This window comes from Toxotes jaculatrix, chromosome 13 (genome assembly GCF_017976425.1).
Source record: "Toxotes jaculatrix isolate fToxJac2 chromosome 13, fToxJac2.pri, whole genome shotgun sequence".
Classification (NCBI taxonomy): Eukaryota; Metazoa; Chordata; class Actinopteri; family Toxotidae; genus Toxotes; species Toxotes jaculatrix.
Genome location: NC_054406.1, coordinates 24054927 through 24199105, shown reverse-complemented (window position 1 = coordinate 24199105; position 144179 = coordinate 24054927). Strand labels below are relative to the sequence as shown.

Here is a 144179-nt window from a genome sequence, read left to right as displayed (position 1 = left end):
AACAGCCACACTTGAGCTGGAGCATTCCAGTTGGTTAAATAGGGGGTTCACAGGGGAAGAAACCAAGTGTGGTAGACTGGGAGGGGTGTTTTGTCTTTTGTGCTGAAATAAATAGTGTACGTATCTTGTTTAAAAAGAAATATGTGGTTTTAAAGTAAATTTAGCTGAACTTCTATGTGACAATGTGTTATTTGATATTGTTATTACTCTAAGTATGCTGGGAGACATAATTGATTTTGATTGCTTGGGAAGGTGTAGTCCAGCAGTATAAAAGGCGGGAGGCTGTGGTGGCTAAAGGCTAGAGAGAAGGAAGAGTTGCAGCTCCGGATCGCTGCTCCAGACTTGGTCCCAAACTACAGGGGCATAGCCAGATGGACAGTTTAGACTGTAATTCCTTTGTTGTGTTGGATTGTTTTTCTTGAGAAGAGAGTTTTTTTTTTGGTTTTGGTTTTGTTTTTCCCTTTTTGCTCACACAGGACTCTAATTTTGCTGAATAAAAAAGAATTTGGAATTGCTCCAGACTGCTGCAACTCATTGTTTCACTCCAGGTTTCACTTCGGGTTTCTCTGCCATCCAACATTCAGGCTGAAGGAATGAATAACTTTATTTAAATTAAAACTTGTGGTGAGCAGCCTCAGGTAAGAGCATCTGTGGTGGGTAAAGAAATTACAGGTAAACAGAAACAACAGTTTAAATGAACATGTAAAGGTTAACAATCCAAACTGTTGTCTTAAAAATGTCAAGCAGATATGAATTCAGGAAATGTATGTATTATAAATTATACCTATGTGGTCATCTCAGTCATGTAACAATGATGTAAGCAACCCCCTGAGCATCATTAACACATTTAGGCAATTGACTCATTTGTTTACAATAATTTTTTTTAGTGAACTTCTGATTTGTTTCCATCAAGTGCTGATTTTCTGTCAGATGAGAGGTAAAGAGAAATGGATCATGTCACCTCACAGTTGTATTCACATGCTGTGTAACTGGCATCATTTGATAGACCAGGGGTGGGCAAACTGTTCCACAAAGGGCCGGTGTGGCTGCAGGTTTTTGTTCCAACCAAGCAGCAGCACACCAGACTTGACTCATTTAATCAACTGATCTCAGTCTTCAGACAGTTGATTGGTCAAACTGTGTGCTCTTCATTGGTTGGAACAAAAACCTGCAGCCACACCGGCCCTTTGTGGAACAGTTTGCCCACCCCTGTGATAGACAGTATTTGATATTGTAGGTGGGCGGTGTAACCCTAAAAAAAGAAACCCTTTCAGAAGCTTTGGGTTTGCTAAAAACTTTGGAGTAAACTTTTTAGTGTACAGCAAATCTGTTTTTCTCATTTGAAGAGGCTGGTTATGTGTCTTTGTGTCTCAGATGAGTCACATGAATAATATCAATATCAAAGCAAACCATAAGCACTTAAACCTCTCTCTACACTCTTTACAGTATGAAGTCATAGTTGTGTTATCTGTCAGCTCTGGTCCTGCAGATTTGAAATTAGCTATAAACAGCTATAAACTGACTGAGTTAGAAGATGCTTGTAACTGAACAAAAAAAATTGTAAATATAATATCTTTACATTATACATATTTGCATATAACATTAAACTCAGACATTAAAAAAATGTCTGAGTTTCACTTTAAGCTGAAAATATATAAAAAGAGAATATTCACAATGAGTCCTTCCATTCAGACATCAGCATGTTTGCATCATTCATAAAACAGTGAAGCATGAAAGCTTTAAATTGCCTGTTTTTCCAGCCCATCAGCTTATAACTAAGATTAGGGGGAAACGGTCAGTGAGGAAGCTGCAGATTGTTGCAGGAAGTCTGTTCACATGGAGGCATTAGAGGTGTGGGAAGAGACCATATATCAAAGATACACAGAAACCTGCTGCACTCTGCTGCATTGTCTTCTACATAATACGAGCTGTTGTCTGTCACACAATCTGTTCCACAGTTTATGATTTAACTTAGTTTTCTGAAAAGATAATGAAAGTCATCAAAGAGTATTGTTGTCTTTGTAAATTAAAAGGATTCATTGCTTAAATTGGTGTTTTCTAATAATCAAACATCAAATCAAATCAATAGTTCTCTTATACAAATTGTGATCTGTTTCATTGATTCTTTCCTACACTCATACTTGACTTTGCATGTCAAGAACAGATTTGACTATTTTTGAAAATGGGGCAAAAATATTTCTGAAGATCTTCCACTTGAGGGAGCTGCTGGTACACGTGTCCAGTACTGAATGTGTTTTCCATTCATCCAACTGGGTCTGTACTATCATCATGTCTGCACTTTGATGTAGTCGTCTCTGGTGGCAAAGCAGAAAGGCTCATATTTCTGAGGAACTGTGTGTGATGACTTGAATCTAAGGGATAATGTGTGTCAATAAGCACAATCCCACTGCTCCTGTAGTACAAAAAATGCACAGCTGTACTGTGGAGGAAATATACCATAGACATAAATAAAAACAAATACCTTTTGGGATTAATCTGCTTTTCTGCTACTGAACAAACACTGCAGAAGTTCCTTTTGTGTAAAACTATGAAGAGCTATGATGGACGAAATTGTTTATGGACAATAACTTTTACATGCTAACCTGTTTTTTTTGTGATCAAATTTTTATTATTCAAATTTTGAGAAGACAACATACAATAATAACCAATATAACAAGCAACAGATAAAAAATAAAAATAACAACAGCATAAAAACCAGGACAAAGAATGAAAGAAAGAAGAAAAAAAAACAATACAAGATAAAATCCCACTCCCTCCCACCACTCCAGGGCACCTCAGAATCAAATACTCCAAACAGGCTCGATGGCTAGATCCACTCCTTTAGTTCTCCCACTGCCGATGTGGTGACAGGGTCTTCAGTTGTTTGTTGCAAACTTGTCTATGCTTTACCTATCTATACTCTGTTTCACTGTGTGCACTGAAATATGGGGATTTACGGGGATTTCCACAGGGTGTTTACCAGGTCAGACACCAGCTGTCTGTGTATCACTCCCTGCCAGGTCTGACACCTGCTGTTCGTGTATCACTCTTTGTCTAGCACTACTGAACCTTGAGAGAACTATTATTAAAAGTTGCAGGAGTAAAACTGAGATGAGATTGGCTTGGACAATTTTTAAAAAATGAACAAGGAAACTCCCTGACACCATTAGATAACGACTTAGGGCCAAGGTTAACAGGTGGCGTCTGTGCGGGGTAGAAAGGACACCTGTAAAAATCCGCCTTGGAGTGTATTTGAAGAGACAAAAGTAGATGTGATAACTCCTGACTCCAATAAAAACTGGCTGACCTTGATCAATGAAAATGGAATTGGACATGCCCAAATCTAATAACACGCCCAGACTTGTCCTTCAAAACAGGTGCAGCCCACCGTATAAAAGGTGATGTACACTTGGTGAAACCCAGATGCTCCTGCAGGACTTCTCATGCTTGTAGACTATGTGTTTGTAGAATAAAGCTTTCTGGACTCAACCTCTCTGATATCCAGCACCTGATTGACTCTGTGCATTTTTCTCTGAAGAAGATTTGAACACTTAGAATTTTTCGAGAAGACAAAAACTTAAGAGAGATAAGATTAAGGACCCAACTTCAACTGGCCCTTGACTGGGTCTATCGCCTGGCCTGAAAAATCCACATCACCGACACCCATAGATCATTCTTGGATTCCTTGGCACCAATCACATGAGCAGTGGAAAACTCCAAGTAAATGATATCAAGAAACGTGAGAATCCAGTCGTTCACTGAGAGCTTATCAAGGTGTTTCCACCTCATAGCTACTAAGATCTTGGCTGCAGTAAGGCAGGCAAGAATAAGTCTGAGATGAATTGTTCAGGAGTAAAGTAGTTACTGACACAGGAATAGTCAAAAAAAAAAAGATAGAAATGTACCAGGAGCCTTCAGGGAACACAGTGTGCATCGGGAATCAGCCACAAGACCCATCAAGTGCAGTCTTCTTGGAGTGAGGTCAATTCTATGAGCAGAATTCAGATGGATTTGCTGGTGATTTGGATTATGAGAAGTCAGCAAAATATTAGACCAGACTGAATCCCAATCAAAATCATGTCTAAGTTCTGGGACATCAGTTCTCCACTGTTTATCTAAGGGAAGGTCCTTGTAAGAAACCTTCAATAGAAAGGTATAAAAAGTAAAGACGAAGCCTTGTTAACCTGTTTAATTATTTCCAGGCATATACAGACATATCTATATGATCATGGGGCACCCAGTGTACTATAATATAAACATGTACACTTCTCATTAAGTCATTAAGCACTGTCATGACACTCTGTCTGTGTTTTAACAAGATTGCTCTCTGCACTGTAAAAAAATGGAGGAGAAACACACTATAGCCTCAATTTATGAGTTTCATTATCAGTAAAGACATAAAAGACATAAAAGTCTTTCAAAACAGTGTTTCTGGCTTCAGTCCATCATGATGAACATATGAGTCAAGAAGTAAAAGGTTTGAATCCAACATTATGAGAGGTGCAAAAGAAGAATAATCCTGTCTTTCATTCCTGTGCCATGTACTAGAGATGCTGTAGGCCTGTTTTGAATTGGCCTCTACTCCTCATCGATTGTGGTTGGGATTCTTATCACAACAAGGTTGGTGGGTGATAGCAACCAACTTATTGTTTCTGGAAAGAGATGCTGTTCTTGAGTCACAATTTCAACATTTGTTTTTCAAACTTATGTGAGCTGAATGGTACCAGCCAGTAGTATGGTATGAAAGTTAAAGTTCAAATCAGTAGAAATGGATTTTGTCTTGATGTGGATTTTTCAGGCCAGGCTGTAGACCCAGCAAAGGGCCAGTTGAAGCTGAGTCAAAGTCCGGGTGAGTCCCCACACCTTAGTCTTTTACTCTAAGTCCAAAAACTTCTAAGTGTTCAATTCTTCTCTTTAAAGGAAAAACAAAGAGTCAAAGTCAAATGCTGGAGACCAGAGCAGTCGAGTGCATAAAGCTTTATTTTTCAATACAGAATCAAAAAGCCAGAGTATTTTCTGCAGAAAAAATGACTTTCACCATCTGTTCATCATTTTTTATATTGTAAATAGTTGGTGTGTTACAGACCAAGGGGCATGTCTGATCATGCCCCTTTTCTCCCCTTATTTGTTTGTTTTTGGGATGATTCTATTGTGGTGACAGGGTCTTGAGTTGTTTGTTGCAAATTTGTTCATGCTTTACCCATCTATACTTTGTTTCACTGTGTGTGCACTGAAATATGGGGATTTACGGGAATTTCCGCAGGGTGTCTACCTGATAAGAGACCAGCTGTTTGAGTATCACTCCCTGCCAGGACAGACACCTGCTGTTTGTGTATCACTCTTTCTCCAGCACTGCCGAACCATTGAAAGAGCTATTATTAAAGGTTGTAGGAGTAAAATTGAGATGAGATTGCCTTGGACAGTTTTTGCAGGAGTAAAACTGAGATGAGATTGGCTTGGACAATTTTTTAAAAATGAACAAGGAAACTCCCTGACACCATTAGATAACGACTTAGGGCCAAGGCACAGTTAACAGGTGGCGTCTACAGCTCGTGTGGGGGAGAAAAGACACCTGTAAAAATCAGCCCTGGAGTGTATTTGAAGAGACAAAAGTAGATGTGATAACTCCTGACTCCAATAAAAACTGGCTGACCTTGATCAATGAAAATGGAATTGGACATGCCCAAACATGTAATAACACGCCCAGACTTGTCCTTCAAAACAGGTGCAGCCCGCCGTATAAAAGGTGATGTACACTTGGTGAAAATGAGTTGTTCCTGCAGGACTGCTCATGCTTCTGACCTCTGTGCTGGAAGAATAAAGCATCCTGGACTCAACTTCTCTGATATCCTGCGTTTGATTGACTCTGTGCATTTACTCTGACTAAGATCTGAAAAACTTAGAATTGTTACTGAAGACTAAAAGACTGCAAGAAGAAGAAGGTGTGGGGCCTCAGCTGGACCTGAACTCTGCTTCAACTGGCCCTTGACGGGGTTCACCCATCCAGCCTGAACGAGCCACATCACTAATTTGGCCCTTCCTACCTTAGACACGACCAGTGGCAGACTGTTGACCAGGTTCAAGGACAGGTCTGGGCGTAACTGGGCATGTCCCTCTGCATTCCCCTCTATTTGATTGGTGTAAAGTCAAACTTATCTTTTTGCTCCCTTGTTTTGCAGGCCTGAGCTCTACAGGTGTCTTCTCCTTATCTCATATCAGCCACACTTGGTTTTTAATAGTATCTAGGTGTCTATGGACTTTTTTTTTTTTTTTTTTTTTTAACTTTTACGGACTATCTCTTTTATTAAATGCTACATATACTGACACCATCCCTCTACATATCTCATCATTACAGTGTCATTAAAGTAACAGAGCATGAGAGATAACTCATTTGTTATACACCAATAACAGCCACAGTGGCGCCCAAGGCAGCCACAGGCACAAGATAAGAAGAGAACAAATGGCCTTTTTTCCTGGAAGAATACAGGAGGAATATACAGATTTACAGGAGGAATACGCAGATGGGTTAGGACACATTGCACAAAATTTGACACTACATTTCCCCCCTTTCGTGATGGCTACATCACAAAACTGGTGCAATGTCAAACACTGGTTCATAATACATGTAAGGATCCAAAGCATTAAAATTTGAGCAGCATGTTAAAAAGAAACTAGGAAGATTAAAGAACAGGATAAAGAATAAGGAACGGAATAAAGGACTTAACCATAAAATAGAGGAGAACATTGCCATTGTTACTTGGACTGAACAATAAGAAAACAAACGTAACTAGTAACTCTACCAAGTAAATATAAACTTGTCAACTATATGGTGAAACACTTCAAACAAAGCTAACAAGGTGAATTAATCATGCAAATATAAACTTGTCAACTATACGGTGAAACTATGGAGACGTCACACATGTGAGGGAATATTAATGCACACACAAGTAAAATATAATAATAATCATATTGCATGAAATGTGAGTTGTGCCCATGATAAGATATGTAGTGTGAGTATATGTTGTTGCGTGAGTCCAGAGATGAAAACAGTCTATTCAAGAGAAGAAACTGTCCAATCCTGGGAAGCAGGTTATATATATTAAATGCACTAGTGATCTCCAGCCGGAGATCACGGTGATGGGCAAAACACATCCTACATCTTTGCCCTGTACTTCTGCGGGTGTTGAGGATTTCCCAAGCAGATGGCAAACCCTACCAAGAATAGCTTGTAGTGCACGGGCTGTTGGCACACTCTTCATCTTCTGCAGCTCTCTGCGGAGGTGCCTTAAGCCTCCGCGAATCACCTGAATGAGAATTTGATTCTCAGGTGAGAGGCTATCATGAATACGGATATATTCTGCTGTGGAGAGGTCTCCCACCTCCTGTAAGGTGAGGTATTGATGACCCTCTGGACATAGCGCTGGGAATGGCAGCTGAGGGGCCGTGAGGACCTTCAGATCGGATGGGCTGCATGGGGTTGGCCAAGGAGAAGGCCATGGGCTGCCAGGGGTCTCCTGTGAGGTGGGGCTGCCAGAGGTCCCATTTGACTCAGCTCTTGACGGAGGTGGCTCCGGTGACTCCAGGAGCTGCTGCCAAGGCCGGAACTGGTCCCATCGTGGTTGGCGATGTGGAGGAGATGGCTGTGGGTTTGGCCATGATGTTGGCAGTTGCGGGCTGATGCCTTGGACCGGTTGACTGGGACCAGGTTGGGGTTCTTCTTCACACTTTGTGGGGGGCATATATTGAGAACTGAGCCACCAATCAGCCATGTTTTGCCTACTTGCACTTGAAGGGCGGTTGGGGTTGCTAGAGTAACCTTAAAAGGACCTTCACGTCTGGGTTGGTCCCACTTTCTTTTGAACAACTTGACGTATACCCAGTCACCAGGCGTCACCTTTTGCAGTTGTGGCTGGATCTCTGCTTCTCGATCTTCTGTTACAGCTTTATTCTGTTGAAACACAACTTTATGTATTCAGGTTAAATGTTGCAAATAGGCCACCAATTATCTTTCATATTGTTCTAGGGGTGGCCCATGATAAGGTCCTCTAAGATATGACACAGGCATAGGTCTTCCAGTCATCATTTCATACGGTGTTAGGTGTGTTAGTTGGTTAGTTTGTGACCTCAAAAGCCTTAAAGCAAGTGGCAAAGCATCCATCCAATTTAGCTTATAATCACTATCTGCTATTATTTTTGCTAACTTGGCTTTCAGTGTTCCATTAGCTCATTCTCCTACACCCTGTGACTGTGGGTGATAGACACATCCAAACTTCTGCTTGATCCCTAGCATTGTTAATGCTATCCTCATTATATTTGCTCCAAATGCAGGACCATTATTTGAACTGATGGTGTTTGGGAAACCAAATCTTGGGAAAACTTCTTTACATAAAAACTTAGCTGCTGAATTAGCATCTGGACCTTTTGTAGGAACAGCTTCTATCCACCTGCTAAATCTGTCAATTACCACAAGAACGTATCTGTAGCCTCTTATATGCTCTGTCATATCTATGTGGTCCATCATTAGGTGTCTAAAAGGACCATTTGGTGGCGGTATATGGGCTATAGGTGCTGAAAAAGCCTTTCCTACATTATGTTGTGCACATACGATGCAGTCATTCTGTTATGTGGCAGCTCTGCTGCCCTGGGGTTTGTGTTTTTTTTCCTTCTTTTCTGTTTTCTCCTTTTGTTCTCTGTGTGTGGGTGTGGTTTGGTGTGTTTTTTAGTTCCAGGATTCCTGGGCGGTTCCTCCCCACTCCTGCCTCCTGCTCGGGCTGATTGGACACACCTGAGTGCAATCAGTCTTCGTAGGAAAGTATAAGAGGCTCAGCATTCCAGCTCTTCCTCGCCAGTTCGTTCCGTCATGTTCCCCGGTGACTAGACTGTGCTTTTCTCCTCGTGAGCGTACCTTGGAAATTACTTACCTTTTGAACTCTGCTTTCCGGATCCCCTCTAACCTGTGTGCTCTCCTCTTCCCCAGTTCCACCGGCTGGATACCCTCACCACGACTCTCGCTGCTCCAGCTTGCTCTGCCACGCCGCCCAGGAACCCCTTCACCGCCCCGCATATTCCACTTGATCTCTTGTGTTAACTGAACTGAAAAGGCTAACAATAAACCTCTTGTCACCCATTTCCCCTCGCCTGTCTGCTTTTGGGTCCCGGCCTGATTAAGGAACTCAGTCCTAACAGAACGAACTGGCCACAACATGGACCCAGCGGACGCGGAGAAACTCCCGCAGGCGGTCTCCTCCCAGGGAGTAATCATTGGCCGCCATCACCAGATACTCCAGGACCTTCAAGAACAGCAACATGCCCTCGGACAACAGGTGACTCAGATCAGCCACATCCTGAGCTCCCTCGCCGAGCGGATCGCTTCCCCGTCACCGCCCTCGGCAACCGGCGGCACGGTTCCCGCTCCCACCAACCCGGCTCCGGTGGATGTGCCAGTTCCCACACCCGAGTTGTTTCATGGAGATCCTGACAAGAGTAAGGGCTTCCTGCTTCAATGTCGCCAGTTTTTCGACATGCAGCCGAACACCTATTACTCGGATATGAGCCGGATCGCTTACTTCACCGGTCTTCTCCGAGGTAGAGCACTGGCGTGGGCAGAATCCTTTCTGGGTGAGGCGGGGGCGAGCAGGTATTCATACTCACATTTCCTGTCAGAATTCAAACTGGTTTTTGCTCTTCCTAATGCTCCTGCTAACGCCTCCAAAAGACTCCTTAATCTCCGGCAGGGTTCCCGATTCGCCGCCGATTACGCAATCGAGTTCCGCACTCTGGCAGCAGAAGCTGGCTGGAACGAGGCGGCGCTCCGAGCCGGCTACATCAACGGCTTATGTGAGCAGCTAAAAGACGATCTGGCAGCTAGGGACGAGCCAGTATCGTTTAACGATCTTGTCACACTAACCATCCGCTTAGATTCCAGACAAAGAGAGAGGAAACGTGAACGCACCACCAGGCCGCCATTACGGCTCCACCCCGCGCCGGAGCACCACAAATCTGGGTCGGGCACTTCTCCATCCTTCACCACTTCCTCTGCTCAGCCACCTGTCATACCTGCTGAGGAACCCATGCAGCTGGGTCGTACCCGGTTAACTCCTGAGGAACGCCAGCGTCGCATCCGGGCTGGTGAGTGCCTTTACTGTGGCAAAGCTGGTCACCTCATTTCCTCCTGTCCAATTCGCCCAAACTCAGCAGCCTACCAGTACAAATAGGGAGTCTGGTGGGCCAATCTGCTTCTATTCCCCAAAATCTCCCTAGACTACTGCTCCCAGCTTCCCTGCAGCTCCATCACCCCCTTCCCCTCTGGGCTCTGGTCGATTCGGGGGCTGAACAGAACTTCCTAGACTCAGAGTTCATTCGTCAAGCAGGCATTAAGGTGGAGCCTCTCCCTGGATCCATTCCCGTCTGCGCCTTAAATGGCAAATACCTGGCTAAGATCACACACCAGACAGAACCGCTTCACCTAGTACTCTCTGGAAACCACCATGAAAAGATCTGTTTTCTGGTTTTCTCCGCACCCCAAACCCCTCTGATCCTGGGACACCCATGGCTCAAAACACACAACCCTCACATAGACTGGGCGGCTGGTAAGATAATAAATTGGTCTCTCCACTGTCATAAGTTCTGCTTACGCTCTGCTTTACCACCCCCAGGGAAGCTCCTCTCACCTGCAACCTCAGATCCGCCAGACCTATCCTCCGTGCCCCCCGAGTATCATGACCTCGGGGAGGTGTTCAGCAAGAGTAAGGCTTTGTCTCTTCCACCTCACAGACCTTATGACTGTGCCATAGACCTGATCCCTGGCTCCACCCTCCCCTCTGGACGCCTATACAATATGTCGAAGCCAGAGCGGGAGGCTATGGAGAGTTACATCCAAGACTCTCTCCAAACTGGATTAATCCGTCCATCCTCCTCTCCCCTGGGAGCCGGATTCTTCTTTGTGGAAAAGAAGGATAAAACTCTCAGACCCTGCATCGATTACAAGGAGCTCAACAACATCACCGTCAAAAATAAATACCCGCTACCCCTCATCTCCTCAGCCTTCGAGTGTCTGCACGGCTCCACCATCTTCACAAAACTAGATCTCCGCAACGCCTACCACCTGGTAAGAATCCGAGAGGGGGATGAATGGAAGACTGCATTCAACACCCCTCTCGGCCATTTTGAATATCTAGTCATGCCATTCGGGCTTACCAATGCTCCAGCCATTTTTCAAGGCCTAGTAAACGATGTATTAAGGGACTTCCTGAACCGTTTTGTCTTTGTCTACCTGGACGATATTCTAATCTTTTCCAAAGATCCCCTCGAGCACCGTGAACACGTCCGCCTGGTCCTGCAGAGACTCCTGGAGAACCGTCTCTACATAAAAGCGGAGAAGTGTGAGTTCCATGCAGACACCGTTTCATTCCTGGGCTTCATCATCAAGCAGGGCCAGGTTCAAGCAGACCCCAGCAAGGTTCAAGCGGTGGTGGATTGGCCTACCCCTGCTGACAGAAAACAACTTCAGCGCTTCTTGGGGTTTGCCAATTTCTACCGCCGATTCATTCGTAACTACAGCACTATTGCAGCCCCATTAACCAGTCTCACTTCCACATCTATCCCTTTTCAGTGGACATCCGAGGCTGAGCAGGCGTTCACCCAGCTCAAGAGGCGGTTCACCTCTGCACCAATCTTAACCCAACCTGACCATGCTCTCCAGTTCATTGTGGAAGTGGATGCCTCCAATGTGGGCGTGGGGGCCGTCCTCTCCCAAAGGTCCTCCACCGACCAGAAACTGCATCCCTGTGCCTTCTTCTCCCGTCGCCTCTCCCCGGCAGAACGCAACTATGATGTAGGCAACAGAGAACTCCTGGCAGTGAAGTTGGCTTTGGAGGAGTGGCGACACTGGTTGGAGGGGGCTGAGCTACCTTTTGTGGTGTGGACAGACCATAAGAATTTAGCATACCTGCAGTCGGCTAAGAGGTTAAACTCTCGACAGGCCCGGTGGGCGCTGTTCTTTGGTCGCTTCAGATTCACTATCACTTATCGCCCAGGCTCAAAAAATGTCAAACCAGACGCTCTGTCCCGCCAATTTGACACAGATCCCAGTCCTTCCACTCCCGAGTCCATTTTGCCGACTTCCTGCGTGATAGGAGCCTTGACATGGCCATTTGAAACTGAGTTGCGTTCTGCTCTGGTGGATGAACCTGACCCTGGCACTGGTCCCCCCGGCAAGCATTATGTTCCCCAGTCTGTCCGCTCCTCTGTCCTCCAGTGGGGGCATGACTCCAAGCTGTTTTGTCACCCCGGGATCAAAAGGACTCTCTCTCTCCTTCGCAGCCATTTCTGGTGGCCTACTCTGGAAACAGACACCCGGGACTACATTGCCGCATGCACCAACTGTTCCAGAAACAAGCCCTCCCATCGGTCCCCTGCTGGAGAACTACTACCCCTTTCTGTCCCTCATCGCCCATGGTCTCACATCGCCATAGACTTTGTAACAGGATTACCTCCCTCCAACGGCTATACCACCATCTTCACTGTTGTCGATCGCTTTTCCAAATCTGCCCACTTCATTCCCCTTCCTAAACTCCCCTCCGCCCGTGAAACTGCTGACACCCTGGTTTCACAAATATTCAGACTCCATGGCATTCCTTCTGACATAGTTTCTGACCGAGGTCCACAATTCACTTCACAAGTCTGGAAAGCCTTCTGTACTTCCCTAGGGGCCACTGTCAGCCTTTCCTCTGGTTTCCACCCCCAGTCCAACGGACAAACTGAAAGGACTAACCAGGAGTTGGAAGCCGCTCTCCGCTGCCTCTCCTCCCACAACCCCTCCACCTGGTCAACGCATCTTCCCTGGATTGAATATGCGCACAACACTTTGGTGTCATCAGCAACTGGATTATCCCCATTCGAGTGCTCCCTGGGCTATCAGCCACCTCTCTTCCCTGAGGATGAAAAAGACCTCGCTGTTCCTTCTGTCCAGGCACACATGCATCGCTGCAGACGTGTTTGGAGGGATGCTCGCAAAGCACTGCTTCGAACCAGCGCCATCAACAAACGTCAGGCCGACCGACACAGGAATCCAGCCCCTGAGTACATCCCCGGACAAAAGGTGTGGCTGTCTACTAAAGACATTCCTTTAAAGGTGGTCTCCAAAAAACTGGCTCCTAGGTTCATTGGCCCTTTTGAGGTAGAAAGTATCATTAACCCTGTTGCTGTCCGTTTGAAACTGCCCCACTCCCTTCGCATTCACCCCACATTCCATGTCTCCCTGCTTAAACCACTCTCCACCAGCCCTCTCAGCCCCCCGACCGTTCCCCCACCTCCCGCCCGAGTGGTGGATGATTGGCCCGCCTTTTCAGTCCGTCGGTTGCTGGACGTCCGCCGCCGGGGTCGGGGTCTGCAGTACTTGGTGGACTGGGAAGGCTATGGCCCCGAGGAGCGCTCCTGGGTGTCCAGGTCCCTCATCCTGGACCCTCAGCTCATTAAGGACTTTCATACGGCTCACCCTGACAAGCCTGCTGGACCGCCTGGAGGCGGTCGTTGAGGGGGGGGTACTGTTATGTGGCAGCTCTGCTGCCCTGGGGTTTGTGTTTTTTTTCCTTCTTTTCTGTTTTCTCCTTTTGTTCTCTGTGTGTGGGTGTGGTTTGGTGTGTTTTTTAGTTCCAGGATTCCTGGGCGGTTCCTCCCCACTCCTGCCTCCTGCTCGGGCTGATTGGACACACCTGAGTGCAATCAGTCTTCGTAGGAAAGTATAAGAGGCTCAGCATTCCAGCTCTTCCTCGCCAGTTCGTTCCGTCATGTTCCCCGGTGACTAGACTGTGCTTTTCTCCTCGTGAGCGTACCTTGGAAATTACTTACCTTTTGAACTCTGCTTTCCGGATCCCCTCTAACCTGTGTGCTCTCCTCTTCCCCAGTTCCACCGGCTGGATACCCTCACCACGACTCTCGCTGCTCCACCTTGCTCTGCCACGCCGCCCAGGAACCCCTTCACCGCCCCGCATATTCCACTTGATCTCTTGTGTTAACTGAACTGAAAAGGCTAACAATAAACCTCTTGTCACCCATTTCCCCTCGCCTGTCTGCTTTTGGGTCCCGGCCTGATTAAGGAACTCAGTCCTAACACATTCAAAGTTTTAAGTTTCAAGATCTGGCCCCCTGCACAATGGTCAGGACCATGCACATTAAGAACAGCTGTTTTTAGCAGTGATGTGGGTAACTCAAAATGATGTTGCGGACTACACCACAAATCTTTATTTGGTCCAGCTTGCATACATTTAATAGTCCCTTGTTTAAGCCAAACAATATACTCACAGATGCTAGCCTGATGCTGTGCTTCCATCAATGAAGCTAAAGTAGTGAGAGGTTCACAGTCCTCTGCTACCAGTGAGGGACCTATACATGTTTCAGTAGCCGCTCGCTTAGCCACCTCATCGTCTTCACTGTTCCCCTTAGCTATGAAGGACTCATTTTTCTGATGTGCTGGACATTTAATGATAGCTAAGGCGGATGGAAGGTGAATAGCATCTAATAGTTCTGAGGTAGCGGCACCATGAGTGACTGGCATATCATCTGCTCTGTTGAAGCCTCTCTGTTGCCAAATTTTGCCATTGATGTGAAATACACCATATGCATGTGCTGAATCAGTATAAACATTCAGACGCTTGCCTTCAGCTAATTGGCAGGCTGTTGTCAATGCTTTGATTTCTGCCAATTGTGCAGAACAAGGCTGAGGCAGTTTCATTGCTTGTACCTCTGTAAATGTGTCATCAGAATTCATTTGTATCACAGCATATCCTGCATGATTTCCTGTAGCATCTCTGAAACATGAACCATCAACAAAATAAGTTAAAGCTGCTGGTATTGCTTGATTATGTATATCTTCTCTTGGTTTCATGAAAGCCTTTGTTTGTTGGACACAGTCATGAGGAGTGCCCTCTTCAGGTAATACCATGCGTGTTGCTGCATTAACTGTGTTGCAATGTTGGATAGTTAGTTCTGGCGCAGAGAGAATTACCTCATAGCCAGTTTTTCTTGCTTGTGTTAAAACAAAACCGGGACTTGTCAGTAATGCATGTAATTGATGGGATGTGTATGAAGTACCTGGATGTCCCATGGTAATAGAAGATGCTTTTTGAAATGCAAAGACTGCTGCAGCTAGCACCCTGCTCCTTGGTAGCAGGGTGATAACCCTACTTCAGTATTGTCCAATTTGGTGCTATAATATGCTGATGGTTGCTTACCAACTGGAGTGTCTTGCATCAATATTGCACATGCATAGCCCGATCTTTCTGCAACATACAGATAAAATGCTTTACTATAATCAGGGTTTCCTAGTGCAGAAGCAGTCTGCAGATCATGTTTGAGTGCTTGAAAATTTTGTTCAGCAACATCAGTCCACTGCAGTGTGGCTGAGCTGTCTGTTTGTCCTATAGCACGAATCAGTGATCTCAGAGGTGCAGCTTTGATAGCATAATCACAAATCCAAGCTCTACTGTATCCAGCCATGCCCAGAAAAATCAGCATTTGTCCTACTGTTTGTGGTTTTGGTCTGTTGGTGATTGCTTCTATGTTAGAGGAGGCAATTTTTCTGTGATTACCACTAAGCTTTCTTCCTAAATATTCTACCTCTTCTTGGCAGAATTGGAGTTTATCTTACATTTACTTTTTTTTTTATCTCACATTTAGCTAACTTTGTGTCCCCCCCTTAGCCAATGCTGTTAGCACAGTGATAGAATCTTTTCCACACTGAGCTTTAGTAGGGCTGACGAGCAAAATGTCATCCATATATTGGATTATAGTGCTCTGGACATTGAGATGATGCAAATCTTCAGCTAGAACCCTGTTAAATATTGTTGGGCTCTCCACATCCTTGTGGCAAACGTGTGTAAGTATACTGTTGGTTTTGAAATGTGAATGCAAATAAGTGTTGTGAATCAGGATGTAAAGGTACACTGAAAATGCTGAGCATAGATCTATAACAGCATACCATCGGGTGTCTGGTGGGATATTTGATAGAAATGTGTGTGAATCTGGCACAATGGGGGTTTCTGCATCAACTATGGAGTTGACAATGTGCAGGTCATGCACTAAACCATAATCAGTAGAATGTGGCTTTCGGATTGGATAAATTGGAGTGTTGCAGGGGCTTTTGGTTTTAATTAACCCCCCTGCAGCTAACAAGCCCTCAGTTGTAGGTTTGATGCCTTCTACAGCCTGTTGTTTTAGTGGATATTGCTTTTTGTAGGGCAATGTAATGTTAGGTTTGAGTTTAATTCGGACCGGCTGTGCAGATTTCACTAACCCTACATCTGTCTTGTGTTGTGACCATAATTGTGTAGGTATCTGTTTAAGTAGTTCATGTTTTACTGTGAGTGGTAATTGTTTAGGAGTTTCTCTAACAGTTAAAACTTTTTCTGCCTGTCCCTCATCATGTGTGCTAAATTATATTCTACTGTATTGTTTGTCTGCAGATACATGCAGGTTTTTATTCAGAAATCGTTTCCAGTGAGGAACTTGCAACGCAGATTTCACCACTGGTCCTAAGTCATGAGATTCATAGGTTTTTGCATAGTCCACATGTTCCTGTTGTGCATCATACTGAAGAGTACAATGCAGGGGAAGTCGTGGTTCATTTGCTTCATTGAATTGGCTCTGTGCCCATATTTTCCACTGGGGGACCATTCATGCTCCAAGTTTGACTTTTGCATTAATTGTATCCAATATACAGCTGCTTTTTTCTGCTGTCATGGAATTTTGGACTACAGAGGATGGCATCATGATGGCTGGGGAGGTGTAGGAGTCTGGGGGCAGATCAAACCAAACTCCATCTGGTGTACACATGACATTAGCTCTTAGAGAGGACAAAATGTCTCTCCCTAGTAGACTGATTGGCGTTTGATCAGAACAGAGAAGTGGTGTGGAGTACTTTGTGATGTAGGCGCATTTCGCACATTTTGAATTGTTGAGCTGCCTCTTATTTTTTCAGCTGCAGCACGATATTTTTCCATTTTTTGTTTTTCTTCAAGCTCAATTCATTCCAGCATGTACTACAGCTCTTTTTCTTTCCCTCTCTTGCTGACCTTTTTCCTCAATCTCTGTGTATTCCTTTCTATCAGTTTGTGCTCCAGGGGTCTGGCTCCTAATCCATTGCCTCATATTAAGGAATCTCTGATCCTTCATATTTACCCTGCTTCTTTCACTCCTCACACTACTGGGGACAATACATACACTATTTCTCCCTCTTCTTCTGGCAGTGTTTCCATCTTTACCTGTAAATTTTCCTGATAGCGCTCCTTTAATCTCTCCCTGAAGCTGATCTTTTACCTGCACTAGAGGATATAGCCCTGACAGTGGCGTTGCTGTATTAGATGCATATGGGGGAGGCTTATCATGCCACTGTGGGGCTGAAGGCCGTTTCTGTTGTTTCTTTTCTGTTTCTGCCTGTGTGTGTCTCTCTGCTGTTTTCACTTTTATTGGTGCCTGCTTCTCCTCCACTATTGACAATTGTGTTACATTTAGCACTTGTCTTCGCTCTTTCTGCCTAAACCATCTCAATACCTCTCTCTTCCTTGCTCTTTTGCCTAATCTGCTGTTGATAGTCTCTCTAGCTTTATGATGTTTGATGCTAGCTTCCACCTCATCACAACAGGCCTCCATGAAGATTCCATCCTTAGGCCATTGTAGCCGTCCAGTGGTTCTTTTGTGTCACTTCTTCATCTAGTCTGCTTTTCATGGTCTGGCTGCTGTCTTATCACCAACTCCAGCGTCGATGCACCAATTCCTTTTATCACCTTTGTCCCCATGTATGCTTGTCTGGCTTCACTGGGTGTGGGTCTAGAAACTTCTTTGGTTTTTATTAATACAATAATTTTATCTGCACTAAGGCAGGGTTTTAATTTTCTGTTTTGTCTGTAATCAAACCTCAGGTCCTCCTCTCCATCTTCACCTGGCACTTTGACCAGCCAGCCAAATTTTCCTGTTTCCCACTGCAGTCTCCTGGGCACCACTGAAACAGAAAGTCTTGGATTCTCCGATCCTGTGTTTAACCCCACTAGGGATGTGTTTTCAGGAATTCTCATGAGCGGTTTTAAAGGCACAGTTACTATTGCACTAGGAGCATCACAGAGTTGTTTGAATAGAGGAGCCAATAAGACCGGGGTCCACAGCCTGTGCAGTATGAGTCCAGTCTAGAGCTGGAAATTCTCTTCGATCACTCTCCATTCAACTCCACTAAAGAACAATAAGAAAGCCACTAATGCTGTTATTTCACAAATTATATGTCCAATGGGAAACTGTTCACTCCGATTGTCAACACTATTTACACAATTTATATTATTTACACTATCACCTCTCTACAGCACGTCTCAAACACACTCACAATTATAATAAACACAAATTACACACATATACTTTATATACAACTGCTGCAGACAACTGGACACATACAACAATTATCTGTGCAGTCTCATATGTACACTCTAAACAGCTGGCCAGTATTGCCCTCAGCAAAATTCGTCAGCCTTGACGTTACTTGCAAGTGATCACCAACCCAAGATAACCCTTCCTGTTTTCTCACTAAAACAGGGCACAGCAGAACAATACTCTTTTACCTGTGCAAACCTCTCATCCTGTATTTTAGGATATTTGAGAGCCATATCTGTAAAAGGTATGTTTTCTCAAAACATTTCTACCTGTACAGACCTCTCAACACCAAAAGTGGTATCTGCAGAGGATCCTTCAAAACACCCCTGTACTGCTCAGACTTCATGAGACATTACTCAGAATTTACTCTCCCCTGTGCTGCTTACCAAATCATTCCCCCTGCAAACACCAAGCACGCAGTTAACCAAACTACAACAGCAACATTAAGCAACAATTCCTCCATTCACACGCAGTTACTCATTCACACTCATCTGCACCGCAGAGGATTTATTAGATGCTAGACTCACACTTAAACAAACAACATGCAACTGAATTCAACCTGTCCGGTCTCCTGTGCACTGTTATCTTACTTCATTATGTACGTTAATAAGCTTTTAGTGTCAAATTTTATTCAGACCAACAAGCAGATTTACTAGGTTCCTAAATAATGAAGTTTGTGCCTATGATTGGGTTTATGCCAGGTTCTTTAGGGGTGAGTCATAAAGATCTGTACCTCATCCTGGCGAGATTCCAGCACTGCATCCAGACATAAATCATGCAGATAAAAGGCTCTGCTTACCTTAGTTTTGGTGCGCTTGTGGTCTGAATGGCAGATGCCGATCTGCGTCCCGGTCTAGGTCAGGTCCTGTTGACAGGTGTCCCTCCTGGCTGGCTCGCCAATTTTGATGTAGACCCAGCTGTGGGCCAGTTGAAGCTGAGTCAAAGTCCGGCTGAGTCCCCTCACCGTACTCTTTTACTCTATTGGTTCCCTTCTCCAAAAAAATATCGAAGAGTTCAACTTTTTTCTTCAAAGGAAAAAACACAGAGTCAAAGTCAAGTGCTGGAGAGCAGAGAAGTTGAGTCCATAGAGCTTTATTCTCCAATACAGAATTCAAAAGCGCTTTCTCTGCAGAAAAAAACTGAAACATATCCTCTGTACATCATTTTTTATATTGTAGGTTGTGCCCAGGTTTCAGGACATGTCTGGGTGTAACTGGGCATGTCCCTTTCTCATCTCCCTTTGTCTGGTTGGTGTGTTTTTTGCTTACGTCAAAACTTGTGTCCAACCTATCCCTCTCCCCGCTCCCAGCTGGCCCGATCTGCACTGATGTCTCCCCCCATCTCATGCCAACCACCATCCACTCCTATTACCTACACTCTGTTTGTAATGGAATCTGGGGTGTTGTTGACTAATTTTCATTAAAAACTTTCCAGACTATTCTTTTCTAATGTTACATACACATTTCTTTTTCTAGTGTTACATTCACTGACAGTATTACATACACTGACATCGTTCTCCACACATCTACTCATAACAGTGCCATCGGTGCGCCAGAGCTATGTGGTGTGTGTGTGTGGGAGACAGAGCGGAGATGTGTGTGGGAGACAGAGCAGAGGTATGTGTGTGTGGGAGACAGAGCGGAGATGTGTGTGGGAGACAGAGTAGAGGTATGTGTGTGTGGGAGACAGAGCGGGGGACAGCAGACAGAGGATCAGGTGTAGGATAAGCAGAACACAAATGGATTTGCACACATTGAAGAATACATTATATACAGTGCACAAATCTGACACCACAACAAAATGGTGTAAGTCATAGTTCAGATGATCACAAAAGTATTTGCTATGACAATTTGTGGAGAGTACACACTTGTGGTGTCAGGTTTCGTGCAATATGTTAAGAATCCATGCTTCACCCCTCCTCACCCTTCTATGCTTCACCCATCTGTGTGTACTTCAGTGAGGGAAATTGCATTGGTGGTTGCTCTTGCAGCACTTGTTGCTGCCTTGTGTGCCTCTGCCTGCTATTGCTGCATTGCAAGGGATAATCACTCATGCTTTGCATGCATGTGTTGGGTTCTTTAGAGGCACTGGAAAGTTTTTTTTTAAAAACCCAATCAAAAGAAGCCCAGATTCCATTAAAAAACAAAGTGTGTTTAGAGAGTGGTTATTAGGAGGGTGTTGTGGTGCACGTGAGATGAGAAAAAACTCCATTAGAGATCAGGCCTGCAAAATACCAGGGAAAAAAAAAGATAGACGCACACCAATCAAATGGAGGGAATTAGAAAGGGATATACCCAGTTACGCCCAGACCTGTCCTTGAACCTGGTCAACAGTCTGCCACTGGTCATGTGTAAAGGCCACGTGCTGTACTTTTTTGATATGCAGGGCTATGGGAAGGGCTAAATTTTAGATATGAGTAGAATCATCCCAAAAATAACCAATGAAAGGGAAAAAGGGATGTGGTCAGACATGTCCCTTGGTCTATAACGCACCTACAATTATATAATTATATAATATAAAAAATGATGCACAGATGGTAAAGATCAGTCGTTTTCTGCAGGGCGGCTCAAGCTTTTGAATTCTGTATTGAAGAATAAAGCTCTATGGATTCAACTTCCCTGGTCTCCAGTGCTTAAGATGTGCCTCTTTGTGTTTTCTTTTAAAAAGAAGAGTTGAACACTCTTCTTTTTAAAAGAAGAAAAAGACTTAGAGAATTAAGAGTAAAAGAGTACGGTGTGGGGACTCAGCCGGACTTGGACTCAGTTTAGACTGGCCCTCAGCTGGGTCTACAGCCTGGTCTGAAAAATCCACACCACGCTCTTGAATGAAAGTAAATAATGTATACTAAGGTATACATTTTCTCTCTCTCTCTCTCTTTGACAGAGAGAACGAGAGAGAGAGAGAGACTGAGAGAGAGCAAGAAACAGATATAAAGAGACAGAGAGGATTGCTTTGGATTATGAAGGTTGGAGAGTGAGTGTAAGGTGGGGAAACCTACAGAAAAAAACACAGGTTACGATGCATGTAGACAGACAGATAGACAGATAGATAGATAGCAAAAATGTTCACACCGCCACATGCTTACCTGAAAGTTAATTTGCAAGTTGCAATACATACATTTAACACAACAGTCACATTATGACATTTGTACACAGTACACGTGGAAACGTGCTGGAATTTTTTCATGGACACCAGAAGATAGCTCTGATTGAAGGACTGATCAGTGACATCTCAGCCCGATCTGAGGAGGAACGGACACAGAATGATAACATCAGTCCGAACACCTGTTGAGAACAGTGAAGGGGCTGTCAGTTTTAGGAGATGACGAAGCTACTCCATGCATCTGCAGGGGATGACGAGCATCCATAGACCTGTTCTTGTAACAATCAACCAAACCAGTCATCCACACATCTGATGTTGTGACATCTCCAGATGCTGCCTTTTGCCTTAGGACAGTAATAGGTAAACTCATCTTAACAATATTATCTCCAGTTGGAACAAAAACTATAAAAAATAAAAGCCTCATTTGCCTCTCAGATTTAGATATGTGCAAGATTATATATACAACCCATGCATATGCATCTACAACATATTATCTAAATTGGCATTCCAACACTTAAGGAGTGATTTGTTATATTGGTTTATCCAAACTGCATTGATGTCACATTTTAATATCACCTTCGTCTTTTTAGCAAGACGCTGATATTGTGGTGACGGGGTTTCGAGTTGTGTGTTAGGAACTTGTTTATGTTTTACCTATGTTTCATTTATCTGTGTGCTCTATAATATGGGAAGTTATGGGGATTTTTGCTGTTGTCTGCCTGAGTAACACCAGCTGTTCTATGTGCCACTCTAGCAACACAGCTGCCACTCTGCTTATTACTGCTGAACTTCAAGGACGTGAAACTGAGAAAGAGATTAGCTTGGAAAGATAAAAAATTAATTCTAAAACTCCCCGACACTAAACGGCAACTGGCCAAAATGAGATTAACAGGTGGTGCCTATGAGGAGGAGACACCATTATAAGAGTCGATGAGATAGTTGTTGACACCAATAAAAACTTGTTGACCCTAACCCAGAAAATGGGATGAGACATGCCCAAACGTGTTAAAACACGCCCAGACATGCCCTATGGAAAAGGTGCAGCCCACCATATAAAATATGATGTACATTTGCTAAAATTCAGTTGTTCCTGCAGGACTGCTCATGCCTTTGAACTCTGTCTTGGAGGAATAAAGCATCCTGGACTCAACTTCTCTGATCTCCTGAATTTGATTGACTCTGTGCATTTTCTCTGACCAAGATCTGAAAACTTAGAATTTTTACTGAAGACTAAAATACTGCAAGAAGAAGGTGTGGGGCCTCAGCTGGACCCGAACTCTGCTTCAACTGGCCCTTGACGGGGTTCTCCCATCCAGCCTGAAAAATCCACATCAATATGCTTCCTCAAAAATTTCTTGTGTGATGTGTAATGTAAAGTAAATGCGCAAAATTATCATAAGTTGCGTCCTCCATAGCTTTTTTTAAAGGCTGTTAGCAGAGTGTGTGCATCCTCTTTTTTCCATGAGTTTTGGCTGGCTAAGTGGCAAACATGTACAGTTTCACTTTTTCTTAGTAGGGTTAACTTTACAAGTGCATGACTCATTATTAACTTCAAGTGCTGGTGGACGACATATAAACGTGCATGAAGAATCCTGCTATTAAAGTATCTTGATCGAGTTATATGATCTTGGGGACTAGTATGAAATGTATTACTTCCATTGGGAAATAAAACAGGGAAGCATTTAGCTTCATTATCATGGTCGGATAACATTCTAACAGGATTATTCCCTTCTGCAGGAGCCACATTCAGTACAGAATCATAATACTGGTCCAAAGCTTCCTGTCCAGTATCAACAGGCATAAGACATGTGTCCTGAAACATGCAATGTTGCTGACAATCATGTAATAATTCATCTTCAACAACATGTTCCACTTCAGGAGAATCAACATTCAACATTTGTTGGAGAACAAAACTGGTTCACCCAGTCCTCATTAAACATCACTTCTTTGTTCACATGGTTTTGTTGTTTTAAACACATCAATGTGTTTCTAATTTGTGAGGTGTTAATGAATTGATATTCATAATGCCCTTTATATGTAAGCTTAGGTTTTAACGTCACTGGCAATAAAGACCCCTCCATATTGGATCAAGGCAACAGGTTATTTGTTTGCACTGTGTTTGCAGGAACACACGTTACAACACGTACATGCTCTGTATGCAGGTTGGAAATGGAAAGCTATATATTTGTAGTAAAATTGGTAAGAATGACACATTTCTTACTTGCTAAGAAAAGCGTGTTTTGTTTCCACACATATCACTCTCACAATATAATAAAATACAAACTTTAAACATGATGCAACTTTTTATACTAACATGAATCAACTCTCTTTACCTAAATTCCCTGCCTTACAACAACATTGCTGACATCTTGGATCATGTCCCTGAGTTAAACAGAATCAGATGCATATCACCTCTTGAACAACTCTCAGTACATCCACACAAAGCAACCATCTGGATTACTTTCATTTCCATTTGTATAACTTTGCCCATCCCTGACAAACAGCTGCTGACATCACTGAGCTGCCTCAATTCACATTTATATCACCTCTTGATCAAATGACAATACACACACACACACATAAGACACTGTCAGCACAGCTTACATTTCCATTTGTTTGCCTTTCACCATCACTCTCAAATAGCTCATGTAAAACACAAAAGACCACTACAGCCACACATCAAACCTCACTCTTTATACTAATTAATTTTTTTCATACATTCATAACCACAGAAAAGGAGCTCTTACACGTTTCATATTATTTTTTTATTTACTCTGACAGTGATCTTATTAAAACATTCTAATGCCAGGCTGGAGTGTTTGTGTGTGTGTGTGTGTGTGTGTGTTCTTTTCTTTCCTGGTTTTTCTCTCCTCCCCTGTTTGCTCTCTAAGTGCTGCCTTAGTGATTAGTGTTCACCTGTGACTGGCTGCCTTCATCCAGGACCCTAGAATAAAAGGACCAGGCTCGCAGAGTATCGCTCTCTCTTTCTTTTCTCCTTGCTGCCTGCATGCCACAGCAGAAAGCTTTGATTTAATGTTTGTTAAAAAGAGGTATGTGGAGGGAGGTTGAGAACAATAGGTGAGTTGGGGTACCCTATACACTGTTTCACACATCTAGTTTCCTTTGTTAGACACACCAGGTTAGTGGTTGGTGCCACCCCCTGTATTGGTTTTGGTTAAATCACCTTTTATTTAGAGAAGCTAATTTGCCCTTTTGTTTGATTTGGTTGTCAGAGGTAGGGAGCAGTCAGGCCTGTTTTGTTTTATTGGTTTCATTTATTTGGCACAACCTCCTTTTATCATTCTCCCCCACATTGTTGTAACCCTCTGTGATGTGAGAGCAACTAGGATTAAATCATTTTGTATTGTCCACTGCTCTGACTCTCTCTGTTTTCTTTGTTGAACGGTGGCTATCCTATTTCCCCTAGGGGATGTAACACCTTAAAAACCAACTATATTTCAGTAATTGAGAATATGAGCACAAACTGCCCTGTGAATCAGAAGGGGCAATAGCTCAACAGGTTGCAAGAATGACTGGAACTTCAAAGACTGTGAGTTCAAAGCCAGGTGGTGATGCCATATGTTCTTTATGACCATGCACTCCATGTTATCATACATTATTACTTTTTATTCTAGTTATCACTAGTTATTCCAAACATACTAATTTTATGCTTTATGTACTATATGAACACTTGGTCTGTTTTTTTCTCTGTCTACAACCAAACATATGACTTTTATTGATGCATACTCTGTAATACAAGTTGCCATAATCATCCCCTTAACATTAATGGGAAACAACATATTTCTTTCATAAACCACATATGGTGAAACTCACTCATACTCTCACATACCAAATACTGCCTGACTTAACTTTAACATGTGACATGTTTAATATGTGATTAAAAGAGCGCCTGCTCTGTCTACAAACATGTGGACACACTCCTAACGCAACTCAGTCAACCTATTGTCTATGCAGTTTGAATACTTGCCAGACAAAATACACATCTCTACATGTAAATTCACTCACACAAAACACTTCACCTTTACACAAGATAACCACCTACCTGTAACTTTCACTTATTCAAATACATTCTCAACAGACCCTGACCTGACCCATTTCCTCTCACATTCTCTCCTCTGACCAAACTCTGCATTTTCACACACTAAAAACAAACACCATGAAGGGGAGGAGCCACTCCATGTTTAAAATCCCCTCGACCAAAAACTGCCACTTAGAAAACTTCTGCCTACAGTCAGGTTCCTACACATCAAGTGGACTTCATTGCTTACTCTTGGAAAAACAGTAAGTACATTTTTAACACTAAATAATTTACTGCATGCACACATGCTAAACCTTACTTTATCTATACTGCATTGTTTATAAGTTTTCCATGTTCTTCACAGAAATGGCATTTTCTTCACCCTCAAAATTGCCATCAATGAACCACCCACATGTACAGGAAATCCGACAGGCTCTGCAGCTACTATATGTAAGTGCTTTCCTGTTTCTGCAGACTGATATACTAGAACTATGACCCTTTCCTTGACACTTCTTCTAACTAATATTTCTTTGCTTCCAGGACGCTGCATGTGACCCCCAGGTCTTTCAGCTTGAACTACAGAACAACATATACCAAACCTCAACTGATGTCATGAACAGCACAATCAGGCAGGCACAACTATTCACAGCACTAAAACAAAAGCTAGAATTCCAACTAAAACAACTTGAAAAGACAAAAGAACAACTGAAGCGTTATCAGGAAGCCCTGCACTCCCTTATTCCACCAGGTACTGAAAACTCACAGATAAGAATCTCTACATTTATAAACCAATACAAAACTGTTTCACGTGTCCTGCTTTGAATTTTCTCAAACTAATTATCTTTTCTATTCCTTTAGAAATGGAAGAAGACACATCAATGGACACGCCACATGCTGGAGAAAATGCCACTCTTCCACTGCAACAACCCACAGAAGGTAGAGTGGACTTGTGCTTTCTCCATTAAGATTAACATTAACATAAACAAAAAACTGTCACTCCAAACTCATGACCAACATCTCATCTGTCTAATTTTCCTTATAACCCACATCCTGAAATACACACACACTCATTCTGTCCACTTTGCAAAAAATGCAATCATATTTTTTTTTAATCTAATTCTTTAGAAACTGTTGACAAGAAAGTTGTGGACACAGACCATCCAGGCTATGGTGTCAAGGATCCTGAATAGTAGCATGCAACTGATCAGGCAACACAAGGTAAAAGCACTACAACATATGTAGCAATAACTTAACATGACCAAACAAGATATTTAACTATATCAAAACACTAATCATACCTCTCCATTTTTTTTTATCAGACATTGGACAAAAGACCACTCCTCCAAAGAGAAAAAGATGCCAGCTGCAAGAAAAATAGAGGCTGGACCAACAAAACAAAGCCTTTCATTACAGTGGCTGTGTAATATTTACATATAAAAAATGTGCATGCTTGAGTGTGTTTAGACTTGTTTGGTTTTTATTGTTGTGTGAAAACAATGTGAGGGTCTAATCCTGCAAAGGGAAACTCAGACCGGGTGTTGTGAATCAAGTCTTTTAATGTCATGCAGCATGGAGACAAGACATACAGTTCACAGTGTGTTCTGCAGTGTTGTCTGAAGAGTGTTGTCTAGTATGACTCTTTATACCTGTAGTCAGTATGCCATAAATACCTTTCCCAGCATGAGAGACAATAAAGGATGTCTTCTGGTCACACCAAACGTAAACAATCAGGACAACCAAATGGGGTTCACTCCCAGGCCATCTAAGATGTTTCCAGATCAGCAGCTTTAGATAAACAGTTCACTCTAGGAAGCATCTGTTTTTACACCTACTATAAGCACTCAGGACAATTAACCGGAGTTCACTCCCAGGTTAGTTAAGGTCTTTCCAGATCAACATTTACAGATGTTATTAGGGGACGTCTGTTTTAAAATGACCACAAGGTATAATCCTTATTTCCTTACAACAACTCTGGGGAGAGTTTTACAACCTGAAAGAATGTGGGCAGACTTGTACAAAGGATGGGTTTTAGGTACAGCTTAGTACTAAATGAACAATCCTAGACTTCACTTTCACTAAGGACAGATACATTGAAAAAATGTTTCCACAGTTGACAGAACCACTGTAAAAGAAAGGCGTTTGTATAGATGTTCATATTTATTTTCTAATAAAAACAGTTTGTCACAAACTCAACCGTGCTTTTTGCAAATCATACAAAAAATTCACTGAGATCCATTACAGTAAAACTGATACTTGTTAATTGTGTATCAATAACTGATTGCTTTCATCTTCCACATTAATCATTCCTATTTTTTTTTTTACTTTAACCGACAGCAAACAGCAAATGACGTTAATTTAATGGCTCTCAACTCTAACAAAAGAAAACTAAATATAATCTAAGCACTAATAAATCAAACTCTCATATCAGGGTGAATATAATGGTTTAATACAACCTGACTTTCAACAGCTAAGTGTCTGCTCCTCAGTCTACAGGCCAGGAACAAACTCTCCATCAGACAACATCCAATGGAACTGATTTGATTGCTGCTGAATAGAAAGGACACGGGATGTGATTTTATCAGTGATATGATTGTCAGTTGTTAATGTGAATCACAGTATGTTGCCTCTTAAATACAGTCACAGCAGTGTTTGTCCTTCACAGCTGTGCAGAGGCTGAACTGGGCTGTGTCTCTTTTGTCAGAGTGAGGTGTAAAGGTGCTCTCATGAGTGTTTGTCTGCTGACTGCTGGTAGAAATGAGTGTAAAGTGTCTTTCTGTCTCCTGTCAGTCCATAATAAGTCCTCCTTCAAGGACTCCAGGACTGGTTTCAGAGTGTTCTTCATCTCTCTCAGATGAGTGTGTGTGTGTGTTTGTGTGTGTGTCCTTTGATGCCTTTGATGTTTCCATCTCTGCTCATGTTGATGACGTGGAGTGTCCTGAATTGATGTAGTGTCAGTTAAACCTTGCTGAAAATTATTGGTACATGTGCTGAGTTTGACATTGAGGAAACTTGATTTAACTTCAGCCCTGGTGGTACAACACTCTGCATTTTCAGCATATGAGGTAACTCCTAATAATAATAAGCAATATCTATCTATCTATGTATATGTGTCTGTGTGTGTGTGTGTGTGTGTGTGTGTGTGTTTGTCCTTTGATGCCTTTGATGTATCAACATTCTACAGTCTGATGTCACAGGCTGCAGTAAGTGGACACACAGCCAGAGACAAGTTCAGAAGTCAAACAGGAGCAGAAACAGTTGGACTGGACAGGACTTGCTCATGATTTAGGAAGAAAGAAGCACTCAGATATTTCTGCACAATTATTGACAAGGAAGGGAGGAGCTACTGCTGTTACAAGGACAAGAGGAAACTACAGGAAAGTCCAGATCACCTCCAAGGTTTTCAGTAAGTCAGTACATGTTAGTAGTTGATGTCAGTGTCTAGTTTAGAAGTTCATTTTTTGAAATGTTTTGTCCAAATGATATGTTTGTGAAATTGGGACGACAAGTAATCATACCCATAAGCCCAGTGGTTTGTGTGCTTATGGTGTGATGTAAATGATGGAGCATAAAATCCACAGTCCCTGTCCTGTGGAAAAGTTGACTTCCAGAGTTGAAAAGAAGCAAACATGAGGCTTCAACAGTCTGAGTAGATCAAGTTTCTATCTTCCAGGTATTTTTAGTCCAAAATTCCCCTCTTTGTGTTTCTACACCTAATGTTTCCTTGCAAAGCTGTGGTGGAGAGATGGAAACACAGAGAGGAAATTCTGCACTAAAAGACAAACATTTGAAGATACCCACTTGATGTTGTTTAACAATGCTGATGAATTTTGGAATTACTATTTGCACAGAAACAGGACTTTGGATTTTGTGGCCTATCATTTCCACAGAAATTGTTTAAAGAAGGGATCTCCTGGCAGCCAGTATGGACAGCAGGAAGAATTAGATCAAACACCAGAGCTTTGAATGTGGAAATGGGAATGTGAGTATATCTTTAAGTGATTTGGGTTTTTTATGTCTTTATTATGGACAGTAGAGAGATGACAGGAAATCAGGTGGAGGCAGAGGCATCAATGTTTCCAGTGGAAACTGAATTAGGGATGTTGTGGTAGATGTTCAGAAGCTTAAGGTTGTTACAGAGGTGCCCTGAAAAGTAGCATATTATGGAGTTTTTCCATTAGCACATTAGCTGTGATGGCATGCATTTCCATTACAGCCTCACAGGAGTTAGCAGGGTAGCTGTGCCAAATTGCACTGTGTTGGTCCTGCTTGGTAGCAGAGCTGACCATTGCCAACCTATGACATTCTCCTGCCTTTAGCTGTGTCTGCAGTCGCTACACTCCTGTGTGTCTATGCTGTAGACTAGAGAGAAAGCTCTTTTCTTAATTCTCTCTGTTTTCAGCTCCCAACACTTTTGCAGCTTCTACCTGAACCTCTGTGATCTGGGGTTTACTTTCACTCCTCTGTTCCAGTTTGGACTTTCAGATATCAGCCTTATTTCACTGTTTACTGATCATTTTCAGCCACATCACAGCTGTTATGTTACTACTAATGCAAAGAAATATTTTTGCTGTTTCTTTTAAACTATGAAAAGGTTGTAAGAAAATTAAATGTGTGAGTTAGCATCACTTTATTAGTGGTTCAGATGAACAAATCAGTTTGCTGTGCAGTAAAGTGGAAGAAACACTTGCAGCGTTCCAGCACAGCTTTAGTGACAGTGGCTGTTCACAGCATGGCTTAATGTGAGTACACCTCCACAATGGAAAATGCTATTTGTTAGAACGAGGAGTATATTGACTTTAGATGTCACATTTCCAGGCCACTCACCTTCCCAGTTCAGTATAAGGAAGCTGGTATATTTGTTTGGAAAGCTTGCACTGTGGTTTTGGAAGCCACGCCTCCTTGTCTCTTGTGGCCCCAGTCAAGTTCTCTACATCCTAAACAATATTTTCCCTTTTGAAACCAAAATTAAAGTTTTGCGTTCATGGTGATATATACATTGACAATTGGACGTTATTACCAATCATTGTAACTTATTTGGAACCTTTCCTGTACATACATGGGGTCATTGGTAAATCTTTGGGCCCGCTGCTTTCCGTAGGTGTGTTTTCTGCAGAGCAGCCTGCACCTCCACTGATGTCACAGAGAGCAGTGTGTCCTGTGTCCCCTCTGTGGCCACAGCTCCTCTCGGTTGGTCGGTGTTGGCACCGTCAAAGCGATCATAAAACTCGTTGAGCTCATCAGGGATTGTGTTGTAGTTGGGTGAAGTTTTCCTCTCCCTAATCTGTGATGTGCTGGAGTCCCTGCCACATGCGCCGTGGGTCTGAGGTGTTGTAGTAACTTCTTCATGATGACTCTTGAAAGTTTTTGAAGAGAGAGGAGAAAATTTCTTCTGTCATTTTTACCTTTTTTTTCTCATAAAACTCGTTTTAAAGATTTTCAGATCATTATTCTGTGACTGTGACAGGAGGAGTTCAGTGAATCGATGTGACTCGTCTGTGCTCTTTCACTGCTCATTTTAATGAAGTATATATTCCCTCTCTGTATTATGATATTGGATTGTAACTCAGCTTTACCACAACACTGTCATTGTACACCTGTATGTTTTGTTCACCGTGTTGATCCATCTGTCTTCCTGTATTCATTCTCTCACTCCCTCGCTCACTACAACCACATACACTAAATACACTAAACTGTAGTAAAGTGTGGAAAAGCAAATCCATGATGTGTGAAACATAATGTGGCTGGATGATGTTCAGAGGAAACAGATTTTCTGAATGAATGAGGTAATGAAGTTTATTAACAGCAGTGGAGGTGGGAGACTGGGGTTTGTATCCAGAGTCCACTCTGTGGTTAGGTTTGGTATTTACAGCTATTTAACAATACACACAAGCTAACTTGCATACGGCCTAATACAAATGTCCCACACACACATTTCATCAGAGAGACCAGCTCTCAGAAATAAGTCCAGCAGTGGAGACAGTCCAACAGGCTCCACATGTTTCTGTGCTGAGAGGAGACTGTACTGAAGCTGTCAGCTGTACCATCAGCCTCTGAGGCTGCTCTGCTCTCTGTGTCACACACTGCTACTGTACATGAAGACTGCTGTCAGCTCGGCTCAGCTCCACTCATCACTAACTTCATTTAGAGCAAACAGAGCTCTGCTGTAACAGGAAGCAGCAGAAAGTCAGAGGAGCGCAGACCTCTCTGTCATGTCAGGTGTTTTCAGGAAGGGACGTCACTTCACAGACCTTCACAACTCGAGTCAGCATCAGACGGACACACGCACAATAAACATCCACGGTAGCTGGAATTTCCCTCTCAGCTCCGGTGTTTCCTAGTGGAAAACGCCAGGACATGAAATGAAAAGAGTGAAACGATCCTTTGCCTTGAAATCCAAAGAGGAAAGCGACGGCGGGGATCCACACGGTGTGTATCCAGAAGTAAAGCATGGTGTCCTTTAATCAGCTGCAAAAGCTCCGCGCTCTTCCCGACGAAGCTCCGTGTCCAGCGGTTCATTTCCAGAAGAGAAAGCGCTGCAGATGAAGCCGAGCGGAGGAAGAAATCCCAGTGTGAACGCTGCTGATGAACACAAGAGCTGGAGACTCTGTCGCTGCTTCTTCTGCTGCTTTCACACCGACATTAGCGACCCCTACCGGAACTGTTATCCAGAGAGGAAGAGACTGTGTCTGTGTGAGTCCTCTGTCTCTGTGTCTCTGTGTGTGCTCAGTATGTTGCTACTAAAGCAGCGTTTCATGGTTCAGGACTGACAGCAGGACTAAAGTGGACAAGTCCAACTCATTTCATTCAGCACCACAACCATGATTTGTCACATGGAGTGAAGTGAAGCCAGTGAAGAGGAGGGGAATGGGAGGAGGAAGCAACACAAAGTGTTTGCTGGTCTCTGATGGGATCTTAGCCAGCAGTTTGTTTCTGTGTTATTCTGTCTCTGCATCGTTAAACATTCATACTCAGGTGGACAGTCACAGTGGACACTGTCTAATGTCCAGAGGAAAGAAAAAAGTTCTTTAATCATATATTAAAGCTGTGAGATGTTCACTGACACTGACCATGTGTAGTTTAAATACATGTGTGCAAGTTTATTTTCCTTCATACAGAAGATGAGCTGATTAATGCAGGAAACAACATGAGTCAGACTCAAGTATCTGCCTTTATAATTCTAAATGAGCTGAGAACAAAAGGTGAAGGCGACAGCTCATATGGAAAATTGACACATTAAGAAAAATATATATTATTTGTGTGAATAATATTAGTGCATATTTTCCACTTTTGATATATGATGGTATTATAAAAATATATGTGTCTTTTCAGTCTAAAATCCTTCTAGTGTATCTACAGGAGCTGATTAGTCCCATATATACAGTGGTGTTCCAGTATATGTCAGAGGTCAAAGTGAAGACAGTCTAGTTGGTCTCATTGGATAAAGCCAGTTATCTGTGTGCAAACAAGCGTGACAGCAGATTTATTCCACTTAGTTCTGTCAGAGCCACTGAAGCTGTTTCTTTACTTTCTATTCTTCCCTCGAGCTGCAGTGAGAACATCTACAGAAGAAACATTATTATTATTATTTACTGTCCAACACAGTAAAGTGTAAATGATGGACATTTACTCAACACAACTTTTTATTTCCACTGTCACAGGATAGAAAGAACAAAGAACTTCACTAAGAGCCTTGTTTCATAATTCATTTCCAGCCCACAGTGTTTCTGTCCTCCAGCAAACCTTTGGATGTCAGTGTGTCAAGCTAATGTTGGTGAATCTGAGGCTGTGTTGACTGAGAGAAGAAGCTGTGAGATCTTTTAGACCCTGAGGACTCACTCTGGACTGATTTGATAGATGCTCCACAAATAAAAGTGCTTTTCCACTCAGCAGCACCAAGAACAGCAGCAGCTGAACTGTACACAACTACTAACAGATAGATGGAGTGTGTGCAACATTCATGTTAATGTATCTGCTGAAATCCTGTTGGAAGTAGCATAAAGTGTCCTCCAGGCTGATGGCAGTAACCTGCTGCAATTAGCCAATAATGAGCCCATTAGCCTCTATAATGAAGTTCACACATATTATTATTTGCAACACAGGATGAAGACAATTAGTTTTAAAAAAATAATCATTTGAAGGTTTATGAGAGTTGCTACTTTGACTACTTGAAGCATTAACAAGCTCTCAGTCAGCACCATGGAAAGAGGCAGAGACGACTGCTGTTCTCTCTACAGTACAAAACAATTATCACTGTTTACACTTTATTTTTCCCATATGGTTCCATTTTTTCAGTGTAACTTCAAATTGATGAAATCACAGTTCCACTATCATCTCTCTATTATCTCTTATTTTCCTCCTACACTTTTTTTCCCGCAGATCCCAAGTCCAGTTTGTCCCAAGTCGGGACATAAAAGCAGTTAAAACACAGTCATGCAGAATGTAGATCATTTTCTCAAACAGCTGCACCAGCACTGAGTTAGTCACAATTATTTCTATAGACACTGTTATAGTTAAAGATAAAGCCCATAGTAGGGCTGGCTCATGCAACTGAACCATCCCTTAGTTATGCTGCTATAGGCCTAGGCTGCTGGGGGACTTCCCATGATCCTCTGCACACCTCTTCTCTCCTCAGACCCACTCTCACATGTATTAGCATTTATTCCATGTCATTAACTCTGTGTCCTCTCTGTCCCGTAGTCCTGTGCTTGTTTCTCTCTGGTCTCTCTTTCTCTGTACCTTACTGCAGCTTTTTGCCTCTGTGCTCTGTTTCCTATTATAACTGTAATCTGCTGAGCACACAGTATCCACTAACTGTTCTGTAATCTGAATGCTGGCTCTCTAACATTGTTCACTACCAACCCTGTTTGTATTATGTTTTATATGCAGCATGTTCTTCTCCCCCTCTCCTCTATTCCTAGCTGTCCTATCTTCCTCCTTTTCCTCCTTTCACCCAGCCCGGCCATCAGCAGGAGGGTCCCCCATATGAGCCAGGTTCTGCTCAAGGTTTCTTCCTGTTAAAAGAGTTTTTTCTTGCCATTGTCGCCTTAAGTGCTTGCTCTGGGGTCAGACTCTGGGTCTCTGTAAAGCGCTTTGAGACAATTTTGAATGTGGAAGAAAAACAAAAATATGAACAAAAAAGCACAATAAAACAGACCAGCAGGTGTTGACAGAGGGTTCCTGTGTGATGTTGTGTGTGTCTGCAGGCTGTCTGATCACTGAGGAAGGCTGAGCTTCTCTGGCCTCAGCTCTGAGCTCTGAGGGCCAGCATTCAGATTACAAAACAACACCACATTCACTGAACTTCTGTATCCTGGGTTTGAGCTCTGGTCGTCTGATTCCTCAGTGTCTCTGTGCAGAGTGTAGCAGAGAGAGTCTCCTCCTGTTAGAGAAACTCTCTCACTGTTGAACAGATAGTTCAGTCTGTACATGTCTGTCTCTTTCTTACCCTGGACTTCATCTGTCAGCCAGTGATGATGTTTAACCCAGCACGTGCTTCATGGTTCACTTCTGTTTATCTGAACATCTCAGCTGCCATCCCTGGTGGGGTGAGTGCAAAGAGGTTTGGAAACAATATAGAGACGACATTTCTGGAAATCAGATTCAAAATGATCAACTTTACTCAGCATTTCACCCACTGTGTGACACAGACGATGGCTTCAGACTCAAAGTGAAGAGATGCTGTTATATCTTCAGAAAAATCCAGTGTTTCAACTGAACACATTTTAACTGGACCAGACTCAACTGTTTTTAAGGACAGGCATTCCCAGTGATAGCTGCTTGATGACCTGCTTGACAGATTCCTCTAAATTCTCAGTTGTATAAAGAACTACAGTATTTGGTTCACCACTCCCCAAAAGTTTGGCTATAACTGAAGCACACATGTCTTTGTTGTGAGTAGAACCTGAAGGAGCTGCTTCAGTATTTTGGAAATGAGATGAAGTATTTCATCAGTTACAGACTGAGAATTGTTTACTGTCTCTGTGTCGTTGTTGAAAGGGATCTGGTTAGACACACTTGTGTTATCAATGGAGCTGTGTATCTTAATGAGATGTCTCCTGAATCCACAATAACTAGAGAGACTTTTACCTGGATACATGGCATGAATTCATTTGAGGTTCCTGAACCAACACTGAACCAAAGGATGAATTACAGAGGAAACATCTCAACATTTTGGCTAAATAAGCTACTTATGGTTTGTTTAACAGCTTTGCTCTGAGCTCTTTTACTCTGGGAGTTTCTTCAGTTGTACCTATATCAATATTGTAAATAAAAATAAAAGGTGAAAACCTGGGTCTTTGAAGTTTCTGTGGTAAGAAGATATGGCTGATGGGTTCCTTCAGTGGTCAGGAGATGATCCTCAAGGCTTTGGGATGACTGAAACAAGAGAAATATGTTTACAAAAATGTGTTTCTAAAACTCAGCAACATCTACAGTATTTGGAAGTTTTGACAAACCTTCTGAAATTTTACCAGATGATCCGTTGCCTCTCCGACGCTGATCTTTGTGGGACGCTTTCTTCCAGCTGGTTGTGGAGTGAGAAGATGAAGCAACACCAGAAGAGAAGCCATGTTGCTGTCCCACTCTGGGGACAGAGTGAAAAGTACTTTTACACTCATTATATATATTAAGTAGTGTGTTTATGATATTACTCTGTGTATTGTTCTAATGGTTTTACTATGATCTTAAACATATACACATATAACAACTATTAATGGCCCAGTCATTATAAATCTGTGCTGCAGAGCAAAGCAATGTTCAGCCCTCACACTGAATCTTAACTGCAGACTTAAGTGGCCTATTTAGACTCAGAGATGCTTTTGTAAAATAAATCAATAAAAACACAATAAACTGATGACTGTTGGACGACTCACATAACTGCATTACTATTCTGATGATAACTGTACCTGCTTCATCAGCAGTGTCAGATCCTTCATTCAGGGCAGCTTTCAGTTGTTGTTTTAAGAGAGACGTCTCTTTCAGGTTCCTGCCTCCTTGATAACTTTATCTTTAAAACTGCTGTTCCATTTTTCAAGGAACCTTGAAGCAACCTCTGCTCCAGACATCAGTGAGAAGTGCATTCATTCATACATTCATCTCTGATTGGCTGATCATCATATGTTCTGGATGATGTGGGACCTCCTTTTAGCTCCACTCTACCCTGGGATGAAGAGATGCTTTTGGTGTCTCAAGGAATTAGGAATTATGTCTAATAAACAATGATTAAAATCTAGTTGTATACAAGTTGGAAAACAATTACATTTTTTGCAAGCACACTGTCCATCAAAGGCTGGCATCCAGAATCACTTGTGTCTCTGCTTAAAGTGCTTGAGACTGACAGTGTATCTGTCAGACTTGGAGAGGAGGAGCCTTCACACCCTTGCTGCAGGACACTTAGATCTGAAGATCACACACACACAAGTACAAGGCAAATAAAATCTAAAGTCCAGCACATTAAAACTATATCACAGACCTGGCTGGATATTACCTGTCTCAAGACAAAACATTACCATTACCTATAACTCTGCTTACCACAAGTAGTGAGGGTCACATATTCTGTCAGGTCTGAACGATCAGCCAGGTTCATAGATGCTTCAGTAGATGGGAGGTCTGAAATGCAGACAACACATACAGCTTAATATGAACTGATTAAATACTGTACTTTGGAATTCTTATCATCCACTTCTCACAATCACATATTTTTGTCTGTGTCAAGATACAAATCTCTCAAAATATAAGTGCAGCAAAATATGAATGTTTAAATGTCCTACCATCATCACTGTAGATGAAAAACACAGATCTTTGAAACATCCTCATCCACCTCTGCTCCCTGTTGATCTGTGACTTTCAGTGTTGTAGTCTCTGGGATAAGAAACTTCTGCTGGACTATACCATAACAACTCCACGTTACAACATGTTTACATCTTTATTAATTTAATACTAAACATCTGACTGACCTGCACTGAGAAAATCTGAGAAGCAAGCCTCTTCCAGTTTAATGTCCTTCTTCTTCCCTCCATGTTGTACTTTGATCAACATGTTGGTTTGACATAAAGGAAGAAAATGTCATATGTCTGAGAATAACATGTTCAAGTTAAAGTTTATCCCAACTACACACTGTTAAAATACACGTTTCTCACCGCTGTTCAAAACAGCAAGGCTACAGTTTATAAGCTCAACTGTTAGCATGCTAGCCAAAACTGACTTTACAGCTGCGTCTGCGCCGTTGAGCCGGAAATTATTCTCTTAAAACACCGACATGCGGTTGCATTGTTGGATGGTTATTTCCAAAACAGTATTAATTACCTTCAAGATGCGCATCGTCATTAATTTGTGAAGCTTATCAAACAGTTTGTCATTACCGTCATACAGACACATCACACGCCACAGACAGTATGGCCGACATTAACGTTTGAGTGAAAGCTAACAGCTCCACAATGGCAGCTAAGGACAGTTAGCTAACTAATGCTGCGGGAGCTACTTGCTCTAAATAATGGAGTAAAAGCAATGGGGTTACGTTCAACATCAGTTCGCAGTCATTAGCGGTACTATGTAAGTAGATAAAGTGAGAACAATGACAAAATATCACGCATTTAAAGTACTTTCTGATAAAAATCATGCTCTTACCAGCCTTGTGACGACGTTCCTTGTGTTGTCATGCCGCGATAAAATGCGTCGTGAACTCCAGGGACAGAGTTAAAACCAGATCCTGAACACCAGGGAATAAAGTCCAAAATTCAGCTCGGCCTGGGTGTACACCTTAACACAAACTGTAGTCAGAGTTATAAAATAAACTCCAGAAATGTAACTCTTTCACACTTTTTTGCCTGACTCCAGATTTTAGTACTTTGTGAATTTGCTGTGTGTTAGTACATGTAGTTGTGTACAGTTCAGCTGCTGCTGTCCTTGGTGCTGAATTCACCAACCCAGCTGAATGGTCCTGAGTGCTTATTGTTGTAATTCATTTGGTATTTTTGAGAAGATTGAATATCATTAGTATGGGTTATGTTTTGGTTAGAGTTAGGCTTTCAGTTATGATGGTTAAGGTTAGGTTAAGGGGCAAGGGAATGCATTATGGCAACGTGTGTCCTCACAATTATATTAAGAAGAATGTGTGTGTGTGTGTGTGTGGGTGTGTGTGAGAGAGAGAGAGAGAGAGTATTTGTCCTTTGATGTCTTTGATGTATCAACATTCTACAGCCTGATGTCACAGGCTGCAGTAAGTGGACACACAGCCAGAGACAAGTTCAGAAGTCAAACAGGAGCAGAAACAGTTGGACTGGACAGGACTTGCTCATGATTTAGGAAGAAAGAAGCACTCAGATATTTCTGCACAATTACTGATAAGGAAGGGAGGAGCTACTGCTGTTACAAGGACAAGAACAACTTCTTATGGTTGCTCTATTGTCTACTGCCAGTGCAAACCAAACACTTTCTGCTATAAAAGTTTTCCACTGGAAAATCAGATGCTGAGTTAGCTGTGAAAAAGTTAGTGTGTTTTTTTTTTTGTCATACCCACACAAATGAGGTGTGAATGTGTGAGGATCAGGTGCTACAGACAAGTGTTCTGTTGGACTGAAAGAATTCTTTTTTCTTTGTCAGTAACAACAGTGAAATCCATCCCTGCCTGACTGTTCACATTGTTCCAAACCAGTTTTACACCAACAATTAGTAGATTTTCTGTCATTAAATGTCATGATCAGAGTCTGTTAGTCAGGGCCTGGACCCAAAAGCAGAGCGAAGGCAAACTTCGAACGTGATAAACAGTTTATTCACAGAGTTCAAACAATAAATAACAAAGGGAACTAAAGGCGGCGGGATATCCCGGGGGAACTTGGAGGTGTCGGCTGAGGCAGTGTGGAGGAAGCACGGTGAGGGGTAATCCGGTGGAGTCTGCAGGGAGCGAGAGGAGAGCGGTTAGGAGGGAGACAAAGGTAAGGGCAAAAATCACAGGGCACAGAGATCTAGTTACCAGGTAGATGACGGTGCGATCTGGCGAGGGTTGACTGGAAAGTCGGGCCTCTTATACTCCATGGGGGAGATAGATAGCCACCAGATTGAGCACAGGTGGTTGGAATCATCCTGATGAGGAGGAGGGAGCAGGGAGGAGCTGGCCAGGAAACCGCCAACCCACGCCTGCACCAACATACCCACGCCCACACCAACATACACTCAGCCAGACAAATGGAAAAAACAGAAAAAGAAACAACAAACAACAAACCCCAGAGGCAGAGGTGATCTGGACATTCATTAGAAATCAAGACACTGAGAGGTCAGGAGCTTTCAACTTAGTGTTCAGTATGAGACATGAGTGGATGCACTGTGTGAAATGAATGAGAACTTTCTCACTAATGAGAGAACGTAATGAGGAGGACTTGTTTTTTCCCACAGTGATGAGACTCTATTAGCAGAAGTATAAAACCCAGGAACTGCATGCAGTTAGACATTTCACTGAACTGGCAGTTGTAAATCTTTTGTGATGTAAAATGTCTTTTGATATTGGAAAAACCTTAATATTCTGTAAAAAATCATCTTTACATTCAGTGTCTTTACAAAGTGTTTTTGACTGAAGTTTTAGCATCGAAAAATCATGTAATTAGGTTCAAATAATTGAATATAAGCTATTTTACAGTGATGGTACAGGTTCATAGAATAGAACAAAAACAAATGAAGAGGTTATTAGTACATGAGACTGCAGCCAGCTGGCGTCTATCTATCTATCTATATATCTATAAATCTATGTGACACATCAGCCTTATCTACCATCACATATGGACAGACGCAGCAGAGCACTGGTTCAGCTATCCCATGTTCTGACATGTCGTCTCTCTGCCCTTCCATCTTGACGCTTTCCTACCAGCAGCGGGTTCAGCTCCTCGCAAGCACAAGCACAAGGGATAAGCACAATGGATATGGCTGTGGTGCCCCCGAGCAAGGCACCGATCTACCCCAGCTCCCCGGGCTCCTCCTAGGGAAGCCCCCTGCCACAGCGTTTCTAATGCATGCTCTTGTGTGTGTGTTTCGTTCACTTTGTGTGGGTAAAATGCAGAGAGTCATTTCCCTGAGAGGGATCAATAAAGTATGACTTAAACTTAAAAGTTATTTAGACAGAACCAAATCATTCTGATATCACTTACTAACATTATGAGACTGTATGTTTAGACAATACTTTTCACAGCTTCTGAAGTCAGTGATTTGTGCACTACAGCAAAAAAAGGATTTAAATGGAACAATGTCTACAGAGTAAGGCTGTCAGTTTTTATTTGATATTCGAACATAGGTTCGAACGAGGGGTGAAAAGTTCATATTCGAACTGTAATTTCCCATTCGACTGTAGGCTGTCATCTCCCTCAACCCGTCAGACCATTTGAAGTAGTTTTCATTGTATTCCAGCAGAGGGCGCTACTATATTATTGACCTATCATTGGGCCCCTCTTGACCTGCAGCCTCTCAGCGGTAAAGGTTTGGAACATTAAGCTAACATTAAGCTAACTTGATATTTGCTATTTGCCCTGGGCGGACAATCACGACGCCAACACACATGAGAGAAGCGGCGTGTGGAGGTATTTTGGTTTTTACACAATGGATGGTAAAGTCACGGACAAAAATACGGCTGTTTGTCGGCTGTGCAAAAAGAAGTTATCGTACCATTCAGCAACAACAAATTTACGGGCTCACCTGCTAGCTCACCATCCATAGCTCCATTTCTTGCAAATAATATGAGAGAGGGATTTGGTTAGTAAAGTTTGACTATTGCTCTGTTTAACCTTGCTACAAAGCTGTCGAAGTGCCTCCCATTATCTGAGATATAGGCACTGGTTATACTGTGACACTTTGAGACTCACGGTGACAGGCAAGGAATAAGTTCATAAAAATGTTTTTAAAAAATACTGATTATATGCATTTAGTTGCCGTGTGAATGTTTTACAGGCTTTGCAAGGAATAAAACACATGAACAAAAGCAATTACTGTGTTGTAGTGTATTCAGGTGAGGTTTGAGTGTGTATGTGGCGGGGTGTTGGGGGGGGGATTCGATTATGTTCGAACAATGACGGATTTTTTTAGATTCGTTTGAACATAATTTCTTTTTAAAGTGACAGCACTAGTGGGTGGGTGGAACACACAAAGTCGTTTAGCAGTATATAAAAAAAAAAGTGGTATATTTATTATTTATTTTGGAAGGCAACTGAATGTGTAGAGTAATGTATGTACCGCCCATTAAACTGGAATAAAAACAAAATTAATATACTATAATAATTATACTATAATATAATATACTAATATAATAAATATACACGGCTGTGCTTTTAGGAGTTTTCCATGTAGCATTTGTTTATTGTGTGATGTCACACTGAGTGTATTTTACCTCCGTTGTTATTTGGCTTTGTCTTGCTAGTTGAGTTAGCCCGTAGCTTTTATGTATTATGAGAGTTAACAAGCTAATGTTTGTGTTTACACACATATAGATGCCACGTGGTAAGGGTTACCGTCGCTCCCAGGCAGGGAAGAGGAGGATGGAGCAACAACAGACTTGTTGTTGTTACACCTCAGTACAGTCAGGATGTGTTTTTTTTTTTAAGCTAGAATTTTGTGAAACAAAAAACAGGTCGTGGCAGTGGCTGGCACCACAAACCGGAGCAATGGCTTTTGGGCATTTGGGTTAGGGTTTTTTGTTCTCAGTCTAACAGAAATGTTTCTCCCTTTGTTGCAGATTGTTCTTCTTGTAGGGGACTCCCATTTGCGATCCATTGCAGATGGTATTGTGAACATGCCAGGGGGTTTCCTGTCCTTTGGCGTCATGTCCACACCAGGAGCATGTGCTGATGTGCTCAGGACTGAAGTTGTGCTTTCTGTGAGTCTTCTGATTCCTGATGCTGTCTGTCAAAGCTCCTGGGAACAACCTGACAGCCAGTAGGACAGTTGATGAGGCAGGAGCAGCTTTTGCACAGTACCTGACAACTGTTTGAAGTAAATGGCCAAAGGTAGCTATTCATTTATTTATTTATTTCAATATAAGCAACATCTGTAGGTGCAATATACTTTTGTAATGATGGCCGATTGTTTTCTGCAGGTATTTGTGGTTGATTTTGTGCCGCACTTGACAATCCAAGCTGACTATCAGGAGTTGCTCCGACAGGAATTCCAATGTGTGGCAACACGTCTTGGTATAATTATTATACAACTGTGTGCAGTTTATTTATATTAATATAACTATTATGTCTTAATGAGAGAATGTGTTTATTTGAAATTTATTTTATTATTGTAATAACTATTGAAACGGTCTAACTGATTTGTTTTTGTTCAGGAGTTGAGTATTACCACCAAACAAACCACTTCCCTCTGGACTATCCTGAGCTGTGGTGCCCTGATGGTGTAAGTAAAATATGTTTATATTCATATGGGAAGTGCTTAATTATAGGTAACAATAAAGGTAATAATCTGTTATTTTCTCATTGTTTTTGCAGGTTCACCTCAGTGACAATGTGGGGATGCCAATTCCTGTGCAGTTGATGTGGACTGCAGCCAACCTTCAACTAGAGACACCACCACCTGCAGCACAGATGCAGCATCCGGTGTCTCCTAAGCCAAGGATTGTTGATTGTGAAGGGAAAGGTTCCTGCTCCACCACCACCCCCTCCTGAATGGACAGTTGTGCAATGATGCTGCATCTTCTGCTGTTGGTCCTTTAGGGACTCCTTGTAAGACAGAGAAGATTGTGAGTGATGGGAACTGTTTTTTTCAGGGCTGTTAGTAAGGCCATTAGCATTGCCCAAAGGGGGGCAAAATGGAGTACATGGACCAGTGACCTGGTGACCAATCTGCTGCCTCGTTCTAACATGGAAGGGTCTTTGTTGCGTGTTAAATTAAAGCGCTGACATACAAAGGCCACTATGAGTATCAGTTTGTTGATACTATGCATGTTAGGCAAGCGTTGCAGTATTTGAAGGTGAATAACATTCATTATAAAGATGTTGAATTTAATGATGCATGGGTTAATGCATTTTGTAGGGAGGAAGATAGTGAGGTTCCAGTGGTGGCACACTGTGATAATGTTGCTGAGGATGGTCAGGATGAGCTTCTCCATGATAGACAGCAGCACTGTATGTTCCAGGATACTTGTCTTATGCCTGTGGACATTGGTCAGGAAGTTTTAGATCACTATTTGGATGATGTGTTGAATGTAGCACCAGGAGAGGGAAATAGTCCTGTTAGGCTGGCAGAATTTTTTGACGAGTATTTTAAAGCAAGAGGGTAGAACAGGGACAGTGGATGACTTAGAGTGGGTTGTTTATATCACTTCTTACATCTCTAAGGCAGAGAGAGATGGGTTTGTTGTTAGGAAAGTTGTTGTTGTGCCCAGAAAGAGGCACAAAAAGACGCCAAAGTAAGAAGCTTTAAAAAGCCTTGGCAGTGTGTATTTACACAACAGGGATGTCAGTGCTCAGGAGGCAGTTTATAGGTTGAGTAACATGCACCTGAAGGAGACTCTAGGAAGGTTGTGTTTGTGCCCACAGGGGACAATAAGTAGTTAAGATGAGTTTGCCTTTGAGTGTGTTGAGGTAGAAGGTGCTGTTAGTACAGATGAGATGTGGATGACAGGTTTTGTTGATAGATCTAAGAACAGGCCAAGTGACAGCACTTTTGATGATATGTGTCTGGCGTCTTTTGCCTCTGAATATTGTGTCCTGTCTAAGAGTGAGAAATATGTGTCATGAATAGTTATGTTTGCTTTTCACTCACAAAGACTCCTGAAAAGTTTTACCAGAGTATTCTGCAGTTGTTTCTGCCACACACAGTTGATATACGGTTAATCCATTTCAACTGTGAATCTCAGGAGGTCTATGAGTCACACCAGGTCAGGTTTAGGGATGGATCACTACATTCTGTTAAGTCTGTCGTTGATCTGAATAGGAGCATGTTTGAGAGGGAGACAGAGGATTTAGAAAACATTCAGAGTAGCATAGATTCTGATGATGATGTAGAAGATTTGTAGTGTGAGCTCTGTCCACAGCAGGAATTAGAGCATTTAGAGAGCATAGATGAGTTAAAGGAAAGAACACAGTCTGTGTTTAGCTCTTGTTCGGTCTCTTAATGAGGCACAGTTGTTTGTTTTCTACCAAATTAAACAGTGGTGTTTAGAGAAGGTTAATGGTAAAAATCCTGCACCGCTGCATGTTTTTATTACTGGCGGTGCAGGTACTGGTAAAAGTCATTTCATAAGGATGATTCAGTATGAGTCAATGTGTGTGTTGACTGCTCGTACAGGGATTCCTGCTTTTAATTTGAAAGCAACAACCATTCACACCACCTTTAGTATAGGGAGGAATGTTAAGCTGCCGTTTGCTCCTTTGGGCGAAGAGAAGTTCAATTCTCTTCTCAGCGAATTAAACAAAGTGGTGACTTGTCACCCTTTGGAAATGTTAGTGTGGTTGCTGATTTTTTCTAACTGCCTCCTGTTAAAGGGAAGCCACTGTATGTAGATGATTTTAGAAATACATTATGGACAAATGTATTTAAGGTGGTAGAATTAAAGGAAATAATGCAGCAAAAAGATAGTGTTTTTGCACAGCTGTTAAATCGGGTTAGAACGTGTTCAAAGGGAACAGTGATGCTGGACAGTGATGTGCAGTTAAAGTAAATGAGCATAATAATCAACAGTTGTTGAAGTCCTGTCCAGAATATGTTGTTGTAGAGGCAAGAGACTATGTTAATGACAAACTGAAGCTATTAGAAGGGCATCATGCCAAAGCTTCCAATACTTATTTGTCATAGGAATTATTTTTAGGCAAGGGTGCACGTGTCATGTTGTGTAAGAATGTAGATGTTTTAGACGGTCTTGTTAATGGGGTTTGCGGTACAGTGACTCACATTGTTTTCTTAGAAAACAAGAGGTTTCCTCACAAGGACTTTGTGAAGTTTGATGATGTTAATTTATTTTTTTTTAATTTAGGAAAGATTTTTGCAGCAAGACAAGTACATGTGGCTTTAAGCCATGTTAGGAGTCTGTCAGAGTTCATTATTGAGAACTTTGAACAGAAGAAGATTTATTGTAAAGAGCATTTTGGATGTCATTAATAACATGTGCCAGTTTCTTACAGAGGATGTTCCAAGGAGCACATCAAGTCCACATATTTTTAGAGTGTTTTGTATGAATGTGCAAAGTTTAACTCAGCATGTTGCAGATGTGGTGATGTGTACTCAGCATTTGCAGCCTAACTGTATTACTGTAACAGAAACATGGCTTACTGCAGAATCCTTGCTAGATATGATCCAGATTGCTGGTTACAGTTTCAACCACTGTAGGTCACAGGTCAATTTAGTGTGCACAGTGTGTCTTTATGTACAACATAGTGTTAGTGATTATTTATCGTCCACCATCATGTCCTCTGCCATTGTTTAAAGAGAATTTAAGGAAGTTGTTCCACCAGGGAGAGGCTGGCGCTCTCTCTCTCTCTCTCTCTCTCTCTCTCTCTCTCTCTCATGTAGATTTTGGTTGGTAAGGTTTGGTTATTTTATTTTCGGTTAGTGTATTTTTACATCCAACATTTTCACACATGCAGACATTCCCTACACCACTGACATACATATTCCTATATTAAGTTTTCAATTGATTATCCACCATTCTGTTTGTGTGATCTCTCTTCTTTTTGCTGTGAACTCTGAGCCGGTTCATGACATTGATGAAGTGTCAGTCAAACCTGAGCTGATACATGAGTTTGACTCTGAGCTCGGAGCTACTGCTGTTACAAGGACAAGAGGAAACTACAGGAAAGTCCAGATCAGCTCCAAGGTTTTCAGTAAGTCAGTACATGTTAGTAGTTCATGTCAGTGTCTAGTTTAGTTCATATTGTGGAATGTTTTGTTCAGATGATATGTTTGTTAACTTGATGTGATATTTAAGCACACAAGATCAAGATGTTCAGACACACACACACACACACATCTCTCCTCTCTACTTTTACTACTCTGGGTTTCAGTTACATGGAAAGTGGAGTCCAGAATATGAGGCTGATGCTCTGATTTAACAGGAATCTACTATGGCTGCTAAATGAATTTGCCATGGTCACTTGTTGTTTTAATGAAATGTTCGACTGATAACTGAGGAAATATATGACACACATTGGTAAGAAATCTTTTCAGCAGTCAGTGTGTGTCTGTTAAAGTATTTGTATCTAACACATGACTGTGAAAGAGAGAGAGAGAGACTGCAGGTGAGGCAGAGGTGGAGGGTGAGACATAATGAGAAATTACAAAGGTTCATTTGAAAATGTGTTTAAAAAAAACGGTCTACTTTCTGAAGTCACTGTATGTGAACAAACCATATTTGAGAACGATGAGCTGAGATTATTATTCCACATGTAAAGACTTTAATGTCATGAACTTTCTTGTCTCACAGAAAAATTTAAATGAGACAAACTAAATGCTTCATTTGGTTCTGAGCTGCTTTTACTCTTTTGGATTAATGTTCATTAGAAGGCAAATGAAGTGTGGCAGGGAGATTAGAAGAAGCCCCTCCTCCAGGCATCACCACCTCCTAATAATCTGACCAAATTCTAAAGTATCTCATTAGTAAAGTGTTTACACTGATAATTAGAGCTGACACAATTAATCCGTCCATGGATTAGTCCAGGGGAGAGCCAACAGAGGTTTTGGTTCTAGCTGAACTCAGGCACAGGGAAAGATCTCAGGAGCAATTAATCAGTTATTTCAATTTACAGGTTATTTCTCAAGAGAACATGTTTTCACAAAATACAAAAACATTTGCTGCTTCCAACTTGACATGAACTGCGTTGGATTGTCCAGGTGTACCTAATAAAGTGAGCACTGAGTGTAGTTCTCATGAATGTGCAGTGAAGTGTATGAAATCCACTGTTCCAGTAGTGAGCAGCAGCTGGCAGCTGTTTAGTATGAACAGGTCCAACGTAGGTCAAACGTGCTGAGTAGACCTGCGTCAGACATGTGTCTGATGTGTTTGAAGGAGTTTTTTGAGTCTCCACAGACAAGTGAAACACATTTCTGTGAAGACATGTTAGTGTGCTACACCTTAATCTTTGTTTCCATGACAAAATCATCAACAACCAACTAAATCCAAAAACAACCATTCATAACACAAACCATAGAAAATGTTCCAGCTTCCTCACACATGTACAATGATGACCTTGATGAATAGTTTATTTCTCAGAAACAATATTCAGCACTACAGTTTGTTATGAAGCTTGTTCCATTAGGTAGAATCGGGTTCAAAAACTGGACTGATATTATCCAAACACTTCATGAACCTACAGATGACTCTGTCCCATCAGGAGTATGAGAGGTATTCACCCATCTGATCATATGATACTGGAGTGTGTCTATGGGACCTGCTGAAGAAGGAAGAAAAAGTGACTTTATAACCTCTTCACTGAACAGGAGTCTTCTGCCCTCCAGTGGTCACTGTCAGTAACTACAACTCTGCACACAGCACTGACTGATACTGATGTTCACACTGACATTATTCCACATTTACTGACTTATTTTAGCTCTAATGTTCATCAGTCTGATAATGACTCTCTGTATGTGAACACACATATTATTACACTGATATAAATACTGATGTCTGACTGATGGACAAATAATCAGAGAGGTTACTGCCCTCCAGTGGTCACACTGACAAGTGTCCAACAGGACTCGCACTGATTATTAGGATCAATATGTACCAATCAGTATTGATGACATCAGCAGGAAGATGAGGACTGGTCATAGTTTGAATAATGTTCCATGTATTATTCCATCCATGTTTTCACTACAAGCAGATACACTGTAAAAAATGTGACAACTAAAAGGATCACTGTAAAATGATAAATAGGAGATGAACTGTAAAAAATTCTAGCATTGATTATCAGGAAATACACTGTAAAAGAATTTAATGGAGACTGTGCACTGTGTAAAATGGCAACAAAGGTGACAGGATATATCCAATCAAAAATGATGGTCATAGATGAGCTCTGGACTAACTTACAACCAGAGGATGCACTGTAAAATATTACATCAATTCAATTCAATTTTATTCTAATAGCTCCTTCCACAATCAAAATTATCTCAAAGCGCTTTACAGAGGCCCAGAGTCTGACCCCAGAGCAAGCACTTAAGGCGACAGTGGCAAGGAAAACTCCCTTTTAACAGGAAGAAACCTTGAGCAGAACCTGGCTCAGATGGGGGACCCTCCTGCTGATGGCTGGGCTGGGTGAAAGGAGGAAAAGGAGGAAGATAGGACAGCTAGGAATGGAGGAGAGGAGGAGAAGGACATGCAGCATATAAAACATGATACAAACAGGGTTGGAAGTGAACAATGTTAGAGGGCCAGCATTCAGATTACAGAACAGTTAGTGGATACTGTGTGCTCAGCAGATTACAGTTATGATAGGAAACAGAGCACAGAAGCAAGAAGCTGTCATGTTTGGTAATTATTTACATTACAGTCTGCATAGAATATTAATCCAAAATGTATCTGTAGCAGAGTGGAACCCTTGTCTTCATATTTACTGCTTATTAATTGTTTAGTTTGCTCAGCTGTTCGTTTATTTATAACTAAGTAGTGTGGCCCAATATAAATAGTACAGGCATTGTAATGTTGTAGTTTCACCACAAGAGGGAGTGGGTGGTTTGGAGTCGCTCCTGGTCAGTGGACGTCGACACATCAATGAGTTGCTCCAATGACGCATAGACAGGAGCGCGTCATGACACGACGGTTGCTGAAAGTTTACTTTCACTTTTACTTTCACCGAAGTTTGTGGTGCAGATGATTTTCTCTGTCTGAAGGTAAATGTCAGCACTTCTAATGTTTTTCTCGTCAACACTTCCTGTAGTTACCTGGATTATCTGATGTACGGATTTGGATGTTGTAGTGTTTTTTTATACTGCGTTGTGGTGTTTAGTTGTATAGACTCTGAGTTGTCAATCTAAAGTCGAGGTGAGGCAGGAAGAGGTCCGTCATTATGCGCCATGTTGTGTGGATATTTGCGGTAGAAGCGGTGGAGTCAGAGTAGAAGCAGAGTGAGCTGATGGTCAGTAGCTGAACACGGAGCCTTTGTTAGTCTGTGGCTCCACTTACTGCTGACTGAAGGCAGCTTTTCCTGCCTGAATCAGCCTGTGGAGGAGGCGGACCTGAGCCGCTGTTCTCCCGCAGTCTGAGCCGCTAAATGCGGTCTGAGCTCGGCCGGACAGCGGCTGGAGAACAGCTCTGACTTTCTCTGTCATTAGATGAACTCTACGGGACTGAGCTCAGAGGGACTGACGGGGTTTTTCAGACTCTGTGTGATTTTCAGAGAGACAGTTAACACTCCATCCACAGAGTCAGAGGCCTCCTGGTCCTATCAGGACAAACTCTACCTGATGAATTAGATGATAAAGACCCAAATCCATAAATACTCTCACAATAAAGCATCTCAGCAGCTCTGATAGGTGATTATATCTCTGTGGCTGGTCACAGTACAAACAGAAAAACTGTCTGTCAGGACATGTTTGCTGTTTTTATTGATGTCTATCTGTGTCTCTGCTGTTTGGTTTGGTTTTGGTTTGTTGTTGATGCTTCATATAGTTCAGACTTTACTATGAGAAAAGGCAGGAAAGTGCCAGGGGCCCCAACTAAAAGGGTCCCTGGAATAATATTGAGGTGAAATGAACTGAGTCTCAGTTGTTTTGTGTGGAATAATCACCTGCAGCTTGTTTCATCAAGTCATTTTCTACAGAAACACTGCAGACAAACAGATTGTCAGATAAAATCAGTGGATCTCAGTCCATCTGTGTGTCAGTGAATGGAAATGGTCGTCTCTGAATCGTGTGTGAAAGATATGAAAGAGGAAAGAAGAGCCAATCAGTGGAGGAGCAGCTGATATTTCTACAGGACAAATGATGGAGAAAAGAGCAGGGACATAAAGGTCTGGACAGATGAGTCGGTGCTCTGTCTCCAGGGATGTTTTAACTGCACAGACTGGGATGTTTTCACACAGTCCTGTGGGGATGATTTGGACTCATTGGTGGACATAACATGCTCATACATGGTCTTTTGCAGGGATATGATCATTCCCTGTAAGTGTGTTCAAATATTTCCCAACAACAAACCAGGATTTAACCAAATCAGTCAAAGCAGGATTACAAATCAGAACTGGAAAACAAAATGGCAGCAAACAAACTTGGTTCAGCCTGGGCAAGCATGAAAACTACTGCAGGCCTTCAGAGCACAGAGCTCAGTACTCGTGTCTTTTTAGATGGTTGGAACTCGGACACAGAGCTGGATAATGCTCTGAATTGTTTTTATTGTCGTTTTGATTTTAGCACAGAAACTCAGCAACTGAAACATAAACTTAAAGACACTATGCACTTTAACATTGAGCTGCGTGATGTCAAAAAGACATTCTGTGCAGTAAAATTGAACAAAGGTCACGGCCCCGATAGTATATGTGGGTGTTTAGTGAAGTCCAGTCCACATGAACTGAGTCCTGTGTTTCAGTATATTTTTAATAAGCCCTTACAGACACAACATGTCCCTAAGCTCTGGAAAGACGCTGTGGTTGCTGTCCCAAAACACTGAATGATTTTAAAGCAGTCACCCTGACTTCAATCTGAATGGAAACTTTTGAGAAACTGGTCAGATCTGAGATCCTGAAGCAAACTGAACATGCACTGGATCCTTTGCAGTTTGCATACAGGCCTCACAGAGGAGTGGAGGATGCTACAGTGACTCTGCTCAACATGCTTTTTAAACATCTGGATTGTAATGGGACACACGCCAGGCTTTTATTTGTGGACTTGTCTTCTGCTTTTAATACAATCCAACCTCACATTTGAATTGAAAGGCTCCTACAACAGTTTGATTTAAATAATAATGTGGTGGGTTGGATTCTGGATGTTTTAACCAACAGGACACAGAGAGTGAGGGTCAACAGTACATTGTCTGACCAAAGGTGTTCTTCCACTGTTTCTCCTCAAGGGTGTGTGTTGTCACCACTATTGTTCATTTTATACACAAACATGTGTCAAAGCAGACATGACAGCAGAAGCATCATAAAGTGCTGATGACTCAGTTATTGTTAGTCTCCTCCAGGACGGTGAGAGCAGCCATGGACCAGTCATTGATGATTTAGTTCAGTGGTGTGAGGAATCCTACCTGCAGCTAAATGCTACAACTGTCAGGCACGAAGGAGAAGGGACGAGGACACAGGCGCAGAGTCAGAGAGTGGGGAATCAAAAAACGGTTTAATAGTCCAGGTTCGTTACACAGAAAATCAGTCCGAAGAAGCAAAGGTACCAAAAAGGGGGAAGGCTAGCTCAAAATCCAAAAATCCAGGCAGAGGTCATACACTATCACAAAGAACACAGTAGAACACGTATGGGGAAAAGAACGCTGGAAAGCTTGGTAAACAACACACAAGACAATCTGGCGACGAGTGATGGGAAGACGGGGACTAAATACATTAGGGGGAGGTGAGACAATTACAAACACGTGAAACACATTAGGAGAGGAAGGGTAATCAGGAAGTGGGATGAGCACACGGGGAGGGGAAGGTCGAGACACCTGAAACGAGAGGGAGAACAGTGAACAACCGGAAACTAAGATAATGTCAGAATAAAACAGGAAACCCTAAATAAACATTACAAAATAAGAGCACCCTGGCTCCCCAGGGTGAACCCTGACAACAACAACCAAAGATATGCTCATTGATTTTAGGAGGAAACCCCACAGGCACCAAGTCACTTTAATTAAAGGTCAGACCATTGAGTATGTGCAGTCTTACAAATATCTCGGGACATTGACAGCAAATTGACTTTTTGAAGAAAATTGTGAAGTGGTTTGTAAAAAGGCTCAGAAACGTTTACACTGTTTAAGGAAACTTGTACATTTTCACATTGACTGAACCATAATGAGCATGTTTTCTCTCTTTTATAGAATCCATTTGATCATTTTCTTTAGTGTCATGGTTCAGTCAGACAACTTTAAAACAGAGGAACAAATCTACCTACAGATACAAATAAAGGAACCTGAACCTAAGGATGATTTCAGTTGATGTGCAGATGAATGATTTGTGTTTTCTCTGCAGATGAAGGTAGAAAGTGTGTGTGAGCTGATGTGGATGTGAATTCAGCATCATGAATCAGTGTGAGGACAGAGAGGAGGGAGCCCCTCCCCCTAAAAGCAGTCTGTGTGGGGACCATGAGATCCAGACCAAAGCTCAGAGGTGAGATGAGGATCTCTAACTGTCCATGACTCTTCTCCATGTCAGAGCTCAGCACTCACATCACTGCACCATCATTATTCACACTCAAAGCTCTGTGTGTGTTGTGTTGAAGGCCAGAGCAGCAGCACACACCAGACTCTGCTGGACCTGGACCTGAACATGGACCTGAGCCCAGCTGTGTGTCCATGAAGAGTGACAGGTCAAATGGTCACCTCATTAATTTCAAAGGACAGCCTCCCTCTGCTGCAAAGAAGTGAGCTGCAGCTGAGTTTAAAATGTATCAGACAGCTGTCCTGTATAACTGGTCTTCTATGAAAGATGAAGTGATTGTGTTTTGTCTCCAGGCTTCATGAATGACACAGTATTTGAACATGATCAGGCTGAAACACAGGCTTTAGTGGCAAAGTTGATGTTTCTCTTTTCAAGAAAAGCACTTCTTATGTTCTTATATGTGTCATTCAGATCAGAACTAAAACTCCCTGTAACTCAGCATCTATCCAGTTCCAGTGTTTGTGTTAGTGTCCTGTAGCAGAGGTGAGACTTCTGTCAAACCCAGTGTGAGTCCTTAAAACTCATCATTTAAAAGGTGGACTTGTTGTGATGACTCTAGATCATGAGGTACAGAACTGATTGCTTGTTTCCTCTCATTGAGAATGTCACAGCACAGTAGTGTTTGCTTTAATCAGGACAGTCACCACAGAACATAAAAGCAGCTGTTGTTTGTGTACAAAGCATAAAACACTCACAGATACTGCAAACATAATGTGAGCTAATTCTTCATGATTCCTCCACAGAGTGGACCAGGAGAGCTCAGAGGTTCCCAGTGCTCAGTCTGCCCAGCAGCATCAAACACACCTGGACTCCATATTTATGGTCTGTACATGGACAACAACTACTTTGACATCTGTTGTGTTGACAATAATCTCCATGCTGCACTTTTTAGAGCAGTGGATTGTCAGTGTGTCCAACATGGATCTGATGTTTGGCTCCATGGTTTTACTTTGATTGTGTCATTCATATAGTTTTCTGTTCCAGCTGCTGGAGGAGAACATTGTCACTTTTGTGAAGAAGGAGCTGAAGAAGATCCAGAAGGGTGTGAGTCCAGATTACCCAGAATGCTCAGAGAGTCAGAGGGAGAATGACGAGGTGTTGGATGGTGAGGATGAAGAGCAGAGGAGGAGCAGCAGAGAGGCTTTTGTGAAGATCACAGTGAACTTCCTGAGGAGAATGAAGCAGGAGGAGCTGGCTGACTGTCTGCACAGCAGTAAGAGGATTTCTCTAAAGATTCAACATGATGGACAAATGGGACATTTACTAACGTCTCAAGACATGGAGGGACATATGTTCATGTGTGTTCTTTAGGGGGATGAACATGTCATGTTTTCTTTATGAATCAGTCATTGATGTTTTTTTTTATTTGTTCATTCAGGACATGTTGCTGCAGTTTGTCAACGTAAACTTAAATCTGCTCTGAAGAAGAAGTTCCAGTGTGTGTTTGAGGGGATCTCTAAAGCAGGAAACCCAACCCTTCTGAATCAGATCTACACAGAGCTCTACATCACAGAGGGAGGGACTGGAGAGGTCAATGATGAACATGAGGTCAGACAGATTGAAACAGCATCCAGGAAACCAGCCAGACCAGAAACAAGCATCAGACAAGAAGACATCTTTAAAGCCTCACCTGGAAGAGATGGACCAATCAGAACAGTGATGACAAAGGGAGTGGCTGGCATTGGGAAAACAGTCTTAACACAGAAGTTGACTCTGGACTGGGCTGAAGACAAAACCAACCAGGACATACACTTCACATTTCCATTCACGTTCAGAGAGCTGAATGTGCTGAAAGAGAAAAAGTTCAGCTTGGTGGAACTTGTTCATCAGTTCTTTACTGAAACCAAAGAAGCAGGACTCTGCAGGTTTGAAGAGGTCCAGGTTCTGTTCATCTTTGACGGTCTGGATGAGTGTCGACTTCCTCTGGACTTCCACAACACTGAGGTCCTGACTGATGTTACAGAGTCCACCTCAGTGGATGTGCTGCTGACAAACCTCATCAGGGGGAAACTGCTTCCCTCTGCTCGCCTCTGGATAACCACACGACCTGCAGCAGCCAATCAGATCCCTCCTGAGTGTGTTGACATGGTGACAGAGGTCAGAGGGTTCACTGACCTACAGAAGGAGGAGTACTTCAGGAAGAGGTTCAGAGAGGAGGAACAGGTCAGAAGGATCATCTCCCACATCAAGACTTCACGAAGCCTCCACATCATGTGCCACATCCCGGTCTTCTGCTGGATCACTGCTACAGTTCTGGAGGATGTGTTGGAAACCAGAGAGGGAGGAGGGCTGCCCAAGACCCTGACTGAGATGTACATCCACTTCCTGGTGGTTCAGTCCAAACTGAAGAACGTTAAGTATGATGGAGGAGCTGAGACAGATCCACACTGGAGTCCAGAGACCAGGGAGATGATTGAGTCTCTGGGAAAACTGGCTTTTGAGCAGCTGCAGAAAGGAAACCTGATCTTCTATGAATCAGACCTGACAGAGTGTGGCATCGATATCAGAGCAGCCTCAGTGTACTCAGGAGTGTTCACACAGGTCTTTAAAGAGGAGAGAGGACTGTACCAGGACAAGGTGTTCTGCTTCGTCCATCTGAGTCTTCAGGAGTTTCTGGCTGCTCTTCATGTCCATCTGACCTTCATCAAGTCTGGAGTCAATCTGCTGTCAGAAGAACAATCAACCTCCCTGTGGTCTAACCTGTTCAGATACAAACCTGATCCAACTCAGCTCTACCAGAGGGCTGTGGACAAGGCCTTACAGAGTCCAAATGGACACCTGGACTTGTTCCTCCGCTTCCTCCTGGGTCTTTCACTGCAGACCAATCAGACTCTCCTACGAGGTCTGCTGACACAGACAGGAAGTGGCTCACAGACCAATCAGCAAACAGTCCAGTACATCAAGAAGAAGATTGAAGAGACTCCCTCTGCAGAGCAAAGCATCAACCTGTTCCACTGTCTGAATGAACTGAATGATCGTTCTCTAGTGGAGCAGATCCAACAGTCCCTGAGTTCAGGACGTCTCTCCACAGATAAACTGTCTCCTGCTCAATGGTCAGCTCTGGTCTTCATCTTATTGTCATCAGAAAAAGATCTGGACGTGTTTGACCTGAAGAAATACTCTGCTTCAGAGGAGGCTCTTCTGAAGCTGCTGCCAGTTGTCAAAGCCTCTAACAAAGCTCTGTAAGTGTATAGATAGTTGGATTTATTCATCATTATATAAAGACTCTGCTATTTTATTCAGCAGGAGGGAAAATCAATTCCTCTCTTCTTTAATTCCTGATCATCATCTCTGAGCTCTGAGCTTCATCACATTGAATCTGAATTAAAATAATGGATCCTACATTAAAGAGCCAAGTCTCAGCTTTAATTTGAGCAGGTTGACATCAGTATAGAAAGAACTGTGTGGGAGATTCAGCCCTAGTGGTTCAAAAGTAACTGGACAGATACACATGAAGTAAAACAAACTCATCAGATTTAATATTTAGAGTAAAATCCTTTGCTGTCATTGACTGTAGTATCCATTATTATATTTTAAAGTCAATGTACTGAGAGCCCAAATAACATATCATGTCTAACTGTCCAAATACTTACAGCATTGACTGTACATGTCTGTTTATTACTGATTGTGTCATATTTAACTGTCATGTCTCCAACTTGTTGAGAATAAAACAGAAAGGATTTGAATCAGAGCCAATGAAAGATGATCATCAATGTAGAGACTCCTCATTGGTTAGCAGGTGGATAAAGAGCTGATATTTCTGCTTCACTCAACAAATCTGTGTTTGATGTTTGGCCCAGTTTTCAAATGCAGGTCTGTTAGTTTGCTGTGAGTTGCAGAGCAAACTGAGAGTTTGGTTCCTTTGATTGTCCTTTCAACACAAATGTTATTTGACTTTTTCTTCATTGTTTCCTCTTCAGACTGAGCAGCTGTAACCTCTCAGAGAGAAGCTGTGAAGCTCTGTCCTCAGTTCTCAGCTCCCAGTCCTCTAGTCTGAGACACCTGGACCTGAGTAACAACAAGCTGCAGGATTCAGGGGTAAAGCTTCTGTCTGCTGGATTGAAGAGTCCACACTGTAGACTGGAGACTCTGAGGTCAGTTCACTGTCTGTTACTGTTGTAGATCTTATATCTTTAATCCACAACTGAACCTGATTTATCTTCATCCAGAACTTGAATCCATTCATCTTGAATGAATGAGATTTGAAATAGTTGTTGTTCCATATTGTGACTTTTCTCAGACTAAGAATTATTCCTTCAGTTTCACTTCATTTCAGTCAGTTGTCATGAATAATGTCTGTTGACTTCAATGAAACCTTCAGAACTCACACACTTGTATTTGTCACAGTCAGCAGACTAATGTTTTCTTAATGAAGTGTAGAAAATGTCCAGTGTGAGTTGTTCAAAGTCCATTTTTATCACAACAATATACAGAAGATCTTCACAACTGATATTTGTGCCAATCAATTGAAAAACACTTGAAGTTCATTCAGTGATTCAGTGTGTGTGTGTGTGTGTGTGTGTGTGTGTGCGTGCGTTTTGATATTTAACACAAGTGTGGTAAATTGTGGTCTTTTCTCATTGAGTTGAAATGACTTGATAAACGTGTTAAGGAGCAAAGACTTAAAGGACCACACTGTTGGTTTATAGATAGATAGATAGATAGATAGATGGATAGATTGATAGATAGATAGATAGATATACTTTATTCATCCCTCAGGGGGAAATTGTTGTTACAGCAGCAAGTAAAACAGTCACAAAAAGAAAGGAAAGGACAAGTTGACAGCTAACTGGCAGCACTTAGCAACTCTACAAAATACAGTGTAACAAGGTATAAAGACATAAAGAGTGAATGTGTATATATATCATATATGTGTATATATGTCATATATATATATATGACAAGAAAAATAACAATAATATTAATAATAAGATTTAAAAAAATAACAGGGAGGAGAATAAAATGTACAATAATATATACAATGTAAAAATATAACCTGTCAGGTGTGCAGTGTGTACATTTATAATAGAAAAATAGAGCCATGGTTCTCTAATGGTGGTATGTACAGTTGTGCTGCAGTGTATAGTTATGTACACATAATATACATATACTAGGGGTGTGCGATATGATGATATTAGATCGTGAAGGATTAGAAAGTGTTGACGATCTGCCAGAGGACAGAGATCGTATTATCGTCTATAGGACACATTCTATTAATTGCAGCTCTATGCTTGCGCACAGACGCACGAGAAGGTTTTTTTTTCCTTGGGCAACTAACAGCCCGCTTCACGTGAACATGACCAACCAATCATGGCGAAGTACGAGCAGTGCTGATTTTTTTTTTTTTTTTTTTTACTAGCCTCGCTGTTTTAGTCAAGCTGTAGCGGGTAGCCATGGCTGACAACGAAAGTGAACGCTTGGAGTTGGTCCCCAAAAAGAACTCCAGTCGTATGGACAGTGTTGGGGAGTAACGGAGTTCATGTAACAGCGTTACGTATTCAGAATATGTAACGCCGTTTCTGTCTTGGCCAACACATTCCTGTCCCGGCTCTGTTTTGCCGGCTGCGGCTCAAGCTCTCGCTCCTGCTGCTCCTCGTCCGACTCCATTCTGACCGACTGATCAGGCGAATAGCTCGTTTATTTCCGTTTGTTTTCGTGGAGCTGGGGCTTCTGGGAAACGCATCGGGTTGCCTTTGTTCATTTTAGAGAATAAATATAAACTCGTGAAACAGAGAAGTATCGTCACGTAATCCATTGATTTCAACAATGTAACTGTATTCTGAATACTATCTATTTAAACTGTAACTGTAATGGAATACAGTTACTCATAATGTGTATTCTGAATACGTAACGCCGTTACATGTATTCCGTTACTCCCCAACACTGCGTATGGAACTGGTTTGGGTTTTCTCCAAACGACAAAGCGCAAACACAACGAACCTCTTTAACCACCTGAAGAGGCAGCATCCGGAACAATTAGCTGAGAGCCAAGCAGCGAGGCCAACCACACATCAGCCAGTGGTAACGGCTAAAGACATTACACAGAAACAACCAACTATAACACAAGCCTTTGATAAAAGCACGCTGTGTGAGAGAAGTAGCAAACGGTGGAAAGAGGTGACTCTTTTATCTTTAGGGCTAAGTTTTTACATAGAGAATAGTTTGGTTCTAAATTAACTTCACTGTAAAAAGGAACTGTAATAAAATCGTGATCGTGATTTTACCATTAAAAAATCGTGATGTGATATTTTTGCCATATCACCCACCCCTAACTGAAGTTAATGAGAGCTGTGTTTGACTTTTAGTATCTGACTGTTTTTAAGCTGCATCCTGTTGGTTCAGGTGTTTGGAGTTTCCATTTTCCAAACTTGTACATTCTCAACCTTCTTCAGCTCTGAACAGATGATGAAACACTCAACGCTTTCAAGCAGGAACTTTGTCTCCTAAACTCACATCTTTTATTCTTTATTCAGGTTGAGGGGCTGCAGTTTGTCAGAGATCAGCTGTGCTTCTCTGGCCTCAGCTCTGAAGTCCAACCCCTCCCATCTGAGACACCTGGACCTGAGTGGAAACAACCTGCAGGATTCAGGAGTGAAGGATCTGTGTGGTTTTCTGCAGAGTCCAGACTGTGGACTGGAGACTCTGAGGTCAGACTCCATTGTTTACTTGTGTGCTGAGATGAATATGATGTGAAAGTTGTGCTTTATTCAGTATTTATTAGGTCAAATCTCCTTCAGAATTTCTAACATTCAAAGTGTGAAATGGTTGAAAGGAAGTTGTGAAAGTGCTGACTCTGATTTTCAAAGTGATTTTTAAAGCTTTGAAAATGATTTGGATTCTGACTCTTACAGTCCACATTGACAGTGTCAGCAGTTTGACTGAGTTGAGCTTGTGTTATTCACAAAGTCTCATTGAGATCAGGATGTTTGACAAGAACTGATCTGTACAACACGTGTGAGCAGGTCTGAAGGCACAAGTGTTCATAGCTGCTCCCAATGGCCTCACTCACAGGCACAGTGAAAAGCCTGCTGTCACAGAGAGGACACGTCACCATGGTTTAAATACGGAGAGGACATTTTCACACAGTGTCTCCTGAAGACATTCATAGAGCTACACTCAGCTGCTGAGCTGAACAGGGACACAAATATTTGTGGAACCAATGAAAACAGAGCAGAGAGAGAAGTTCAAACCCTGGCTCCTTTCTCAGCTCCACACAGCCGACCAATCACTGAGCCCACTGGGTGTCAACGTCCCACTGTGTCTTTGTCACAGGGACACAAACTGTGGGACACAGACCCCCCCTAAGCTGACAACCACCAGGAAGGTGGGGCCAGGAATCCCAGAATGCAATGCTGGAACAGCAGATTCAAATGTGTGAGCAGAGAGTGTTGGAGGAAGCTGAACTTGCTTTGGACCAAAGACACATGACTGGAATGTGATGAAATGTCTCATTCAACACACTGCACATGTGCTGAATGTCTGCAGCTTCTCAAACTCTCAACACAAACTTCAGTCACACTCAAAACATCAAAGGCTCAAACTATTATTTCACACAATATGAAAGATTTCATTTGAAACCTTAGTGAACACTTTGAAAACTTTCTTCCAAACTGTTAAACCTGAGTGTGAATGTGGGACTTTTTGAAGGAGATTTGAGCTCAGAGATTTGATGCTGATCCACACTGAGCATCTTGTTCAGCTTCATATTTCAAACTCATTGAATGAAGATTGAAAATCCAACACTTGTTAATTGACTCTTTACTTTGGAACAATTTCATCTTCACCTTCAGTTGACTTTTATATTTCTTCACATACAAAGCAAATATTCCACATTAAGACAGAAAGAAATGTTTCTTCACTCTTTGCTTTATGATCTGTGATGTTTATAGTGACTGAAGTTAATGAGAGCTGTGTTTGACTTTTAGTATCTGACTGTTTTTAAGCTGCATCCTGTTGGTTCAGGTGTTTGGAGTTTCCATTTTCCAAACTTGTACATTCTCAACCTTCTTCAGCTCTGAACAGATGATGAAACACTCAACGCTTTCAAGCAGGAACTTTGTCTCCTAAACTCACATCTTTTATTCTTTATTCAGGTTGAGGGGCTGCAGTTTGTCAGAGATCAGCTGTGCTTCTCTGGCCTCAGCTCTGAAGTCCAACCCCTCCCATCTGAGACACCTGGACCTGAGTGCAAACAGGGACCTGCAGGATTCAGGAGTGAAGGATCTGTGTGGTTTTCTGCAGAGTCCAGACTGTGGACTGGAGACTCTGAGGTCAGACTCCATTGTTTACTTGTGTGCTGAGATGAATATGATGTGAAAGTTGTGCTGACAGTAAAGTGCAGACATCACACTCATATTATACTGATCCACACTGAGGATCTTCATGGTAAAGTCTGTTTTCTTCTTCTGTGGTTTAGTCCACTGACTGTGGCAGAGCAATGTTGAGCTACAGATTTCAAAGCTTCATTTAACAAGAAAAAAGCTTCACTCTTTAAATCACATCCAAGTTTTTTCCACACTCACATCAACAAATATATATTCAGTATTTTCTTCTTCCAACACGACTAGAAAGTGATGAGACTAAAGTCAAAGTGACTCAGAAACAGCTCTGGAAAAAATTGAGAGACCACAGCAAATTCTTCTGAAATCAATATCTCTACAGGTATGACAGCCATTCCATTCCTGTGTATGTTGAATTCCAACACAAGCACACCTCAGTCTACTTAATGAGGTACTGATTAGGTGATCACCTGAACCAAATCCTATTTAATGAGGAAAAGTATAAAAACCACTGCTGTGGTCATCACTATGCTCTTGCAATAGGACTGGATGGATGGCACAAACAGTGCTGGTAGTACCTCAAAAGTAATAGCAATCAAAAAAATAACTATTGACCATGGCAAAACAGTTGAAAAGAAAAGTTTTGTTTGAGGAAAAGAGAGAAAAAAGAGGAAAATTCTGGCTTTACTGGCAGAGGGATACAGTGAGCGTCAGGTTGCTTCCATCCTTTAAATTTCTAAGTTGACTGTTCATAAGGACAAGGTCAAGCAGCAGACACTGGGGACAACAAAGCTACCGAGCTGAAGTCACTATGTCTTTATTGAAGCAGCAGCATGTTGTCATTAATATTAATGAGAGCTGTGTTTGACTTTTAGTATCTGACTGTTTTTAAGCTGCATCCTGTTGGTTCAGGTGTTTGGAGTTTCCATTTTCCAAACTTGTACATTCTCAACCTTCTTCAGCTCTGAACAGATGATGAAACACTCAACGCTTTCAAGCAGGAACTTTGTCTCCTAAACTCACATCTTTTATTCTTTATTCAGGTTGAGTTCCTGCAGTTTGTCAGAGATCAGCTGTGCTTCTCTGGCCTCAGCTCTGAAGTCCAACCCCTCCCATCTGAGACACCTGGACCTGAGTGGAAACGACTTGCAGGATTCAGGAGTGAAGGATCTGTGTGGTTTTCTGCAGAGTCCAGACTGTGGACTGGAGACTCTGAGGTCAGACTCCATTGTTTACTTGTGTGCTGAGATGAATATGATGTGAAAGTTGTGCTTTATTCAGTATTTATTAGGTCAAATCTCCTTCAGAATTTCTAACATTCAAAGTGTGAAATGGTTGAAAGGAAGTTGTGAAAGTGCTGACTCTGATTTTCAAAGTGATTTTTAAAGCTTTGAAAATGATTTGGATTCTGACTCTTACAGTCCACATTGACAGTGTCAGCAGTTTGACTGAGTTGAGCTTGTGTTATTCACAAAGTCTCATTGAGATCAGGATGTTTGACAAGAACTGATCTGTACAACACGTGTGAGCAGGTCTGAAGGCACAAGTGTTCATAGCTGCTCCCAATGGCCTCACTCACAGGCACAGAGAAAAGCCTGCTGTCACAGAGAGGACACGTCACCATGGTTTAAATACGGAGAGGACATTTTCACACAGTGTCTCCTGAAGACATTCATAGAGCTACACTCAGCTGCTGAGCTGAACAGGGACACAAATATTTGTGGAAGCAATGAAAACAGAGCAGAGAGAGAAGTTCAAACCCTGGCTCCTTTCTCAGCTCCACACAGCCGACCAATCACTGAGCCCACTGGGTGTCAACGTCCCACTGTGTCTTTGTCACAGGGACACAAACTGTGGGACACTGACAGCCACCAGGAAGGTGGGGCCAGGAATCCCAGAATGCAATGCTGGAACAGCAGATTCAAATGTGTGAGCAGAGAGTGTTGGATGAAGCTGAACTTGCTTTGGACCAAAGACACATGACTGGAATGTGATGAAATGTCTCCTTCAACACACTGCACATGTGCTGAATGTCTGCAGCTTCTCAAACTCTCAACACAAACTTCAGTCACACTCAAAACATCAAAGGCTCAAACTATGATTTCACACAATATGAAAGATTTGATTTGAAACCTTAGTGAACACTTTGAAAACTTTCTTCCAAACTGTTAAACCTGAGTGTGAATGTGGGACTTTTTGAAGGAGATTTGAGCTCAGAGATTTGATGCTGATCCACACTGAGCATCTTGTTCAGCTTCATATTTCAAACTCATTGAATGAAGATTCAAAATCCAACACTTGCTAATTGACTCTTTACTTTGGAACAATTTCATCTTCACCTTCAGTTGACTTTTATATTTCTTCACATACAAAGCAAATATTCCACATTAAGACAGAAAGAAATGTTTCTTCACTCTTTGCTTTATGATCTGTGATGTTTATAGTGACTGAAGTTAATGAGAGCTGTGTTTGACTTTTAGTATCTGACTGTTTTTAAGCTGCATCCTGTTGGTTCAGGTGTTTGGAGTTTCCATTTTCCAAACTTGTACATTCTCAACCTTCTTCAGCTCTGAACAGATGATGAAACACTCAACGCTTTCAAGCAGGAACTTTGTCTCCTAAACTCACATCTTTTATTCTTTATTCAGGTTGAGGGGCTGCAGTTTGTCAGAGATCAGCTGTGCTTCTCTGGCCTCAGCTCTGAAGTCCAACCCCTCCCATCTGAGACACCTGGACCTGAGTGGAAACAACCTGCAGGATTCAGGAGTGAAGCATCTGTGTGGTTTTCTGCAGAGTCCAGACTGTGGACTGGAGACTCTGAGGTCAGACTCCATTGTTTACTTGTGTGCTGAGATGAATATGATGTGAAAGTTGTGCTGACAGTAAAGTGCAGACATCACACTGATATTATACTGATCCACACTGAGGATCTTCATGGTAAAGTCTGTTTTCTTCTTCTGTGGTTTAGTCCACTGACTGTGGCAGAGCAATGTTGAGCTACAGATTTCAAAGCTTCATTTAACAAGAAAAAAGCTTCACTCTTTAAATCACATCCAAGTTTTTTCCACACTCACATCAACAAATATATATTCAGTATTTTCTTCTTCCAACACGACTAGAAAGTGATGAGACTAAAGTCAAAGTGACTCAGATACAGCTCTGGAAAAAATTGAGAGACCACTGCAAATTCTTCTGAAATCAATATCTCTACAGGTATGACAGCCATTCCATTCCTGTGTATGTTGAATTCCAACACAAGCACACCTCAGTCTACTTAATGAGGTACTGATTAGGTGATCACCTGAACCAAATCCTATTTAATGAGGAAAAGTATAAAAACCACTGCTGTGGTCATCACTATGCTCTTGCAATAGGACTGGATGGATGGCACAAACAGTGCTGGTAGTACCTCAAAAGTAATAGCAATCAAAAAAATAACTATTGACCATGGCAAAACAGTTGAAAAGAAAAGTTTTGTTTGAGGAAAAGAGAGAAAAAAGAGGAAAATTCTGGCTTTACTGGCAGAGGGATACAGTGAGCGTCAGGTTGCTTCCATCCTTTAAATTTCTAAGTTGACTGTTCATAAGGACAAGGTCAAGCAGCAGACACTGGGGACAACAAAGCTACCGAGCTGAAGTCACTATGTCTTTATTGAAGCAGCAGCATGTTGTCATTAATATTAATGAGAGCTGTGTTTGACTTTTAGTATCTGACTGTTTTTAAGCTGCATCCTGTTGGTTCAGGTGTTTGGAGTTTCCATTTTCCAAACTTGTACATTCTCAACCTTCTTCAGCTCTGAACAGATGATGAAACACTCAACGCTTTCAAGCAGGAACTTTGTCTCCTAAACTCACATCTTTTATTCTTCATTCAGTTTGAGTTGGTGCAGTTTGTCAGAGATCAGCTGTGCTTCTCTGGCCTCAGCTCTGAAGTCCAACCCCTCCCATCTGAGAGACCTGGACCTGAGTGTAAACTACCTGCAGGATTCAGGAGTGAATCATCTGTCTGATCTTGTGCAGAGTCCAGACTGTGGACTGGAGACTCTGAGGTCAGTAGAGGGTTGGAGTCAGTCCATGCTGCTTTCATCAGTATTGTACTAAACACAGTTTGTATCAAAGCAAAGATCCAGTGTCTCCTGTAAACCTCCAACCTTCTCAGTGGCTGCTTTCCTCATTGAAGCTGTGAGAGGAGAACGGGGACAGGCCTCAGGATGGGACAGAAAGACAGAGACACAGAGGACAGTCAGCCAATCACAGCAGCCACAAGCTAATTGTGATCTGTTGTTGTGTTCATGTCAACAGGAAATAAAGCTGGATCACAGCTGACAGCCTCACAGGATGTGTAGAGACAGTTGTCCTCATTGGTCCAACTGTCCTACCATCACATCTAATCTGAGACTGTTTGTTGTCTCATTTCAACACTAAAGAACTGATGAGTTTGATCTTTGTCACAGCTCTGAGATCAGTCTGACTGCAGCCTGCAAATCACTGGCTCTGATTTCAGAGAAGCATCATGACATTTTGTCAGCATGTGGTCTGATACAGAGCAGAACCTCTGCTGAAGTCCAGTGATCACATCTGTATATGTGTCCATCTGTCAGATACTTTCAGTGACAGCCTCCATGTTTATTTGTCAGCTGATATTTCAGAAGCAGATCAGATGTTCATCAACACACAGAGACTCTTTCTTTAAATGGAACATGAGTTGACATGTAACAGCAGTGAATCCATCACTAAACTGTTTGTGCAGTAATGAAGCTTCATGACTCAGCAGTTTATTTCCACTGTGGACTTGAGTGAAATGTTCAGAGTAAACAGACTTGATGCTAAAAGTCTCTGCAGGTGTGTGAGCTTCCAGCTCAGTGTCTTCACTCCAATACGTTAACATGAGAGCTGAGAGGAAGCTGCTACACTACACAGCTGCTCCACTTCTGCTCTGAACAGGACTGAAGTCCCTGCTGCTCTTTATACTGGATGTGCTGCATCAGTGACTGACAGCTGATGAAGTGAGTCTCTGTAAACACTGATTTATCACCTCTGTTGTCTGTCTTCTTCTCTCAACAGCTGGAGGTAGTGATCTTTCTAAAGGAGAGAGTGAAGAGGACAGTGTGTGTGTTGAGAGAGGACGAGCTGTGTCCTGATGATCCAGAGAGGTTGAAGCAGCAGCAGCTCTGATTGGTCCATGTTACTGGGAGGTAGAGTGGAGAGGAGAGCTTCATCCAGCAGTGACTGACAGAGGAACCAGAAGAAGTGGAGAAGACTCTCAGTGCTGCAGTCTGAACTGCTCTGAGAACAGCTCCACTGTCAAGTCCACCATCATCCCTGTGTGTTCCTCTGGATCTGAGAGAGAATCATCAGTGTATCTGGACTGCTCTGCTGCTGCTCTGTCCTTCTACACAGTCTCTGCAGACACACTGAGACTCCTCCACCTCCTCCACCCTCCACCTGGACTCTGTCTTTTTTTATTCATTCACAGATGCTGAACCCAAAGTGATAAATCAGATTAATCCGTTCCATCATGTGGTGTGATGGAGCAGATCTTGGAGGTTCATAGTTATGCAGTAAGTTGAGGCATCATTATGTGTCTGCTGTACAAAGTACACAAGACATATATTATTATTCACCATACTTCTTCTTCTTTAGTCCTGATGAACGTTCTAATGAAATATGTTTCAGTCTCTTTACCTTGCTCTGACTGACAGGCTTCATGTTGGATATTTTATTCTGCTGCATAGAACTATTTTTACTCATTTCATAAACTGCACTGTGTTTTGTATAAATGTTAATACTGATATATATATATATATTTACTTGTAAAATACATATCAAAGTCCTTGCGACTCAAATGTCTTCACAACAACAGTTAGCTGTTGAAAATATCTTCATTTATTTATGGATTTCATTCTGAATACTGAGACACTATGTTGTTGAAACTAACAGAGAGAAGTCACATCCATCTCAGAATGATTTTAGATCCCAGTGCTTCCACTTTGACTTCCTGGTATCATGTTGTTGAACGCGACAGACATCACTCACCTGTACTCATATGATATGATATGATATGATATATGATATATGATATGCATCAGTGTTGGAAAGAAAGAGCTGCAGGTTAATGTGATAGAAACACATGTTTTTCCGTATGGTCCACTCATTATTTGCATCTGTCACTGTAGCTTTTTTAGACCCATGGTGATAACTGACTTTTGTATGAATAAATCTGAAATAATGAGCTTACAGTGGGTATGGAAAGTATTCAGACCCCCTTAGATTTTTCACTCTTTGTTGCCATTAGCTCAAAAGCGTGCTTCTGCTAAATACTGAGCAAAGGGTCTGAATACTTATGGCCGTGTGATATTTCAGTTTTTCTTTTTTAATAAATCTGCAAAAATTTCCACAATGTTGTGTTTCTCTGTCAATATGGGGGCCTGTGTGTACATTAATGAGGGAAAAAAATGATGACCATGCTAATGATTTTAGCAAGTGGCTGCAATTTAACAAAGAGTGAAAAATGTAAGGGGTTTTGAACACTTTCCGTACCCACTGTATGTTTTTATTGTCCTTGTTTCAGATCAGTGACTTCCAGGTGTTGGCTTTTAACTCTGAGGAAGCAAAAATGAAGGTTTCCAAGAAAAGATGAGAGAGAACGACTGAAACAGGAAAACAGAGTGGGTATTAACTGCAAGTCTCTGAAACTAATAGAACTATTTTCAATCATTTGAACCCACTGAGATTTAAAATCCCTTCTTTTTTTTTTTTAGCAAGCAGAGCAATAAAGTGAACAATACAGGAAGTTACAGATGGACTGGTTGTTTATAACAAAAATAAACATACAATGTATATATGGGATATTGAATAGATTCAGGAGATCAGCTTGTGTAAAAAAATAAAAAAGTGAAATGTTGACTACACTCGATCAAACTATTGTATAAACTATTAGTAAACAAGTCAAATGAGAGACAGCAACAACAGGAAAAATACACATACAGGTAGACGCCTGTGCAACAGCTTCAAAAATGATGGTACTCATTCACATTTAATGGGATGAAAGTGTTGTGGCGAAGTGGGAAGCAACCGTGTTAACCAGGAAGGACCCAAATGCAGGACTCTGAGACAATGAAGTGCAGAGTTGACTTTTATTGAGAAAATGGCGTGGTGGGGAAGTGAGGCTGCTCTCGGCTGAGGCAAGGCAAAGTCCGTTGCAGGTAGAAGGTAATGGGTGGAATGGTTAATGGAGCGGGGGGAGCAGGTGTCCGGGAATGATTATCCTGGCAGTGGAGAATGGACAGGTGATCCTACAGGAACAGAGGGAGGACAAGGTAAGTACAAGAATCAGAACAGCTGTGTCAATTACTGGTTGAGAACGTGACGTCCCCACGCTCAATCCTGGCAAGAGAGCCACACACACACACACACACACACCACCACCGACCAAACAGACAAACGTGGACAAACAATACACACAAGGCAGGGGACATACAGGATACAAAAGGAAGGGGGAGGGAAACCTGAACTAGCCCTGAACAGAAAGGTGACAAATAAAAAATTTGGACTATGCTGTGTTAAAAAATGAGCCTTGTGTCCATATAGTACAAGAAAAAGAGACAAACTGGAAACTTTCAAGGCTGAACTGCCAACCAGGCCAAGCAGGCTGTCCTATAGGTCCTCAGACCCTGAAACCCCCTTGTTTTGAAATGTGTGTCTCAGTTTTATAAATATCAAATGAAATGATGAGAGAGAGCCTCTCTATCATCTCTCTCTTTTTTGTAATGATCTTAAACTAACACACATCAAACCTGAGGCTTTGTAGTTTTCCATCATAAGAGCACTAGTTGGTGTAGGACATATAGAGTGAGGTAAAGAGGACTCAGGTGGGGCCACACATCATTTTTGCCCCCACTGCCCAGAGTGACTTTATCCAGCCATGATCTCCCTTGATCTTCTTTGCAGGATAAACTTACCAGGAACATCACAGCCTCAGGTATTTAGTTTTTTAGTCAGGATTACAGTCACTGTGCATGGTAAAGCCTTTAATGTGCCTCTGCATGAGCTGCTATGGTTGCTGTAAATTCACACAGAGTAATGGAACAAAAGTATCCTCCACAATCTGTTGTGTTACAGAAGCTCAGCATCATTTTATTAAAATCAGATCTTGCATATTGCACAGGTTTGCATTCATCCTCCACCTTCAGTAAATTGCTGCTTTTAAAGATACAGTAGTTTCCACTTTGAGCCGGACATTTTTTTGTAGATGAACCCACATTCATTATTTTATTGGCCAGTGTATAAGTGATGACTTTTAATGTTGTTGTTGTTTCTGTACTGTCAAGTTTTAATGTGACATTACAGCAATGAATAAAGAAATAAGCAGATAAATTAGGAAAGGAAAGAGAAAAAAAAGGGACATTTCCACACAGAGTAGAAAAATGTTTTTCTAATGAAGGGAAACATCAGTGAGCTCAGCAGGTTGAAGGGAGAAACACATTTATTGAGTGTTGAGTCAAAAATATGAGTTAAGCAGAGCCCCATCCTAAACTCTGTGTTAATGCTTCCAGATGTGTGATCTGCCTTCTCACCTCTGTGACCACAGCTGCTGGAGGAGAGAGTCCACCAGGAGCCAGATGAGCACCGGCACCAACAGGGTGAGACTCCTTTCTTTTACTGTCTGGGCAAAAATATGGATCCTGTTCGATTTGTTATGAGCTTGTGCTGATTTGAAATAATCAGATTTTGAAGATTATCTTTAGTTTGATTTAGTGCTTTAATACCTAATGTTTTTAAATGAGCATAATTGTCATTAACCTCAGTGATTCCACTGGTTACATATTATAAAATGTTCATGTAAGATTGAAGGGAAACCAACACTCACAAGCACATGTGGCATAAAACTATAAATAGTTTTATGATTAGTTGAAAAATACAAAATAATTATTAATCATCAACCCATCAAGTTCTACACTAATACAATCACACAGTTATGACCCTCAAGAAAAGACAAAGACGTTGTGTAGACAGTGGACTTGTTTTGCTGGTGCACATTATTTTCCTTTTGATTTTAAATTTGTTTCTAGTTTGATTTTAATTCTGAACAAATGGTCACTACTGAAGCTGAACTGTGAGGGATTGATGGAAAAAATAGATTTTTCCTTTATTACTATACATGAAAGAGTTTATTTGCATTTAGTTTGAAGGGAGTCAGTGGAGATATTAGATAGTAAAACGTTACAGACTGGCGATGCCTCCCACCTCCAGGACTGACATCCTGTCAGTTTAACTTGGTCCTGTCCAGTGTTGCCATGGCTGCCAGTCACATCATATCCCCACGTTGCTGAGATGTGGTTTTGCCTGTAAAGTCCTGATGTGGGTCTCTGTCCCTCTGCTGGGAGCAGCAGAAACACCTGTCTTCAGTTTCTCTGGTTGTCCTGCAGACAGCCGTCCCACTGATTGTTTGTCCTCCTGATGCTGAACGGTTGTGCTGAGTGTGCATTTGGTTGGGCCTCGGTCGGTGCTTTATGCAAAGTGATCAGTAAGTTTGATGAGTGGCTGCTGTTCAGAGACCAGTGGGAGTGGTTGTATGTTGATGAGAGCTGTGGATGGTGGAAGTGTGGAGTGGAGGTGTGTGCTGGAGTGTTACATGTGTGATTTCCTTGGCTGTTGCTGTGAATGGGGGCTTTGTGGAGTGGGCTGTAGCAGCTCATTGTTTGGCCGAGGTTGTAAACCACACTCGGTCTCATCTGGCGATCGAGCGAGTCAGTGTTTGTCGTCCTGAGCAGCATCCACACGTGTTAAATATGTGGCGTTTGCTGTGTGTAACAGCACCTCTGCTCTGTTTCCTCAGAGCTTCGTGTTGAATCCACTGATGTTACAGCAGCAGTCTGAGAGGACTTTAAGTCAACTAGTTTGACCTGGACCTTGACTTTCTCGCTGTGTCCATCTCTGTTAACAGGCTGCTGTATGCAGGAGGAGACCAAGGGAGCAGGAGACCAGCTCCAGAGCCCTCAGCAAGAAGATGCCATGAGACTCCTGCTGTCCTGTTGGACCAGAGCCACAGCACCCAGCCCTTCACCTCTGCTCCACAGACCATACCAGACAGTGTCCCGCAGGACGTCAGTGCTCTAAATGTATAGACAAGTGTTGGTTTTCACCTGCCTCCTGTCTTTGTGTTGGTCAGAAGCATTTTATCCTGGCTCAGTGGTCACCACACTCATTTGTCCCACTTTGCTGCAGCAGTCTAAAGGGTGTAGCTGATCCAGTCTGACCTTCCTTCTCCTCCACTCTCTGTCTCTGTAAAATGATCCAGCCCAGAGTCCTCCCACAGCCTGTGGTCCACGTTCAGCAGGATGACGTCATGCACTTGTCCCTCTGGCCCGTCCCCCAGCCTGGTGCTCACCGTCCCTCTGCTTTTGATGCACTGGAATTTCTCTCTTTTAGTATTTAAAAGTAATGTTTTTTTTCCAACTCCTTCTTTCAAACTTTCATTTTCTTCTACACTTTCCTAAAAAAAAAAAGTGTATATGTTTATTGCATGTTAGTACATAGATGTAGTAGTAAGTTATGACTTTTTACTCTTTTTACTGTTTAGATAAGTTTCTAGTCTGTTTAGTGTGTAAGATACATTTTAACTCTTAATTGTATTTAATAACGCTTAATAAAAAAAGTCATGGTAAGTATTTACCCTGACTCTTTTTCCAACTCCTTTCTTCAAACTTTGATTTTCTTCTAAAGTCAAAAAAAAAAGGAAAAATGAATTAGCATTTAGCTGGTTGAAATACTTTGCTAAATACTTTGGGACTTATGTACTAAGATGCACAAAACCTGTATAAGTCCCAAAGTATTTAGAAAAGTATTTCAACCATTGAAAACATTTCTAAATGTAATAATTCTGTCGATTGAGACCAAACTGACTTCCATGACAGAGGTAAAAGGCAGTTCATATGTCAGTATAATGACAGAACATACACAACAGAAAATACTAATCAAAAGTACAATGCTTTTTTTTGGGGATGATTTTTTATTCTTTTCTGACCTAATTTTTAGTTTATCTAAAGAATTTTTCTTTTTCTTCATTTTCCTTTAAATTAATGTTTAAAATTCTAATGTACATTTATTAAGTGATGAATAAATTCAAACGTGCATTAGGTGTGTTATGTGAGAGCATGTCACACTGACTCCAGCCACTAGAGGTCAGGAGTGCACAGATTTAAAGTGCTCTGATTATGTCAGTTTCTGAGTCTCACAGTCTGAATTAATGTGAGTGATTTACAACCCAAACCTTCACATCTCCTGAGCTCTGGAGCCTGAAACCAGAGGAACACACATTCATTTAGCTGTCAGATGAATAAACAATGCAAGTGGTAACTGTAAGTGGTAACAATTGGTCTAATGACTGTAGTGATATTTCAGTATTTCAGCAGCTTTAGCAGCAGTTCTGTTTTTTCATCCATCACTGTGCTCACTTTTTCTCTGAAGTTTCCACAGACAGTTGAACCTGTTCAGCTCGTTGGAGTCTTATCTTCACCTAAACAGAGAGACTCAACTATTCTGAGCATCTGAACCTCGTAGACGGACGATCAGTCAGATTATCTATCACACACTCAGAGGAAAGATCCAGTGAAGCTGTTTAATTCTCTCCTGTCTCTCTTCTCAGATACACCATCACACACCAGCCTGATTCAGCATCACATGGATGTGGGGGATGCTCAGTATATTAACCACGTTCCTACTGGCTGCTGGTAGGAAAGAGTCAAGATGGAAGAGCAGAGAGACTACATGTTAGAACATTTGATAGCTGAACCAGTGCTCTGCTGCGTCTGTCCATATCTGATGGTAGATAAGGCTGATGTGTCAGATAGATAGATAGATAGACATCAGCTGGCTGCAGTGTCATGTACTAATAACCTCTTCATTAGTTTTTGTTTCCAGGTACAGAAAGGTCCCATTTTCTTCTTCTGTATCTTGAACAGGTGAGGAATCCCCTGAAGATGAGTTCATGCAGCTCCCACTCTGTCTGTGAGAAGCAGTGTTGGAGCTGGTCTGAGGAAGCGCTCACTCAGCTCCAACACTGCTTCTCACAGACAGAGTGGGAGCTCCTCAAACACGAGGACCTGGCTGAACACACAGAAGCTGTACTGAACTACATCAGGTTCTCTGTGGAACATGTGACAACAAAAAGACTCATCCAGGACTTCTCCAATCAGAAAGCCTGGATGAACACCCACATCTGGTCACTCCTCAGAGTCCCTGACTCCACCTTCAGGTCAGGTGATAGGGCATGGTACAGTGCCACTAGAGCTGACCTGAAGAGGGGGATTGATGTGGATTTTTCTGGCCAGGCTGTGGACCCCGCCAAGGGCCATTTGAAGCTGAGTCCAAGTCTGGCCGAGTCCCCACACCTTACTCTTTTACTCTTCATTCTCTAAATCGTTTTCTTCCAAAAACTTCTAAGTATTCAAGTCTTCTGCTGAGAAAAAATTCACAAAGTCAATCAAATACAGGATTCATTTCTTTTTCAGTCTATTTACGCGAAATGATCTAATCACTCAAAGGGCCTTACACTTAGGCCAGTTGCGTGTGGCAACTCTGGCACTGAGGCAGGACTCCAGTTCCTTAAAGATGGAGCATTATTTCTCACAGGACTAAGGTTAGAGGATTGAGATTTGGTCCTTACTTTGTGGACTTTTCTTTTTCTCCTTTTTCTTTTTTTTTGTGGGTTTTCTCCCACAGGGTTTCACACAATCAGCTAGAGGTCCAGTGTCAGTCCACTGTTGGTGGAGTCACAGACACAGACCAACAACAGGAGAACCTGGAGCTCCAGGAGTCATTAAGATCAGAGTGTAATAGTATCTGTGACTTTATGCATGTGAGTGTCAATAATATTAACCAGTAACTGTGTGGTGGAATCTTTTCAACTTCCAGTCTCTTCATACTCTTTAATCACAGTCATCTCTGCTGGTTTTGAAGTAAGAATTTGCTCCACATTCTCAAAAAGAAAACATTATAAACACATTTACAACTACACTTAGATCTATGTTGTAGGCAAATACATTCATCTAATACCTATTACATACATATCACTTGCATTTTTTAGGAATTATTTCAAATAATGATTAAAATCTAGTTGTATACAAGTTGGAAAACAATTGAATTTTTTGCAAGCACACTGTCCATCAAAGGCTGGCATCCAGAATCACTTGTGTCTCTGCTTAAAGTGCTTGAGACTGACAGTGTATCTGTCAGACTTGGAGAGGAGGAGCCTTCACACCCTTGCTGCAGGACACTTAGATCTGAAGATCACACACACACAAGTATAAGGCAAATAAAATCTAAAGTCCAGCACATTAAAACTATATCACAGACCTGGCTGGATATTACCTGTCTCAAGACAAAACATTACCATTACCTATAACTCTGCTTACCACAAGTAGTGAGGGTCACATATTCTGTCAGGTCTGAACGATCAGCCAGGTTCATAGATGCTTCAGTAGATGGGAGGTCTGAAATGCAGACAACACATACAGCTTAATATGAACTGATTAAATACTGTACTTTGGAATTCTTATCATCCACTTCTCACAATCACATATTTTTGTCTGTGTCAAGACACAAATCTCTCAAAATATAAGTTCAGCAAAATATGAATGTTTAAATGTCCTACCATCATCACTGTAGATGAAGAAACACAGATCTTTGAAACATCCTCATCCACCTCTGCTCCCTGTTGATCTGTCTTTCAGTGTTGTAGTCTCTGGGATAAGAAACTTCTGCTGGACTATACCATAACAACTCCACGTTACAACATGTTTACATCTTTATTCATTTAATACTAAACATCTGACTGACCTGCACTGAGAAAATCTGAGAAGCAAGCCTCTTCCAGTTTAATGTACTTCTTCTTCCCTCCATGTTGTACTTTGATCAACATGTTGGTTTGACATAAAGGAAGAAAATGTCATATGTCTGAGAATAACATGTTCAAGTTAAAGTTTATCCCAACTACACACTGTTAAAATACACGTTTCTCACCGCTGTTCAAAACAGCAAGGCTACAGTTTATAAGCTCAACTGTTAGCATGCTAGCCAAAACTGACTTTTCAGCTGCGTCTGCGCCGTTGAACCGGAAATTATTCTCTTAAAACAGCGACATGCGGTTGCATTGTTGGATGGTTATTTCCAAAACAGTATTAATTACCTTCAAGATGCGCGTCGTCATTAATTTGTGAAGCTTATCAAACAGTTTGTCATTACCGTCATACAGACACATCACACGCCATAGACAGTATGGCCGACATTAACGTTTGAGTGAAAGCTAACAGCTCCACAATAGCAGCTAAGGACAGTTAGCTAACTAATGCTGCGGGAGCTACTTGCTCTAAATAATGGAGTAAAAGCAATGGGGTTACGTTCAACATCAAGTTCGCAGTCATTAGCGGTACTATGTAAGTAGATAAAGTGAGAACAATGACAAAATATCACACATTTAAAGTACTTTCTGATAAAAATCATGCTCTTACCAGCCTTGTGACGACGTTCCTTGTGCTGCTCATGCCGCGATAAAATGCGTCGTGAACTCCAGGGACAGAGTTAAAACCAGATCCTGAACACCAGGGAATAAAGTCCAAAATTCAGCTCGGCCTGGGTGTACACCTTAACACAAACTGTAGTCAGAGTTATAAAATAAACTCCAGAAATGTAACTCTTTCACACTTTTTTGCCTGACTCCAGATTTTAGTACTTTGTGAATTTGCTGTGTGTTAGTACATGTAGTTGTGTACAGTTCAGCTGCTGCTGTCCTTGGTGCTGAATTCACCAACCCAGCTGAATGGTCCTGAGTGCTTATTGTTGTAATTCATTTGGTATTTTTGAGAAGATTGAATATCATTAGTATGAGTTATGTTTTGGTTAATGTTAGGCTTTAAGTTATGATGGTTAAGGTTAGGTTAGGTTAAGGGGCAGGGGAATGACTTATGGTAACATGTGTCCTCACAACTATAGTAAGACAAGTGTGTGCGCGTGCGCGCGAGCGTGTGTTTGCCCTTTGATGTCTTTGATGTATCAACATTCTACAGTCTGATGTCACAGGCTGCAGTAAGTGGACACACAGCCAGAGACAAGTTCAGAAGTCAAACAGGAGCAGAAACAGTTGGACTGGACAGGACTTGCTCATGATTTAGGAAGAAAGAACCACTCAGATATTTCTGCACAATTATTGACCAATTACTGAGCCCGAAGAGCTCAGTTTAGACCCCGGATAGCTCAGTCGGTAGAGCATCAGACTTTTAATCTGAGGGTTCAAGTCCCCGTTTTGGGGGCAGCCGTGGCACAGCAAGTTGAGCTTTGGACTTTGGACCGCCCAGAGATCGGAGGGTCGCTGGTTCAATTCCTCGACCAAGCACAGTGGATACGCACAATGAATATGGATATGGTGAAGGAGCAATGCACCAATCTACCCCAGCTCCCCGGGCTCCTTATACAGAGCGTCTCTAGTGCATGTGCATATGTGTTTCGTTCACTTTGTGTGAGTAAAATACAGAGAATAAATTCCCCCAGCTTTAGGGGAATAAAGGATTAAAACTTAAAACTATCCAAGGAAGGGAGGAGCTACTGCTGTTACAAGGACAAGAGGAAACTACAGGAAAGTCCAGATCACGTCCAAGGTTTTCAGTAAGTCAAAACCTTTTTTAGTTGATGTCAGTGTTTCAGTTCAGTGGGATGTTTGTTAAATTGGCATGATGTCTAATCACACAAGAACTTCAGCCCAAAGATTTCAGGACATGTTCAGTTTATTTATGCTGATTGTATCTGTGAGATTTTAATATTGTCAACTTAGGTTTCCATCAAAGCATTATGGTTTGTGTTAAAGGAAAAGTGCCTATTTTTTGTTTTACAAGTTTGTCTTTTTATGTAAATTGAAATCATTTGTGGTTGTTGCTTTGGATCCTCCTAAATGATGGAGCATAAAATCCACAGTCCATGTCCTGTGTAAAAGGGACTTCCAAAGTTCAAAAGAAGCAAACATGAGGCTTCAGCAGTCTGACTTATATAGTTGAAACAGGCGTCCTCCAAGTCTTTTTATCATTTATGTTGGAGATCAACCACCAGTGCTTTGCATGTGGAACAGTAGTTTGCCTGCAGCCACAGATCCAGACTCTGCAGCTCTGGAGGTGGAAGTAACTGCAGAGACGAGAAAGCACAACACCATGGGAGAGAGAAGAAGCCAAGTTAGTAACATATATTAATGGGATATGAATGTGTACAGATGGAGAGGGAGAGGAGGAGAGAGGAAATCAGTGCATCATGTGAAGTCTTCCAGCAGTGTAGACCTATAGCAGCATAACTAGTGGCTCATTCAGGAAAGCCTTACTCAGCTCTGACTATAAGGTTCATCAAAAGGGAAAGTTTGAAGCCTCCTCTTAAACATGGAGAGGGCGTCTGCCTCCAAGACCCAAACTAGTAGATGGTTCCACAGTAGAGGAGCCTGATATCTGAGGGCTCTGCCTCCCATTCTCTCTATTGGAGACTTTAGGAACCACAAGTAAACCTGCATTCTGGGAACACAATGTTCCAGGGTAGTAGGGGATGGCTGCACTGCTGCTGTGACCCGGCTTGGTAACACAGCCGGCCATTGCCAACTCTTAACATTCTCCTCTCCTTAGCTGTGTCTTCAGTAGCTAAACTTGTGTATCTATGCTGAAGATTAGAGAGAAAGCTCTGTTCTAAAACATCTCTCTGTTTTCAGCTCTCAGGACTTTTGCAGCTTCTCCCTCAGTCTCTACAGTTTGGAGTTTAGTCTCACTCCTGTGCTCTTGTTTGTACTTTGGGATATCAGCCTTATGTCACTGTTTACTGATCAGTTACAGCCATATCAGAGCTGTGTTATGTTACTGAAAATGCAAACCAAACTTTTCCTGCTTAACTGGGAAGAAGTTAATTCAAAGAACTCTGAAATATCACATTCAGTGTGCAGCTCACACTGTTGGTGGTTGGGGTCTTCAGACTCCCTGAAAGCTGACATACAGTATTAGTTGAAGAATTTTTATTTTGGATGAAACACATCCAGGTGTATCACTGTCCCTGTATAGTGTGCTGATTTTCTAAATGTACCTCGGACATGTTTTAAGACTCAGGAAGATTGTGCTTTCCAGTTTGCAGCCTCTAAACTTTGGAATAATCTCCCAGTAAGTCTGAGGTGTGTGGACTCTGTGGACTCTTTCACAAAGCAGATACAAATCCATCTGTTCAGACAGGTTTTTAGGTAACGTAGTATTTTATGTTTACACTTGTGTTCTATATCTGCTCCTCTCTTGTATTTTATCTGCTGTTCTTATTTATATGTTTCTCTCTCTTTGACTGTGAAGCAGTGTGTGACTAGATTAGAGCCTTTGTGGAGGCAGAGTGATGAGTCTGTGCTTTAAATGAAAACTGGGATTGTGGAAAAAATCTTCTTACCTAAAAATACAAACTGTTCATCCTGCTTCATCCTGTGCCCTCGACAGACTTGATAATGAGCTCACGAAGAAACTAATCTCACTTAAGGTCTCACTGTTCTGCCAGTTTACTTCTGCAGTTGAGACCAAACATCATAACTCAAAGTGAATCTCTGAGCACAGACATGTTCAAATATACAGACTGCATATGAAGTTCAATAAGGAAAAGATTTACAGTGACACTGAGGCAATAAATGTTACAGGATCCTGTCATAGATCAAGGTGATGTAATGTTGGCTGGTTACCTGCTGAAAATGATACAGAAGAGACACAAACTGACTAATGTTCCTTTGTATGTGATGTTCAGGTGGAGGTTTAGATGGAGATGGAGAGAAAATCACTAACTCATGAAAATGAATGTTTCTAACATTTGTAGACGTGATTGCTGTTGGTGTTGGTTTTCATCTCTTCATTTCTCTTGTGTTGCTCTATAATTTATACTACTGAAGTTTTCATATTGTTCCTGGAAGGCAGCTGTATCTTCAGTATTCTCATTGTTGACTTTCTGTGGACAAGCAGCATCAGATTTGAGAGATGGGATGTGGCTCCTGCTGCAGGAGGTGAGACTGATAAGAAGCAATAAAATACAGCAGCAGCTGCTCTGTAACTGTAAACCTGTAAAGACAGAAGAATGAGTTGGACTGGAGTCCAGTCAGATCACAGAGCAGTGGAGGGAGACAGCAGCAGGACCACCACTGTAGGCAAATATTTCCTCCAGAGAAAGGCCTGTTCACATGGAAACGATCCTGAGCCTTTAAAATGAACATGCACATACAGACACATGAAGAGTTGTTAGAGACAGAGGACAGATAGATGGAGACAAAGACAAAACAGATAAGAGGAAAATAAATGAGACAGACACTCATCAGCTCAATGACAATGATGCTGTTTTCCACAAACACAGTGTATCATGTTGTTAGTGCAGTGTGTTGCTCAGCATGTGGATAGTGTAGAGTCACAATCTTTCTGCTTGAGCAGTATGAAACCTGAAGTCAGTTCAACAAACACCAAGTGTGTGTTTTGTCCACTCCGTCCAAACTGACTTCCTGATCATTTCATGGAGTTTAACGTCTGTTGGAAAAAGAAATTCAGAGAGATGATAAGTGCAGTTATAGGAGCCTGTGGTTTGGCTGCAGCTCATGTGATTGTGTTTTAACTGAAGATATTATCAAAAAGTGAGTTAACATCCACATTAGTTTAACAGCAGAAGCTGTGAAAGAAGTCTCTTATCAAGCTCACACTGTAAAGTGGGTTAAAACACTCACACAACATTAATCCTGATGAATTTTCTACATTTAAAAGTCACTTTTTGCCTTCAGTTGTTTGACGGCAAATCTGTGTTTGACAAAATCCTTTCAGCAATGTTTTTCCTCAGCTGAGAGACTGGAGGTGTGGACAGTAACTTGTTTGTGTCTCTAGATGAAAACACACATTTGATGTGTGGAATGAAGGTTTTCCTCCAACAGAATGGATTTATTGTAGTGGACAAAGAGGAGGGTCAGTTCAGTTCTCTGTCAGAGTTCAGCAGGTTTAACAGCTCCCTCCTTTCTGTCACCTCTCAGCTGGAAGAGTCTCTGTCTGCTGGAGAAAGCAGTGCAGTGGATTAGACTGTGCTGTGCAGCAGAGTGTGTTTCTGTGACAGACTGTTGTAGTAAAGACTGAGTTCTTTGGAAAAAGGCAGATATTGATGTTCATGGCTCTTGTTTTCATTGTCACACTGAAATATTTCTTCAGGATGTTGTAATCTCTGGTTATTAGTCAGTCACTTAGTTTTATAGCCAGTTTATCACTCTTCAGTTTAATCAACACTGAGCTTTATCCACCTGCACACATCAAACATTATCATTAACAGGAGTATTAACACTACTGTGAACTGACAACATGGTGTGGAGAGAAGAAGTGGTGTTAATACACTGCAGGAGCTCTGGAGGGAAACCCAAAGTAAGTCAACCACACCCAGGCCTACACACACACACACAGACAAGAACACAGACAAACAGGGGACAAACCAGAAACACTAGGGAGGTTCTCCCAGAAACACGAGGAAGGAGGGAGAGACTGTCGGCTCCTAACATGACTTTGTACCACGCTCTCCACTAAAAGATGGTGAAGAGAGAAGTTTCTGTGCTGTATTTTTTCATCCTATTGCTAAATTACAAAATCAAATAAATTTCAAATAGATAATTAACCAAATGTGAATCAGGTCCATTTTCAATCTATACTGACTGATTAACAAAATGCTGATTTTATCTATTTAAAATTAAATCTACAACAGTGAAGTCTGCAAAAACTGAAGGGGTCTGAATACTTCCTGTAGCCACTGTATGTCACTCACCTTAAGAGCAGTGTTTCATCTGCTGCTTCCTCTTCACATCCCACTGGCTGAATCTCACAGCTGTTTAATGTCAGTGTAACTGAATCACTTCATTTAACAAGTGGAGAGTTTGTCAGGCAGCTTCACTGAACCAGACATAAAGTCTAGTTTACTGAGCCCTGTTCATGGCCAGAAATCTGATTTCCAGCTTCATGACCTAAGTATGTGTGAGGTGTTTCTTTGGTGAATTACCATAGAAATAACTGCCACTGCTTATCAGCTTTATTTAAGAGGCCAGAACAGAGAGAGAAGGAGTGTGTGAGAGAGAACAACTCACTTACTTTGGGAAGTGTCACTAAAATCTATCATTTCTTATCTAAATAGATTGATACTTTTCTTCTTCTTTTTTTCTGTTAAATGTTTATGTCATTGTGTAGCTGTTGATTTAAAGTGCAGGTGTTTCACCTGCTGGAAATTAAATTCCCTTCGATTCAATGTTGTACAACAACATAACATTGAATCAAATGGAATTTAATTTCTTTTGACACTCGCAAACAGAAAAAAACTCCCTTTAATGACAAAGTTAAACAGATCTCAATAATGTGATCTGAATTCATTATTAATGTAAAACACAAAACACTCAGGACACATCTAAATCATCAGTGGTGAAGCCAGTTGGTTTGAAAAGTCCCATAATTAGATAAATGGAGATCACCTGTGTGCAGCCAAGGGCTTTCAGGTGATTGTAGTATAAATACACCTGCATCTGGAGGATCCAGCTTTTGATGAGTGAGCACAGAAACTCTCCACCATGAAGACAGAACAACACTGAGTGTCTCTGAGAAAATAGGATTGAAAAGCAGAAATCAGTGGCTGGATACAAGAGAATTTCCAAGTCACTGAACTTCCCTTGAAGAACAGTTAAACCAATCACTATGAAATGGAAGGAGTTTGACATGGTGAATGATGTATGTCTGTCTGGAGTAGGCTGTTCTAAAAAACTGACATGTCAGAGAAGAAAACACGAGCAGCTCCAAACAGTTTCACACCATGTTTGTACTTTCACACTCTGATATTAGCTTTGGTTTTTCTATCTCTTTCTCGTCCTTTTAACAACCTCCTGCAGCAGGAGTCACATTGAATTTGTCACATCTGATGACCCTTCACTTGTTCATAGAAACCAGAAAAAATAATGAAGGTAATGTGGTTCAGTGCTGAGCCTGATAAACTAAAAGGGTTGCATTCGTGAATAAAGCAGTTCAATATCCTCTGGAGGTTAAAACACATGATGTGTTTTAAAATGTAGAGAAAATTATTAAAAGAATAAATTTTATTTGAGATGTCATCTCCAAAGAAAAAGAGAAAACATTGGTTGAATGAGATTTGGCGCAAAAGAATGCCTGAATCTCTCCTGACTGACAGTAGCAGGTCTAACATATGGAGGAGAGATGATCTCAGGCAGAGATTTTATTGATAAGGGAAATAAAAATGTGCACAGGTGCATTAACCAAAGGATCTCATAAGAGAGTAAGAGTACACCCTTCTGTCAAAATGATTGATAACCCTCCCCCCACCCCCGACCGACCTGATCATGTGATCTGACCACGTGGCCTGAGCCCCACCCTGTTTATGATGTCACTTCTTACGCGCCTCCCACTTGATTCCCGTCCCTTTTCAGACATCACTTCCTCCACCCGCCCACTTGATCCTCGCCCCCTTTCCAACATCACTTCCTACACCCCACCCCCTACATTCATGCCCCTTCTCCAATGTCACTTTCTACACCCACCCAAGACAACATGAGATGAAATAAATATAAAGAAATAGGGAGAGTTTTACAACATGTTCATGGCCACTGGGAGGCATCTCAAAGATTAACCTCTGAGCATCAACCGTCAAGAATTTAACACAGGTTACTCTTTGTTTGTATTAAATCTCAACCTGGGAGAAGACGACAACGCTTTCCAATGGAAATCTAAGACTGGAGATGAGATTCAGAGTTCCCCTTCCCCCACACTACCACTCTGATTGTGTACGCTTGTTACGATTCCATTTTCGAGATCAACTCTAAACGTCAGGTGCTGGTGGATTTTTATTAACTAAAAAAAAAAAGGATAAACATTAGTTGTAAAATCTTTTGCATCATCTGCTGGGTGATGTATTTTGGGGCGTGTGGGCCTCGGACCAGCCCCCCTTGCTGACTTTGTCGTTCAGAACTCCTTGTAATTTATCATCAACAGGAGGAGGAGGAATTTATGTGGGTTTTGGAACATAAACAGTAGGCCACTGACCGGGGAGTATCCCGGTCCTCAGTCTGTACCTTTCTGGGTAGGCGGGTGTGAGGTCGACGATTAAATAGCCATGAGCGTCTTTGACGGCGTCTTCAAAACTATCCAGAAAAAACGCTTTTTGGGACGGAAAGATCTGATGAGCTAATACATTCACTTGTAATTTATCCCGAGGATTTTTAAAGAGCACCATATAATTACTGTTTAGACTGATGGTGCGGCTGTATTTGCCTCGATGAAATACATTTTGAGTGAGCATCATGACGCTAATATGTCTATGATGTCTGTACTGTGTGAAAATTCTAACCACTTCGGGATGGTCAGAGGCCTGAAAAATAACATCGTCCAGAATAATCAGGTGACTCTGCTCGGGAGGAAACAGGTTGTCGTCTTCAAAAGACTCAGGCAGACCTTCTACAATATTTTTATTCATCTTTTGCAGTACAGCATACATGGGTTGAAAGGAAGTATAAATCCACACCACATTTTCAGGTACAATATTTACAACATCTTTTAATTTTCTGAAACACTTTTTACAAAATAGGTTTTCCCACAACCGCTGGGTCCCACCACCAGACATGAAAAAGTTGCATTAAGTCTAGGGTCAAAGTTAATTTCCTCCATCACAAACTTGGTGATATGATCGATTCAAATCAATATCTGAAAGGCAGGCTCGTCCCGTTTCTAAACAGATGTCTTTTGTCATACACCACTCTAAACTTTTTCTGAAATACTGAATTTTTTTTTCAGCAGCAGTCTCTTTTTATCCCTAAAATGTTGTGCTGAGGGATTTCAATCACCCACTTCCTCTCCCTAGACTCAGCCAAATAACCTTCCACCAGCCCTTCCACACCATCAAAGTTGACTCGCTCGCTGCACTCTTGGTTCTGAGTGATACCCTTGACGCACATCACTACCTTTTTACTATTTCTAGTTTGGTAGGTGTAACTTTTGGGACCGGCGGCAGCGTATTCTTGAATGCTATCTCCTCCCAGCTCATCTGTCAAATCCCCCAGATAATGACCCAGTTCCAAGGGGAACTCTCCCTCTTTCACTGAATAAATCACTGTCTGTATCGGTACTGTTCCAGATACTCATACAACTTGAGATGGGCATAGGCAGTGGTGAAGGCTGCGGTGAAAACATTATTGGATCTGCCAGGGGTATAATGCATCGCTCGTGGTGTTTCCACTGAACCATAGTGGTTTTGTCGCTGAGAAAGGCAAAGTACTTGACACAGTACTGCCCTGAAAACATGAAGCGGAAAAACTGCTCCGGGTCGCTGACTATCTCGGTTCTTGTCATATTAGTTCTCTGCGTAAACTTGCCCCAGAAGCTGTTGAGGCAGAGCTTAGACACCTGTCTCCTGGCAGGGTTTGATTCGATTTTGCTGGCATCTAATTGAACACCTTGATGGAACCGGTAGCCTCTGATGTACTTTTCCCTGCTTTCCTCATCACACGCCTCTGGGGGGTACCGCGAAGCCTCCTGCTTTCCTTTCAGAAAAGTGTGTATGTAGTCGACAAAGATGGAATCGCTACGCCTGTCAAAGTGCTACACCTTGTTCATCTCTGCGACTCTGTAATCCCGGTTCCAAACTTTGTTGAATTCTACGGTGACCCACACCCCCGTCAACACTCGAGCCTCATCATCGTGTTCGCAAGAGGAGGTCTGATTGTTCATTTCAGCGCACGTGCGGCAGAGGGTGAACACCAATTTACCTCGAGATGTTTTGTAAGGCAGCACGGGGAAAAAATAGCCTGCGAGGAGGGTAGATGACTGCACTGATGAGCCCAAAGTAGTTTCGCGGGTCGTCAAAGTCTTTGCATACGATGGTAGGGTGACCTAGCGGCTATGGAAAGCTACAGTTGACATAGGGGTACAGAGACATCACGTCCACGTAGTGCACGGTTTCGCCGTGTGTCTCAACTTCACGGCGCAGGTCCTGCCTCCGTAAAGAGCTTGATGCTGGGAGAGTGGTTCGGGGGCTCGAAAGTGCTCAAGAAATGCTTTCACCCCAGGATGAGAGCGCTTCATCTCTGACCATTCGTGCTCTCTCATGACGATCGTACGAACACCATAAACGGTTGTTAGTCTTTGTAATTTCTCACACGTAGCTTCATGCAACGCTTCATAGGGGGCTCCTGCCAATGGGCACGTTTCGTGAGGTTGAAAGCAGGTAGGACAGCCATGATAAAAGCATCCCAGAAACTCCTACGCGTACTTTACACCATCAATTCCGGCATAACCATCTACAAAGTAAGGCCCTAAGAGGATACTGACATCGTTTTTACAATAGTGCAGAGCTTCCTTTTCAAAGTGAAAGATGCCCCGAGATGCTGTTTCATACCAGCTGTTAAACTCTGCTTTCTACACCGTAATCGCTTGGCGGAGGCTAGGGACCGACGTATCTCAGGCGCTCCTTTGAGCTGAACCTGTGAGGGAAGTCCCTTGCTCTGATCAATAAAACCTAAGGCTTTGGGCATAGCGTTTCGAGACATGGTGAGAAAACATAAGGAGTCAATGAATTTTAAGTGGAAATCAGGGTCTATGAAACTCAGAACTTTACTGCCGTGCATGATGAGGTGAGAAGGTTTGTAACCCAGTTCTATCATGCAGTTGAGGATCAGGTAGCTGTCAAAACCTCAAGCATTGTGGGCTATAAATGTGGATCCCTGGTAAAGGGGTCTCCTGAAATGCAGGAGAAAGTCTCTCACACAGTCTAAACCGTAAGAGGCCCACTCTTCACCCTTCCATGTTTTGGTGCACACCAAGTAAGGGACGTTCACTGTGCTCCGTCACCGGCAGAAGAGGCTAGATGTAGCATTGGTGCTGCTCTGCACTCAGGCTGTCGAGGGCTACTTTTTCCCCACAGATGTGACACGTCTTCATGGTCTGATAGAAAGGTTAGTACAAGCGTTGGATTGTACTAACCTTTCTATCAGACCATAAGTTGTATTTTACTTTGATTGAAGGGTGGTGGTTGTTAAGGACCTTAATAAACTTGTAGAAACTCTCTTTCCCATGCTCCCACGCTCCTATGATGTCATCTAAAAATCATAAATATAAAGTGGGTTTTAATTGGCATTTAGCTAGCACCTCACACTCCCACTCGCTCATGTAGATGTTTGCGTAGGAAGGAGCATATCTGTGTCCCATCGCCGTGACCTCCAAGTATTTTTGATTGTTAAATTCAAAATCATTACATCTTAGACCTATTTCGAGTAGATGTAGAATTTCGGCATCCGGTCTCTGTTCGTCCGGGTATCGGTGGAATAAACGCCGAACAGCCTGGAGCCCCATCTCCGTGTTAATGTTCGTGTATAAGCTGTCGATATCTATAGTGAGAGCGTTTTCAGCTGGTAGAACATTATATGTTGCGCTGCTACAATTGGAGACAATTGGTCTGCCTGAGGGAACTGCGCAGGGAATTGTCCAGGTGTTCGGATCTTAATGGATTTTAGGGAGGAGGTAGAATTGCCTATTTTGTGGTGGATTGGGTCCAAATAGAAAGTCTCTCTACTTAGCCGTTATGTACTTTAGGTGGTATAAGCTTTGGATAATTTCACGAATACGTGATTGTGTTTGGTCGACTCTTATCTATAGCTTTGTAGTATTTTGTGTTCTTTAATTGTCTATGTGCCTCATAGGCGTATTGTTGTCTGTCCAAGATAACTATTTTAGACCCTTTATCTGCCGGTTTGATTATGATGTTGGGGTTATTTTGTAATTCTTTTATTGCAAGTCTGTCCTCCGCTGTATTAGGATCTATTTTCTCCAGCGGGGCGACGTGGGTGTTTAAATATTGTATGTCTGATTGGATGAGCATTTTCACTCTGCCGCCAAGTGCGTCCCAAGGGGGTTCCCAGTTTGACGGCAGAGTGAATGGTGCTACATCCGGGTTCTCATTTTGGAAGTAATCGATTAGTTTGATCCTTTTGTGATATTGGTAGAGATCCCTGCACAGTTCCACCCGGTCAAAAGTTGTGGGAGGTGGAATAAAGGTGAGCCCCCTTTCCAGCAGGCACATTTGGGTTTTGCTAGGTTGAAAAAGTGAAGATAAATTGAGGATGTTGGAGAGAGAGCCCCAGGACAGATCACTCCCTGTCGGTTGGTTTCTTTCCTTTAAAGTTCAAGTCCAGGATTTTTCTCCCCTTCCTGGCCCTGTGCTGGCACAGCCCCCAGCGAATGGCCGGTGGCAAGTGCACCCGTCTCCCCAGTCACCGGCTCATCTGTGTGGTGCCCCAAGGTCGAGGCAGTGCCCAACGGGAGTCCTGCCGAGGTGTTTTGGGTGGGTTCAGAATGGGTCATTCGGTCATGCAGGTCAGTATGATTATACTTTTGTGACCCTTGCGTCATCATGTTCACTCCCACCACCTTTTTTCCTTCAAACAGGCTTGGCCCCCGTGTGGGATTAGACTTAGTTCGTGTTATTGGTCTGTGACCAGCAACAGGCTCTGTCCTAATCATTTCATTTACTTCCACATTTAAGGAGAAATGTAGAGACAATCAATGAGCATGCATAGTGAAAGAGAGAGACAGAAAAACTGAAAGAGAGAAAAGAGTCAACCTAAACTTTTGTCTGCCTGAAGGTAAAAGCACAAACCTTCCTTTCTTCTTCTCTGATGTATGTTTATAAAGTGTTACAAGGCATTTCATTCTGTCTCAGCCACAAATCGTTTATATTTAAATAAGTCTACAGTGTTGTGAAGACAAACATTATCTCCAGCCTCAGACAATTTAAGTCTGTCATGATCAGTGTCTGTTAGTCAGGGCCTGCACCCAAAAGCAGAATAAAGGCAAACTTCGAAAGTGATAAACAGTTTATTCACAGAGTTCAAATAATAAATAATGAAGGGAACTAAAGGCAGCGGGGTTTCCCGGAGAACTTGGAGGTGTCGGCTGAGGCAGTGTGGAGGAAGCACGGAGAGGGGTAATCCGGCCGAGTCTGCAGGGAACAAGAGGAGAGCGGTTAGGAGGGAGACAAAGGTAAGGCAAAAATCCACAAGGGCAAAGGATTCAAAGACTTAACCACAAGGGCAAAAAATCACAGGGCTCAGAGATCTAGTCACCAGGTAGACATTGGTACGATCTGGCGAGGGTTGACTGGAAAGCCGGGCCTCTTATACTCCAGGAGGGAGGTAGATAGCCACCCGATTGGACACAGGTGGTTGGAATCATCCTGATGAGGAGGAGGGAGCAGGGAGGAGCCGGCCAGGAAACCGCCAACCCACGCCAACACCAACATACACTCAGCTAGACAAACAAATGGAAAAAAACAGAAAAAGAAACAACAAACCCCAGAGGCAGCAGAGCTGCCTCATGACACTGTCATTGTATCCACGTCATTTATCAATCAATAAAAGTATTAAAGGAAAAGTGAGTGAAAGAATGAAAATGGAAAAGTTGCTTTGTGGATCCATGAGTTGCTTCATGTCCACTTATCAAGTGATCTGCCTCATTCAGTCTCAGTTGACCTACAGTCATTGCTTTCATGAACAGTACAATGTCCACCGGATTAACAGTGTTATTATTCTTGATGTGGTTGGTAACTTTCCATGTCAGTGTAAAAGCTAGAGGAGTTTTCTGGGTCCCTGCAGGATTAGGTCTACATAGTATTATTTCCATATCATCATATACTAATCCACATTTTGTGTGTGTGTGTGTGTGTGTGTGTGTTGTGTGTTTATACCTCTGTACCCACTCTGTTGGTACTTGGATGGGAGACCGCCTGGGAATACCAGGTGCTGTAAGCCTTTTATCCCCATCTTTGATTGAGAATGAACCAAAACAGTATCCCCAGATTATTGTGGTTCATTCATGTGTGTCTCAGCCAATGTTGGATAAAAATGGACTTGTAAGTAATCAAAGATAGTAATAAACTTTATCAGATGATGAGTAGTCAGAAAATTCTTGTTAGGTGGAAAAGCTCATTTTTCATGGCTTCTTGTGCTTGGATTTGTTGAGAAATCCAGATGGTTAATGTCCCTATTCAACATTGGATTTGTTAGTGGCGTTTTAGCATGTATAAAGAGCCGGTTTATGGGGTTTGCTGTTGAGAGTACGAGGCAACCAGCAGCCACAAGTGTCTCCACCACGAGGCATTTCATTGTCAAAAAGGTCCTAGAAGAGACCTGGTCCGGCGAACCTCTCTCATTTATCCATCCAAGCCTTTTTCATTTATGTGAGAGATAGAGAGATTTTGATTTTTAACCATACGTTTGTTGAATCATCTATACACAGTACACTCAAAACAAAAATCATTTATACCACATTAAATCATCATCACCATCACCATCATCACATCAGAACATTTCTAAAAATTAATTATGCCTCTTTTACTGAGTAATGTCTGGAGCATGTCTCCATCTGCAACACCCCAGACCTCATAGAAACTGTCCATGTCAATGAAAGCTTTATAACTGAAATCAGTCACAAGTCTGAACTTCACCCCTTTTACAAAGACTGCGAGCAGATCTACATCCAGTATGTCTTCCACGTTCCTCCTCCTGCTCACATACACTGCCATCTTAGCTTGCCCTATGACAAAGTTTAAAAACACTTACTCTTCTTCTGGTGGCTGTACTTTATACCACAAATAAAAACATGCTTTGTGAAAGGTTCACCATACCTACCAAAGATGGCTTCCAACAGAGCAAACAGAGGTGTCAAATGTACACATTCAGAGAAACTATGAAACACTGTCTCTCCCTGACCACAGAAGGGACATACATCCTCCACTGCAGAGTCAAGGACAGAAATAAAAGAGTTCACTGACACAGTGCCATGCAGGATTCTCCACTGTAAGTCTGCATGTCCTAAGGGTTGATTGAAAGCAAATGGACTTCTTATTTGAAGCTTGAATCAAATCAAGCTTCAACATAAGAAGTCCAGTTGTCTTCAATCAACCCTTAGGACACGATGACCTGGATGAATGAGAACCTACACAGATGTAAGTCTGCATGTTTCTTTGCCAATGAAGGTTTATACAGAGAGTTCCATGCTGGCCTGACATCTAGGATTGAGTTCAGATGAGTCTTCCAAGGAATGTCGATGCGCCCACCCAGTTTGTCTCTATTTAGAGTCTTTACCATCAGTCTGTATAAAATCTTTCCTGAGGTGCCCAACAAGGAAACACCTGCAGGATTGATTGGCTCAAGTAAAATACCTGAGCAGTTTCTAAATCTGGAAGCAGTCTGATGTTAGGAAAAGAGTCAGCCTCATTAGGTAGTATCGTACCAACAGAAAAATCCTTTGTAAGAGTGAGTTCCTGTCCCGTCAGCTTCTCTCTCCAGTGCCCAAGAAGCTGTTTGATGACTCGCTCAGATTTCACCCCAAGGGATGCAGCCACACTAGCAGGATTTTCCAACTGAGGTCCAGCCAGCTCCACTAACTCACCCAGAATGTACAGGTCTGCAGATTGGAAAAGCCTAGAAAAAGTGTGTTCACTCCATACTGGACAGTCCAAAGATCCTCCAAACAGTACTGCTTCTTGTAGGAGCCAGTGCAGAGAATTTCCTCGCTGTTCACCAAAATCCACACAGAAAAAACACATTTATAAAATGCAGGTAGGGACGAGGTACACAACTTCTTAGAGTCCATTGAAAACAGAGACAAATCCAATCCCATCCCACCCAACTCTCTCAGGATGCATTGGGACATAGCCCTCCACACCAGGTCTGCAGGTCCAGTGAGCAGCCTTTGTAAAAAAAAGCCTAAAAGCAGCATGATGTCATCAGCATATGCTGACAATGACACAGGGATATCACAGCCAGGAAAATGAACACCAGGTCATGTCTTAGTTTGTGAAGAAGAGGCTCTATGGCCAGACTGTACAACGTCCCAGACAGAGGACATCCCTGTCTGACCCTCTCTGAACATCAAAAAGAGCACTAAGGCCCCCATTCATTTTCACACTCGCAATGTCACCGTAAGGAACCTGGATCATGGCAATAAAACCTGAACTCAACCCAAAAGCAGCTAAAGTTTGCCACATATACTGGTGTTCCCCGGTCAAAAGCTCTTTCTTGATCTATGGAGATCAGCCCAGTATCTTCACCCAGTGAGCCAGAAACCTCAAAAACATCTCCAATTAGAGTGATGTTATCATTTATCAGCCTGCCAGGTACACATTAAGTCTGGTCAGTGTGTATGACAGAAGCCATCACCTCCCTCAGTCTGTGGGCCAGGGCCTTTGACAAGATCTTGTAGTCTGTGCAGAGCAGAGAAACAGGTCTCCAGTTTTTTTTTTTTTTTAACTCTTGCAGGTTCCCCTTCTTAGGCAGCAGAGTAATGACTGCCCTCCTGCAGCTCAGGGGCAGGTGTCCCCTCACCAAGCTGTCTGTGAGAACCTCCAACCAAAAACACTTGGAAAACTCCACAGGAAGGCCGTCTATGCCTGGAGTATGCCCACTCTGTAGGCTCATCAAAGCAGTGTGCAGTTCATCCAAAGGTAAAAGAGTCTCTAGTCTGGCATTGGCCTCAGCGTCCACCTGAGGAAGACCGCTGAAGAAAAAGCCATGCACATCTGAGTCCATTTTCACTTTTATAATAAACCAGTGCAAAATTCCTCATGTCTGCAGAATCCCAAATCACAGTGCCATTGTTGGACCGCAAAGAGTGGAAGATCTTTCTCTGGCCATTTCTTTTCTCCATATTAAAAAAGAACTGGGAGGGTGCATCCATCTGTGTAAACTTCAGGAAACAAGACCTGACCAGAGCTCCCTGTCCCGCGACACCTAGCAGGTTAGTCAGAGCTGACTTTAAAACTCCTCTGCCTCCAGTAGAGGCTACTAAATTTTATAAATCTACCAGCTGAGTTTCCAGGTCTTTCATTCATCTGGTTAGGCCCTTAGTGACATTGCAAGTCAACTGCTGGCATTTGCCTACATCCCACTACTGCTGAATACTGACAAAGTCAGTAACATTTTTTAAAAGCTGACCAAAAACACCCAGAGCTGCTCTAAAATCCTTACTATGCTGTGGAGCAGTGCAGTATTGAAGTGCCAGCATTTGTGATAAAAACAGAACATAAAACAAGGCAGTGATCAGAGAAACCCACTGGACTAATGCAACAGCCTGGCCAGAGACAGAAGATTATCTTTAGAGTGACACCATGTGTACTGTCTGAGGTGTTTGTGGAAAACCCTCCACACATCTATTAAATCATGAGCTTGTATCAGCTGCCTGAGCCTCTGTGAGGGAACTGGATGAGGCTCCAGGTGATTCCTGTCTAACTGTGGCTCTTCTGTACAGTTACAATCTCCTCCCAGGAACAGATACTCATCACTACTGCACTTCCTGATGGTGTCACACAGTTCGTTAAGCACTAACAGTCTGTCCACCCCATGGGTTGGTGCATAGATATTAACAAAAACTAAAGTCACCTTTTCATACTGAGCTGTGATTTTCATTAAACAGCCTTTGATGATTTCCTCAGCTACACAGGAGGAAGGACTGAAACTTCTGGAGAAGACAATCCCCACCCCCCGCTACAGCTGGACTTATGGCTCAAATACACCTGTCCTGTACATTCCCGCCTCCAGTCAACTTCATTCTCCAGGTTACTGTGGGTTTCCTGGATCATCAGAACATCAACTTTCTTTAGCTCCATCAGCTTAAAAAGAGCAGCTCTTTTAAGTCTATCTCTTGCCCCATGAAGTTTAAGAGTGCCCACTGTGAAGTCACACATGGAGAGTGCAGAGCTAAAAGAAACTAAACAGAGAAGAAGAAACAGAGACAGGAACAGAGTGTGTTTAGATGCCAGCAGTGGTTACTTGAGTCTTGGCTTTCAGTATCAGTTTTTTTTTTAGTCAGTATCTCTTCACCTAAATGTCCAGATTTTTTTGTCAAGGGCTTCGCTGACTCAGTAAAAAGTTTCAGATCTGGGAAATGATCTTCCACCTTCACACACCTGCCGCCTTTATTTCCCTGCAGGAATTTTCTGATGTCAGCAGGAGGATACAGACTCTGCTGATCCTCCTGTGTCGGTGTGACAGTGCCATTCCACTCCATAGAACATTTTACAGTTTTACTTCTTTTAAAAATTTTTGCACTATTTTTCATTTTTTCAAATGCTTCAAGATAACTCAGCCTTCCCACAAAATTGGTTTCACTTCTTATTAAACCAATGTTTAGAAAAATCAACACATAATATTGACACCAGCAGCCCTTTGATAAACAGCTATTATGTTCAGTTGAGCCTCCATATTCAATCTATTCTACACCAGAAAGAAAATAATTCTTCATCAATCTTCAATAAAAACACAGTGGAGCTGAAATATGAATTTGATCTTTTTGTCCCAGCAACATAGGTGCAAAGTAGATGTCATTCATTTATCATTCTGCTCTCAGGTGTATAACCACAGATGGTTATTATACAAACAATCAGCTGGCTTTCTCTTCAGAGACCACTGTACAAAAGGTCATCTCTTTGAGTACTGTTCCTTTAAGACTGTTGTTAATTATCACACTGCCCTTGAATGCACCGCAGACGTGTTGATAGATCCGGAGAAAACAGCTGAGTGACTCTGCAATGTGCGTGTTGTGTATTGACACCCTAAATTTATCTCTTTAAGATACGGTCACGCCCCTCTTTTGTGTTGTGCAGACGTCATCGTCGTCAGTCCTGAGTTAAAGGAGTAAAGTACCCGTTACAAGCTACTTTTCCCTGGTCTCGTCTTCCTTTATTATTAGATGTAATCAGTGGTGGAATGTAACAAAGTATTTGTACTTCGTTACTGTACTTAAGTATTTTTTTACGTATTTGTACTTTACTTAAGTAAAAATAATAATGCATACTTTGTATTTTACTCCATTACATTTCGCAGCAATTATCTGTACTTTCTACTCCACAACATTTCTACAATTTATGCCGTTACTCGTTACATGTTATGAACATAATTTCCTCAAAATCTTGCATGAAAAAAAAAATAGACTGATTTCGTTGAGGCGTTGTTTGCCATTGCCAGCCTATCAGGTGGCTCTGTTACCTCCAATGATGGCAGAGCGTGCATTTGGTAGGAGCACGAGCTAGTGGGCTGGCCTGATTCCGGCGAGAAGAAACGACACGTGACATCAACAGAACCCAGAGCCAACGTCGGCTGAGCATGAGCCCTCCAGCTCAGAATCAGACAGCCTTCTTTGGCCGTATTTAGCAGGTGACATCATATAGGCAGATAGGCAGAATCATAAATCAGTATATCTACATTCTTTATCAAAATTTGCGGGTGCAGTACGTTAAGAGTGCGGCTTTGGACTTTGGACCGGCTTGAGATCCGAGGGTCGTGGGTTCGATCCCTCGACCAAGCGCAAAAAAACGGATACGGTGGTGGTGAAGGAGACGCACCTCCCCTGCCTCTGCGACCATGGCTGTGGTGCCCCTGAGCAAGGCACTGATTCTCCCCAGCTCCCCGGGTGCCTCACTAGGCAGCCCCCTGCCCCAGCTTCTCTAGTGCATGTTGCTCATGTGCATAATGCTTGTGTGTGTGTGTTTCGTTCAGTTGGTGTGGGTAAAATTCAGAGAATAATTTCCCCAGGAGGGATCAATACAGTAATTTAAAATAAAGAATAAAAAATGTCCCTGGCACTGAGACAACCCATTGCATGAGTACTTTTACTTTAAAAAATACTTTAAAGTAAATTTAAAAGTACTTAGTACTTTTACTTAAGTAAGATTCTTGATGCAGTACTTCCACTTTTACTTGAGTATATTTTTTGCGGGATAATTGTACTAAGCTTCAGTACTTCCTCCACCACTGGATGTAATACCAAGAGAGTATAGTGAGTATACAACAAAACTGGCGACGAGGTAATGCGTCCTCACGTTGTGTTTATTTTCGGAGCAAAGTCCGAGTTTTTTTTCACGAGTATTTTTGTCGCGTGTGTGTAATGCGGGGTCGTCGCTAGGCCACGGCGTCTGCTGCCTGCAGTGTGGATGAGACGACACTGACACGGAGGACAACGTTCCTGCCGGGGGGGAGAAGGAGAACTCTCCGCGGCGGAAAGGAGACGGAAAGAGACTATAAAAAGGGACAGCAAGTAAAAAGAAAATAAATAAATAGTAAAGGAAAAGACAGTACAAGAAGTGAACTGATTAACTGTAAAATAAGCTGAAGGAAGCACAAGGATAAGAATAATTGTTGAAATTAGAAGAAAGTAATAAACAGTGCTTGAAAATGGCTGGACTAGTCGGAAATATTGGACCATTTGAAGAAAACACACAACAATGGAGTTCATACACTGAGAGATTTGAGTATTTTGTGCTTGCTAACAAGATTGGAGAGGATGTCATAGTACCAACTTTTCTAAGTGTTGTAGGGGGAAAGACATTCAACTTACTGTGCAGTCTGCTGCAACCTGACAAGCCAGGGGACAAGACCTATGATGAAATAGTGTCAATATTAAGGAATCACTACTCTCCTAAGCCACTGATCATTGCAGAGAGGTTCAGATTCCATAAGAGGAACCAGGAAGAAGGTGAATCTGTTGCACAGTTTGTAGCTGTGCTTAAACGGCTATCTGAACATTGTGAATTCGGACTCTCACTCAATGATACCTTACGTGACAGGCTAGTGTGTGGCCTGTGTAGTGAGGCTATCCAGAAATGACTGCTTACTGAGGCTAATCTGACACTGGAAAAGGCCGTAGATATAAGTACATCAATGGAGATGGCTGCACGGGAAGCACAGCAACTAAGTGTGTCAACCCAAGTGCATACTTCATTCTTGCTCACGACTTTCACGGCTCTGAATGGCTTAAACTGGGACCTGAGTACTAATTTCGTACCATAACATGTAAATGTCCTGGTATGACAATAAAGTTCCTTGATCCTTGATCCTTAAATTATCCCTTGAGCCCAAGAACAAGGCAGCATCTACCAAACCATGTTACCGTTGTGGGAAAACAGGACACCAGGCATCAGAGTGCTGGTATAAGGACTTAGACTGCAGAAACTGTGGTAAGAAAGGCCACATTGAGCGTGCCTGTAAAAATAAAAAGGCTCAGACACACAAGCAGCACACTGAGACAAAGAAAAGTGGTTTCTTCAGAAACAAAAAGAAACGTGAACAAGATGGAGCATGAACAGGATGAGCAGAGTGACTGTGAATCTGATGACGAAGATACAGTTCATGTTTTATCTCTTACTGACAGTGATGATGAATACTGGGTCACACTTCTGTTAGAGAGCCAAGCTGTGCGGATGCAGGTGGACACAGGTACACGTGTATCCATGGTATCTGAAGCTGTTTACAAGGAAAAGCTACAGCACCTCACTCTTCGAAAGACAAAGTTGAAGTTACGCACTTACACTGGTGAACCTGTCCCGGTGTTAGGTGTGGTGGATGTAACTGTGGAACACAATGAACAGGAAAAGACGCTTCCACTGTACATCATTCCAGGAAACCGTCCGGCTCTGCTAGGCCGCAGATGGCTGAGAAGGCTCAGATTGAACTGGCAGGAAGTGTTCCTATTTAAGGATGGAGACACAAGCCCCCTACACGAGATCTTAAAGAAGCATTCCAAAGTTTTTGATGGAGAACTTGGAAGCATGAAGAACATCACAGTTAAGCTGACAGTCAAACCAGGAAGCACACCAAAGTGTCTAAAAGCTAGACCTGTTCCATATGCCATCAAACCCAAGGTAGAGGCAGAGTTAGACAGACTAGTGAAGAGTGGAGTATTGGAATCTGTGAGCACAAGTGAGTGGGCTACACCGATTGTTCCAGTCATGAAAAAGGACGGAAGTCCACGGATCTGTGGTGATTTTAAAGTAACACTGAACCCTGTCCTGACTGCAGAACAGTATCCATTACCCCTCATTGATGACCTCTTTTCAGGGCTAGCTGGAGGACAGAAGTTTAGCAAGATAGATTTATGTCAAGCATATCTCCAGATGCATGTTGATCCAGAGTCACAGAACTATTGACCATAATGATGCACAAAGGTCTATACAGATACCGGAGGCTCCCTTTTGGAATAACCTCTGCTCCAGCACTTTTCCAAAGAGCAATGGACCAGATTCTGAGTGGGCTTCCAGGTGTCCAGTGCTACCTGGATGACTTGCTCATCACAGGACCAGACGAACAGTCTCATTTAAGAAACCTAGAGGCAACACTGCAAAGACTGGAGGAATATGGTCTGAAAGTCAGGAAAGACAAGTGCGAGTTTTTTAAACCATCTGTCGAGTACTTGGGACACGTAATCGATAGCTCGGGACTCCACAAAGCACCATCAAAAGTGAAGGCTATTGTGGAAGCTCCATCCCCAAAGAACGTGAGCCAACTGAGATCATTCCTGGGTTTGTTGACCTACTATGCCAGGTTCGTGCCCAACCTTGCCAACAAGCTGAAACCACTGCATGAGCTTCTCAACAAAACCAAGTCATGGAACTGGACGAACAAATGTGAGGGAGCTTTCAAGGAGGTGAAGACCACCCTCTCTCGGTCTGAGGCCCTCACCCACTTTGACCCGGCATTACCACTTCAGTTGGCATGTGATGCCTCCCCTTATGGTGTGGGTGCGGTTGTGTCACACATCATGCCATCAGGGGAAGAGAGGCCAATTGCCTTTGCGTCACGAACATTGAGCAAAGCTGAAAGTAACTACGCACAGATTGAGCGTGAAGCTTTGTCTATTGTGTTTGGAGTGAAGAAATTCCACCAGTATCTCTATGGCCGGAAATTCATGCTGTTGACTGACCATCGACCTCTCACCTCCATCTTTGGTCCTCATACTGGCATTCCGTCACTTGCAGCCAGTCGTATGCAGCGATGGGCTCTGTTACTGTCTGCTCACCAGTATGACATCAAGTACAGGAAGTCGGACCAGCATGGAAATGCTGATGGGCTCTTAAGGCTCCCATTACCTGTCACACACACTAAGCCAACACGAGCTGAGACCTTCTACTTCAAAGAAGTGACTACTGCCCCAGTGACCTCAACTCATGTCAAGAAACACACACGTACTGACCCAGTCATGTCTGAGGTTTTGGACATTGTCACTTGTGGGAGGAGAGGAGAAATGACACCAAGCTTAAAGCCTTACCTGATGAGAAGAAATGAGCTCTCAGTCCAGTCTGGATGCCTGTTGTGGGGTTATCGTGTCATTATACCACCACCACTAAGAGAGAAAGTGCTGGCTGAACTCCACACTGGACACTGTGGCGTCATGCGCATGAAAGAAATTGCACGTACAGTAGCTACTTTTGGTGGCCAGGTCTGGATACAGCTATAGAAGAGAAAGCAAAGTCATGTTCTGCTTGCCAGAAACTAAGAAATCTCCCACAGCTAGCTCCCTTACATCCATGGGACTGGCCTGAAGAACCATGGCAAAGAGTCCATGTAGATTTTGCTGGACCACTAGAGAACCACATGTTCTTAGTTGTAGTCGACGCCCATAGCAAATGGCCTGAGGTTGCCATCATGAAGAGCACTTCCTCAGAGAAAACCATTGAAGAGTTAAGGTCCATCTTTAGCCGTTTTGGTCTGCCACAACAGCTTGTCAGTGATAATGGCCCACAGCTAGTGTCTGAAGAGTTTGAGACATTTATGGAGGAGAATGGTATTCAGCACATCAAGTCTGCACCGTATCATCCAGCCACCAATGGGCTTGCTGAAAGATTTGTACAGACCATGAAGCAAGCTCTCACATATTCTCAAAGCGCCCAGTCCCTTAACAGGCGCCTCAGTTCATTCCTTTTGTCATACCGAAACACAGCTCATGCTACAACCAAGGTGTCTCCTGCTTCGGCTATGTTCAAAAGACAGCTTCGCACTTGACTTGATCTCCTGAGACCTCAGAAAACAAAAGAGATTGTGCACCTTCAACAGAGAGCTCAAGTAGAGAGACGAGTGAAAGCAAAGTGTCGGAACTTCACAGCTGGAGACAGTGTTCTTGTCCGGAACTACACCAAAGGGGTTAAGTGGGTGCCTGCGACAGTGATTGCAAAGACAGGGCCTGTGTCATACACAGTGGAAACCAGTGATCATCTCATCTGGAGAAGACACGTTGATCAACTGCTCCACACCTCTGGTGCCCGTGATGACACACCTCAGCCAGAACCCCTTGCTCCAGAGCTGCAGACATACCAGGAAGAACATCTGTCATCTGAAACACTCCAGGAGCAACCTTCAGGGATGAACACTGTTCCAGGCACACCCAGACCCGCTCAAGTGCCTACACCTGACACCATGTCTCCTAGACCAGGACTCATACAGTCCTCACCAAGAGACAGTGGGACTGACTTACCTGCAGGTCGTTCTTACCCTAAAAGAGACAGACGACCTCCTGATAGACTGTCATTCTAGAGACTAACCCTTGACAGCGGGGCAGAATAATCCCCAGGGTTTAGTCTGGGAATTGAGGTAGTCTACCCTCTTTCCCTAGTTCAGGCAAATGTTCTATTTTTCTTTGTTGAAGCAGAGACTTTAAAGAGAAGTGATGGTGACCGTGAAATGTGTTACCTTTGCTAAGTGAACATCAGAAGTAAAGGGGAAGGGATATGTTGTGTATTGACACCCTAAGTTTATCTCTTTAAGATACGGTCACACCCCTCTTTTGTGTTGTGCTGACATCATGGTCGTCAGTCCTGAGTTAAAGGAGTAAAGTACCCGTTACAAGCTACTTTTCCCTGGTCTCGTCTTCCTTTATTATTAGTTGTAATACCAAGAGAGTATAGTGAGTATACAACAGTGCGTCTAAAAGCAGTGAGTTTTGTTGTTATGCCACATGTGTACCCCTTGTTAATACTTATATACATTCATAAGTCAAGTAATGACATGCCAGTCGTTCTTGGTCAGTGGCATTCGTGATGTTATAAGGAATTAGCCACTAATTAGCGGCAGGTAGTTAGCTGCCAATGAGAAGTTTATGCTAGCTCACTGCGTGGCTAAGCAGTTGTTTGCATTGCATTTTGCCTCTTGGTTTGATCCGTTGATTGATCACTGTGATTTAAGTTATAAGTAATATTGAGCTGTATTTCAGTTACTCTGATTAGATACACATATTTGGCTCAGTATATATTTTGTGTGAATTTATACTTCATTTCTAATTGTATTGTGTTACTTTTTATTACAGAAACCACACTCATGTGAATGTAATCACTCATGAAAGTTATATAAAGGTTCAAACTTTATTCCTCATTCTCCACCTACCTGCTCATGCGTCCTGACCAACACACTGAAGTGTTTGCTGCCACCTAAGATCCACATCCAATACAGTCTATACAACAATCACCATTGGTTTTTCTTTGTTCAGACTCTGTAACAACACTTCTAATTGTTTCAGCTGCAGTTATCAGACCTGCTTTCACAATTGTTTCTTATTTCAGGCTGAGAGAGAAACTAAGAATCTTGTAAAAGCTGCAGGCACAAGAAGTGAATAATACAAACCTCAGTGATCCTCTCTGAGGGAGCTACTGCTTTGTTTTTCCTCCACACACCCTCCACAGTGTATTCCTCTCAAATCATAGCTGTGAAACTGTGTGTGTGTGTGTGTGTGTGTGTGTGTGAAGAATGTGGATTAGCATATGATGATATGGAAATAATACTATGTAGACCTAATCCTGCAGGGACCCAGAAAACTCCTCTAGCTTTTACACAGACATGGAAAGTTACCAACCACATCAAGAATAATAACACTGTTAATCCGGTGGACATTGTACTGTTCATGAAAGCAATGACTGTAGGTCAACTGAGACTGAATGAGGCAGATCACTTGATAAGTGGACATGAAGCAACTCATGGATGCACAAAGCAACTTTTCCATTTTCATTCTTTCACTCACTTTTCCTTTAATACTTTTATTGATTGATAAATGAGGTGGATATGATGACAGACTTAAATTGTCTGAGGCTGGAGATAATGTTTGTCTTCACAACACTGTAGACTTATTTAAATAGAAATGATTTGTGGCTGAGACAGAATGAAATGTCCTGTAACACTTTTTAAACATACATCAGAGAAGAGGGAAGGAAGGTTTGTGCTTTTACCTTCAGGCAGACAAAAGTTTAGGTCGACTCTTTTCTCTCTTTCAGTTTTTCTCTGTGTATTTCTCTCTCTCTTTCACTATGCATGCTCATTGATTGTCTCTACATTTCTCCTTAAATGTGGAAGTAAATGAAATGATTAGGACAGATCCTGTTGCTGGTCACAGACCAATAACACCTGTAGATGGATGAAACCATTTCCCTGCAGCAGATCAGCAATTTCTCTTGAAACAGGCAGAAAATGAGGAAAGACAGAAAACAGCATTTCCTTTCTCTTTCTGTGAGACTTGAAGTACCAGGTGATCATTTAATTTTCAGCTAAATACAAACTGCAAACATTTACCAGGAAGGGAGCAACTTTGAGGAGGAACTCAAGGAAAATCAAGAAAGAGAAAGAAACATTCCCACAGAAAACAGCAGAACTGATAATGTCTGATAATCCATCAGTCTGTAATGATGAAATGTGTCCTCACAAAAAGATGAAGTACATGAAGGATGTACAGTATTTCAGAAATCATGGATCTCCAAGATTTGAGAACCTCTGTTACACTCTTACTCCTAACAATCACCATCAAAGCCATAAAGACAAGATGTCCCAAAGGTAAAAAGTGAAGTATGAAAACAAAACCTGAGCAGCTCATTAGTTACACTTCATACACACAGTTTCAAAGGTTATGTATGTAACTTAAACTCACTGTGCTGCTCAAAGGCTACTGACAATTACCAGCAACTATTAAGGTGGAATATTTTCTTGCATGTTACTCAAAGCATGAGTTGACATTGTGAACCAATCAATATACCTTAAATGTCGATAGGACAAATATGATCATTGGATTTATTGGCTCTCTCACAAGACTTTAGTAATGATTGTATAATAAATATACAGTAATGAACATAATGTATGTAACTTTCAACTGGATCATGCAAACTGCAGATGTTGTGTGTTTTCACTTGGGAAACACCTTTGGTAAACAGGTAAACCTGACTGATGATGTGTCCTTTTCCCAAGCTCCACAGCTCCACTGAATCATCTGCAGATGAACTCTGTTTGATTGCACAAGTACAAAGCAGGATGATGGATGATTTCTTCATTTATCTTCTTTCAGTTACCTTGTAAATGTGGAGATACTGAAGCCTCCATAATGTTTCATGCCTGAACAGAGTATATTTTCTTTTTATTTCCCCTCCTGGGTTGACTTTCATGAAGCCTCTCAGCTGTTCAGCTCATGTTGTGACAGTTGGATTTCTGGTACTGTGATCCAGAGATCCAAGATGGCGCCGTCATATGGCGACACGGTGTGGTTAGTGCAGTGTGTTTGTTTATCGTGTGTTTGAAAGTGGAAAAAGGACATTGCGGCATTTAACTACTACACATCTGGGCAACGATGCCATTTTTCAAACCGAAGCTGCAATACGCTTCAAACGACTTTGTGGTTAAGGAGGCCGCAGGAGATGCAGCTACTGCTAGCTGTCCCCCGTGTAAACCCAGGAAACGGGGGAGAAGAGGTGGTGTATTGGCGAGGCAAAGGTGGTGCTGCTATCGCACACCACTGCCTAGCATGCGACTTGCTAACGTCCGCTCCTTACAAACAAAATAGACAAGCTAGCCATCTTATTGAACACAGGGAGAGACTACGCTGACTGCTCTTTTTTTATCCTTCACCGAGACCTGGCTGGACGCCAAGATAAACAACACAGCGATACAACAACAAGGCTTTGCATCATTTCGAATCGCACAGAGATTTTGAAGAAACAAGGCGGTGGCGTATGCTTCTTCATAAACCAGAAATGGTGGTATTTATTCTATTCTGTTCACTATTCTACAGCATCTAGATGGTCCTGGTAACTGCGTCAGAGTTTTACTTGTTGACTATAGCTCTGCCTTTAATACAATTTCACCAACCAAACTGCATAACAAGCTTTTGGACATGGGGGTTGAACAGTCAATGTGTAAGTGGTTACTGGACATTCACCTTCTTAAGAGCGCTGTCTCATGTATCTTGTCTGCTGATGTCAAAGCAGATGAGGACTGCATCAGTGTCAATGTAGGACAGAGGACACACATTGTCATAGTTCCTTAAATTAAAGAAACATCTGCAGGTCAGCTGATTTACTTTCTAGAAACATTGTTCCTCAGTGTAATGGAGGCGTCATTCAGAGAAGTGACTGCAGTTGATTGTGAGAGGATTTTCCTCATTCATTAGTACTTCAGCAGACTCAAACATTACTGTGATGTATGTGACAACATGGTAAAAATCAGTCAGGCATAACTGAACTGGATGTTGTGTCACACTCTAACCTCCAATCCTGTGTCTATTACTGTTAGGGTTAGTTAAGTTGTCTAGGTCTGGACCCAAAAGCAGACAAAGAGAGATTTAGCGGCAAAAAAAAAGAACAGTTTATTCTGACAGTTCAAACTAAATCAAACAAAAGAAGGGGAAGGCTGAGGACAGGAGGGATTCCGGGACGGCGAGGCGGAGACGGATGAAACGGAGAGGTGGTGACGCTGGATGGGGAAACTGGAGGAGTCTGCAGGAGAGGAAAGCATGGTGGTTAGAAGGAATCAGGAATAATGATCCACTAGCGAAACAAGTTAAGGAAATTTGAAAACTAATAACTAGGAGCACAGAGTACTAGTCACCACGTGAGATGACGGAACGATCTGGCGAGGGTTGACAGACAAGCCGAGCCTCTTATACGCTTGCTGGGAAGGTAGATTGCCGCCAGACTGCACACAGGTGAACGGAATCACCTTGATGAGGATGAGGATGGAGGGAGGAGCCGTCCTGGAATCCACACACACATACACACAGGAAGACAGCAAGCAAACCCCAGAGGCAGCAGAGCTGCCTCATGACAATTACAGTGGAGCTGGATTAACAAAGTCATTAGGATTCATCCTGCTGGGAAGGAAAATGTCTTCCCCAAATTCTGTGACAATACATTGAATAGATGTGAAGATATTTGACACAAGTGCTGCTGATGGTTGAAGGCTGGAGATGAAATTTATTTTGTTGATGCTGGAGAGTCAGTCTGAATTCAAACCTTCTGACACAACAGATCAGACTACAGACAGATCACTACAGGAAGCTGTACAGAACAAACCAAACCACCTGGGAAACTTCAGTATGAGTATTTAGTAAAAGGATAGGCCTGTTGTGGGCGACAGGGACCACGAGAGTGGGATGTAATGCAACAGTCTAATAATAATAATATACCTCAGCCACCTGGAGGGGGGGTACCTGCAGCCTCACCACCTCTACTTTTGGCCTCTGGTCAGGCTGAGGAGCAGCTGTGTCTGACGTGCATCAACAAACAGTGAAAACCTTCCACAGTGCTCCTGAAGGTTTTTCACATTCTGCAGTGAAAACACAGACTGTTAATGGATCTCATTTTCCCCACTGATCTCTTTACATTATTCATCCAATTCACCTAAACACAAGCTTCTTTCTTTGTTTCTTCTCAGACCTTTCAGATAAACTGTGGCAGCATTTTAATTTGAACTGAATCAGCTCAGTTGTCCCAAGATTCAGAGAAAGACAAAACACTGATGTTCACAATGATGCTTTTAATGTGAAAGGACAAGATCATGATTAGAATCTTCAAAAAGTAAAAGTCAGCAACATTTTCATCATGTAATAATCATAGCTTCCATCTTTAAAGGACTGGAAGAGGAAGACGTTTACAAGGAATCATTTAGACTTAGACTTAGACTTAGACAGACTTTATTGTCATTCAGGTATACAGTGTATACAGAACGAAATTTCGTTGCATTTTACTAGCAGCAGTATAAAAAATAAATAATAAATAAAGGATATAGCATGTAGATAGTGAAATGAGGAAAATAGGCAATAGGAATGAATAAATAAGGACTATAAACACAGTTAGAATATAAAATACAGTAAAAAAAAAACAGTGCAAAGTGCAATACGGTGATTGAAAGAGACAGTAGTGCAGTCTATGGATTTAAGGATTTAAGAGTTTAAAAGTCTGATGGCGAGGGGGAAGAAGCTGTTCCTGAACCTAGTGGTTCTGCACCGGATGCTGCAGAATCTTCTTCCGGAGGGCAGAAGTGAAAAAAGTCTATGGTGAGGGTGTGAGGCGTCCTTGATGATGTTGCTGGCCCGGGACACACAGCGCTGAGAGGCAATGTCCTGCACAGAAGGAAGGGAGCTCCCAATGATTTCCTCAGCTGTCCTCACCACTCTCCTCACATTCCTCCAGTCTGCAGCAGTGCATCCTCCACACCACACAGAGATGCAGCTGGTGAGGATGCTCTCTACAGTACTCCTGTAGAATGTAGTCAGGATGGGTGGGGGCAGGTGGGCTCTCTTCATCCGTCTCAGGAAGTGCAGGCGCTGCTGTGCCCTCTTGACCAGAGACGCAGAGTTCACCGACCACGTGAGGTCGTCCGTGATGTGCACCCCCAAAAACTTAGTGCTGCTGACCACCTCCACGGCCGAGTTGTTGATGAGGAGAGGAGCGTGACTGGGCTGAAACTTCCTGAAGTCCACGATGATCTCTTTGGTCTTGTCAACGTTCAGGATCAGGTTGTTGCCTTCACACCATCTCACCAGCTGCTCCACCTCCTCTCTGTAGGCCAGGTCGTTGTCATCTCTGATGAGGCCCACCACTGTCGTGTCGTCAGCAAACTTCACAATATGGTTAGTGGCAGACCTTGGGACACAGTCGTGTGTCATCAGAGTGAACAGCAGAGGGCTGAGGACACAGCCCTGGGGAGAGCCCGTGCTGAGAGTGATGAAGAGTTTAACAAATAAACTGCTTTAATACATGAATCTGAAAAGGTGTGTGTGAGTGAAAGAGACAGACATGTACAGACTGAACTATCTGTTCAACAGTGAGAGAGTTTCTCTAACAGGAGGAGACTCTCTCTGCTACACTCTGCACAGAGACACTGAGGAACCAGACCACAACAACCTGAACCCAGGATACAGAGGTTCAATGAATGTGGTGTTGAAGGTGTAGAGGTGGATCAGTGAGTCAGAGGAGACTCTGTAGAAGGACAAAGAGCCAGCAGGACAGTCCACATACACTGCTACTTTGTCAGAGACAGAGGAAGATGATGAAGAGGAGGAGGAGGAGACAGGTGTCACTCTGTTATTGTGCCAAACAGTGTAACCACCATCAGAGCAGAACAGACTCCAGGACTGATCGTTCTCTCCAAACACACAGTTTTCTCTCTTTCCTTTCCCTCTGATTCCTCTGTAACTCACTGATATATAAACCTTTCCTCTCCAGTCGACCTCCCAGTAACAACGACCAGTCAGACCATTACTACACAGCAGCTGAGGACAGTGGTCAAATCTGTCTGGATGATCAGGATATGACTGATCCTCCTCCACATGTGTCATCTTCCTGTTGTTGTCAGACATTTTGATCTTGCTGTTTACTGTGTTTGTGTTGATGGTGAGTTCACAGAAATCTGATGGAGAGAAGAAGACACAACACAGCTGCAGTTATTGATCTATCACCTGATCATTGATTGACACTTTGAAGATGGTTGAATGTGAGCTGCTTTGTTTTCAGGAATCAAATGAAAATCACACTTACACTTCCTCAGACCTGGGCTCAACCATCGGACTCCACCAGGTTCCACCCTGAAAGGAGGAGGGGGGTCAGACCAGCACGTTCTCTTTCAGCATGCAAACATGGACATTACATGGCTCTCATACACAGATGGTTTGATGATTCTGTTCATTCAGCAAAGAGACAAAGGACCTGGAGTCCTTATCTTGGAATTATATGGAGCAGGGAGGTGACATGGAGGAAAGATTTCATCATTTGTCTTCTCCATTTGATATCACTCTTGGTGTCAGACACAACAAAAGATCTCAGAGTGACAAGATCAGGATCTCAGAGAGGTTCAGCTGATTATTGATCATGGATATTTTAGAAGACAGAGACATGATCAGAGACCAGATTTCATTTCCTCCTTGGTCTGAGACACTGGCAGATGAATGTCTCTGAGCAGTGTAGATGGTCTTATTATTGTTGGGATGTTATTATTAGTGTGTCAGCACTGAACAGGTATCTAAAGTCTTTGGGCTTGTTGTGGCGAAAGCACTCTGAGTGCTCAAAGTGGCTCTGTTGGTTCAAGAGCAGTTCAACCAGCTGCAGCTCAAATGTTTCCACACTGGCTTTGTGCTGATGCAGCATGAAATCCAGTCTGAGAAAGTCCTGCTCAGTTCACAGAAAGCAGCTGACCACACCTGATTTAATAATTGTCACCTATTTTCTCTTAAATATGACACAGTGAGTCATGATGAGATAGTGAAGTCAGAATTAGAGAAAACCTCTCTTTGTATTTCAATTCAAAGCACTTCTGTAGAGATCTGTCATCAGCTGTGACACACTAAATGTTTCCAGCTCTTCCTCCTCTATCACACACTGTCTGTGGCTGCAGCAGGCCTCTCCATACCTGAGGGTGTCCAGTCTCCAGTGTGGATCCTCCAGTCCAGCAGACAGCAGCTTCACTCCTGAGTCTCCTGGATGATTGTAGCTCAGGTCCAGCTCTCTCAGATGGGAGGGGTTGGAGCTCAGAGCTGAGGCCAGAGAAGCACAGCCTTCCTCTGTGATCAGACATCCTGACAGCCTGCAGACACACACAACATCACACAGGAACCCTCTGTCAACACCTGCTGGTCTGTTTTGTTGTTTTTTTTGGTTCATATTTTTGTTTTTGGTTCTGGTCCATTTTGGTCCAGATTCAATGTATTTAAGGCAAATTCCTTAAAAAATCATCTGTAGGATTAAAAAAAATCAACAACTGAAACAAAAACAAGAGAAATGATGAATAATTGTCTGAGTCTAGAAAGTTCTGCTGAACTTTAGTATAATTTACTGTGACCAATCCTACACAACTTGGCTGTTTGTCCACTGATATAAATCAGATATGAACAAATCATCAGCTAAACAGGTTGATGGATCCTGACCTGAGAGTCTCCAGGGTACAGTGTGGACTCTTCAGTCCGGCAGACAGAAGCTTCAGCCCTGAATCCTGCAGGTCATTGTTACTCAGGTCCAGGTGTCTCAGACTAGAGGACTGGGAGCTGAGAACTGAGGACAGAGCTTCACAGCTTCTCTCTGAGAGGTTATAGCTGCTCAGTCTGAAGAGGAAACAATGAAGAAAAAGTCAAATAACATTTGTGTTGAAAGGACAATCAAAGGAACAAAACTCTCAGTTTGCTCTGCAGCTCACAGCAAACTAACAGACCTGCATTTGAAAACTGGGCCAAACATCAAACACAGATTTGTTGAGTGAAGCAGAAATATCAGCTCTTTATCCACCTGCTAACCAAAGGGCAAAGGGAACAGCCGTAGCGCAACAAGTTCGGTCTTAGACTTTGGACCGGCCTGAGATCGGAGGGTCGTGGGTTCAATCAAGCGCAAAAAAAAAAGGATACGGTGGTGGTGAAGGAGACACCTCTCCCCTGCCTCTGCAACCGTGGCTGTGGTGCCCATGAGCAAGGCACCGATCCACCCCAGCTCCCCGGGTGCCTCACTAGGCAGCCCCCTGCCCAAGCGTCTCTAGTGCATGTGCATGCTTGTGTGTGTTTTGTTCAGTTGGTGTGGGTAAAGTGCAGAGAGTAATTTTCCCAGGAGGGATCAATAAAGTAATTAAATTAAATGAATTTAAATTAAAAATGAATGGACAGACAATGACTGCAAAGGATTTCACACTAAATATTAAATCTGATGAGTTTGTTTCACTTCATGTGTATTTGTCCAGTTACTTTTGAACCACTAAAAGGGCTGAATCTCCCACACAATTCTTTCCATACTGATGTCAACTTGCTCAAATTAAAGCTCAGACTTGGCTCTTTAATGTAGGATCCATTATTTTAATTCAGATTCAATGTGATGAAACTCAGAGTCTGAAGAACAATAACTGTCCAAATAGTTCAGGCCTTGACTGTAACTGTGTTAATGTTGGTACCTGATTTGATTTAGTTTGAATCCTCTGATAAAATAGTTTATCAGCACGTAAAGAGCTGTGGGTAAAAGTTCTATAAAGGGATGCACTGAATATTTGGCCACCGAAAAATTGCCACCGAAAATGGCCCAAAAGTGCATTTTCAGTTTCGGTCGAAAGACTTTTATCACCAAAACAACATGGCCAAAACAGGATGTTGTGATGACGCGGGCAGAAACCACGGCCACTACGAGTGTGAAGGATAAAATAGTGAGGTTCAGTTTTAGGTTCATATTCTGATTTGTTGTTAGTTCTGTTAGTCCATGTTTCACATTTTTAGGTTAATGTCAGTTCTAGTATGTTGAAGCACAGTAGTATGTTTTCTTTATTTCTTTACTTCTTTGGTTAAAATAACTTCCACATAAGCAAGTAGTAGTAGTAGTCGGGGGTTTCCAGCAGGGGGAGTCTAGAGCTGCAGAGCTTGGTGAGCGGGCGCATCGGTCCCTCTCTTAAACTTCTAGAGTTGTGAGCAGAGGAAAGAGCGCGTCTGCTCATCTTTCTATTAAACATACCCTTTCCAGGAATATGGGCATTTACACAAGCGTGTCTGGAAAGAATTTCTCCACGTCGGGTTTAATTTATCACCTGAAATCCAAACATTTCGATCACTATGCTGATTATGAGAGGAATGCAGTGCAGAAAAGGAAAATCCCTCCGAGCACGCCCACTCTGTCTCTGGTGGACGTTTTTGAAAAGGCAAGGAAGTTTAAAACTTAACTTAAAGCGCTGCAATTCTTGGTGCATTTGTTGTTGTTAAAGACCTACGGTTAACATATGGACTATGGCAATCTTTCGTTTTATTACACTATTATGTTGTAGGCCTACAGCAAAAATTTTAAAATGCACTTGACTTATATGCACTTTGTGAGAGAACATTTAATTTTACAATCTTGTTTAAATTGATTTATTCTTTGAAACATTCATATTAATTTATGTAATCGCAATGCCTGTCAGGACTGAATGTGGACTGAACCCAAATGCATGACTCCAAAAATTCAGAAAAGCAAAGTCTTTATTAAACAAAGTGACAAAATAATAATCACCCGAAAGGGGAAACCAAAAATCACTCTTACGAGGAACAAACGGTGAAACAAAGGCAAGGCCACTACTCTAAACAAGGAATTTCAAAATGCAAAGAACAACAAAACCTGACAAGAGATGCAAAGACAAGATATGGACACTGGTTCTCTTGACGGAGGACAAGACAAACTGGCACGGAACAGGGGGAGACGCACACTATATATACACAACAGGTAAGGGGAAACAGGTGGAAACAATTAGGGCGGGGAAGACAATCACAAAGGCGGGAAACCAGACAAAGGCAGGAAGTAAAATGAGACAAGAAACACAAGGGCAATAATTTCAAAATAAAACAGGAAACCACAAGACAACATAGACACGAGATAAAACATAAGGCATTATTTACGGACCATGACAATGCCTTGCAATTTTAGTGAGGTTAGTACACAGTCATAACCATAAATGCAATGGTACTAATATTTGGCAAAAGAATTTCTTTTGGTGTTTCAGTTTTCGGCCTTGGTTTCCTCATTTTCGGTTTTGGCCAAGAATTTTTTATTTCAGTGCATCCCTAGTTCTGCATAATTTTTATATATATTTTTTTTTGTCAGGGCATTCTAATACTCAGAAAGCCTTGTTCTCAGGTTTTCTCCAACCTGGAAAACATTACAGCCAGTTCAGTTTGTTATAGTGTACCTCCCTCATGGGCCGTACTCTGTGTTTGTGTCTGAATTCTCTGAGTTTAGTTTAGTTTAGTCAGTTGGCTTCTCTCAAAGTGTAAATAAACCAACGCATTGTCTTAACCATACCCTTGACGTCGTTCTGTCATATTACATTGAGATTGAACATATAACAATCTTCCCACAGAATCCTCTTCTATCAGATCACTGTTTAGTTGTATTTGAATTTCTTTTATTAGACTAAACGCCATTACACAAAAATGTCTTAGATCTGATGGTGCTGTAGCTAAATTTAAGGAAGTGATTCCATCGGTACTTAACTCAGTGTCACACCTCAGTATAACAGAGGACTCCTGTGCAGACTTCAGTCCCTCTCAAATTGACCATCATGTCGACAAAGTTGCTGCGAATGACACTTGACTCTATCTAGAAACAAAAGAGGTTTGCTCCGTGGTTTAGTTCACAAGCTCACAAATTAAAGCAAACAACATGAAAACATGAAAGGATTTCGTGTTCCACCAGCTTGAAAGAATCCTGTTTGGCCTGGGAAGATAATCTTAAAGCATACAGGAAGTCCCTCTGTAATGCTACAGCAGCCTACTACTCTTCATTAATAGAAGACAATAAAAACAACCCCAGGTTTCTCTTCAGCACTGTAGCCTGGCTGACAGAGAGTCACAGCTCTATTGATCCATGTATTCATATAGCTCTCAGCAGTAACGACTTCATGGGCTTCTTTAATATCAGAGACAAAACTGATCACCTCCTGCCCACTGATTTTTCTTTGAGCACAGGAACCTCAGTAACAGCATATGTATTTAGAAAGTTTCTCTTCCATTGATCTTCACCAACTTGACTATGATTTTTTCATCTAAACCATCAAACTGTCTTTTAGACCTGATCCTCATCAGGCTCCTCAAGGAAATTTTATGCCTAATCAGCGCCTCTCTACTGGATATGATAGTTCCTCCTCCAGGGCAGCAAGTTAAGAGTGCGGCTTTGGATTTTGGACCGGCCTGAGATCGAATGTCATGGCTTCGATCCCTCGACCAAGCGCAAAAAACGGATATGGTGGTGGTGAAGGAGACGTGCCTCTGGCTGTGGTGTGTCTGAGCAAATCACCGATCCACCCCAGCTCCCCGGGCGGCTCACTGGGCAGCCCCCTGCCTCAGCGTCTCTAGTGCATGTGCATGCTTGTGTGTTTCGTTCACTTTGTGTGGTTAAAATGCAGAGAGTAATTTTCCCAGGAGGGATCAATGAAGTGATTAAAATTAAATAACAGGTTATGCACCACAGTCTTGTAAAGTAGCTGTAATTAAATCACTTCTTAAAAAGCTCACTCTTGATGCAGATCTTTTAGCCAGCTACAGACCTATATCTAACCTTCCCTTTCTCTCTAAGATCCTTGAGAAAGTAGTTGCCAATCAGTTGTGTGACTTTCTACAGAACAATCATGAGGATTTTCAGTCAGGATTCAGAGTGAATCATGATCTACTAAGTGCATCAGACAAAGGATTCGTCTCTGTACTTGTCTTGTCAGATCTTAATGCTGCATTTGATACCATTGACCATCACATCCTACTACAGAGACTGGAACATTTAATTGGCATCAAAGGAGCAGCACTAAGCTGGTTTAGGTCTTACCTATCAGATCGATTTGGAATAACTTCCTTATATTTGGTAATAGCATTATCAGACAAATATCTACAGTAGTTCATTTTTTCCCAGATGCTGTGCAGTTCATTATTTTAAATTCAAATGTTACTAAAGAATGATGGGATAAAACAGGGTTCTGAGGGAATACTGTCAAATATTCAGCTTCTATGCCATAGGTCAGTACAAGATCAAGGGTGTGATTAAAACAGTGAGTTGGTTTGTTAACATTTTGCAAGAAGCCACTTGAGTCTAATACTGAATAGAATGCAGTCTTAAGGCTGTCATTGTGGGTATCTACATGAATAATAAAGTTGCCCACTATAATTGCTTTGTCCGTACTAAGCACTAAATCAGATAAAAATTCAGTGAATTCAGACAAAAACTCTGAGTAAGCAGCAGGTGGACGATACACCACAGCAAATAGGACTGGTTTTTCTGTCTTCCAATTTGGATGTGAGAGGCTGAGGATAAGACTTTCAAATGTGCTATAACTAGGCTTAGGTCTGGGATTAATTAATAAACTTGAGTGGTAGATTGCTGCCTCTCCTCCTCCTCGGCCTGTGCCTCGAGGAATGTGATAATTAATATGACTAGCAGGGGTTGACTCATTTAGACTGACATACTCTTCCTCCTGCAGCCAGGTCTCAGTAAGACAGAATAAATCAATCTGCTGATCCATTATCAAATCATTTACTAACAGAGATTTAGAGAGATCTAATGTTTAATAGCCCACATCTGATTGTGGTGTTTTTAGGTTCAGACACTTTTGTAGTATTAATTTTTTTGAGGTTTTTATGAATAACACCTCTTGCATTTTTTGGTTTATACACTTTTTGTTGACGGGGAGCAGACACAATCTCTATAGGATAAAGGGAATTTTTGGAATGGTAGGAATAGTAAGAATCATGGGAGGGTGACAGCTCTAGAGAAACTGCAGAGAAGCGTGTAGGACTGCAACTCTGGGTTGTCATGACTTTGGTTGTCTAAGAAAATCTGTCATATTTCTAGATATGAGAGCTGCACCATCCAAAGTTGGATGGATGCCGTCTCTCCTAATCAGACCAGGTTTTCCCCAAAAAGTTTTCCAGTTGTCTATGAAGGCCACGTCATTTGCTGGACACCACCTAGACAGCCAGCGACGGAATGAAGACATGCGGCTAAACATGTCATCACTGGTCAAATCGGGTAGGGGTCCAGAGAAAACTACGGAGTCCGACATTGTTTTGGCAAAGTTACACACCTATTCCACATTAATTATAGTGACCTCTGATTGGAGTAATTGGGTGTCATTACCGCCGACGTGAATAACAATCTTATCAAAGCTAGGTTTATCCTTAGCCAGCAGTTTTAAATATGATTCAACGTCGCCCGCTCTGGCCCCAGGAATGCATTTAACTATGGTCGCTGGAGTCTCTAACTTCACATTTGACAAAATGGAGCTGCCAATAACCAGAGCTCTAGTTCAGCTCTAGAAACATCTCAAAGATGATCAGTGGAAACAGGATGCACCTGAGCTCAATTTTGAGCTTCATGGCAAAGGCTGTGAATACCGATTTTTGATTTTTAATAAATTTGTAAACATTTCAAAAAACTGTTTTCATATTGTCATTATGGGGTGTTGTGTGTAGAATTTAATTCATTTTGGAATAAGGCTGTAATATAACGAAATGTGGAAAAAGTGAAGAGCTATGAATACTTTCCGGATGCACTGTAAGATCTACAACAGTAACAGAGAGTGAACTGACCTCAGAGTCTCCAGTCTACAGTGTGGACTCTCCAGAAAACCACACAGCAGCTTCACTCCTGAATCCTGCAGCTTGTTGTTGTAGCTCATGTCCAGGTGTCTCAGATGGGAGGGGTTGGACTTCAGAGCTGAGGCCAGAGAAGCACAGCTGATCTCTGACAAACTGCAGGAACTCAATCTGAATAAAGAATAAATCATGTGGATAAAAATCATTTCTAATCCAATCAGATATGTCCTAATCAATGAGCTTTCACTAACATGAGTAGAGGGACTTTGTCCTTCTCTTATTGTGGATCATCATAATGTCAGCCTTCTACACACATCATCCAAATGTCACCACAACATTCATACAACAATTCATGTCAATAATAATAATAATAATAATACATGTTTTTCAATTGATTTGTACAAATATTAGTTCTGAGGACCTTCTGTATATTGTTGTGATAAAAATGGACTTTGAACAACTCACACTGGACATTTTCTACACTTCATTTAGAAAACAGTCTGCTGACTGTGACAGATATGAGTGTGTGAGTTCTGAAGGTTTCATTGAAGACAACAGACACTATTCACAACAACTGGAGCTGGTGGTTTTGAGTCTTTGCAAGGAGTTCTGCGACTAATCAATATTTTTATCCAGTTTTTAAACACTTTTTATTCCTCAGGTTTTAGACTGTTTTTTTTTTTTTTTTACAAATCTGTTTAAATTAGGTCAAAATATTTTAAAGTAACATTTTAGAAAAGCTTGTTTCTAATCAGTTGAATGGTTTTTTAAACTCTCACAATATTTTTTATACCAATTAGTCTTTCGGACCTATCATAGTACTGAGACTGTACTAGTCAAGATTGTAAATGACCTCAGGTGATATATGAATATAAAAAAACAAACAAACAAAAAAACACCTGTATTAGTATCACTTGACTTAAGTGCAGGTTTTGACTTAAGGTCACACCATTCTTTTAGATAGGCTTCACATCCTGACTGGCCTCTCTGGTACTGTTTTTATTTGGTCCAAGTCTTATCTTACTGACAGAGAATTTTATGTTTGCATGGGTGAATGTTCTTCTAAAAGCTATAAATTAAATTGTGGTGTTCCCCAAGGTTCAATTTTAGGTCCTACATTTTTTAACCTTTACATGCTGCCACTTGGAAATGTCATCAGGAGGCACTGCATCAGCTTCCATAGCTATGCTGATGATACACAGCTTTACATTGCTGTGTCTCCTGATGACCCAGGGCCAATCCAGGCCCCTATAGATGCCAGACAGTTTTCTATAACTCAGTCAGTACAAACAAACTCTGGCACTCTGGCACACCTGTAAACAAGTGAAAAGTCATCTTCGACTCAGATCTTAGTTTTGAGCCTCACATTAAAAATGTAATTAAAACTGCTTTTCATCATCTGATGAACATTGCCAGAGTGCAACCATTTCTCTCTCAATCCAATGCAGAGACATTGCTGCAGGCTCTTATCACCTGCAGAATTGATTACTGCAACGCTCTGCTTTCTGGTCTCCCTAAGAAGAACATAGCTCAGCTTCAGCTGTCATGAGGCAGCTCGGCTGCCTCTGGGGATTTTCTGTTTTGTTTTCTCTCTCTTTCTCTCTGTGTTCACGTGTCAGTATGTTTGTGTGGGCGTCTTAGGTGTGGGTGTGTTTCAGGTTGTGGGTTCCGGGCGGCTCCTCCCTACTCCCTCCTCTCTGCTCAGGCTGACTGTGTACACCTGTGCGCCATCAGGGCGCAATCAGTTAGCTCAATAGTATAAGAGGCTCTGTGTTCCTGTCCGCCCTCGCCAGATCGTTCCATCATCTCCCGTGGTGACTAGTTCTCTGTACTCCTCATGGTTAACCATTTGTGGATTTACTTACCTGATCTTTTAGATTTACTCACTCTGGCCCACACTAACCATCGTGCTCTTTTTATACTGCAGTCTCCACCGGTGAGGAGAGACCGTGAAGAGCTGTGAATACTTTCCGGATGCACTGTAAGATCTACAACAGTAACAGAGAGTGAACTGACCTCAGAGTCTCCAGTCTACAGTGTGGACTCTCCAGAAAACCACACAGCAGCTTCACTCCTGAATCCTGCAGCTTGTTGTTGTAGCTCAGGTCCAGGTGTCTCAGATGGGAGGGGTTGGACTTCAGAGCTGAGGCCAGAGAAGCACAGCTGATCTCTGACAACCTGCAGGAACTCAATCTGAATAAAGAATAAATCATGTGGATAAAAATCATTTCTAATCCAATCAGATATGTCCTAATCAATGAGCTTTCACTAACATGAGTAGAGGGACTTTGTCCTTCTCTTATTGTGGATCATCATAATGTCGGCCTTCCACACACATCATCCAAATGTCACCACAACATTCATACAACTATTCATGTCAACACAGATTCATAACATGCTGCTGACCTCAGTCAAGTCTGGAATTAGAAGATAAAGATCAAATCAGACATGTTGGACTAAAAACTGACTTTGATTCATCACTGAAATGGATCAAACTTCAAATGTTCAGTCCTCATCCAGGAAAAATGTCTTGCTTGGTCCTGGTCTCTATCCTGCAGATCAGCTCAGGAAATCCACAACTAAACACATATTCAACTGAACAACAACTATTTGATCCCAAATTACAGATGGATTTAATGGAAAACTCTGGAAAATGCTCAGCAGCAAAGTCACATACATACAATTTAACTCTACGACTACTACCACTGATAATAATAATAATAATAATAATAATAATAATAATAATAATAATGATAATAATAATAATAATAATAGAGAAAGAGTTTGAAGTTAATAGACTGAAATGTGTCAAACTAACAGTGTGGTCCTTTAAGTCTTTGCTCCTTAACACACACACACACACACACACACACACGCACGCACACACATACTGAAGAACTGACATTAGTCCTGACACTTCATTGAAATGAACTTCAAAGGAGTTTTTTCTTCAGCAAGTGTTTTTCAATTGATTTGTACAAATATTAGTTCTGAGGATCTTCTGTATATTGTTGTGATAAAAATGGACTTTGAACAACTCACACTGGACATTTTCTACACTTCATTTAGAAAACATTAGTCTGCTGACTGTGACAAATACCAGTGTGAGTTCTGAAGGTTTCATTGAAGTCAACAGACATTATTCATGACAACTGACTGAAATGAAGTGAAACTGAAGGAATAATTCTTAGTCTGAGATAAGAAAAAGTCACAATATGGAACAACAACTATTTCAAATCTCATTCATTCATTCATTCAAGATGAATGGCTTCAAGTTCTGGATGAAGATAAACCAGGTTCAGCTGTGGATTAAAGATATAAGATCTACAACAGTAACAGACAGTGAACTGACCTCAGAGTCTCCAGTCTACAGTGTGGACTCTTCAATCCAGCAGACAGAAGCTTTACCCCTGAATCCTGCAGGTCATTGTTACTCAGGTCCAGGTGTCTCAGACTAGAGGACTGGGAGCTGAGAACTGAGGACAGAGCTTCACAGCTTCTCTCTGAGAGGTTACAGCTGCTCAGTCTGAAGAGGAAACAATGAAGAAAAAGTCAAATAACATTTGTGTTGAAAGGACAATCAAAGGAACAAAACTCTCAGTTTGCTCTGCAGCTCACAGCAAACTAACAGACCTGCATTTGAAAACTGGGCCAAACATCAAACACAGATTTGTTGAGTGAAGCAGAAATATCAGCTCTTTATCCACCTGCTAACCAATGAGGAGTTTCTACATTGATGATCATCTTTAAAATTAAATATGATACAATCAGTAATGAACACACATGTACAGTCAAGGCCATAAGTATTTGGACAGTTAGATATGTTTTGTTCTTCAGGCTCTCAGCACATTGACTTTAAAACATAATAATGGATACTACAGTCAATGACTGCAAAGGATTTTACACTAAATATTAAATCTGATGAGTTTGTTTCACTTCATGTGTATTTGTCCAGCTACTGTTGAACCACTAAAAGGACTGAATCTCGCACACAGTTCTTTCTATACTGATGTCAACCAGCTCAAATTAAAGCTGAGACTTGGCTCTTTAATGTAGGATCCATTATTTTAATTCAGATTCAATGAGATGAAGCTCAGAGATGATGATAAGGAATTAAAGAAGAGAGGAATTTATTTTCCCTCCTGCTGAATAAAATAGCAGAGTCTTTATATAATGATGAATAAATCCAACTATCTATACACTTACAGAGCTTTGTTAGAGGCTTTGACAACTGGCAGCAGCTTCAGAAGAGCCTCCTCTGAAGCAGAGTATTTCTTCAGGTCAAACACATCCAGATCTTTTTCTGATGACAGTAAGATGAAGACCAGAGCCGACCATTGAGCAGGAGACAGATCTGTGGAGAGACGTCCTGAACTCAGGGACTGTTGGATCTGCTCCACTAGAGAACGATCATTCAGTTCATTCAGACAGTGGAACAGGTTGATGCTTTGCTCTGCAGAGGGAGTCTCTTCAATCTTCTTCTTGATGTACTGGACTGTTTGCTGATTGGTCTGTGAGCCACTTCCTGTCTGTGTCAGCAGACCTCGTAGGAGAGTCTGATTGGTCTGCAGTGAAAGACCCAGGAGGAAGCGAAGGAACAAGTCCAGGTGTCCATTTGGACTCTGTAAGGCCTTGTCCACAGCCCTCTGGTAGAGCTGCTTTTGATCCGGTTTGTCTCTAAATGGTTTAGACCAGTTGGAGGTTGATTGTTCTTCTGACAGCAGATTGACTCCAGAGTTGATGAAGGTCAGATGGACATGAAGAGCAGCCAGAAACTCCTGAAGACTCAGATGGATGAAGCAGAACACCTTGTCCTGGTACAGTCCTCTCTCCTCTTTAAAGACCTGTGTGAACACTCCTGAGTACACTGAGGCTGCTCTGATATCGATGCAACACTCTGTCAGGTCTGATTCATAGAAGATCAGGTTTCCTTTCTGCAGCTGCTCAAAAGCCAGTTTTCCCAGAGACTCAATCATCTTCCTGGTCTCTGGACTCCAGTGTGGATCTGTCTCAGCTCCTCCATCATACTTAACGTTCTTCAGTTTGGACTGAACCACCAGGAAGTGGATGTACATGTCAGTCAGGGTCTTGGGCAGCCCTCCCCCCTCTCTGGTTTGCAACACATCCTCCAGAACTGTAGCAGTGATCCAGCAGAAGACCGGGATGTGGCACATGATGTGGAGGCTTCGTGAAGTCTTGATGTGGGAGATGATCCTTCTGACCTGCTCCTCCTCTCTGAACCTCTTCCTGAAGTACTCCTCCTTCTGTGGGTCAGTGAACCCTCTGACCTCTGTCATCATGTCAACACACTCAGGAGGGATCTGATTGGCTGCTGCAGGTCGTGTGGTTATCCAGAGGCGAGCAGAGGGAAGCAGTTTCCCCCTGATGAGGTTTGTCAGCAGCACATCCACTGAGGTGGACTCTGTAACATCAGTCAGGATCTCAGTGTTGTGGAAGTCCAGAGGAAGTCGACACTCATCCAGACCGTCAAAGATGAACAGAACCTGGACCTCTTCAAACCTGCAGAGTCCTGCTTCTTTGGTTTCAGTAAAGAAGTGATGAACAAGTTCCACCAAGCTGAACTTTTTCTCTTTCAGCACATTCAGCTCTCTGAACGTGAATGGAAATGTGAAGTGTATGTCCTGGTTGGCTTTGTCTCCAGCCCAGTCCAGAGTCAACTTCTGTGTTAAGACAGTTTTCCCAATGCCAGCCACTCCCTTTGTCATCACTGTTCTGATTGGTCCGTCTCTTCCAGGTGAGGCTTTAAAGATGTCTTCTTGTCTGATGCTTGTTTCTGGTCTGGTTGGTTTCCTGGATGCTGTTTCAATCTGTCTGACCTCATGTTCATCATTGACCTCTCCAGTCCCTCCCTCTGTGATGTAGAGCTCTGTGTAGATCTGATTCAGAAGGGTTGGGTTTCCTGCTTTAGAGATCCCCTCAAACACACACTGGAACTTCTTCTTCAGAGTAGATTTAAGTTTACGTTGACAAACTGGAGCAACATGTCCTGAATGAACAAACAAGAAACAACACCAATGACTGATTCATAAAGAAAACATGACATGTTCATACCCCTAAAGAACACACATGAACATATTTCCCTCCATGTCTTGAGACGTTAGTAAATGTCTCATTTGTCCATCATGTTGAATCTTTAGAGAAATCCTCTTACTGCTGTGCAGACAGTCAGCCAGCTCCTTCTGCTTCATTCTCCTCAGGAAGTTCACTGTGATCTTCACAAAAGCCTCTCTGCTGCTCCTCCTCTGCTCTTCATCCTCACCGTCCAACACCTCCTCATCCTCCCTCTGACTCTCTGAGCATTGTGGGTAATCTGGACTCACAACCTTCTGGATCTTCTTCAGCTCCTTCTTCACAAAAGTGACAATGTTCTCCTCCAGCAGCTGGAACAGAAAACTAAATGAATGACACAATCAAAGTAAAACCATGGAGCCAAACATCAGATCCATGTTGGACACACTGACAATCCACTGCTCTAAAAAGTGCAGCATGGAGATTATTGTCAACACAACAGATGTCAAAGTAGTTGTTGTCCATGTACAGACCATAAATATGGAGTCCAGGTGTGTTTGATGCTGCTGGGCAGACTGAGCACTGGGAACCTCTGAGCTCTCCTGGTCCACTCTGTGGAGGAATCATGAAGAATTAGCTCACATTATGTTTGCAGTATCTGTGAGTGTTTTATGCTTTGTACACAAACAACAGCTGCTTTTATGTTCTGTGGTGACTGTCCTGATTAAAGCAAACACTACTGTGCTGTGACATTCTCAATGAGAGGAAACAAGCAATCAGTTCTGTACCTCATGACCTAGAGTCATCACAACAAGTCCACCTTTTAAATGATGAGTTTTAAGGACTCGCACTGGGTTTGACAGAAGTCTCACCTCTGCTACAGGACATTAACACAAACACTGGAACTGGATAGGTGCTGAGTAACAGGGAGTTTTAGTTCTGATCTGAATGACACATATAAGAACATAAGAAGTGCTTTTCTTGAAAAGAGAAACATCAACTTTGCCACTAAAGCCTGTGTTTCAGCCTGATCATGTTCATATACTGTGTCATTCATGAAGCCTGGAGACAAAACACAATCACTTCACCTTTCATAGAAGACCAGTTATACAGGACAGCTGTCTGATACATTTTAAACTCAGCTGCAGCTCACTTCTTTGCAGCAGAGGGAGGCTGTCCTTTGAAATCAATGAAGCGATGATTTGACCAGTCACTCTTCATGGACACACAGCTGGGCCCATGTTCAGGTCCATGTCCAGCAGAGTCTGGTGTGTGCTGCTGCTCTGGCCTTCAACACAACACACACAGAGCTTTGAGTGTGAATAATGATGGTGCAGTGATGTGAGTGCTGAGCTCTGACATGGAGAAGAGTCATGGACAGTTAGAGATTCTCATCTCACCTCTGAGCTTTGGTCTGGATCTCATGGTCCCCACACAGACTGCTTTTAGGGGGAGGGGCTCCCTCCTCTCTGTCCTCACACTGATTCATGATGCTGAATTCACATCCACATCAGCTCACACACACTTTCTACCTTCATCTGGAGAGAAAACACAAATCATTCATCTGCACATCAACTGAAATCCTCCTCAGGTTCAGGTTTAGGTTCATGTTACTTTATTTGTACCTGTAGGTAGATTTGTTTTACAGTCAGATGATCAGATGATGACGTCCTTTTGACACAAAAACACAGAACACAAAACAAAGAAATGTAACACAAAACCAACACAGATGACTATAAACATGATGATAAAAGTAAAAGTGCTCAAGGCTCCACCAATCAGGATCAAAGAGAGAGAGAAGGGTCAATAAAGAATAACTTTTGTAAAAGGTTAAATAATAAAAACCTTCGGGTTAAAGGAAGTTGAAAAGGAGAGAGAAGTTAAAAACCCAATAAAAATAAATTAAAAAGCCACACAATAAATAAATAATGAAATAAATCCATAAATAAGTAAATATGTGCAATGTATCGCTGCAGGTTGTTCAACTCTGTGACAGCAGCAGGAACAAAGCTGTTTTTATATCACTGGGTTTTACATCTTGGGATGATAAACCTCTGCCCGGAGGGAAGAAGCTGAAAGTGGCAGTGCAAAGGGTGGAGTCATCATTTAAAATGGAGGTAGCTGTCCTCTGTACCTGTCTGCTGTACAGGGACGCTGGGCTTGGCTGGGACTCACCAAGCAGACGACTAGACCACTTAAGTATTTGGTTTGAGGACTTCCTCTGTTTTAAAGTTGTCTGACTGAACCATGACACTAAAGAAAATGATAAAATGGAGAAAACATGCTCATTATAGTTCAATGTGAAAATGTGAAAGTTTCCTTAAACAGTGTAAACGTTTCTGAGCCTTTTTACAAACCACTTCACAATTTTCTTCAAAAGTCAATTTGCTGTCAATGATAGTCCCAAGATATTTGTAAGACTGCACATACTCAATGGTCTGACCTTTAATTAAAGTGACTTGGTGCCTGTGGGGTTTCCTCCTAAAATCAATGAGCATATCTTTGGTTGTTGTAGCATTTAGCTGCAGGTAGGATTCCTCACACCACTGAACTAAATCATCAATGACTGGTCCATGGCTGCTCTCACTGTCCTGGAGGAGACTAACAATAACTGAGTCATCAGCACTTTATGATGCTTCTGCTGTCATGTCTGCTCTGACACATGTTTGTGTATAAAATGAACAATAGTGGTGACAACACACACCCTTGAGGAGAAACAGTGGAAGAACACCTTTGGTCAGACAATGTACTGTTGACCCTCACTCTCTGTGTCCTGTTGGTTAAAACATCCAGAATCCAACCCACCAGATTATTATTTAAATCAAACTGTTGTAGGAGCCTTTCAATTCAAATGTGAGGTTGGATTGTATTAAAAGCAGAAGACAAGTCCACAAATAAAAGCCTGGTGTGTGTCCCATTAAAATCCAGATGTTTAAAAAGCATGTTGAGCAGAGTCACTGTAGCATCCTCCACTCCTCTGTGAGGCCTGTATGCAAACTGCAGAGGATCCAGTGCATGTTCAGTTTGCTTCAGGATCTCAGATCTGACCAGTTTCTCAATGGTTTTCATTCAAACTGAAGTCAGGGCGACTGCTCTAACATCATTCAGTGTTTTGGGACAGCAACCACAGCATCTTTCCAGAGCTTAGGGACATGTTGTGCCTGTAAGGAAGTATTAAAAATATATTGAAACATAGGACTCAGTTCACGTGCACACGACTTCACTAAACACTCACATCTAAAAAGACACGAGTACTGAGCTCTGTGCTCTGAAGGCCTGCAGTAGTTTTCATGCTTGCCCAGACTGAACCAAGTTTGTTTGCTGCAATCTTGTTTTCCAGCTCTGGTTTGTAATCCTGCTTTGACTGATTTGGTAAATCATGGGTTGTTGTTGGGAAATATTTTAACAGGCTTACAGGGAATGATCATATCCCTGCAAAAGACCATGTATGAGCATGTTATGTCCACCAATGAGTCCAAATCATCTCACAGGACTGTGTGAAAACATCCCAGTCTGTACAGTTAAAACATCCCTGGAGACAGAGCACTGACTCATCTGTCCAGACCTTTATGTCCATGATCTTTCCTCCATCATTTGTCCTGTAGAAATATCAGCTGCTCCTCCACTGATTGGCTCTTCTTTCCTCTTCCATATCTTTCACACACGATTCAGAGACGACCATTTCCATTCACTGACACACAGATGGACTGAGATCCACTGATTTTATCTGACAATCTGTTTGTCTGCAGTGTTTCTGTAGAAAATGACTTGATGAAACAAGCTGCAGGTGATTATTCCACACAAAACAACTGAGGCTCAGTTCATTTCTCCTCCATATTATTCCAGGGGCCCTTTTAGTTGGGACCCCTGGCACTTTCCTGCCTTTTCTAATAGTAAAGTCTGAACTATATGAAGCTGCAATAACAAACCAAAACCAAACCAAACAGCAGAGACACAGATAGATATCAATAAAAACAGGACAAATATGTCCTGACAGACAGTTTTTCTGTTTGTACTGTGACCAGCCACAGAGATATAATCACCTATCAGAGCTGCTGAGATGCTTTATTGTGAGAGTATTTATGGATTTGGGTCTTTATCATCTAATTCATCAGGTAGAGTTTGTCCTGATAGGACCAGGAGGCTTCTGACTCTGTAGATGGAGTGTTAACTGTCTCTCTGAAAATCACATAGAGCCTGAAAAACCCTGTCAGTCCCTCTGAGCTCAGTCCCGTAGAGTTCATCTAATTGTGCCAAGGGACACTAAGAGGAGGACTGAGATTACTGACAATGCGGGGACTTGCACCTCAAGAAATTCCTAGCATAAATACTTAGTGAAAGTTCAACACACACAGGTACATTACTGAGGCACAGACATGAGTTGAAAGATTTATAAATGTATTTAATAATCAAAAAAACAAGCAAAGACTGGAACTGCTGAAAAAGAAAGTAAAATGTTACAAGCATATGAAAAGAATATTTGCAACTGAATGAAACAGTTAAAATGTACTTTATTATAATTTATATACTAAAAAGAGGAAAGCCTCAACATTAAATAAAAAAAGGACACCATATTTAAGGTTTTAAAATTCAAGATAAAACACTAGGCAGAGGCTGCATGCAGAGAGGCAGACTACAGGAAGGAGTGCCAGGAGTGCTACCACTACTCACCCTGTGTGGTGTGTGCAGCAAAACCAAACTCAACCTTGGCAACCTCACAGCAAATGGTGCAGTCTACAGTGTCCCTGTGTATTAACTCACATCCAGTTCAGTGAAGGGCCCTCACCACAGGTGCCTAGCCTCTCCAATGTAGCACTCTGCCTAGAAAGAAAATGATCTCAAAACAAAATTAAATCACAACCAAATAAACAATGATAATGTAAAAAAATGTAATGTAACCCAACAATCAATAGCAATAATCAACAAAGAAAAAATGTAACGTAAACCAGTTGGTTAAAAAAAAATTCAAACAAAACAGATTAAAGAAGGATGCAGCTCCACCTCGACTAGGGGAGTATTCCCCACCACATAATGACAGAGAAAGTCAGAGCTGTTCTCCAGCCGCTGTCCGGCCGAGCTCAGACCGCATTTAGCGGCTCAGACTGCGGGAGAGCAGCGTCTCAGGTCCGCCTCCTCCACAGGCTGATTCAGGCAGGAAAAGCTGCCTTCAGTCAGCAGTAAGTGGAGCCACAGACTAACAAAGGCTCCGTGTTCAGCTACTGACCATCAGCTCACTCTGCTTCTACTCTGACTCCACCGCTTCTACCGCAAATATCCACACAACATGAAAAACAAACCGCTGCATCTCTACGCGCCGCCATGTCTGAATAACGGTCCTCCTCCTGCCTCATCCCGACTTTTCAGTGACAACTCAGTCTACACAACTAAACACCACAACGCAGTATAAAAAACACACACACAGTAAAACACTAAAAACTCGACCATCAGATAATTCAGGTAACTACAGGAAGTGTTGACGAGTAAAACATTAAAAGTGCTGACATTTACCTTCAGACAGAGAAAATCATCTGCGCCACAAACGTCAGTGAAAGTGAAAGTATTTTCAGCAACTGTGGGATCCAGTGATGGGAATTCCGCAGGGGCGTAACAAGCTTTTCAAACGTGTGGGGGATGTGTCCAGCTGTGGCATCACTGGGACCCTTTAAGATAACTGGAGCTGCAGCTGAGCCGACTCTTCCCCTCCAAGTTTTTTTTTGCTGCTTAAATAAATTTATTACTATAATAATGTAAAATGATGTGTAAAATGAATTACTAATGTACAGAACATACATTATATCAAAAGTTTATCATTTTTATGGATTATTATACTCAACATGGAACAGAGTGCAACAAAAAATAATTTTTAAGTACAAAAACAAATCCCCATCTCCTGGCATCTCCGGCTCCCAAGCAGGAGTCGGATCAGCTCGTTCACTTCACAGATTCTGCTCTAAGAGCCGTTTCATTCGACCAACACATCACTGCTTCCTAACACTCACCTTCTTGAGAGCGTTGCCTCATGTCTCGTGTCTGCTGATGTCAAAGTAGATGAGGACTGCATCAGTGTCAGTGTAGGACAGAGGACACACATTGTCATAGTTCCTTCAATTAACCCTTGTGTGGTGTTTATATTTTTGTTACTCAGCCAGTGTGTGTTCCAAATACTACATTACTTTACCACCAACCTTAGAAGATTCACTGGATTGTTGGAGATGAAATTTATTTTGTTGAGGCCATACTGGACGGTGTCCAGCAGGAGGTCAGTGCTCTAAATGTATAGACAAGTGTTGGTTTTCACCTGCCTCCTCTCTTTGTGTTGGTCAGAAGCATTTTATCCTGGCTCAGTGGTCACCACACACATTTGTCCCACTTTGCTGCAGCAGTCTAAAGGGTGTAGCTGATCCAGTCTGACCTTCCTTCTCCTCCACTCTCTGTCTCTGTAAAATGATCCAGCCCAGAGTCCTCCCACAGCCTGTGGCCCACGTTCAGCAGGATGACGTCTGCGCTTGTCCCTCTGGCCCGTCCCCCAGCCTGGTGCTCACCATCCCTCTGCTTTTGATGCACTGAAGTTTTTCATGTTCTGTGAAATAATAGTGAAGCATGAAAGCTTTAAATTGCCCGTTTTTCCACCTCATCAGCTCATAACTAAGATTAGGGGGAAACTGTCAGTGAGGAAGCTGCAGATTGTTGCAGGAAGTCTGTTCACATGGAGGCATTAGAGGTGTGAGAAGAGACCATATATCAAAGATAGACAGAAACCTGCTGCACAACAGGTTAGGAATCTGTTCCACAGTTTATGATTTAACTTAGTTTTCTGAAAAGATAATGAAAGTCATCAAAGTGTATTGTTGTCTTTGTAAATTAAAATGATTCATTGCTTAAATTGGTGTTTTCTAAAAATCAAACATCAAATCAAATCAATAGTTCTCTTATACAAAGTGTGATTTATTTCATTGATTCTTTCCTACACTCCTACTTGACTTTGCAGGTCAAATACAGATTTGACTATTTTTGAAAATGGGGCAAAAATATTTCTGAAGATCTTCCACTTGAGGGAGCTGCTGGTACACGTGTCCAGTACTGAATGTGTTTTCCATTCATCCAACTGGGTCTGTACTATCATCATGTCTGCACTTTGATGTAGTCGTCTTTGGTGGCAAAGCAGAAAGGCTCATATTTCTGAGTAACTGTGTGTGATGACTTGAATCTAAGGGATAATGTGTGTCAATAAACACAATCCCACTGCTCCTGTAGTACAAAAAATGCACAGCTGTAATGTGGAGGAAATATACCATAGATAAAAACAAATACCTTTTGGGATTAATCTTTAAAACTTATGTGAGCTGAATGGTACCAGCCAGTGGCATGGTATGAAAGTTAAAGATCAAATCAGTAGAAATGGATTTTGTCTTGATGTGGATTGTTCAGGCCAGGCTGTAGACCCAGCAAAGGGCCAGTTGAAGCTGAGTCAAAGTCCGGGTGAGTCCCCACACCTTAGTCTTTTACACTAAGTCCAAAAACTTCTAAGTGTTCAATTCTTCTCTTTAAAGGAAAAACAAAGAGTCAAAGTCAAATGCTGGAGACCAGAGCAGTCGAGTGCATAAAGCTTTATTCTTCAATACAGAATTCAAAGACCCGAGTATTTTCTGCAGAAAAAGTGACTTTCACCATCTGTTCATCATTTTTTATATTGTAAATAGTTGGTGTGTTACAGACCAAGGGGCATGTCTGATCATGCCCCTTTTTTCCCCTTATTTGTTTGTTTTTGGGATGATCCTATTTGTGTCTAAAATTTGGCCCTTCCTACCTTACACATGACCAGTGGCAGACTGTTGACCGGGTTCAAGGACAGGTCTGGGCGTAACTGGGCATGTCCCTCTGCATTCCCCTTTATTTGATTGGTGTAAAGTCAAACTTATCTTTTTGCTCCCTTGTTTTGCAGGCCTGAGCTCTACAGGTGTCTTCTTCTTATCTCATATCAGCCACACTTGGTTTTTAATAGTATCTAGGTGGTCTATGGACTACTTTTTTTTTTTTGACACCATCCCTCTACATATCTCATCATTACAGTGTCATTAAAGTAGCAGAGCATGAGAGATAACTCATTTGTTATACACCAATAACAGACACAGGGGCGCCCAAGGCAGCCACAGGCGCAAGATAAGAAGAGAACAAATGGCCTTTTTTTCCTGGAAGAATACAGGAGGAATACGCAGATATACAGGAGGAATACACAGATGGGTTAGGACACATTGCACAAAATTTGACACTACATTTCCCCCCCTTTCGTGATGGCTACTGTGGTGACAGGGTCTTAAGTTGTTTGTTGCAAACTTGTCTATGCTTTACCTATCTATACTTTGTTTCACTGTGTGTGCACTGAAATATGGGGATTTACGGGGATTTCCGCAGGGTGTTTACCAGGTCAGACACCAGCTGTCTGTGTATCACTCCCTGCCAGGTCAGACACCTGCTGTTCGTGTATCACTCTTTGTCTAGCACTACTGAACTTTGAAGGAACTATTATTAAAAGTTGCAGGAGTAAAACTGAGATGAGATTGGCTTGGACAATTTTTAAAAAATGAACAAGGAAACTCCCTGACACCATTAGATAACGACTTAGGGTCAAGGCCGGGTTAACAGGTGGCATCTGTGCGGGGTAGGGAGGACACCTGTAAAAATCCGCCCTGGAGTGTATTTGAAGAGGCAAAAGTATATGTGATAACTCCTGACTCCAATAAAAACTGGCTGACCTTGATCAATGAAAATGGAATTGGACATGCCCAAACATAAAAATACGCCCAGCCATGTCCTTCAAAACAGGTGCAGCCCACCGTATAAAAGCTGATGTACACTTGGTGAAATTCAGATGCTCCTGCAGGACTGCTCATGCTTGTAGACTATGTGTTTGTAGAATAAAGCTTTCTGGACTCAACCTCTCTGATATCCGGCACCTGATTGACTCTGTGCATTTTTCTCTGAAGAAGATTTGAACACTTAATTTTTTGAGAAGACAAAAAACTTAAGAGTTGAAGAGTTGAAAATAAACTAGGAAGATTAAAGAACAGGATAAAGAATAAGGAACGGAATAAAGGACTTAACCATAAAATAGAGGAGAACATTGCCATTGTTACTTGGACTGAACAATAAGAAAACAAACGTAACTAGTAACTCTACCAAGTAAATATAAACTTGTCAACTATATGTTGAAACACTTCAAACAAAGCTAACAAGGTGAATTAATCATGCAAATATAAACTTGTCAACTATACGGTGAAACTATGGAGACGTCACACATGTGAGGGAATATTAATGCACACACAAGTAAAATATAATAATAATCATATTGCATGAAATGTGAGTTGTGCCCATGATAAGATATGTAGTGTGAGTATATGTTGTTGCGTGAGTCCAGAGATGAAAACAGTCTATTCAAGAGAAGAAACTGTCCAATCCTGGGAAGCAGGTTATATATATTAAATGCACTAGTGATCTCCAGTCGGAGATCACGGTGATGGGCAAAACACATGTTACATCTTTGCCCTGTACTTCTGCGGGTGTTGAGGATTTCCCAAGCAGATGGCAAAGCGGGTTTCCACCCTACCAAGAATAGCTTGTAGTGCACGGGCTGTTGGCACACTCTTCATCTTCTGCAGCTCTCCGCGGAGGTGCCTTAAGCCTCCGCGAATCACCTGAATGAGAATTTGATTCTCAGGTGAGAGGCTATCATGAATACGGATATATTCTGCTGTGGAGAGGTCTCCCACCTCCTGTAAGGTGAGGCATTGATGACCCTCTGGACATAGCGCTGGGAATGGCAGCTGAGGGGCCGTGAGGACCTTCAGATCGGATGGGCTGCATGGGGTTGGCCAAGGAGAAGGCCATGGGCTGCCAGGGGTCTCCTGTGAGGTGGGGCTGCCAGAGGTCCCATTTGACTCAGCTCTTGACGGAGGTGGCTCCGGTGACTCCAGGGGCTGCTGCCAAGGCCGGAACTGGTCCCATTGTGGTTGGCGATGTGGAGGAGATGGCTGTGGATTTGGCCATGATGTTGGCAGTTGCGGGCTGATGCCTTGGACCGGTTGACTGGGACCAGGTTGGGGTTCTTCTTCACACTTTGTGGGGGGCATATATTGAGAGCTGAGCCACCAATCAGCCATGTTTTGCCTACTTGCACTTGAAGGGCGGTTGGGGTTGCTAGAGTAACCTTAAAAGGACCTTCACGTCTGGGTTGGTCCCACTTTCTTTTGAACACCTTGACGTATACCCAGTCACCAGGCGTCACCTTTTGCAGTTGTGGCTGGATCTCTGCTTCTCGATCTTCTGTTACTGCTTTATTCTGTTGAAACACAACTTTATGTATTCAGGTTAAATGTTGCAAATAGGCCACCAATTCTCTTTCATATTGTTCTAGGGGTGGCCCATGATAAGGTCCTCTAAGATATGACACAGGCATAGGTCTTCCAGTCATCATTTCATACGGTGTTAGGAGTGTTAGTTGGTTAGTTTGTGACCTCAAAGACCTTAAAGCAAGTGGCAAAGCATCCATCCAATTAAGCTTATAATCACTATCTGCTATTATTTTTGCTAACTTGGCTTTCAGTGTTCCATTAGCTCATTCTCCTACACCCTGTGACTGTGGGTGATAGACACATCCAAACTTCTGCTTGATCCCTAGCATTGTTAATGCTATCCTCATTATATTTGCTACAAATGCAGGACCATTATTTGAACTGATGGTGTTTGGGAAACCAAATCTTGGGAAAACTTCTTTACATAAAAACTTAGCATCTGGAACTTTTGTAGGAACAGCTTCTATCCACCTGCTAAATCTGTCAATTACCACAAGAACGTATCTATAGCCTCTTATATGCTCTGTCATATCTATGTGGTCCATCATTAGGTGTCTAAAAGGACCATTTGGTGGCGGTATATGGGCTATAGGTGCTGAAACAGCCTTTCCTACATTATGTTGTGCACATACGATGCAGTCATTCAAAGTTTTATCTACTGTGGCTGCTAAAAATGGTGACCACCAAACAGCTCTAAGACGTTTCAAGATCTGGACCATGCACATTAAGAACAGCTGTTTTTAGCAGTGATGTGGGTAACTCAAAATGATGTTGCGGGCTACGCCACAAATCTTCATTTGGTCCAGCTTGCATACATTTAATAGTCCCTTGTTTAAGCCAAACAATATACTCACAGACGCTAGCCTGATGCTGTGCTTCCATCAATGAAGCTAAAGTAGTGAGAGGTTCACAGTCCTCTGCTACCAGTGAGGGACCTATACATGTTTCAGTAGCCGCTCGCTTAGCCGCCTCATCGGCTTCACTGTTCCCCTTAGCTATGAAGGACTCATTTTTCTGATGTGCTGGACATTTAATGATAGCTAAGGCGGATGGAAGGTGAACAGCATCTAATAGTTCTGAGGTAGCGGCACCATGAGTGACTGGCATATCATCTGCTCTGTTGAAGCCTCTCTGTTGCCAAATTTTGCCATTGATGTGAAATACACCATATGCATGTGCTGAATCAGTATAAACATTCAGACGCTTGCCTTCAGCTAATTGGCAGGCTGTTGTCAATGCTTTGATTTCTGCCAATTGTGCAGAACAAGGCTGAGGCAGTTTCATTGCTTGTACCTCTGTAAATGTGTCATCAGAATTCATTTGTATCACAGCATATCCTGCATGATTTCCTGTAGCATCTCTGAAACATGAACCATCAACAAAATAAGTTAAAGCTGCTGGTATTGCTTGATTATGTATATCTTTTCTTGGTTTCATGAAAGCCTTTGTTTGTTGGACACAGTCATGAGGAGTGCCCTCTTCAGGTAATACCATGCGTGTTGCTGGATTAACTGTGTTGCAACGTTGGATAGTTAGTTCTGGCGCAGAGAGAATTACCTCATAGCCAGTTTTTCTTGCTTGTGTTAAAACAAAACAGGGACTTGCCAGTAATGCATGTAATTGATGGGATGTGTATGAAGTAACTGGATGTCTCATGGTAATAGAAGATGCTTTTTGAAATGCAAAGACTGCTGCAGCAGGCACCCTGCTACCAAGGAGCAGGGTGCCTGCCGCATAACCCTACTTCAGTATTGTCCAATTTGGTGCTATAATATGCTGATGGTTGCTTACCAACTGGAGTGTCTTGCATCAATATTGCACATGCATAGCCCGATCTTTCTGCAACATACAGATAAAATGGTTTACTATGATCAGGGTTTCCTAGTGCAGAAGCAGTCTGCAGATCATGTTTTAGTGCTTGAAAATTTTGTTCAGCAACATCAGTCCACTGCAGTGTGGCTGAGCTGTCTGTTTGTCCTATAGCACGAATCAGTGATCTCAGAGGTGCAGCTTTGATAGCATAATCACAAATCCAAGCTCTACTGTATCCAGCCATGCCCAGAAAAATCAGCATTTGTCCTGCTGTCTGTGGTTTTGGTCTGTTGGTGATTGCTTCTATGTTAGAGGAGGCATTTTTTCTGTGATTACCACTAAGCTTTCTTCCTAAATATTCTACCTCTTCTTGGCAGAATTGGAGTTTATCTTACATTTACTTTTTTTAAATCTCACATTTAGCTAACTTTGTGTCCCCCCCTTAGCCAATGCTGTTAGCACAGTGATAGAATCTTTTCCACACTGAGCTTTAGTAGGGCTGACGAGCAAAATGTCACCCATATATTGGATTATAGTGCTCTGGACATTGAGATGATGCAAATCTTCAGCTAGAACCCTGTTAAATATTGTTGGGCTCTCCACATCCTTGTGGCAAACGAGTGTAAGTATACTGTTGGTTTTGAAATGTGAATGCAAATAAGTGTTGTGAATCAGGATGTAAAGGTACACTGAAAATGCTGAGCATAGATCTATAACAGCATACCATCAGGTGTCTGGTGGGATATTTGATAGAAATGTGTGTGAATCTGGCACAATGGGGGTTTCTGCATCAACTATGGAGTTGACAATGTGCAGGTCATGCACTAAACCATAATCAGTAGAATGTGGCTTTCGGATTGGATAAATTGGAGTGTTGCAGGGGCTTTTGGTTAACCCCCCCTGCAGCTAACAAACCCTCAGTTGTGGGTTTGATGCCTTCTACAGCCTGTTGTTTTAGTGGATATTACTTTTTGTAGGGCAATGTAATGTTAGGTTTGAGTTTAATTCGGACGGGCTGTGCAGATTTCACTAACCCTACATCTGTCTTGTGTTGTGACCATAATTGTGTAGGTATCTGTTTAAGTAGTTCATGTTTTACTGTGAGTGGTAATTGTTTAGGAGTTTCTCTAACAGTTAAAACTTTTTCTGCCTGTCCCTCATCATGTGTGCTAAGTGATATTCTAATGTATTGTTTATCTGCAGATACATGCAGGTTTTTATTCAGAAATCGTTTCCATTGAGGAACTTGCAACGCAGATTTCACCACTGGTCCTAAGTCATGAGATTCATAGGTTTTTGCATAGTCCACATGTTCCTGTTGTGCATCATACTGAAGAGTACAATGCAGGGGAAGTTGTGGTTCATTTGCTTCACTGAATTGGCTCTGTGCCCATATTTTCCACTGGGGGACCATTCATGCTCCAAGTTTGACTTTTGCATTAATTGTATCCAATATACAGCTGCTTTTTTCTGCTGTCATGGAATTTTGGACTACAGAGGATGGCATCATGATGGCTGGGGAGGTTGAGGAGTCTGGGGGCAGATCCAACCAAACTCCATCTGGTGTACACATGACATTAGCTCTTAGAGAGGACAAAATGTCTCTCCCTAATAGATTGATTGGCGTTTGATCAGAATAGAGAAGTGGTGTGGAGTACTTTGTGATGTAGGTGCATTTCGCACATTTTGAATTGTTGAGCTGCCTCTTATTTTTTCAGCTGCAGCACGATATTTTTCAATTTTTTGTTTTTCTTCAAGCTCAATTCATTCCAGCATGTACTACAGCTTTTTTTCTCTTTCCCTCTCTTGCTGACCTTTTTCCTCAATCTCTGTGTATTCCTTTCTATCAGCTTGTGCTCCAGGGGTCTGGCTCCTAATCCATTGCCTCATATTAAGGAATCTCTGATCCTCCATATTTACACTGCTTCTTTCACTCCTCACACTACTGGGGACAATACATACACTATTTCTCCCTCTTCTTCTGGCAGTGTTTCCATCTTTACCTGTAAATTTTCCTGATAGCGCTCCTTTAATCTCTCCCTGAAGCTGATCTTTTACCTGCACTAGAGGATATAGCCCTGACAGTGGCTTTGCTGTATTAGAAGGAGGCTTATCATGCCACTGTGGGGCTGAAGGCCGTTTCTGTTGTTTCTTTTCTGTTTCTGCCTGTGTGTGTCTCTCTGCTGTTTTCACTTTTATTGGTGCCTGCTTCTCCTCCACTATTGACAATTGTGTTACATTTAGCACTTGTCTTTGCTCTTTCTGCCTAAACCATCTCAATATCTCTCTCTTCCTTGCTCTTTTGCCTAATCTGCTGTTGATAGTCTCTCTAGCTTTATGATGTTTGATGCTAGCTTCCACCTCATCACAACAGGCCTCCATGAAGATTCCCTCCTTAGGCCATTGTAGCCGTCCAGTGGTTCTTTTGTGTCTGCTTTTCATGGTCTGGCTGCTGTCTTATCACCAACTCCAGCGTCGATGCACCAATTCCTTTTATCACCTTTGTCCCCATGTATGCTTGTCTGGCTTCACTGGGTGTGGGTCTAGAAACTTCTTTGGTTTTTATTAATACAATAATTTTATCTGCAGTAAGGCAGGGTTTTAATTTTCTGTTTTGTCTGTAATCAAACCTCAGGTCCTCCTCTCCGTCTTCACCTGGCACTTTGACCAGCCAGCCAAATTTTCTTGTTTCCCACTGCAGTCTCCTGGGCACCACTGAAACAGAAAGTCTTGGATTCTTCGATCCTGTGTTTAACCCCACTAGGGATGTGTTTTCAGGAATTCTCATGAGCGGTTTTAAAGGCACAGTTACTATTGCACTAGGAGCATCACAGAGTTGTTTGAATAGAGGACCCAATAAGACCGGGGTCCACAGCCTGTGCAGTATATGAGTCCAGTCTACAGCTGGAAATTCTCTTCGATCACTCTCCATTCAACTCCACTAAAGAACAATAAGAAAGCCACTAATGCTATTACACTAATGCTATATGTCCAATGGGAAACTGTTCACTCCGATTGTCAACACTATTTACACAATTTATATTATTTACACTATCTCCTCTCTACAGCACGTCTCAAACACACTCACAATTATAATAAACACAAATTACACACATATACTTTATATACAACTGCTGCAGACAACTGGACACATACAACAATTATCTGTGCAGTCTCATATGTACACTTTAAACAACTGGCCAGTATTGCCCTCAGCAATATTCGTCAGCCTTGACGTTACTTGCAAGTGATCACCAACCCAAGATAACCCTTCCTGTTTTCTCACTAAAACAGGGCACAGCAGAACAATACTCTTTTACCTGTGCAAACCTCTCATCCTGTATTTTAGGATATTTGAGAGCCGTATCTGTAAAAGGTATGTTTTCTCAAAACATTTCTACCTGTACAGACCTCTCAACACCAAAAGTGGTATCCGCAGAGGATCCTTCAAAACACCCCTGTACTGCTCAGACTTCATGAGACATTACTCAGAATTTACTCTCCCCTGTGTTGCTTACCAAATCATTCCCCCTGCAAACACCAAGCACGCAGCTAACCAAACTACAACAGCAACATTAAGCAACAATTCCTCCATTCACACGCAGTTACTCATTCACACTCATCTGCACCGCAGAGGATTTATTAGATGCTAGACTCACACTTAAACAAACAACATGCAACTGAATTCAACCTGTCCGGTCTCCTGTGCGCTGTTATCTTACTTCATTATGTACGTTAATAAGCTTTTAGTGTCAAATTTTATTCAGACCAACAAGCAGATTTACTAGGTTCCTAAATAATGAAGTTTGTGCCTATGATTGGGTTTATGCCAGGTTCTTTAGGGGTGAGTCATATAGATCTGTACCTCATCCTGGCGAGATTCCAGCACTGCATCCAGACATAAATCATGCAGATAAAAGGCTCTGCTTACCTTAGTTTTGGTGCGCTTGTGGTCTGAATGGCAGATGCCGATCAGCGTCCTGGTCTAGGTCAGGTCCTGTTGACAGGCGCCCCTCCTGGCTGGCTCGCCAGTTTTGATGTAGACCCAGCTGTGGGCCAGTTGAAGCTCAGTCAAAGTCCGGCTGAGTCCCCTCACCGTACTCTTTTACTCTATTGGTTCCCTTCTCCAAAAAAGTGTTCAACTTTTTTCTTCAAAGGAAAAAACACAGAGTCAAAGTCAAGTGCTGGAGAGCAGAGAAGTTGAGTCCATAGAGCTTTATTCTCCAATACAGAATTCAAAAGCTCGAGCTTTCTCTGCAGAAAAAAACTGAAACATATCCTCTGTACATCATTTTTTATATTGTAGGTTGTGCCCAGGTTTCAGGACATGTCTGGGTGTAACTGGGCATGTCCCTTTCTCATCTCCCTTTGTCTGGTTGGTGTGTTTTTTGCTTACGTCAAAACTTGTGTCCAACCTATCCCTCTCCCCGCTCCCAGCTGGTCCGATCTCCACTGATGTCTCCCCCCATCTCATGCCAACCACCACCCACTCCTATTACCCACACTCTGTTTGTAATGGAATCTGGGGTGTTGTTGACTAATTTTCATTAAAAACTTTCCGGACTATTCTTTTCTAATGTTACATACACTTTTCTTTTTCTAGTGTTACATTCACTGACAGTATTACATACACTGACATCGTTCTCCACACATCTCCTCATAACAGTGCCATCGGTGCGCCAGAGCTATGTGGTGTGTGTGTGTGGGAGACAGAGTGGAGATGTGTGGGAGACAGAGTAGAGGTACTGTATGTGTGTGGGAGACAGAGTAGAGGTATGTGTGTGTGGGAGACAGAGCGGGGGACAGACAGAGGATCAGGTGTAGAATAAGCAGAACACAAATGGATTTGCACACATTGAAGAATACATTATATACATTGTACAAATCTGACACCACAAGAAAATGGTGTAAGTCATAGTTCAGATGAAATGGAGATCACAAAAGTATTTGCTATGACAATTTGTGTAGAGTACACACTTGTGGTGTCAGGTTTTGTGCAATGAGTTAAGAATCCATCTATGCTTCACCCCTCCTCACCCTTCTGTGTTTCACCCATCTGTGTGTACTTCAATGAGGGAAATTCCATTGGTGGTTGCTCTTGCAGCACTTGTTGCTGCCTTGTGTGCCTCTGCCTGCTATTGCTGCATCGCAAGGGATAATCACTCATGCTTTGCATGCATGTGTTGGGTTCTTTAGAGCCACTGTAAAGTTTTTTTTTTTAAAAACGCAATCGAAAGAAGCCCAGATTCCATTAAAAAACAAAGTGTGTTTAGAGAGTGGTTGTTAGGAGGGTGTTGTGGTACACGTGAGACAAGAAAAAACTCCATTAGAGATCAGGCCTGCAAAATACCAGGGAAAAAAAAAGATAGACGCACACCAATCAAATGGAGGGAATTAGAAAGGGATATACCCAGTTACGCCCAGACCTGTCCTTGAACCTGGTCAACAGTCTGCCACTGGTCATGTGTAAAGGCCACTTGCTGTACTTTTTTGATATGCAGGGCTATGGGAAGGGCTAAATTTTAGATATGAGTAGAATCATCCCAAAAATAACCAATGAAAGGAAAAAGGGATGTGGTCAGACATGTCCCTTGGTCTGTAATGCACCTACAATTATATAATTATATAATATAAAAAATGATGCACAGATGGTAAAGATCAGTCGTTTTCTGCAGGGCGGCTCAAGCTTTTGAATTCTGTATTGAAGAATAAAGCTCTATGGATTCAACTTCCCTGGTCTCCAGTGCTTAAGATGTGCCTCTTTGTGTTTTCTTTTAAAAAGAAGAGTCAAACACTTAGAAGTTTTTTTGGAAGAAAAAGACTTAGAGAATTAAGAGTAAAAGAGTAAGGTGTGGGGACTCAGCCGGACTTGGACTCAGTTTCAACTGGCCCTCAGCTGGGTCTACAGCCTGGTCTGAAAAATCCACATCACGCTCTTGAATGAAAGTAAATAATGTATACTAAGGTAGAGAGAGACAGAGAGGATTGCTTTGGATTATGAAGGTTGGAGAGTGAGTGTAAGGTGGGGAAACCTACAGAAAAAAACACAGGTTACGATGCATGTAGACAGACAGATAGACAGATAGATAGATAGATAGATAGATAGATAGCAAAAATGTTCACACCGCCACACGCTTTCCTGAAAGTTAATTTGTAAGTTGCAGTACATACATTTAACACAACAGTCACATTATGACATTTGTACACAGTACACGTGGAAACGTGCTGAAATTTTTTCCTGAACACCACAAGATAGCTCTGATCGAAGGACTGATCAGTGACATCTCAGCCCGATCTGAGAAGGAACGGAGACAGAATGATAACATCAGTCCGAACACCTGCTGAGAACGGTAAAGGGGCTGTCAGTTTGAGGAGATGTCGAAGCTACTCCATGCATCTACAGGGGATGACGAGCATCCATAGGCCTGTTCTTGTAACGATCAACCAAACCAGTCATCCACACATCTGATGTTGTGATATCTCCAGATGCTGCCTTTTGCCTTAGGACAGTAATAGGTAAACTTGTATCTACCCTGGTAACGCAATTCACGCCTCTTACTGATGCCAAAACTGTTTATTCTTTTTAAGGTTAAAGAGCACCGTGAAAACTGCAAAAAAAAGGATAAGCACATTTTCACATATACAACTCTCATATCATTTTCTACACAAAGGCAAACAAATTAATCTCAATTCAACCGTAACAATTACCGTGTACGCCTGCTTGTCCAGAAGTAGACACTCTTTCGACCACTTTCTCTCTCCCAACTTAGCAGATCTCGCGTTACTCCAACCGGAAGTAACCTTTCACAATAATTTAACTTAACTCAAACGGTTATCAATAATAATAATGATATGACAGCAGAACCATGAGCTTAGGTGCAGGGAATTTTCGTTATAAAATTTATGTAAACATAATAAAGAAAACAATCAGAAATCATGTTGCCATGGTGACGAACTGTTGTACTGAGCGTCAGCTACACTCCCACCAATTACCCTTGATTATTATAAATGAAGATGTGAGGTACACTTATACTCTTCATTAAATAATTAATGGTAATTTCAAAGTACTGGTCTGTTGTTTCCTTAACACTCTGACATTGAAAATTGACCATATAGTTCACACGACAAATAAATTCCACAGCACCAATAAACAATATATTTCACCTCTTAACACAAAGAATACCTACTTGTGAATGAACTACAGTATAATGACCACCTTTGGCTTAGAAAGGAGACATTCAATCGATAGCTGACCTTTTCCCCTTTACTCGCTACTCCTCACTAGAACCACTAATTTCTGAATGGGTCTTTGAATGATGGATGGCTGGTTGAGGCGTTCACCTCTTTTTTCTTAACTTTCGTTCCCCGACTTGCACTGTCACTTTCCGTACCAGTCCATCATCATCCTCACGTGCTGCAACAACCTTAGCAAGTTTCCATTCATTGCGAGGGACGTCCTCTTCTTTGATGATGACAATATCACCCACTTCCACATTACGCCTTGGCGCATGCCATCGCTGTCGTAGAACAATGTTTGACAGGTATTCCTTCCTCCATCTGTGCCAAAATTGCTCGGACAGATATTGGACCCTTCTCCACCGTTTTTTAGCATACAGGTCTTCCTTGCTGAACTTTCCCGGTGGGGGAAGTGGAACAGAAGATTTCATTGTAATCAAGTGATTTGGTGTGAGTGGCTCCAAACTTGTGGGATCGCTGATGTTATCGACGGTGAGAGGACGGTTATTCACAATGGACATGGCTTCATAAAAGAATGTCCTCAGGGAAGTATCGTCCAATCTTCCAGCACTGTGGGTAAGGACTGTGCTCAGTACGCTTCTCACCGTCCTGATTTGGCGCTCCCAGACACCTCCAGTGTGGCTCGAATGTGGTGTGTTCATCTGAAAGTCACACTGAATATCTGCAAGGTATGCAGCCACTCTTTCCTTACTGAGTTCTTCCAGAGCCTTAGCCATTTCATGTTTCGCTCCCACAAAGTTAGTGCCCTGGTCCGATCTGATGTGTCTAACTGTACCACGGATAGCGACAAAGCATCGCAAGGCATTAATGAGGGCATCCGTCGTCATATCCTCCAACATCTCTATGTGCACAGCCCTGGAACAAAGACATGTGAAGAGGAGACCGTATCGTTTTTGCTCCTTACGACCTTGCTTAGTGTAGAAGGGACCGAAGCAGTCCATGCCGCAATAAGTGAACGGTGGTGTGGGTTCAACACGGTCACTCTGTAAATCCGCCATCCGTTGTTCCTCTGGCGGTGCACGCACCCTCCTGCACCGTACACACTGCCTGATGTATTGAGCTACAGCTTTACTTCCACCAACTATCCAGTAACCGTTCGCTCTTAGTTCATTGAGCGTTTGTCCTCTGCCTTGGTGTTGCATTTTGTCATGATGATGTGCAATGATGAGGTTTGTGAGAGCGCCATCTTTAGGGAGAATTACTGGGTGTCTTAACTCAAACGGCGCCGAAGCCTTTCTCAGTCTTCCTCCTACTCTGATTATGCCATCTTGGAGGAACGGGTCAAGCTGATGGAGTTGGTGGTTGCAAGGCAGCTTTCCTGATTTCTGGCTGAGCATGTTTAACTCCTCTTGGAAGGCATCCTGTTGTGCAAGTTTGATAAGGGTAAGTGCGGCTTGCCTTCTCTCTTCCACACTTAGAGGCTCAGTGGTCTTGATTCTCTTAGCCAACCGTTGGATACGAGCAATGACGTTGACTGCTGTGGTCCATTTTGAGAACCGTGCCAGGCGTCCTTGTATGTCAAATTGCCTTGCTGCATCCGTTTTCAGTGCCTGTGTAACCTTCACCTCCGGGTCTCCCACCAATAGCTCTGATGTAACCTGGTTTGTAGCTATCTCTCTTTCCCATAAAAACTTAGGACCAGAGAGCCAGTTTGAGGTAATGAGGTCAGCCACCCTGAGACCTCTGGAGGCGTGATCGGCCGGATTCTCTCCTGTGTCAACGTAATGCCACTGTCTTGTGTCAGTGGTTTCTCGAATTCTCTGGACACGGTTCGCGACGAAAACATGGAACCTTCGTGCCTCATTGTTGATGTAGCCGAGAACCACTTGAGAATCAGTCCAATAATATTCCTCATCTATCTTGAGCTCTAACTCCTCCCTTAACATGTTGCTTACGGCTGCTGAGATTACTGCAGCAGTTTGCTCCAACCTTGGTATGGTGACTATTTTGGTTGGTGCGACTCTCGCTTTGCCCATGACCAAGGAGCAGTGCACTTTCTCTTTGCTCAACAACCTGATGTAAGAGCACTGTCCATAACCTTGACTGCTTGCATCAGAAAAATGATGCAGCTCAGCTCTCTGGACCTCGCCAAAGTTGTCAGGTATGAAGCATCTTGGTATCTCAATCTTCTCCAGGTTTTCCAAATCCTTCATCCAAGCCTCCCACCTTAGCTTCAAATCCCTGGGTAGTGGGTCATCCCACCCTGTACCTCTCTGACACATCTCCTGCAGCACTCTCTTTCCTTCAAGAATGAACGGCGCTAAGAACCCTAAAGGGTCGTACAGAGAGGCCACGATTGAGAGAATACCTCGTTGTGTCGCTGGTTTTTCATCGAGTCTCACCTTGAAGGAAAAGCTGTCGCTTTCTGTGTTCCATTTTACACCAAGCACTCTTTGCACTGGCAGGTTATCATGACTGAGATCAACATTTTTTACCTCCACAGCGTGTTCTGTGGCGTTGATGGAATCCAGTACCTCTCTATTGTTGGAAAGGAATTTGTGAAGGTGCAACTTTCCTTTGGTACACACAGCTTGAGCTTCCTTCACTAAATCAATTGCCTCACCGACCGATTTCACGCTTATGAGGCCGTCATCAACGTAGAAATGCTTCCTGATGAAGCTAGCTGCAGAGGGGTACTCCTTTTCATTTTGACTGGCGAGGTGTTTCATGCCATAATTGGCGCAGCCAGGGGAAGATGATGCTCCAAACAGGTGCACTTTCATGCGGTACTCTGTGGGTTCTGAATTTGTGTCCCCATTTTCCCACCAGAGAAACCGCAGATAGTCTCTATCTTCTTTGCTGACATGAAACCTGTGGAACATTTTTTCCACATCACACATGACTGCTATGGGATGTTTACGAAAACGGCACAGTACCGCTGTCAGACCATTTGTAAGGTCGGGTCCTGTTAGCAGATGATCACCACCCGAATCTTGTCTGGTTTCCTGGGGTGGTAAACCGGGATATACCAGGCCTTCCCAGGCTCTGGTTGAGTATCTACTTTCTCTGCATCACCATCTTTGAAAACACCTTCCATAAAACTCACATAGTCCTTTTTGAACTTGTGATCTCTGTCCAGCTTCCTTTTGAGGTTCTTCAGCCGAGCCAGAGCCAGCTTCTTATTATCTGGGAGGTGAGGACGTACTTTAAAGGGAAGAGGCATCTCCAGATTGCCATGCTCGTTCTGCTGAATACCTCCCTTTAGGATCTGCCGAAAGCAAATATCTTCTTGAGATATGCTTTTGTCACCTGATTTTGTGTCTGCAAAGTCAGACTCAAGAGCCTTAATGACAGAAGATGGCGTTAAAGGTGGTAGCTCTCTAACAGATACCCGATGACAAAGACCAGTCACATCCTTAGCATTCACATGCTGTGGCGCGCTTCCCACAATGCTCCAACCGAGGTCAGTTTTAATGGCGTATGGCTCATAGTCATCCCCTGTGATAACCTTTCTTGGAATCAGAGCTCTGGAGCAGTCATAGCCAATCAATAGTCCGACACCACAGTCCATTAATGGAGGTATCTCCTGAGCTATGCTGTCATGGTGTTTCCATTTTTTGGCTGTTTGACAAGTGGGGATATGTGCACGGTCAAGAGGAATAAAGTCTCTCGTGTAGGCTGGAGGTAAGTGGAAGGAAATGTTTGAAGAGAGACCTCTGACTTTGAGATCGCATACTCTGCGACTCTTTACGAATGAATCCTTCCCCATCATGGTGGAGAGCTTCAGTTTTACTGGCTCCATTGTTGCCTGAAGGTTTTCGCACACCTCTTGATCCACAAATGTGTGACTGCTTTGTGTGTCCAGTAGAGCATATACTAGTGTTTCATTATCGGGAGCGTTAGGTGCTGAAATCCACACTGGCACAATCATAGACGTGCTTCCACCTTCTCCTCCATTCACACAGCAAGATAATGAGGCTGTACTTTCTTCAACTGCAGTTTGTTTTGATTCTGCAGGGAAACGGTCTTCATGCAATGGAGTTGGGTGACTCTTCTTGCAAATGCCACACATAGCTCTGTTTCTACAGTCTTTAGAATTGTGACCCTTTTTCAGGCATGCAAAACAGCTTATTTTCGTGTACAAATTTTTTCTTCTCTTCTACCGGCATTCCTATGAGCCTTTTACACTTATGTATGGAGTGATTTTCTCCACAGCAGTTACACTTGCTTATGTTTGAGTTTTGCAATGGTGTGCTCCATTTCTTTGTTTTTTCCGTATCTCTCATCTGGACTTCATCAAGGTCTGATTTAGACGTGGAGCTTGATGAAACTGGAGCCTTCACATTTGTGGCAAACGTGTTTGCTTTTGAGCGCTTTACCTCTCTCACTGGTGTCTCTGTAGAGTGCCTCAAAGCATGTAAGGATGATACTGGATTACATGCAATACGCGCCTCTTTAGTGATGAATGAAGCAAACTCATGAAAACTTGGGTAGTCTTGACCTCGATCCAGCTGCTCTGTGACGTAG

The 144179-nt window shown here is 42.3% G+C and overlaps 4 protein-coding genes across 4 annotated transcripts; 3 read left to right on the top strand and 1 right to left on the bottom strand.

Annotated features, from left to right (window-relative positions):
• Nucleotides 1-54225: 54225 nt before the first annotated feature.
• Nucleotides 54226-56001, top strand: LOC121191763 (protein NLRC3-like; the record flags this gene model as incomplete). Its single annotated transcript, XM_041053144.1, has 1 exon — nucleotides 54226-56001. A coding segment is annotated over one exon (1776 nt), but the record flags the coding sequence as incomplete, so codon positions are not given.
• A 4929-nt stretch (nucleotides 56002-60930) lies between these two features.
• LOC121191507 (ribonuclease inhibitor-like) lies at nucleotides 60931-87644 on the top strand (the record flags this gene model as incomplete). The annotated part of the gene is made up of 6 exons (XM_041052674.1): nucleotides 60931-61085; nucleotides 62138-62311; nucleotides 63743-63916; nucleotides 64969-65137; nucleotides 87310-87501; nucleotides 87627-87644. Coding segments are annotated over 6 exons (882 nt in total), but the record flags the coding sequence as incomplete, so codon positions are not given.
• An 8606-nt stretch (nucleotides 87645-96250) lies between these two features.
• On the top strand, nucleotides 96251-98957 carry LOC121191506 (uncharacterized protein K02A2.6-like). Its single transcript, XM_041052673.1, is given in 3 exon segments — nucleotides 96251-97097; nucleotides 97100-98373; nucleotides 98376-98957. Coding segments are annotated over 3 exon segments (2703 nt in total).
• A 4629-nt stretch (nucleotides 98958-103586) lies between these two features.
• Nucleotides 103587-119474, bottom strand: LOC121191505 (NACHT, LRR and PYD domains-containing protein 12-like; the record flags this gene model as incomplete). The annotated part of the gene is made up of 10 exons (XM_041052672.1): nucleotides 103587-103693; nucleotides 103799-103950; nucleotides 105203-105913; nucleotides 106103-106590; nucleotides 107612-107777; nucleotides 108118-108291; nucleotides 114259-114435; nucleotides 116281-116457; nucleotides 117617-117790; nucleotides 118471-119474. Coding segments are annotated over 10 exons (3330 nt in total), but the record flags the coding sequence as incomplete, so codon positions are not given.
• Nucleotides 119475-144179: the final 24705 nt, after the last annotated feature.